The sequence below is a fragment of the Heptranchias perlo genome, chromosome 5 (assembly GCF_035084215.1).
Source record: "Heptranchias perlo isolate sHepPer1 chromosome 5, sHepPer1.hap1, whole genome shotgun sequence".
Lineage (NCBI taxonomy): Eukaryota > Metazoa > Chordata > Chondrichthyes > Hexanchiformes > Hexanchidae > Heptranchias > Heptranchias perlo.
In genome coordinates, this window is record NC_090329.1 from 85,627,858 (window position 1) to 85,749,753 (window position 121,896).

The 121,896-nt window shown below is 43.4% G+C and overlaps 2 protein-coding genes across 2 annotated transcripts; both read left to right on the plus strand.

Moving 5' to 3' along the window:
* The first annotated feature begins 18,394 nt into the window (after positions 1–18,394).
* LOC137321443 (4-galactosyl-N-acetylglucosaminide 3-alpha-L-fucosyltransferase 9-like) lies at positions 18,395–19,477 on the plus strand. Its single transcript, XM_067983831.1, has one exon. It carries the CDS (start codon positions 18,401–18,403, stop codon positions 19,475–19,477), a length of 1,077 nt encoding a protein of 358 aa, XP_067839932.1. The 5' UTR covers positions 18,395–18,400.
* A 32,958-nt stretch (positions 19,478–52,435) lies between these two features.
* On the plus strand, positions 52,436–121,573 carry ufl1 (UFM1-specific ligase 1). Its single transcript, XM_067984769.1, has 19 exons — positions 52,436–52,667; positions 54,892–55,037; positions 56,106–56,134; positions 56,905–57,002; positions 58,769–58,883; positions 64,331–64,461; positions 68,968–69,026; positions 74,160–74,306; positions 80,845–81,020; positions 81,996–82,175; positions 86,134–86,257; positions 90,680–90,796; positions 92,798–92,918; positions 98,360–98,526; positions 103,824–103,954; positions 107,238–107,318; positions 111,430–111,515; positions 113,649–113,829; positions 119,006–121,573. The coding sequence occupies exons 1-19, from the start codon at positions 52,591–52,593 to the stop codon at positions 119,228–119,230; spliced, it is 2,391 nt and encodes a 796-aa protein (XP_067840870.1). The 5' UTR covers positions 52,436–52,590; the 3' UTR covers positions 119,231–121,573.
* The last annotated feature ends 323 nt before the right edge of the window (positions 121,574–121,896 follow it).

Sequence of the window (121,896 nt, forward strand, 5' to 3'; positions counted from 1 at the left end):
ATGAAAATATATTTAAAATATTAAGTGTAATATATCAGTATGAATTGTTTTGTAATATCTATCACTGTTCTTGTGTAAACATCCATGTAAGCATTCAGATCCTCACCCTTTTGTGTGAAAATAGGGCTTGTAATAAACATTTTGTACTGTGATACTAAAGTTTGTGCAATTCAGAATAAAAGTTGAGATGCATTAACCTACTCATACCAAACTGAGCCAAACTACTTGATATAGATTCACTCTTTCTAGGCTGGAATTGCCAAACTTCAGTGCTTTTTAATTCAGAATTCTTGTATTCTAGCATGAAACTTTATTGTAATATCTACATCTGCAGTATTTTGCTTTTGTAATATGTGTTCATTTGGTCCAAAACTTGTATGAATTTAGAAGCTGTGATTGTTCTGTGTCACTAGCAGCAAAGCTCTTCGATTCCATCATTACAGATGGAACATTTTTAGTTAATGCAATTCATTTTTGCAAAAGGAAAATAGTCCAAGCTGACCTGTTCAAAGAGAAATAGAAGAAATACAGTTAAATGCACAAGAGATCAATGAATACAGAAAACAAGGCGAAAGATTTTATTAAAGGAGTTATAAATATGTTTCCATCTTTTATCGTGGCTGGTGGCTGTGAGTACCATTGTAAGAATTTTATACTGCTTCGCCTTTCTACTGGTGTGTTTAAACAAAAACAAAAATGAATTGTATAGATGTGTCTGCGTAGGTTTTTACTAAGACAAAATCCTTATTTCAAGCCTTGGAAAGAAATGAACTTGATGGCTGTTAGCACCAGCAGAGGAACTAGAAATTGCCAAAATATGTGACTTTTCATAGTTCTTGTATTGCCATAAAGTTATATTGTGATATCTGTACTCGAGGTGTTGACTTGTCCTAACCCACTTTGTGTGTTGACGAGTTTGTTGAACATTCCATCATATTCTGTTAAGTGTGCTTTGCAGTGCAGTTATTTCAAGTAGAGAAATGAGGATGTGAAAACTGCACTAAACTTTGTATACAAAAGAACAGAAATATTAAAATAAACATACTTTTCTCTCAGTTCTCTTCTTTTATATTGTTCTTCCACAATGATAAAACCTTTCAAAATAAGAGGATGCATGAATCACACAGAAATTGAGAAATGAAAAGGACAGTGACATTTCTGCATACATCCACCAGTCTCTCCAGAGTCTGGATGGCAGCCATTTGAGCTTCCACCAAAGCTGCACAGGTTGGCAACATAGACTGCTGTGGTCTGGGCCCAGCTGCAGCATCCCTGGAGGTGGCCACATGATCGAAGTTAGATTACAGAGTGCTGACACCATGTGAGATAACAGCACACAACTTAGAAACAGATGACACCATACTTTCAGCCATGGTGGTGAAACTCCTTGACAGGTCATCCAATACCCCGCACAACTGCTTATGTGAGGCAAGCAGTTTTGTTTTCATGCTGGGCCCCTGAAGTCCACGTCTCTGACCTGAACAGAGCTGGGAGAAGACTTTATCCTCCAGTGGACAATTTCCTGGGTTCTCCTGCCACCTCTACCCACTCCTGCTCACTAGCACTGGGTGCTTCACTATATGCAGACCCCTCCAACTCACTCAGTAACCCAACTCGAGTGCCAATCTCTGTGCAGGCACTCGGGAGTGATGGTGCACACGTCAGTGCCTCCTCAGAAGGATTCTCCTCCGAGGAGATCTTTTGGAGGCTCTTGCTGCTGAGAAGGACCAAGAGGGAAGAGAAAATAAACAAGAGTTACCGTGACACTATCAGGCTGGATAGTAGCAGATGTCAGGCTTCTCAATGTGGCTTCATGGTGTCAAGCTCGCTGAACGTGAGTTTTCCTAAGTTACATGAAAAGATTTCATTGGCTGCTCGCTTGTATGGGTGGTAGGTTATCGGGCTTTTTTATCTCCACTGAAAAGGCAGCCAACGGCTCTTACAGGGGAGGTGCACTCTGGTTGCAGAAGGAAGGAAGCACTTGGAAGGAGAAAAATGGCTGCTAGATCAGCAGATCATGCCTCAGGCTCACTGATGCTGCCTTGAAGGCTCTGGTTCAGCCAATGGACGGGGGAGGGACATTCTCTTTTCCCCCAGGGGATACAAAGCCCTCCAGGCATCAACCCCATCATCATCAGTGGGAAGAGGTGGCAGGGCAAGTAAATGCCAAGAGCTTAGCTCGCAGGACATGGCTGCAAAACTGGAAAAAGTTTGATGACCTCATCAGAGTTGTCAAGGTAAGCATACTGCTCTCTTACTCTCTGCTCACACCTCCACCACCTCCAGCCTCACAATACTGCCCTCCCCCACTTCCCTTCACTCTCCTACAATCACTGCACCACACTTCACTACATCTCCTTCCCTTTGCACTCTCATGTTCACTAATATTGCAATCCTCACTTCCCTACAACTCACATCTGACACACTACATACCAGTTATTCTTTCATGATATCAGATGCGCCCCGGGCATACCCATTCAGATGAATTTCTAGGCCATGTTCACTAATACTTTCCATCGACCACCATTGGACATGAGAGGTTGTTTCATGAAAGTACAGTAAAATTGCCATAACTAGTATGCAATGGAGAAGCATTTATTGAAAAAAAATTGTGAATGTTATGTTTAATTGTTCCAAGTGGAACAATTAAACATAACATTCACTTTTTTTTCAATAAAGTCACAACACATCACCTTAAACTTTGTATTCATTGTTTTCTTTCAACATTTATGTTTTCCAGATAATAGCTGTCATAATGAAAGATTGCTAAATTAAAAAGGAAAATCCAATGAATCATTAAATCTTTCCTCGTGGAAAAAAATCCACAATTATCGGCTGGAAAACCAATGCTGCTTCTTGCAGTGCCTGTCTGTTTCTGCTTGTTCCTGCTCCTCCTATGCCACAGTTTATTGATGATCCTCATCCACAAATGGACATATGCTATGTTGCGCATCATGCGGTACACTACTGCCATTCTGCCCATGCGCTACAAACCACATAATGAAACATTTCTGGTATATAGCACAGCACCCCCAGTGTGGTTCAAACATTAGGATTCTGGCATTTGCATCAGAATTGCACCCCCTGTGTGGGACCTCTGCCACTGACCCTGCCAAAGTACATGGGGTTCCTTAATTCAGAGACAATGGGTGGGTGCCCACACCACACATCTAGGATGCCTACCTTGTAAAGGAGGCTGCAACTTGCGGTGTGTGTGGACCAGCGGGAGGAGGTATCTGGGCTGCTGTCTTTCTCTGCTAAGAGAGAGAACGAGGTTTGGTACCAAGCTGCCAACAACATGCATGTGTTACATTGTTGGATTTTTTACTGTAGATATTTTTCACTTCTCTGTTACAGACTGCTCTCATACACTAGCTCCCTACATTCTCGAGAGTGTTTCCATTCGCCCTGATATCAGGATAAAATATCATAGTAAATTGGGATCACAAAAAGAGAGCCTTTTTCAGATTATTTCCGGCATGGCTTTTATCCCATACTTTCACAGGATACTCCTTGTCATAGGAACATAGAAACCGGAGTGGGCCATTCAGTCACTAGAGTTTGTTCCGCCATTCGATTAGAAAATGGCTGATTTGTACTTCAACTCCATTTACCCGCCTTTGCTCCATATCCCTTGATACCCTTACCTAACAAAAATCTATCGATCCCAGTCTTGAAAGCTCCAATTGTCCCAGCATCAACAGCCTTTTGGGGCAGAGAGTTCCAGATTTCCACTACCCTTTGTGTGAAAAAGTGCTTCCTGATTTCGCTCCTGAATGGCGTAGCTTGAATTTTAAGATTTTGACCCCTCCTTCTTGATTCCCCCACCAGAGAAATTAGCTTCTCCGTATCTAACCTATCAAATCCTCTTAACATTTTAAACACTTCCATCAGATCACTTCTCAATCTTCTATAATCGAGGGAATACAACCCAATTTATGCAACCTGTCCTTATAATTTAACCACCTAAGCCCCGATGTCAGTCTGGTAAATCAGCACTGCATCCCCTCCAAGGCCAATATATCCTTCCCAAAACTGAATGCAGTTCAGATGGGGTCTGACTAAGCCTCTATATAACTGAAGCATAACTTCCTCCCCTTTGTATTCCAGCCCCTTTGAGATAAAGACCAACATTCCAGTAACCTCTTTAATTGCTTTGTGTACTTGTCTACTAACTTTCAGTGATTTGTGTACTTGGACTCCCAAATCTCTTTGCTCCTCTACAGTTCCTAGCTTCTCATCATTTAGAATATACTCCAATTTATCTTCCTTGGGTCCAAAGTGAATGACCTCACACTTGCCCACATTGAACTCCATTTGCCACAGTTTTGCCCACTCACTTAATCTGTCTATGTCCCTTTACAACTTCCTGCTCCCATCTCCACTACTTACTGTCCCTCCTTACCTTGTGCCATCTGCAAACTTAGATATACAAATCTCTATTCCTTCATCTGGGACACTAATACGTATGGTGAAAAGTTGACGCCCCAGAACAGATCCCTGGGGAACACCATTTGTCACATCTCGGCAATCAGGAGTCCCGACTCTTTATTCCCACTTTCTGTCTCCTACCTCCCAACCAATTTCCAACCGAAGTCAAAAATCGACCTCTAATTCTGTGCACTCTCATTTTTGCTAAGAATCTCTTAGCGAAGGGTTTGAGGAAGTGACGCAAAAGATCATGGAACCTCTGGCATAACATTCGAATGGGCGTAAGTCACTTACGCCTGAACTGTCTCAATCTTTTGGACTCAAGATGATAATTTTTATGCCGCGGTTTCGGCATAAGTTTGCAGGAAATTTGGGAGCTATATACTGCTCTTGCTGTTTCACTTCTTGTGGCTTGTGGGTGGGTGATGACAGTCACTTCCGGTAGTATTGGTGGTACACATAACTCTCTCCACCCCCCACCACTGCTACCTTGAGTGCCTGAATGAACGAGGGAGTCCACACATTCATTACCAGGTCAGTCAAAGTTTGCAGCTTTCAAGTGGCCTTATTTAACAAAAATAGGAAAGGATAAAGGATTACACAAGCATATTTAATGTGGCTTACGGTCTGAGGAAATGAAACAATTGTCCACCTAAAAGTGAAAAAATACTCTGCTTTGGCCATAAATTAATCAGCATGATAAGCTGTGGAAATAATGAGAAACAGGAGCTGAATCACCCAAGATTTTTTGGTTTCACTATTAAACTGGGATTAAACATACAAAGGCATAATTTAATTCGATGTCCTGTAAGTAGTTTTTAAACCAACTAAGCGTAGCTGAATGAACACAATTCTTGCTGGATAATCAAAAATTGAAGTACTTATAAAATTTTAAGCTGCTTTTGTTGATATATATTTGATCGAAGTAAAGGGTTAATTATTGTCAGTACTGTTATCAGTAAAAGTGACCTTGAAGCTGTCAGATTGTCAGAAAAACCCACTGGTGAATGTCGCTTTGGGAAGGAAATCTGCCGTCCTTAACCAGTCTGGGCTATACGTCAGTCCAGTCCCATAACAATGTGGTTGACTCCTAATTATCCTCTAAAGTGGCGTAGCAAGGCTCTACTGCAGCGGTTCAAGAAGAGGACCCACCAGTGAACAGGATGCTAGGGTGTATTTACAGGACAATTCACTATAAAACAAAGCATACCATTTTGTCCTTGTACAAGACCTAAGGCAGAACTAGGTTAGATATTAGGAGGTTCTTCTTTTCCTGTGGACCTATGGAACAAGCTGCCGGCTCGTGTGGTGAACCCGGAATTCACTGAATTCCTTCAAGCAAGAGCTGGACCAGTTTCTGGCTAGGGCAGAGATCACCTGGTACATCGTTGATCAGGGAGAGTGTGGTCTTCTGGATTAGTTTCAATCAATCACCTAAGTGGGGCGGAGAGGAATTTTCCATATTTGTTTCCCCAATTTGCCTGGTTTTTAGCTTGTGTTTTTGGCCTCTCCCTGGAGAACACATGGTTCCAGGTGGGGTGGGGAGTGTCTGTATTGAGATGCACAAGGTATCACAACTGTATGGGACAGGCTAGATAGACCAACCAGTCTTGTCTTATCCTAATTTTTTTGTATGTTCGCATCACCTTCTCAAGGCTGGGCAATGCCAGTGATGCTGACATCGCGAGAAGGAATTAAAAAATTATCTGCAGGCGTCTGAGAGAGGGTGGAGCTTGCCACAGCACAAGTCGCTTCAAGTACAAGCAATTTCAAAGAATACTTGCTGTTTGTGAGTAACTTTGAAGAGACGATGCACTGAATTGACTAAAACCAATTGATTTAAATTTTAAATAGCATCTCTATACGATAGGACGTGATTCCGTAACTGTAATGTGGAAATAACAGAGTGCATGAAGGATTGAAACAAAAGAGGTAATTATGGAAACCCCGTGTTAACAGAGTTCAAGTATATTGCATTCCTAAAAAGGTAAAAGATAATTTCTGTTTATACGACTTACCTGCAGGAAAAGTCCAAAACCCATTAGATATGTCAAATGAAGAGGAAATCCTTACTGAGGGAGACAATCGCGAAAAAACATCAGGTAAGGAGGATACCATGGAAACATCAATCAGAGTGAATCAATTTAAATGCCAGGTATCAGGTTCCATCAAGATTTTATGTGAGCCTTATAAGATTATTACAGGCTGAATAATATGGCCCAATAACACTTTGCTGTAAAAATGACTAAACAACTTTCTGAATGTACGGCTCAGGCTCTCTTTGGAAATGATACTGAGGAGTGGAAGAGGGGTGAGGACAGTGAATAACAATCGAGGTATTGTGGGCTAGTCCATGGTCAGTACGGTGGGTGGCAAAAACCATGCAACAAATGTTCCAATTCTGTGGCGGCATCTGTAAGAATTTATTTGCTAAGTACATCGTGTACGAGATCATCCAGCAATAATGGCTGTGAGACCAAGAGTTCATATTCAGTGTAAAGGTCCCCTGTGTTGTTAGTGAATGGCAAAGGGTAGCATTCTTTGGGGATGAAAGATAGTTCTCATCCCGGACAGGACCACTGGCGTAGAATTGGGATTGGGGGGTGGGGGAGAGGGGATGGGGATTGGGATTGGTGGGTGGGGAGAGGGGATGGGGATTGGGATTGGGGGTGGGGGGAGGGGATGGGGATTGGGATTGGGAGTGGGGGAGGGGATTGGGATTGGGGGTGGGGGGAGGGGATTGGGATTGGGGGTGGGGGATGGGATGGGGATTGGGATTGAGGGTGGGGGAGGGGATGGGGATTGGGGGTCGGGATTTGGGGGAATAGGGATTGGGAGGAGGAGGTGGGGATTCAGGGGTGGGGATTGGGGGGATTCGGGGGACAGGGATTCGGGGGAGTGGGGTTTCAGTGGAAGGGGGATTCGGGGGGTGGGTATTAGGGGGTGGGGATTTGAGGGAATGGGGATGGGGGGTGGGGTGGGGAATGATATTGATGGCAGTTTCTGGTGAATTAGTGAATAGGGATGTTCCCATGTCTACTAGGGCTTTACACGGTACAAAAATCCACTATGGTTTCCATCTATGGTTGCACAAAATGGAATTCACATTCTATATCCATAACAAAATCCAGACGACCACATCCTGAGAGCAAATTAAAAATATGTTCCTGCAAGTGTCTGCGAGAGAGCGGGCGGGGCCAGCCACCGTACAAATCGCTTCAAGTACAAGCAGTTTCCAACATGCTGTTTGTGAGTAACTTTAAAGAGATAGTACATTGAAATGATCAAAAACAATTGATTTAAATCTTAAATATCATCTCTATACGATAGGCCGTGATTCCTTAACCGTAATGTGGAAATAAAAAGGTGCATGAAGAATTGAAACAAAAAAGGTAATTATGAAAACTCTTTGTTAACTGAGATCAACTATATTGCATTCCTAAAAAGGTAAAATATAGTTTATGTTAATACAACTTATCTACAGGAAAAGTCCAAAACCCATTAGATATGTCAAGGAAAGAGGAAATTCTTGCTGAGGGAGGCAATTGCGCAAAAACATCAGGTGAGGAGGCTACCATGGAAACATCAGCCTACTCAATTTAATTACCAGGTTTTTTTTATTTCAAAATATACTTTATTTCATAAAATTTAAAGATACACAGTTCAAATATAGGACACAAAATGCAGCACACCAGTTCAAAACAATACAGTACAGATCGTATACACTATGATTTCATTGTTAGAATTTTAAAAACACAGTTCATATTTTCTAATACATTCTGTACAATATAAGGTGGGGTGGCTTCATACGGTGGCCTTTCCCCATAGGACCTTTGCGTGGGCTGTACCTCGCTTCAGTGCCTTCCGCAGCATGTACTCCTGGACCTTGGATTGTGCCAGTCAGCAACACTCAGTTGTTGTCACCTCCTTCAGCTGGAAGACCAGCAGGTTTCAGGCTGACCAAAGGGCCTCCTTCACCTAGTTGATGGTTTTCCAGCCGCAGGTGATATCTGTCTCGGTGTGCATTCCGAGGAACAGCCCGTAGAGCACAGCCCCCTGTGATACCGAGCTGTTGGGGATGAATCGGGACAGATACCGAACAACCCTATCATCTGCGCTGTTCCATCAAGCTTTTGCATGGGCCAAATTGGATTATTCCACAGAATGTTTCCACAGAAAGTCAACTCTGAGGATAACCTCCTCAGTTATGGTGGACATAACGCGAATTGCACTGAGATCTGGACTTGACCGATTAGTGGAGTTGTGGATAATAGACCAGCTGAGATGTGGAAAATACCATCAAACTCTTGGAAACTAACGATGGGGGTGGGTGGGGTAATGTTGGTGGCAGATTCCCACTCCGCTAATTCTGGTGAAATAGTGGATAGGGTTGTTCCGTTATCTACAAGGGCTTTACAGGTTATAAGGGCTCCATTAAGGTCTACATCTATGGGGACATATGGTTGTATAAAAGGCGGTTCACATTCCATATCCATAGTAAAATGTAGACATTCCATTTCTAATCACCATCTCTTCCCAAATTCCTACATTTACTGCGTCTTTCACACCCCTTTCCTGATTTGCATTTTAACATGCCCTTGAGTGACAGGGCTGATCAATAATTTGAGTTTGTTGTAATAATCACTGGGCCTGTCACAAGTTGCACTGTGGTGCCAAAATATGGGACATAGTTAGGTCAAGCTATTGCAGGTTCCGATCCTAAACTAGATTGTACTCTTAATAATAATAATATTGCGCAGTTGAAACAAGAATTCGAGGACATAGTAAATAATTGAAAGTTGGGGGGCTGGTGTAATTTGATAGTGTAAAACGGGCGGTGTCATTATTGAGCTGCTCGTTATATACTATTATGGAAAGAATAATCGGGAATTTTTATATATGAGAGAGAAAGATAGAGACAGAGAAAAACAGGGGCCCCGATTTTAAAAGGGGGGGGGGTGGGAACGGTACGCACGAGCCCCAAAGCAGGTGGTGCACCTGGATCTTAATGTCAGGGTCTCATTTACATAAAAGTTCCCTGAGTCCCATCCGACTCCTGGCCAGATCCACTACCTGGCCGGAGGGCGGGAGCCAGAATTTGGCAGCAGGGAGGCGCAGCCAGGCACCCGTAGGAACGGTCTCCGCAGTCAGTGGGAGGAGGAGTCTAGAGGCGATCCTTGATCGTGCAGGTGGGGTATCCACCGCAATCAGGCGGGAGTCCGGGGCTAGGGAGGCCTAAGAACACCTTGTAGGGCTTGGGGGGGTGGCGCATCCTGCTCCTCCTGGCCCACAAGGACTTCTAACAGAATTAAATTTTTAAAACTTAGCTTGGCCTCGTCTGGCCAAACGGCTCCACCCACCGTGGTTCTGCTGCAGACAGTACGAGACTCCCCCTGACTTTAAGTTAAGATTTATTCAAGGCTGTATAATCTATCATTTTTTTTCTGGAAAGAGACTCTCATTAGTCAAAGGATCATAGAAGGTACAGCACAGGAGGAGGCCATTCGGCCCATCATGCTTGTGCTGGCTCTTCAAAAGAGCTAACCAAATAGTCCGGTGCTCTTTCCTCATAGCGCTGAAATTTTTTTCCCTTTAAGTATTTATCCAATTCCCTTTTGAAAGTTACTATTGAATCTGCTCCCATCACCCATTCAGGTAGTGCATTCCAGATCATTACAACTCGCTGTGTAAAAAAATATTTCCTCATATTTCCTCTGGCTCTTTTGCCGATCACCTTAAATCTGTGTCCTCTGGTTACCGATCCTTCTGCCACTGGAAACAGTTTCTCCTTATTTACTCTGTCAAAACCGTTCATGATTTTGAACACCTCTATCAAATCTCCCCTTAACCTTCTCTGTTCTAAGGAGAACAACCCCAGCTTCTCCAATCTTTCCACATAACTGAAGTTCCTCATCCCTAGTACCATTCTAGTAAATCTCTTCTGCACCCTCTCTAAGGCCTTGACATCTTTCCTAAAGTGCTTTTTTTTTCGTTCATGGGATGTGGGCATCGTTGGCAAGGCTGGCATTTATTGTCCACCCCTAATTGCCCTTGAGAAGGTGGTGATGAGCCGCCTTCTTGAACCGCTGCAGTCCTTGTGGTGTCCAGATTTGAACACAATACTCCAGCTGAGGCCTAACCAGTATTTTATAAAGGTTTAGCATAACTTCCTTGCTTTTGTACTCTATTCCTCTATTAATGAAGCCCAGGATCCCATATGCTTTTTTAACCGCCTTCTCAACTTGTCCTGTCACCTTCAACGATTTGTGTATGTGCACCCCCAGGTCTCCCTGTTCCTGCACCCCCTTTAAAATTGTACCATTTAGCTTATATTGCCTCTCCTTATTCTTCCTACCAAAATGCATCAATTCACACTTTTCTACATTAAATTTCATCTGCCATGTTTCTGCCCATTTCACCAGTCTGTCCACATCCTCCTGAAGTCTGTTACTATCCTCCACATTGTTTACTACATTTCTGAGTTTTGTGTCAAATGTAAACTTCAAAATTATAGCCTCTGTACCCAAGTCCAGGTCATTTATATCAAAAAGAGCAGTGGTCCTAATACTGACCCCTGGGGAACACCACTGTGTACTTCCCTCCAGTCTGAAAAATAACCGTTCACCACTACTCTCTGCTTTCTGTCCCCTAGCCAATTTTGTATCCACACTGCCACAGTCCTTTTAATCCCATGGGTTTTAATTTTGCTAATAAGTCTATTATGTGATATTTTATCAAATGCCTTTTGAAAGTCCATATGCACAACATCAACCGTACTACCTCATCAACCCTCACCGTTACTTCATCAAAGAAACCTTAACACCAAATGAATTAACACGAAAGCAACTGCCCAGTTGTTTTCAAACTTTTTTGTTCTGAAGGATTCAGTAGAGTTAAGCATCATTGTTATCATGGTGATGTTACCTGGAGAGAGAGAGACAACATTGCTTGAGCTGGTTAAACCAGATCTTGTGGTAGACAACCAGTTCATTATGTGCCAAATGTGCTGAAGCCTCCAGTTCTCAAATTTAAGGATACATAAATGGTAGTTGTACTGAGGGAATGGTAAGGGTGGGATTCTCCAGGTAATTGGTGGAGTTGAAAGTCTTAAAAACAGAAACGGAGCATGTTGCAGCAATAATCTGGTGGCTGGAAGGGCGTAGTAGAAGGTTCTTGGGATTAGAGAGAGCTGGTGAGATTTCTGATGTTAACTTTTTTCCAGGAGTAAAGGGTAATGGCTGCAGAGCTAGAGGCAGGTAGGGAGATGTGAACAGTAAGGAAGATGAGGAAATGTTCACGGACAGCTTTGTCTGTGATCGAGATAGTCCTCACCTAAGCATCTTAAATCTTTATTATCAAACTAATGGTCGTTCTTCAATTTTAACCTAACTGATCCAATGAAAAACTGATGGGATCAGATCGGCCGCCTGTTTTACACTCCACCCAATGGCGAATAAACTAGGACTGGGTATAAAATGGGCAGCGGACCCGAAGCTACCTGTTTCCTGTCCGACGAGTTAGGTTCAAATTACCACCCAGTGAGTTCAAATCCCACCACGGCTGTTTGAGAATTTGAATTCATTTTATTTTAAATCAGTAAAAGTGACCATGAAGCTGTAAGTTTGTCGTAAAATTTCCCCTGGTCACTAAGTCTGGTCACTTAAGTGTCAGCTGTGGCTGTGCTAGCTCTCACGCCTCTGAGTCAGAAGGTTGGGGGTTCATAGTTTTTTTTTTCAAAAAATATACTTTATTCATAAAATTTGCAGCAGTACATACAAAACAGTTGTCATATCACTTTCCAAATGTACACAATACAGATTATACAATTTGCAGGTTACGTCAAGTACAGTTCAATGAAAACATTGGACATAATTACAGTTCATGACACTCTAGGGTGTCTCATTGCATCATACTCAACACAGATTATTGCTTACAGATTCATTTCAGATTCATTACAGGTACATTACAGCAATTTGAATTTTACATTCTGCCCGAGGGGGTTTTTCCCTGATTGCAGCCCCTCGGTTTGCAATGGCGGGAAGGCTCTAAACGGTTGCCTTTCCCCACAGGGCCTTTGCGGCGGCCGCACCCATCCTCAGTGCATCCCTCAGCACGTAGTCCTGGACCTTGGAATGTGCCAGTCTGCAACACTCGGTCGAGGACAGCTCCTTGTGCTGGAAGACCAGCAAGTTTCGGGCAGACCAAAGGGCGTCTTTCACCGAGTTGATGGTCTTCCAGCAGCAGCCGATGTCCGTCTCAGTGTGCGTCCCCGGGAACAGCCCGTAGAGCACAGAAACCTGTGTTACGGAACTGCTCGGGACGAACCTGGACAGATACCACTGCATCTCTCTCCAGACCTTCTTTGCAAAGGCACATTCCATAAGGAGATGGGTGACGGTCTCGTCTCCACCGCAGCCTCCTCTGGGACAGCGCGCGGTGGCGCTGAGAGTCCGGGAGTGCATGAAGGATCTGACGGGAAGGGCCCTTCTCACCACCAGCCAAGCTAGGTCTTGGTGCTTGTTTGAAAGCTCTGGCGATGAGGCGTTCTGCCAAATGACATTGACAGTCTGCTCGGGGAACCAACCGACAGGATCCACCATCTCCTTTTCCCGCAGGGTCTCGAGGACGTTACGTGCGGACCACTTGCTGATCGCCTTGTGGTCAAAGGTGTTTTCCTGCACAAACCTTTCCACGAAGGACAGGTGGGGCGGAACGGTCCAACTGGACGGAGCGTTCCGTGGCAGCGTGGCCAGGCCCATCCTTCTCAACACCGGGGACAGGTAGAACCTCAGCACGTAGTGACACTTTGTGTTTGCGTACTGAGGGTCTATGCACAGCTTGATGCAGCCGCACACAAAGGTGGCCATCAGGATGAGGGCCACGTTGGGCACGCCTTTCCCCCCTTTCTCTGGAGATTTGTACATCGTGACCCTGCGGACACGGTCCATTTTTGATCTCCAGACAAAGTGGAAGATGGCTCGGGTGACTGTCGCGGCGCAGGAGCGAGGTATGGGCCAGACCTGCGCCACGTACAGCAACACCGAGAGCACCTCGCACCTGATGACCAGGTTCTTGCCCACGATCGAGAGGGATCGTTGATGCCATAGTCCCAGTTTCTGCTTAACCTTGGAGATACGCTCCTCCCAGTTTTTGGTGCACGCCCCGGCCCCCCCGAACCAGATCCCCAGCACCTTCAGGTAATCCGACCTGACGGTGAAGGGGACAAAGGATCGGTCGGTCCAGTTCCCAAAGAACATGGCCTCGCTCTTGCTACGATTTACCCTGGCCCCCGAGGCCAGTTCGAAACGGTCGCAGGTGCTCATCAATCTGCGGACCGACAGCTGATCCGAGCAAAAAACGGCGACGTCATCCATGTACAGGGAGGCCTTGACCTGAGTGCCTCCGCTGCCTGGGATCGTCACCCCTCTTATGCCCGCATCCCTCCTGATGGACTCGGCAAAGGGTTCGATGCAACACACGAACAAGACGGAGGAGAGAGGACAGCCCTGCCTGACTCCAGATTTGATCGGAAAGCTTTCTGATTCCCACCCGTTGATTGAAACTGCGCTACTGATGTTTGTGTAGAGCAGTTGGATCCAATTGCGGATTCCCTCCCCAAACCCCATTTTGGAGAGCACGTCCATCATGTACGTGTGGGATATTCTGTCAAAGGCCTTCTCCTGGTCCAGGCTGATCAGGCAGGTGTTCACCCCCCTGTCCTGTACGTAGGCAATCGTATCCCTGAGTAGCGCCAGGCTATCAGAGATCTTCCTGCCGGGTACGGTGCAGGTCTGATCGGGGTGGATCACCACCTCCAGGGCTGACTTGACCCGATTGGCGATGACCTTGGACAGAATTTTGTAGTCCACGTTAAGTAGTGAGATGGGTCGCCAATTTTTGATTTCTTCCCTCTCCCCCTTCCGTTTGTAGATGAGGGTGATGATGCCTTTCCTCATGGAGTCTGACATGCTGCCTGCCAGAAGCATACCCCCGTACACTTCCAGCAGGTCTGGGCCTATCCAGTCCCACAGAGCCGAGTACAACTCCATCGGTAAGCCGTCGCTTCCGGGAGTCTTACTCTTCTCGAAGGATCGGACGGCCTTTGTCAGTTCGTCCAGAGTTAGCGGGTGATCCAGACTCTCCCGCTTGCTGTCGTCTAGAACCTCCGTGATAGACGACAAGAAGGAATGGGAGGCCGCGCTGTCTGTGGGCTTCGCGTCGTACAGTCCGGCATAAAAGGATTTGCAGATCCTCAGTACGTCGGGCTGCGAGGATGTGATCGAGCCGTTCTCTTCCTTCAGGCTGCTGATCACAGAGCTCTCTCTGTGCACCTTTTGGAAGAAGAAGCGCGAGCAAGTCTCGTCCTGCTCCACGGAGCGGACTCTGGACCGGAAGATGATCTTGGAGGCCTCGGAGGCAAAGAGCGAGGCTTGCTGGTCCTTCACCTCTCTGAGTTCCTCCCCGACATCGATCCCCATCGACTGCAGCAGGAGAAGATTCTGCATGCTTTTCTGGAGTCGGGACGTTTCCCTCTGCCTCTCTCTCGCCTTCTGAACACCTTTGAGGATGAAGAACCTCTTGATGTTCGCCTTGATGGCTTCCCACCAGTGCACTGGGGAATCAAAGAGGGGCTTTACGGTTCTCCAACCTTTGTAATCCCTCGTCAGTTCCTCAATGTTTCCCGGGGTCAACAGTTTCACGTTCAGCTTCCATGTCCCCCTGCCCACTCTCTGATCGTCCTGTAGGTGACAGTCGGCCAGGAGGAGGCAGTGGTCAGAGAAGAACACCGGTGTGACCTTGGTGGATCTGACCTTGAGCTTCGGGGATACAAACAGGAAGTCTATCCTGGAACGGACGGACCCGTCTGGTCTGGACCAGGTGTATTGACGCGCCGCTCCGTCTGCAGGGTTGCTGAAGACGTCGCACAGCTTGGCGTCTTTCACCGCTTCCATCAGGAGTTTGGACGTGGCGTCCAGTTTGCTGTCGGCTCTGCCGGATCGTCCAGCCGCATCGATGATGCAGTTGAAGTCACCGCCGAGAATGACCGGCTTGGACGTCGCCAGCAGCAGTGGGAGCTGCTGGAAGACGGCCAGCCGCTCGTCCTTCAGAGCCGGGGCGTACACGTTGATCAGCCGGAGCGGAGCGTTTTTGTACATTACGTCTGCTACGAGGAGACGGCCCCCCACCACCTCCTTTACTTCGGTGATGGTGAAGTTGCCCCCCCGCAGCAGAATCCCCAGGCCGGAGGCACGGTTATCGTTGCCTCCCGACCAGATAGACGGCCCGTGGGCCCAGCGCTGCGACCATTGCCTGTAATTGCTGAGATGCGGCAGGCCGCACTCCTGTAAGAACAGCAGGTCGCTCTTGACCTTGGCCAGGTAGTCCAAGGTCGACACACATCGCGTAGTGCTTTTAACGCTACGCACGTTAATGGATGCGACTTTCAGACCCATTTTAACAACTGTTTAAAGTCTCACCCGTCAGTCCGTTTGCTGTTTCCAGCTCTTGGCCGTGTTTCTGCATATAGGTGATCTGTGTAAAGTGTTCCACGATCCCTGAGCTGAGGTACGAGTTCTGTTCTGCCTCAGAGAGGGGGTCGTCGTTCCGCCGGGGTGACATCGGCGGCCTGGTGTCGTGGTGAAGAGTCCGTGCGATCCTCGATCGGTTGGGGCTCCTCGTTGTCGCTTCTCCCGGTTTCCCGGAGCTGGTCTTCGCTCTCTGCGGTGCTGCTCCCGGTGTCCCGGAGCTGGTGTGCGCTGGGCACTACGATGCTGCCGGCTTCCCGGAGCTGGAGGGCACTGGAGGCGTTGTCGCTCCCAGTGTTCTCGAGATGGGGGCTGCCGATCGCGTCGGGGTCACCTTGGGTATTTTGCCGCTTTGGGTGGGACGGCTGACCACTTCGCTCCTGTCGTCCCTCCTCGTCAGACTCGGGGTAGTCGTTGCAGTCCGACTGCGACTCGAGTGCTCTTTTGGCCCCTGGTGTAGTGTCGGCAGGGGCTTGTTTCCTTTTCTCTGGCTTCTTCTTTTTGGTTTTATTGACCACCAGCTGCCATCCTCCCTCTGCTGCCTCCTCGTCCATGGACTCTGTCGTCTGTTGGGGAGGCTCGGAGCTGGGTGTCGGGGTCTGGCAGTTTTCGGCTTGACCCTTTCCTCGTTCATTGTTTTCCTGGGCTAGGGGCTTCTTGGAGGAGGTCGCGGCCGGGCGCTGACTCTTGGCCTTCTTTGGGGCATCCTTGCTTGTTTCCCCCTCCTCCTCCGCTGTGTTGTTCTTGGCCGCCTGGGCGTAGCTGAGGTTGCGTTCGGGGCAGACCCTGTAGAGATGGCCTTCCAGCCCGCACAGGTTGCAGCGCTTGCTCTCCTTGCAGTCCTTAGTCTGGTGTCCTTCCTGCTTGCAGTTCTTGCAGATGGTTGCAGTGCAGGTGTTCGCCAAATGGCCGGATTTGCCGCAGGTGCGACAGACTCTGGGCTGCCCCACGTACGTGATGTATCCTCGACTTCCTCTGATGGCGAAGCTGGAGGGAGGGTGGACGATGTTGCCGTGGGCGTCCAGTCTCAACGTTGCCGTGACTTCCCTCTTGCTGGTCCAGATCCCAAACTGGTCGGTGACGTCGACGCTGTTCTGCGCCCCGTCGACGTATCTGGCGAGGAACGTCAGCACATCGGCGACCGGGACGTGTGGGTTGTACATGTGTACAATCAGCTTGCGATTCCTCTGCGTTGGGAGGGTGAAAAGCGGCTCCGCAGCGAGCATGGCCAGCAGTCCGACGCTCCCCTTCTCCTTGAAGACTTGAAGAAGCTTCTGGCATCCAGCGACGGTCTTGAAGGTGACGTCAAAATGTCCGCTTCGAGGGAAATCCTGGAGGCAGAAGATGTCCGTCGCTTTGAATCCACAGCAGTCGAGCAGAACGCGTTTGACGAAAAGCTCCCGATCCACCGGCGAAACACATTCGACTGTCGTTACCGTCACCCTGACGGTGTTTGGCACACCATGGCCGACTGCCCGGGTGCCCTTCCCTGCCATTGCAGTGTTGATGTGGTCCTTATGCAAATTTAGGGGCGGAGCCAGCACACAAACGACCAATCACAGCAAAGTCCGCACTTTGCGAGCGCACGAGGTCGCGGCCAGCGTTCCAGTCCGCTCAGATCCAAATAAGCCCGAAAAGGAACACACTTGATCTTAGCCAAAAGGCCGAGAAGTTCATAGTCCCACTCCAGATACTTGAGCACAGAATCCAGGCTGACACTCCAGTGCAGTATTGAGGGAGTGCTGCACTGTTGGAGGTGCCATCTTTCAGGTGAGACGTTAAACTGAGGCCCCACCTGGTCTCTCAGGTAGACGTAAAAGATCCTGTGCCACTATTTCGAAGAAGAGCAGGGGAATTCTCTGCGGTGTCTTGACAAATATTTATCCCTCAACCAACATCACCAAAAACAGATTATCAGGTCATTATCATATTGCTGTTTGTGGGACCTTGCTGTGCGCTAATTGGCTGCTGCATTTCCTACATCACAACAGTGACAACACTTCAAAAGCACTTCATTGGCTGTAAAGCACTTTGGGACGTCCTGACATCATGAAAGGCGCTACAGAAATGCAAGTCATTCTTTTATTTTTCTAATGTCCTTTAGGGAAAGAAACCTGTTGTCCTTACTTGGTCTGGCCTATATATGACTCCAATCCCATGCGGCTTACTAGGCCATTTGAGAGGGCCTAGTAAGCCGCGTGGGATTGGAGTCATTGACTGTTAATTGCCCTCTCAAATGGCCTAGTAAGCCGCTCAGTTGTATCACCACCTTCTCAGGACAACTAGGTTGGGCAATAAATGCCAGCCTTGCCAGTGATGTCCACATTCTGAGACTAAATTAAATTAAAACATTTGTATTGGGTAAAGTGTGGTCCTTAATGCAGTTTAAATAGATGAGGAGCTATGGCCAAGAATAATCTTGTTTTTCTTTTACAGGACACCTTATGACATCAGCATCTAATAAAGGGACTTTACACATCCTGTTAATTTCCATCATCATTTTGGGCTGTTTTTTAACCTTGTTGCTGTATGTCAAACCATCTAACACCTGGATTTATGTTCCTATGGAATCTGCCGCTTCAGTTCCACGCATGAAAAACCTCTTCATGACAGGGCCCGAGGAGAATGAAACTATTGTGCTCATTTGGCTGTGGCCTTTTGGTCAGACATTTAATCTTAATTCTTGTGGTCCACGGTTCAACATCCATGGCTGTCATTTGACTGTAGATAGGAGTCTGTATAACAAATCCCACGCAGTCGTTATCCATGAGGGGGACATCAGAGGGGACTTGTCCAACCTGCCCTCACAGCCTCGGCCAACTTTTCAGAAATGGGTTTGGATGAATCTGGAGTCACCTACCCACACTTCAAAAAAGACTGGGCTCGACCAACTCTTCAACCTGACCTTAACATATCGGCGGGACTCAGATATCCAAGTGCCTTACGGGTCTCTGACAATGAACACAGTTCCATTAACTTTTGAATTGCCTAATAAAAGCAATCTAGTATGTTGGGTTGTAAGTAACTGGAACTCTGATCATGCCAGAGTGAAGTATTACAATGAACTCTACAAATACATTAAAATCACTATTTATGGTCAATCCCTCTGGCAACGCCTGAGCGATAAAAATTTGATCCCTACAATATCTAATTGTAAATTCTACCTTGCCTTTGAAAATTCGATACATGAAGATTACATAACTGAAAAACTCTACAATGCTTTGCTTGCAGGCACTGTGCCTGTGGTCCTGGGGCCACCTAGAAAAAACTATGAGTATTACATTCCAGCAGATTCTTTCATTCATGTGGATGATTTTCCCTCAGCTAAAGAGCTTGCAGATTACCTGCACATTCTGGATCAGAATGAAGACTTGTACATGCGCTACTTCAACTGGAGGAAATACTACACAGTGAGGATGACTCATTTCTGGGATGAACATGCATGTTACGTCTGTGAGAATATAAAACAACATCAAGAATATAAATCACTTTCCAGTTTAGAGAAATGGTTTTGGAACTGAACTCTCAAATATGTCTCCAGTAAATATTATGGATCATCAACATTGTCCATGGAATTCAATTGGCTTTTCTCTCCAAAAGAAAATATTTGATTAAAAAACATTAATTCTCTTGTTTTAACTTAAAAAAATCTACAACCGTTACATCTTATCTAGTTATGTGAGAATTCATCATGCCTTGGACAGTGCAGCAGTGGATTCCTGAGCATCAAATTCTCATCTTAAATTGACTCCCGCTGGAGAATGCAATTGCTTTTCAAGCTGAATGTTTTTATTGTAAAGAAACTTCACATTATGTTTCCCCTGTCATTGCCATTTGTAGTAAAATAATAGAAAAATTGATCTTTACTGGAAATTAAGGAGAAAGTGTCCTGAAACAAATTGAACAACCAATCTGATTTTTACTGGAGGTACATTATTCAACTTATATTACAATTTAAAGAAAAGAGCTTTAAATGATTTATAAGCACTGCAAATATACATCCATTTTGAGAAGAGTAGCAATGCTTTATTTAGTATTTGTAATCTTACTTGATCCTTCAGTTCTTTCCTCTGTTGTTGTGATTACTTTATTTACAAAGTTGATGAACTGACTTGAGGACCCACCTCGACAGCCTCTAACAGCAATGTTATTGACAGGTTCTATCCTTGGCACCCTCCTCTCCCTCATCTACATGTTGCCCCTTTGGCAACATTATCCACAGACATGGAGTAGGCTTCCACATGTACAATGATGACACCCAGCTCTACCTCTCTAGCACCTCTCTTTACCTCTCCACTACCTCTGTGCTCTTGGACTGTTTGTCCGACTTCCAGATTGTTTAGGAATCACACAATGCCGTAGCATTTCAAACACATAGCCAGTTCAAAGTTGGATTGATCCAAAAGGTTGGCTGCAACTACCAATCCAACATCGGTATTAAATTGCACTGGATCTGCTGAACAACTAGGTTTATCTCAAATGCCACCATGTTTGACTACAGTTTGAACTCCTTCTTAATCAGAAAAAACAGCATTTTTATAACATCTTTCAACTGTTTTCTGTGTTTTATTTAGCATGAATTTGATGAATAAATTAATTACATTTAATTTGTTTATTTTGTTTTTTTGAATCAGGTATCTGAATCCTTTCCACTTTTGAAATGTTCCATGATTCATATGCTTGGTGGGAAATTTGTTGCTACTGGCGACCAGCTAAAGTTTTTATCTCACCAGCGTGACATTTGTGTTGCCCGTTTTGTACTTTTTTTGGATAGATATATTTTCGCACTTAGGAAAGTTAAAATATCTTGTTTCTAAACAAATACACTGAATTAATCAGCTGTTCAAAATGAGCTCTTTGTGCAGTTATCATTTTTTTTTAAATGACAATGGAATTTACTCTCTGAATGATCTGGAGAAGCAAAAGTTCATCCTTTTTTAATAACAGTTTTAACCTCTTGACAAGAACCCCTCTGTTTCACGGCATACGTATGTGAAAACTCCTCTCCCCCTAAAATTGAGTGTATACAAATGATTTGTGTCTTCTTAAGAATTGACCTTAAACAGGAATAGATATAAAGAATTTGCTGGAAACTTGCACCACAGTAATTGTGCATTTAGGGCGCATGCTATTACTATTTCCAGGAATTTTTGGCGTGAGTGACTCATGCCAATATTTCCTGATACTTTGTGCCTGATAGTACTCTCATTGCTTGCACTTGCTGGCTAATGTAATCCATAAATTAGCACGTGGCTATAACTTACACCACCTCTTCCCGTTTTGTAGGTCACAAAAACTTTCATGGTGCTGTAACCTATACATTGGATTTTACAGTAATATTTATTCTCTTTAGGTAATAGCTTTATCAACACTATCCTATAATTTTCTATTTTTTATATTGCAGCTGTTCTTTGGTTACATTTGGCTCTTTTTCTCTATGTGTAAAGTTAAAGATAGTGTTCTTTTTTTACTAAACTCTGGTTTATAATGAATTTTTAGTAAAATGCCTTTCCAACTGTTTTCGGCGAGGAACAGCTAATTATCATTGCTCCACCCCCATTACAATCAATGACGAGATCGAGTTTGCTGAATCGAAGCTACTAAGATTGCCATTGCCAATTAGATCATTGCAGAATTGCGCTCCTGGGGTGAGTATACAAAAATCATTCCTAGAACGCGTTGAAAAGAGGCAACATCGCTTCTGAGCATATATAATACAGTTGCTATATCAATTCTAAATTTTCTTGATCAGATTGATCAAAGCAGAGCCCAAATTTTTGAAGGTTTAATGCAATGTAACTGTGAATATATTTTATACTCATTTCTTGCACTTTTAAATACGGTAATCGAAAAAAATAGGGCAATCTTTGAGACACTGTAAAATTGCCTCTTGGAATGACTGTTTTCTGCATTGTATCTGAAATCGCTTTCTGATTTTCAATCACGGGTGAAGTTCAACACTCTTCTTAAAATCCACAGCTCCCAGCCTTAGTCTCGTGATTCGGGTGAGAGTTACAGAACTGTTTGTACTTGTGGCGATATTTATTCAATATTTGTCCCTGTTTATATCTGTTATATCAGTAACTTGCTGCCAGATATAAATAAATGTTGGCTAAAGGGCAGCAATCTAATAGAACTAGGCACTTCTGTGTTTTCATGAATTCTTTAGCAGTAATGATTTGGTCCGAGTTATAGTCAACAGACACAGAATGCAACTTTTATAACGTTTTCAACCAACTCTCTTTTGAAAACAAACAATATGATGGCATTATAGATTTTAACTATAATTGAAATTACACTCAGAGTATTTAATTTTTCAATCTAAAGGTTGAAATTCCCGCAGACATCAACAATCAAAATTAATTCTTAGCCATCCGCAACAGTCGAGGTTGTTGCTCATTAGGAGGTAATTGTAAACAATTTTACAACACCAAGTTATAGTCCAGCAATTTTATTTTAAATTCACAAGCTTTCGGAGATTTCCTCCTTCCTCAGGCAAATGTTTCAAGAGCTCCTTGAAGCCTACGCATTTATACATATAGAACAATACATGGTGTCCATCACCGGCATCTCCACATCATTAGGAGGTAGCGATGGGAGCTTCCTGAATGCTGTCATAGTCCCAAAAAAACTGACAAACCAAATAACATCTGAAAAACAACCTTGATTAAAGGACTATGATCAAGGCCACTGCTTTAAGGTGACTGAATAAGTTACATTTCTTCTATTATTTTGGATTTCAGGAGTTTTATTAGTATTTTACGATCAGATTCCACAAGCCAGTTTGTTTTTCTGTGAAAACTGAAACCCAACGGCCTCAAATGTGACTCCAAAAAGAAGTACTTACAATACTTCTCAAGTGCAAGAAGCCATTTCATTGCACTTTACATTTAAATTAGTTGATAAATTATGGCATGGGAAACACAAAATATAATTTTAAACTTTTTCATCAGCCACTTTCCCACATCCAATTCCCCCAGCACTCCAATTTACAAAGACGCTCTATTCCCTCCTGACACAGTTCACAAAGACACTGTACTCGATCCAACTCCAAACCCTTTCACAAAAACCGTCCCTTCTTCAACTCTCCCAATACATACTAGAATTCTTTTTCCTGTCCAATATAGTTAATCTGATACTGTGCATGCACAGAAGAGGTGAGTGACAGTGCATTACAGGACGATTTCAGGAAGCCCGAAATCAGCTGTTTTTCGATCTCCAACATGAACATTAGCTAGAAAAGATGTATGTACATAAAAAAAAACAAACAGGCTTGGCAACTATGGTGTTATATTACATAATACTCCGACTTACTCCAACTGCAGTTTCAGGGAAAATTTGCCAGGGGGATTTTATACCTTCCCTACTTGCAAATTACTAGCTGGGTACTATATAGTCAGTGCCCTTTCCCATAAGCTAGGCTCTAAACTGCCAAGTTGACAAAAAGTATTTGTTCCTGATTTAGTTTTGTCCTGTAAGACAGATGCAGTACACAGGACATATTTAAACCCAGATTACTCAAAAAATGTAAAGAAATGAAATGTGAATGACAGCGAGTCCAGATGGGGACAGCCAATAGCGGCTAAATTCTGAACTGAGACCAGGGGGGTGATTTTAAACTCCAAGAGCGGGTGGGTTGGGGGCGGGTGGGAGTTGAAAATAGTTGTTTTTTTGGGTCGCAACCGCAAAATTTTTGGACTTTGCATTCCCAGTGGGAAGCCTGTACCTTTATGCGCCGAAGTTAAACCCAGATTGTGGTTGAGACCCAAAAAACAACTACTTTCAACTCCCACTCACCCACTACCCACCCGTTCTTGGGGTTTAAAATCACCCCCCAGGATGGGGCTATTGAACCGTGTGACTAAAATCAAGAATTACGCCAACTGATTATCTGTATGAAGCAGCCATTATATATAAAATTTGACATATTTGTCTTCATCTGTTGTTTCCAATATGGAAGTTGATGGCCTTAATGACGAACGTTCTTCTTGATTGTGACGATTAAAAAAAAAACATGGTGGCCCAGATTTTCCTGGGACTCTTGAATGGCACAAAAGAAATAGGAAATTATGGAGTAACTGACTTACGTTATCACTTACGACGCACCATATTTTCCTGCGACTTTTGTGCCGCTCCACCATTACCTCGCATCGATAACAGATCGAAGCTAATTTTCATAGCTCTGCCCCCCCACCCCACTGAAAATAATGGGTTATCGTGATTTTGCTGTATTGTCACCATTTTTCATGCAGCTGCCACTCAGACGTAAAAATAATGGTGCTGATGGCCTGGCAGGGGTGCCTTTTATAGTTAATGGACCGTTTTTTTTTAAATAGCTCAAACATGGGCCCAACTGAGGCTGGAGAACAGGTTCATCACAACAGTGGAATCTCGGCACTCAAATTCTTGATGAGCTCTAAAAGGAAGCAGGCTGAGCGAATCCACTGAGAAGAGATCGGCCTGGTGGGAGTAGCACTTTTGAATGGGTGCCATACTTCACATTCATATTAAAAGACGAATCATCAGAAAAAAATAGACACGTTGCACCTGGACCAGAATGAGACGGTATAAATGTAAGATTAAATGTAAGAAATTTAGGACAGAGTGCAGGTGAAACTTCCTTACAGATGTGGAAAGCACTACTAGAATTAGTGATTGAAACAGAGACCATGTCGACATCTAATAGATTAAATAAGTGGTTGAAGGGATGGCAGATAAAAATATATAGGAACAGGGTAAACACATGTGGAGGATAAACAAAAACATGGACTGGTTGGGCCAAATTTTAAACCATGATGCTCTTTATTTTGGTAATGAAAGAAGAAGTATGCATTTCAGCATAAGTTCACATTAGGCCACAAATGTATGCCTAATAATTTTCATTACTAAGGTTTTCAGTGGTTCTAATACTAATCTCCCCAAAAATGCTTATTCTTTTAAATATTGTGCAAAAAAAAAGCACAACTTCTGAATTGAAATTTTAAGTGCCAATGGGGGTTATTTTGATCTTTACCATTTGTGCAGTAAACCGGCAAGGCAGATTATCTACCCATTATAGAAACCGGCTGATTTACATTTCCATTGATTTCCTGCCTATCGTCCTCCACACTCGGTAAACTTCAGTTTGTCCAAGAACATGCTGCCTATCACTGCTGTCCTCACTGATCTACACTGGCTCCAGTCCAATGGCTCAAATTTTAAATTCTTATCCTCATGTTTAACTTTTCCATGGCCTTGCCTTTTCTCTAACTTCCTCCAGCACAACAATCTACCCCTCCCCAAATTCCCCTGTTCTCTGAATTAGCAGCTCTGTCCTTCAGCTGACAAGGCCCCACGCTCTGGAATATCCTATCTAAACTTTCTGCCTCTCCACTTTCCTCACCCCTTTTAAGACCCTCCTTCAAAATCACCTCTTGGACCAAGTTTTTGGCCACCCCTTCCAGTATCTCCTTCTTATACATGGCAACCATTATTTTCCTTATGCCTCTGTGAAGCACCTTGAGGCATTTTTCTACATCAGAGGTGCTATCTAGATACAACTTGTCATTCTTTTTCCTCTTGCCAAAAAATGCTTCTGTAATGAACCACAGACATTTAAACTAAACTATGTAGGTGGAAAAAAATGTTTTGCTACCATTCCACTGACAAAAAGGCGTCTTTTATGGGCCAGAACTTGCTGCAACTATGGCAAGGCTGTCCGCACATCAGGCAGATAAAAAGTACGAATGTACTCACTGCATAGGCCATGACGTCCATTTGCTGAATTTTGTGGTACGCTCAGGATCAGCGCAGGCCATGTGCTCATGCAAAGACTGGGAATGCAAGCGCTGCCCACAAACAGGCAAGTAAAACTCATTAACTTAAAGTGACATCCCCTATGTTAGTCTAAATAAAAATTTTACATAATAACTTACCTTATTATAAAAATGTAAAGAAATGATTTAATGTACTGAAACATACAGAAGTTAAAAGTTTAAAAAAATAACATTTTTATTTTTCAATAGTTTTTTTTAATGATCAAAAAATATTAAAATATTTAGACATTCCACATTTTTAAAATTTAATTTTTTGTTTTGCAGTCATTATAAGTCTCCACGCTTTTAGTAAGTAGTGTAGGGTTGGTATTTTCAAGGGTACCTTCTCATGATGTAAGTATCTTCATTCCAGCTGGGCAGATGTGTAAGTTTATGAATGTTTGGTGATTGTAGCGTAGGTGGCCCTTTAATTCAGAACTGTCAAAACGCCGTTGAACCTATCGGAACAAGTTTACGATTGCTAGGTTTTACTGCGCATGTGCGCATTTGCAAACTTGCTCAGATGGATTCACCGATGGTTGGGATGGACGCCATTATGGAGCAGCGTCCAAGGTAAGTAATTTCTGGGCCATTGTCTTTTACAGGCTGGCCTTCACCAGCTGTAGCCAAAAATTTAGGTTGTCAGGGCAGCAAACTTATGGGTATTTATGAGAATTTATGGATCACACAATGCCATAGAATTTGAAATATGTAGCCAGTTCAAAAACAAATTGATCCAAAAATTCCATTTATCTTACATGGAATTACATAGAATTTTACATTGCAGAAACAGGCCATTCAGCCCAACAGGTCTGTGCTGGTGTTCATGCTCCACAACAGCCTCCTCCCACCCAACTTCATCTAACCCCATCTGCATATCCTTCTATTCCTTTCCCTTTCGTGTGCTATTCTATCCTCCCCTTAAAGGCCTCTATACTATTCACCTCAACTACTCCACATTCTAACGACTCTCTGGGTAAAGAAGTTTTTTGAGGAAGTCACCAGCATGGTGGATAGGGGAGTGTCTATGGATGTTGTCCATGGATTTTAGTGATATATTTCGAAGCATCCTAAAGGAAAATTTACTCAAATAAATACTTCAGATTAATAGTCTTGGTTAATACACGTTTTGTTATGGGAGAGGTGCATTTGACATATATTGTACTTTAAATAATAAAAAAACACAATGCAACTCTGAGCTTACGAACGCATTTCGCCAAAAACAAACTTGCCATTGCTTCTCCCAGAGGGAAATTTGTGTGTGCAGTGTGCCCGTAGCCGCCTGTCCAATGTGTTGACGTGTGGTTTGCAGAGTCTGTCAGACGCCGTGCCAGAGCACGAGCTGCACAGTAAACAGGGATCGAATCGGGTGGGCGAGCGTCACAAAGCGCCGATTCCGGGGACAACTGAGATCGAGCGTGGCCTGGAGCGCGAGACCCGGGAAAGACAATCTGAGCATGGCCGCAGACTGGGATGAAATCAGACGGCTGGCAGCCGACTTCCAGAGAGCGCAGTTCGCCAGCACCGTGCAGAGGTAAAGGGGCATATTGCACATGAAATCCTTTGACTTATGGGGCTTCATTTTAGCACCCGCTATCGGGTGCGTTCCTGGTGGGGGGGCTCCGAAAATCGGGGAATCCCGGAGCGGGTTCGGAGCCCGGCTCCAACCCGCCCACTTCCGGGTTCCCCACAGATGCGCCAACGGCGTGCGCAGCCCCCGCATGAGGGAATCCCGCAGGCAATTAAAGCCAGCGGGGTTCCACTTAACAGTATTTACCTTGGTATTTCAGGTCATTAACAGACCTGATTAAGGGATTATGTGAGGAGGGGTGGGATTTTATTGACAACTGGGACTGTTTCCCATACTGTGGGAAACACTCCCAGTTGAAATGGACCTGTTGCAGCTGTCAGCCTGTGGCAGCTGCAAAGGTCCATTTGACAGGTGCGGGGGAGACCCTCTCTCATTGCAGGAGGCCACTCTGTCACTTGGGACAAAGTTTGGCCTCCACCACCCTCCTCCTGACAATCAAAGTCACCAACCTGCACACTTACCCCGGGGTCCAGAGACATGTACCTACCTTGCGGACCCCATCAGATGTACATCTTCCGGATGGGGGCTGCCGTAGCTGCAGTCATGACCTCCTCGGAGGGCGAACAGCATCACCAGCCACGCCGTCCACCTCTGACACGTGGAGCTCCACAACAGAGTGCTGTGACACATCCACCTGTACAGCAGGAGGGAGGGCTACCGCAGAGAGAGATGCATGGCAGAAGGCACTACCCTCTCCACAGGGTCCACAGACCGAGGCTCAGCTTCCTGGACCTCTCTCAGCAGCAGTGCACACGGAGGCTCAGAGTCACTCGACATGTAGTCGTGGACATCTGCAACCTCCTTCATGCCGAGCTGCTCCCGGTTGTCCCGAGCAACATCTTCTTACCTGTCGCTGTCAAAGTCACCACTGCCCTCAACAACTTCTCCTCCGCATCCTTCTAGGGTGCCACCGGGGATATCGCCGACGTCTCTCAGTCGTCTGCACAAAAGAGCCCTGCAAATACACCTTCACCCACTCTGCAGTGACACAATGGGTGGCATCAGTTGTGGGTCTTCATAGTGATCCTCAGGAAAGGGCATTATTGCACAAACCAGACAAGGTTCGCAAAGACGTGGCAGTAGTGGCGCCAATATATGTAATGTGAGTTGCTCAGAAATTAAATATAAGTAAAAACCATGAAAAACCCTCAAACACCCTTGTGCATCCCCTTCATGCTCACAACACGTTTGCCTTACGCTTCCTACTGCACATATGTGATGCATGCCCTGTGGCTGCAGCACAGGTAGTGGCAGGTTGAGTGAGGCTGACAGTGAAAGAGATGCACGAGAGGGTGAGTATGAGATAGAGCCATGAGATTGTATGAGGATTGGGTTGAGTGGTAGTGGCGGGATGAGTACTGGCGAGGTGAGTAGGTGCAGGTACGATGAGGATGAGGTTTGAGTGGGTATGAGGGGTGATGTGACAGAGTAGTGTTTGCAGTGCAGAAGGAGATGTGGGGTGGGGGCGGTAATGTGGCAGACGGAGTATAGGGGAAAGAGTAAGTGTACTCACTTTGGCTGACCTACTTAGGTCATTGCAGCGCCTCCTGCACTGTATGCAGGTGCGTGATATGTTGGTGGTGCAGGTGACCTCCTCTGTCACCTCGAGCCAGGCCTTCCTGGTGGCAGAGGCAGGCCGCTTCCTCCCGCCTGCCGGGGGGAAGATCTCTGTCCTCCCCCTCCTCCTCACCCCATCTAATGATACCTGGAGTGAGGCATCTTTAAACTGGGAGCAGCCTTCCCCCTGGGCTGCTCCATGCTGTATTTTTTCCTATTTGTTGCAGCATCAGTCAGTGGAGGACTGCCCCTTTAAATAGAGCTCCTCCAGCTGACAGAGCTTACTGCGCATGCGCAGCCCGCCCGACACGCAGATCAGCAGTGGGGAACCCGGAACAACAGGTAAATGGATCCAATTAGGCTGCGATTGCGCGGGGGGCAGACTGATTTCGCCGGGCGCGTTACCCACGCACCCAATAGCCCCCCAGCCGCGAACCCACAGCCCTGCTAACATCGAGCCTATGAAGCTTTGATTTTGTTGGAAGTCCGTGATTGTAGTTACGTGTTTTTACGTATACTAAATTCTGTATGTTACATAAAGGTATTCTTAAGAACTGAAATATATGGCTTATACTTTATTCTTGTATTTAGAATTTTATTTTGTTTGTGCAGGTTGTCTGAATGAACCTATTGAAATTGTTGCTAAAGTGATAGAGAAACAGTTGGATGTGGTACACACCCTGGATGATAAGGAGTATATCGCTCCAGCTCAGACTGCCAGAGAGATACGGGATGAGCTATATGTTCACGAATAAGTTTCGCAAGCTGCACACAAACTGATAACTGGATTTTAGCTGAATCTTAAAGAGCTTGTGTAAGATCAAGATGAAGTTAAATGTGAAAACCACAGCTGGGTAGTTTTGGTAGGTACAGCCCGGAGATAATAAGCATGCATTATTGTAGTGACAATTGTTATATTTCAGTTTTTTTCCAATGAACTCCTGGCTATTTTAAGACCAGTCTTAAGTTCTTTGGACATTGTTTTCAAACAAAATAGCTAGCTAGTTGAATGCATTTACCAAATTTGCTGATTATTGATGCGAGTATTTATAATATTTTAAATGTGGTACATGGGGTGTGTGTTCCATTGAAAACAGCTTTATGGGACATCCCGTTATAAAAGCATCCACATTTTTCTACAATACATGTTGCACCTGTAGGTGGTGCTGTGATAGGACTTTCAATGTTAAAGGCGTCATGCCTCGCCTATCATATAACGTCCCTATCACTTAATACTCACTGCTTTACTGAGTGTCCTCCAGTGTACTCATATCTATCCTTTTCCCCAAATCACTCAAAATGCTTTCTGCAAAATGTTTAGAGAGCAAGTTATTATCTTAATGGCGAGAAACTGGAAACTGCAGTACAAAGGGATCTGGGGGTCCGAGTGCAAGAAAATCAAAAAGTTAGTATGCAGGTGCAGCAGGTGATCAAGAAGGCCAACGGAATGTTGGCTTTTATTGCTCGGGGGATAGAATATAAAAACAGGGAGGTATTGCTGCAGTTATATAAGGTATTGGTGAGACCGCACGTGGAATACTGCATACAGTTTTGGTCTCCATACTTAAGAAAAGACATACTTGCTCTCGAGGCAGTACAAAGAAGGTTCACTCGGTTAATCCCGGGGATGAGGTGGCGGACATATGAGGAGAGGTTGAGTAGATTGGGACTCTACTCATTGGAGTTCAGAAGAATGAGAGGCGATCTTATTGAAACATATAAGATTGTGAAGGGGCTTGATCGGGTGGATGCAGTAAGGATGTTCCCAAGGATGGGTGAAACTAGAACGAGGGGGCATAATCTTAGAATAAGGGGCTGCTCTTTCAAAACTGAGATGAGGAGAAACTTCTTCACTCAGAGGGTAGTAGGTCTGTGGAATTTGCTGCCCCAGGAAGCTGTGGAAGCAACATCATTAAATAAATTTAAAACAGAAATAGACAGTTTCCTAGAAGTAAAGGGAATTAGGGGTTACGGGGAGCGGGCAGGAAATTGGACATGAATTTAGATTTGAGGTTAGGATCAGATCAGCCATGATCTTATCGAATGGCGGAGCAGGCTCGAGGGGCCGATTGGCCTACTCCTGCTCCTATTTCTTATGTTCTTATGTTATTGCTGTTTTTCTTCTCAGTAATTGTAATTTCTATGGTCCAAAATCAGGGTTTAAACACTTTCAGCAACTTGCCGCGCAAAAAAATTAAAAACCTAAACGTGCAAGGGCAAATCTAACTAACAGAGATACCATTAGATATCATGCCACTGCAAATTATGGCCCATTGTGAGTGTCTACTTTACTGTACAAACATAATCTGAAGGTGAAATCAAATCATGTAAAGGACTTAATTATGTATCACCAGGACAATACATATTCAAACATTTGGGATTGATTTAGGATAAAGTACTTCAAGAGTGCTTAAGAAAACCAAACAAGGGCTCATTATGCCCATGTAAGAGCACTAACCTTAGCCCAATTGTTCATAATACTTAGTAAATAGTCCCTACACCTCCTGAAATTCAGTTTGGTTCAGTTTCCACAACTGCATTCCCCTTTCTAAATGGATTATGTACCAAAAGTTATCAATCCAATTTTCTCTGGCAAGTGAGCAGTATCAAACATTTCAACAAATATTTTATGGGCAATACTGGATGTATATTAAATGTACTTGCAGAGAACTACTTTGAATGGCTTAGTTGAAAACAAATGGACCTTTTCTGTAGCATTAAATGGCATTTATATAAAAAAATCTACAAAACTTTTTACATACAAATGTTTTTTTCTCTCCAAATGTTGGTGTCTTATTCTTAAATAATTTGTAGTTTAATACTAACTATCATAATAAAAAAAATTCAACATTTTCATAGATTCTTAATATGGATTTAACACACATTGAAAGCAAAGCAAGTGACATTGTTAAATCAGACCGAGGTATCCAGCTTGTCTTGATTGATGAGTATTAACAATTTCTTAATCCTAGCAGACAAAATTGTTTTATTTTTCCGAAATCAACCAGAAGATTTTCATGAAGTAAAAGTAATAGGATTTCAAAATGATACTGGCCTTGGCTTCTTTCACCTGTAACCCGGCCCCGAAAACTCTTAGCCCTTCCCAATACCCATATCCTGACCAAGTTCGTATTCCACATCTTCTCCCTTATCTTCCCCTTCAGTTTTCTTTAAATTTATTTTGTCATCAAGCCCACCATCTCCACCCGAATCCCCTCTTGTCCCAGCTCCTGACCACACAACATTCTGTCCTCGGACCCATGGTTACCGACATCATCAACTTGTTCCTATTCCCCAGCACTGACTCTACCAATCTCAAAACTGCTGTTATCACCCTTTCCTCAAAGGAACCACTTTACTCAACTACTGCCCCATCTCCAACCTTCTCTTTCCAAAGTCTTGGAACACGTCAGCTCCCAACTATACTCCCACCTTTTCTACCTCTCCCTCCTAAAGACCATTCAATCGGTTTTTAACTCGCTGAACATACTAAGAATATACAAATGACATCCTGTGTACCTGTGACCATTATTTGTTGTACCTTCTTGCCCTCCCTGTCTACCACTTCCTCCTCTATCAATGTCTCTCCTCTGCTGTCTATTTTCGTGACACTGCTCTCATAGTTCCATTTGTATTTGTTGCAATGAAGGTACTGCATCTCTTCCAATGGTTATTCTTCCCATACGCACACAGAGTATGAGAGTAAACTTGCAAGGAACATAAAAGTGGACTGTAAAAGCTTCTACAAGTATGTAAAAAGAAAAAGATTAGTGAAGACAAATGTAGGTCCCTTACAGTCAGAAACGGGAGAATTTATAATGGGGAACAAGCAAATGACAGAGCAATTAAACAAATACTTTGGTTCTGTCTTCACGGAAGAGGACACAAATAACTTCCCAGAAATGCTAGGGAACCAAGGGACTAGTGAGAAGGAGGAATTAAAGGAAATTAGTATTACTAAAAAAATAGTGCTGGAGAAATTAAAGGGACCGAAAGCCGATAAATCCCCAAGGCCTGATAATCTGCATCGCAGAGTACTAAAAGAGGTAGCCATGGAAATAGTAGATGCATTAGTTGTCATCTTCCAAAATTCTATAGATTATGGAACAATTCCTGCAGATTGGAGGGTGGCAAATGTAACTCCACTATTTAAAAAAGGAGGGAGAGAGAAAACAGGGAACTACAGACCGGTTAGCCTAACATCAGTAGTAGGGAAAATGCTAGAGTCTATTATAAAAAATATGATAACAGGACACTTAGAAAATATCAACAGGATTAGACAAAGTCAACATGGATTTATGAAAGGGAAACCGTGTTTGTCACATCCTGCCAATTTGAGTACCTGCCCATTATCCTTACTTTCTGTCTCCTGCCGCTCAGCCAATTTCCTAACCAGGTCAATAATTTGCCCTCAATTCCAGGAGATTCACCTTTAGCTAACAGTCTGTTATGAGGAACTTTATCGAATGCCTCTGGAAGTCAATATAAACAACATCCATAGACTATCCCCTGTCCACTACTTTAGTTACCTCTTCAAAAAATTCAATCAAGTTTGTCAGGCGTGATCTACCCTTTACAAATCTACGCTGGCTCTCTCTGATCAGCTGAAATTTTCAATGTGTTCAGTCACTGTATCCTTAATTATAGACTCTAGTAATTTCCCGACAACAGATGTTAGGCTAACTGGTCTAGAATTCCGTTTTTTCTTTCTTACCTTTCTTAAATAGCGGAGTGACATGTGCAATTTTCCAATCTAAAGGAATGGTTCCTGAATCGAGTGTACTTTGGAAGATTATAGTTAGGGTATCTGCAATGTTCTCACCTGCTTCCTTTAAAACCCTGGGATGGAACCATCTGGCCCTGGAAATTTGTCACTCTTTAGAGCCGTTTTTTTCTTCATTAATGTTAATTCGCTTACTTTAATTATGGTGAGCCCATGTCCCTGATTCAAAATTAGTTTCCTTAGGGTGTCCGGCATACTATCCTCTTCCTCTACTATAAATATTGATGCAAAGTAATTATTTAACATGTCCGCCATTTCCTTATTTTCATTCACAATATCACCATTATCAGTTTTTAAAGGGCCCACATTGCTCTTGACCACCCTCTTTTTCCTAATATAATTGTAAAAAAGTTTTGTGTTCATTTTGATATCCCTTGCAAGTTTCTTTTTATACTTCCTTTTTGTAGCTCTTGGCAAGTATAGCTCTTGCCCCTTAGGGGTATAAAATGGTTCTGCATCACATTAAATTAGTTTTTGAACACCTCTCACTGATCTTCTGTCATTTTACCCATTAACGGATTTGCCCAGTTTACTGTGGACAATCTCCGTCTCATCCTGTTGAAATTGGCCTTACCTAAATTTAGAATCTGAGTAGCTGATGGGGGTTTCTCCCTTTCAAACACAACGTTGAACTTGATCATATTATGATCGCTATTAGATAAATGTTCGCGCACTGTTAGGCTGTTAACTAAATCTGGCTTATTACTCATTATTAAATCTAATAAGGCCTGCCCCCTTGTTGATTCTATTGTTGCAGAAAGCTGTCTTGAACACACTCAAGAAATTCATTACCTTTTTGACATGAGCTCGTCTGCTTATCCCACCACAGTCTTAAATCCTTTTCTATTTCTTAATTCTACCCACAAAGTCTCCACTACCTGCTTATCTCTCGTTATATCCTCTCTTATAATTGAAGTAATTTCATCCTTAATCACTAAAGCTATTCCTCCCCCTCTACCAGTTTCCTTATCCTTCCTTTGGACCTTATAACCTGGTATATTCAGTTCTCAGTCCTGACCGTCTTGCAGCCATGTCTCAGTAATGGCTACCATGTCGTACCCGCTAAGTTGAACTTGCGCTTGCACTTCATTCAATTTGTTCCTTATACTCTGTACATTTGTATAAAGGCGGCTTATTTGGGCCACAAACCCTAATTGTCCTTCTGCTCTAATGTTATTTTTCTCACACATTTCTTATTTCTCTCTCTTAATTTAATTTACTTGACATCTTTTAGTTGGCACCTGTGGTGCCTAAAGCATAATATATGACTATCACTCTACTCTCTTCCTTTTTGTTTGTTTTAGAATTATTATTTGTACTACCCTTTCCACCTGAACCCTCTCCCTCCCCCCCATTTACTAGTTTAAAGTTCTTGTGACCACCCTAATCATCCTTTTCGCTCGGACTAATCAAACTTAGAGAGGATAAAACTTCTGGTCTGGATGGATTGCATCCATGCATATTAAAAGAAGTTAGGGAAGAGATAGCAGCGGCACTATTACATATATATATAAAAATTAATTAGAAAAGGGAATAGTGCCAGAGGACTGGCGGGCACCTAATGTGATTCCTAAATTTAAAAAGGGAGATAGAACAAGTCCAGGGAACTATAGACCAATTAGCTTAACATCGATGGTAGGAAAGATAATGGAATCTTCACTCAAAGATGTAATAGAAAAACATCTAGAAACTGAAAATATAATAAAGAATAGTCAGCACAGATTACAGAAGGGAAGGTCATGCTTGACCAACCTTATTGAATTCCTGAAGAAGTAACAGAAAGGGTAAATCAGGGAAATGTAGTAGATGTAATATATTTGGATTTCCAAAAGGCCTTCAATAAAGTACCGCATTGTAGACTCATGACTACGGTCAGAGCATGTAGAGTCGGGGGACAGGTAGCAGAATGAATAGCGAGCTGATTACTAAACAGAAAGTAGAGAATAGGGGTTAAAGGTAATTACTCAGACTGGCAAAACGTGGGAAGTGGTGTTCCACAAGGATATGTACTGGGATCAATGTTATTCACCATTTACATAAAAGATTTGGACTCAGGAATCGGAAGTACAATTTCAAAATTTGCAGATGACACCAAATTTGGGGGTATAGTTAATACTGAGGACAACTGCAACAAAATACAGGAAGACGTTAATAAACTTACAGAATGGGCGTGCAATTGGCAAATGAATGTCAATATAGATAAGTGTGAGGTATTACATTTTGGTGGGAAGAATAAGGGGGTCACATACTGCTTGGATAATAAGAGTCTCAATGGGCTAGAGGAGCAGAGGGATATGGGGGTATAGATACACAAATCACTAAAAGTAGCTATGCAGGTTAATAAGGCTGTAAAAAAAAAGCAAACCAAGCACTAGGGTTCATTTCTGGGGGGATAGAATTGAAAAGCAGAGAAGTTATATTAAAATTCTATAGAACCTTGGTTAGACCACACTTGGAGTACTGTGCGCAGTTCTGGTCTCCATATTTATAAAAAGGATGTAGAGGCACTGGAGAAGGTGGAAAAAAGATTTACTAGGATGATACCAGAACTGAGAGGTTATGCCTATCAGGAAAGATTATGCAGGCTGGGGCTCTTTTCTCTAGAAAAGAGAAGACTGAGGGGTAACCTGATATAGGTCTTTAAGATGGTGAAAGGGTTTGTTTGAGTCCGGTAGCAAAGGCCTGGACTAATAATTCGGAGTCATGAGTTCAAATCCCGCCACGGCAAATTAAATCTGGAATAAAAAAAACTAGTATCAGTAATGGTGGCCATGAAATACCGGATTGTCGTAAAAACCCACCTGATTCACTAATGTCCTTCCTTTAGGGAAGGAAACCTGGTCCTTACCCGGTCTGGCCTATATGTGATTCCAGATACACAGCAATGTGGTTGATTCTTAATCGTCCTCTGAAATGGCCTAGCAAGCCACTCAGTTGTACAATCTCACTACAAAAAGTCATAATAAGAATAAAACCGGACGGACCACCCGGCATCAGACCATTAGGCACGGGACACGACAAAGTCAAACCAAGCCAAGTCGACCCTGAAAAGTCCTCCTCACTAACATCTGGGGACTTGTGCCAAAACTGGGAGAGCTGTCCCACAGACTAGTCAAGCAACAGCCTGATGTAGTCATACTCACAGAATCATACCTTTCAGCCAACATCCCAGACTCCTTCATTACCACCAGAGGTGGCGGTACAGTGATATACAGTCAGGAGGGATGGCCCTGGGAGTCCTCAACATTGACTCCGGACCCCATGAAATCTCATGGCATCAGGTCAAACATGGGCAAGGAAACCTCCTGCTGATTATCACCTACGTCCTCCCTCAGCTGATGAATCAGTCCTCCTCCATGTTGAGCACCACTTGGAGGAAGCACTGAGGGTAGCAAGGGCACAGAATGTACTCTGGGTGGGGGACTTCAAAGTCCATCACCAAGAGTGGCTCGGTAACACCACTGCTGACCGAGCTGGCTGAGTCCAGAAGAGCAAAGCTGCCAGACTGGGCCTGCGGCAGGTGGTGAGCGAAACAACACAAAGGAAAAACCTATTTGACCTCGACCTCACCAATCTACCTGTCGCAGATGCATCTGTCCATGACAGTATTGGTAGGAGTGACCACCTCACAGTCCTCGTGGAGACGAAGTCTCGTCTTCACACTGAGGACACCATCCAACGTGTTGCATGGCACTACCACCGTGCTAAATGGGATAGATTCAGAACAGATCTAGCATCTCAAAACTGGGCATCCATGAGGCGCTGTTGGCCGTCAGCAGTAGCAGAATTATATTGCAGCACAATTTATAACCTCAATGTCCGGCATATTCCTCACTCTACCATTAGCATCAAGCCAGAGGATCAACCCTGGTTCAATGGGGAGTGTAGAAGAGCATGCCAGGAGCAGCACCAGGCATACCTAAAAATGAGGTGAAGCCACAACACAGGACTACATGCATGCTAAACAGCGGAAGCAACATGCTATAGACAGAGCTAAAGGTAAACTATATGTGGAGACAGAATATGTGGATATGGTTCTTAATGAATACTTTGCATCTGTCTTCACAAAGGAAAGGGATGATGCAGGGATTGAAGTTAAGGAGGAGGAATGTGAAATATTGGATGGGATAAACATAGTGAGAGAGGAAGTATTAAAGGGATTAGCAGCTTTGCAAGTGGATAAATCACCAGGGAAGGATGAAATGTATTCCAGGCTGTTAAAAGAAACCAGGGAGGAAATAGCAGAGGCTTTGACAATCATTTTCCAAACTTCACTGGATACAGGTTTACTGCCGGAGGATTGGAGTACTGCTAATGTTGTACCGTTGTTTAAAAAGGGAACGAAGGATAGACTGAGTAATTACAGGCCAGTCAGTCTAACCTCCGTGGTGGGCAAATTATTGGAATCAATTCCGAGGGACAGGATAAACTGTAAATTAGAAAGGCATAGACTAATCAAGGACAGTGAGCACGGATTTGATTGAATTTTTCAAGGAGGTGACAAGGAGGATCGATGAGGATAGTGCAATTGATGTAGTCTATATGGATTTTAGTAAGGCTTTTGACAAGATCCCACATGGCAGATTGGTCAAAAAAGTAAAGGCCCATGGGATCCAAGGAAATGTGACAAATTGGATCCAAAATTGGCTCAGTGGCAGGAAGCAACGGGTAATGGTCAATGGGTGTTTTTGCGACTGGAAGGCAGTTTCCAGTGGGGTGCCACAGGGCTCGGTACTAGGTCCTTTGCTTTTTGTGGTATACATTAACGATTTGGACTTAAACATAGGGGGCATGTTTAAGAAATTTGCGGATGACACAAAGATAGGCCGTGTAGTTGATAGTGAGGAGGAAAGCTGTAGACTGCAGGAAGATATAAATGGACTGGTCAGAAGGGCAGAAAAGTGGCAAATGGAGTTCAGTCCAAAGAAGTGTGAGATAATGCATTTGGGGAGAGCAAACAAGGCAAGGGAATACATAATAAATGGGAAGGTACTGAGAGGTGTAAAGGAAGTGAGGGGCCTTGGAGTGCATGTCCACAGATCCCTGAAGGTAGCAGGACAGGTAGATAAGGTGGTTAAGAAGGCATATGGAATGCTTTCCTTTATTAGCCGAGGCATAGAATGTAAAAGCAGGGGTGTTATGCTGGAAATGTATAAAACACTAGGCCACAGCTTGAGTACTGTGCACAGTTCTGATCACCACATTACAGGAAGGATGTAATTGCACTAGAGAGGATGCAGAGGAGATTTACGAGGATGTTGCCAGGATTGGAGAATTTTAGCTACGGTGACAGATTGGATAGGCTGTGGTTGTTTTCCTTGGAACAGAGGAGACTGAGAGGTGATTTGATTGAGGTGTACAAAATTATGAGGGGCCTAGATAGAGTGGATAGGAAGGACCTATTTCCCTTAACGGAAGGGTCAATAACTAGGGGGCAGAGATTTAAAGTGATTGGTAGAACGATTAGAGCAGAAATTAGGAAAAAAAATTTCACCCAGAGGGTGGTGGGGGTCTGGAACTCACTGCGTGAGAGGGAGGTAGAGGCAGAAACCCTTAACTCATTTAAAAAATACCTGGATGTGCACCTGAAGAGCTGTGACCTGCAGGGCTACGGACCAATTGCGGGAAAGTGGGATTAGGCTGGGTGGTTTGTTTCTCATCTGGCGTGGACACGATGGGCCGAATGGCCTCCTTCTGTGCCGTAAATTTTCTATGATTCTATGAGTAGGCCATACGCCCCATTGAGCCTGCTCCGCCATTCAATAATAATGGCTGATCTCCGACCTCAACTGCACTTTACCGCCTGGGTCCTATGTCCCTTGATTCCCCTTGAGTCCAAAAATCTACCTATCTCAGCCTTGAATATACTCAACGACTCAGCTTCCACAGCCCTCTGGGTTAGAGAATTCCAAAGATTCACAACCATCTGAGTGAAGAAATTCCTCCTCATCTCAGTCCTAAATGGCTAACCCCTTATCCTGTGACTATGCCCCCTAGATCTAGACTCTTCATCCAGGGGAAACAATCTCAGCATCTACTCTGTCAAGCCCCCTCAGAACCTTATATGTTTCAATGAGATCACTTCTCATTCTTATAAATTCCAGATAGAATAGGCCCATTCTACTCAATCTCTCCTCATAGGACAAACCTCTAATCCCAGGAATCAATCTAATGAACCTTCGTTGCACCGCCTCTAAGGCAAGTATATCCTTCCTTAAGGAGATCAAAACTGTACACAGTACTCCAGGTGAGGTCTTAACAAGCCCTGTACAATTGTAGTAAGACTTCCTTACTCTTGTACTCCAACCCCCTTGCAATAAAGGCCAACATACCATTTGCCTTCCTAATTGCTTGCTGTACCTGCATGTTAGGTTTTTGTGTTTCTTGTACGAGGACATATTTTGTTATGGCAGGGGTGTACTCTTTGAAATATATTGTACTTTATATAATAAAAAAACACAATGTGACTCTGAGCTTATGGATGCATTTTGCAAAAAACTCATATTCGCACAGCATATGTACTTCAAACGTTTTGTGCATTTGTTGGCAAAATGGTATGACAAAAAACAGAGTGCGCGAGTGTTTTTGATCATTGTGCATGCTTTTCTTCCTTAGTTACTGCTCATTGGTTAGCTGCTAAAATGGTGTGTAATACGGGTGAAAACCCCTGACTTCAGCACCATGGAAACACTAGCAACATTGCACGGCGAGGGGAGCTGTCATCATGCAGAGCTTGACTAACCGGATAAGTATAGCGGATTATTCAGCATTAGTTTCAACTTTTCATACAATACAATGAGAAACAAACTCATCTATTCCCCCATCTTAAAATAAGTATTATTTAATTCAACCAACAGATCAGATCAAAGCTCTACAGTCCTGCCACATCCAGTCGTGAATGGTGCTGGACAATTAAACAACTAACGGGAGGAGGAGGTTCCGTGAATATCCCGATCCTTAATGATGGCAGAGCCCAGCACGTGAGTGCAAAAGACAAGGCTGAAGCGTTTGCAACCATCTTCAGCCAGAAGTGCCGAGTGAATAATCCATCTTGGCCTCTTCTCGAGATCCCCACTCTCACAGAAGCCAGTCTTCAGCCAATTCGATTCACTCCACATGATATCAAGAAATGGCTGAATGCACTGGAGACAGCAAAGGCTATAGGCCCAACAACATCCCGGCTGTAGTGCTGAAGACTTGTTCTCCAGAACTAGCCGTGCCTCTGGCCAAGCTGTTCCAGTACAACTACAACACTAGCATATACTTGACAAAGTGGAAAATTGCTCAGGTATGTCCTGTCCTCAAAAAGCAGGACAAATCCAATACGGCCAATTACTGCCCCATCAGTCTACTCTCAATCATCAACAAAGTGATGGAAGGTGTCATCGACAGTGCTATCAAGCAACACTTACTCACGAATAACTTGCTCACCGATGCTCAGTTTGGGTTCCGCCAGGACCACTCGGCTCCAGACCTCATTACAGCCTTGGTCCAAACATGAACAAAAGAGCTGAATTCCAGAGGTGAGGTGAGAGCAACTGCCTTTGACATCAAGGCAGCATTTGACCGAGTGTGGCACCAAGGAACCCTAGAAAAGCTGAAGTCAATGGGAATCAGGGGGAAAACTCTCCACTGGCTGGAGTCACACCTAACACAAAGGAAGATGGTGGTGGTTGTTGGAGGCCAATCATCTCAGCCCCAGGACATTGCTGCAGGAGTTCCTCAGGACAGTGTCCCATGCCCAACCATCTTCAGCTGCTTCATCAATGACCTTCCCTCCGTCATAAGGTCAGGAGTGGGGATGTTCGCTGATGATTGTATAGTGTTCAGTTCCATTTGTAACCCCTCAGATAAGGAAGTAGTCCGTGCTCGAATGCAGCAAGACCTGGACAACATTCAGGTTTGGGCTAATAAGTGGCAAGTAACATCCGCGCCACACAAGTGTCAGGCAATGACTATCTCCAACAAGAGAGCGTCTAACCACATCCCCTTGACATTCAACGGCATTACCATTGCCGAATCCTCCACCATCAACATCCTGGGGGTCACCATTGACCAGAAACTTAACTGGACCAGCCATATAAATACTGTGGCTACGAGAGCAGGTCAGAGGCTGGGTATTCTGCAGTGTGTGACTCACCTCCTGACTCCCGAAAGCCTTCCCACCATCTACAAGGCACAAGTCAGGAGTGTAATGGAATACTCTCCATTTGCTTGGATGAGTGCAGCTCCAACAACACTCAAGAAGCTTGACACCATCCAGGACAAAGCAGTCCGCTTGAGTGGCACCCCATCCACCACCTTAAACATTCACTCCCTTCACCACTGGTGCACAGTGGCTGCAGTGTGTACCATCCACAGGATGCACTGCAGCAACTCGCCAAGGCTTCTTCGACAGCACCTCCCAAATCCGCGACCTCTATCACCTTGAAGGACAAAAGCAGCAGGCACATGGGAACAACACCACCTGCACGTTCCTCTCCAAGTCACACACCATCCCGACTTGGAAATATATCGCCGTTCCTTCATCGTCGCTGGGTCAAAATCCTGGAACTCCCTTCCTAACAGCACTGTATTAGTACCTTGACCGCACGGACTGCAGTGGTTCAAGAAGGTGGCTCACCACCACCTTCTCTAGGGTAATTAGGGATGGGCAATAAATGCTGGCCGTGCCAGTGACGCCCACATCCCATGAATGAATAAAAAAAATTAAAGAAAATAACATTGCCTTAAACTGTTTTTAACCAGGGCAGCTGCTAATGTTTTCCCACCTCCATGAAGCAACCCATGTTGCACAATTTATTACAATATATATTGTCACAAAATAAATTGATAGTATTCATGAGATATGACAACTGAGCACTTGGATAATATCAGTTGATCAAAAAGTGTCAGCGTGGTTTTGAGAAGGGTAGGTCATGTCTGACTAACCTAGTTATTTTAAATGGAATTTACAGCACAGAAACAGGCCATTCGGCCCAGCTGGTGGTTATGCTCCACAGGATCCTCCTCCCACCCTACTTCATGTAACGCTATCTGCATATCCTTCTATTCCTTTCTCCCTCATGTATTTATCTATCTTACCCTTAAAGGCTTCTATGCTATTGACCTCAACTACTCCATGTAGTGGCAAGTTCCACATTCTATCCATTCTCTGGGTAAATAAGTTTATTGAGGAAGTCACTAGCATGATGGATAGGGGAGTGTGTATGGATGTTGTCCATGGATTTTGGTGGTATATTTCGAATTATCCTAAAGAAAAATTTACTTAAATAAATACTACAGACTGGCCGACTGTCACCTACAGGGCGATCAGAGAGTGGGCAGGGGGACATGGAAGCTGAACGTGAAACTGTTGACCCCGGGAAACATTGAGGAACTGAAGAGGGATTACAAAGGTTGGAGAACCGTAAAGCCCCTCTTTGATTCCTCAGTGCACTGGTGGGAAGCCATCAAGGTGAACATCAAGAGGTTCTTCATCCTCAAAGGCGTTCAGAAGGCGAGAGAAAGGCAGAGGGAAACGTCCCCACTCCAGAAAAGTATGCAGAATCTTCTCCTGCTGCAGTCGATGGGGATCGATGTCAGGGAGGAACTCAGAGAGCTGAAGGACCAGCAAGCCTCGCTCTTTGCCTCCGAGGCCTCCAAGATCCATCTTCCGGTCCAGAGTCCGCTCCGTGGAGCAGGACGAGATTTGCTCGCGTTTCTTCTTCCAAAAGGTGCACAGAAAGAGCTCTGTGATCAGCAGCCTGAAGGAAGAGGACGGCTCGATCACATCCTCGCAGCCCGACATACTGAGGATCTGCAAATCCTTTTATGCCGGACTGCACGACGCAAAGCCCACAGACAGCGTGGCCTCCCAATCCGTCTTGTCATTTATCACAGAGGTTCTAGACGACAGCAAGCGGGAGAGTCTTGATCACCCACTAACTCTGGACAAACTGACAAAGGCCGTCCGATCCTTCGAGAAGAGTAGGACTCCCGGAAGCGACTGCTTACCGGTAGAGTTGTACTCGGCTCTGTGGACTGGATAGGCCTAGACCTGCTGGAATTGTACAGGGATATGCTTCTGGCAGGCAGCATGTCAGACTCCATGAGGAAAGGCATCATCACCCTCATCTACAAGCGGAAGGGGGAGAGGGAAGAAATCAAAAATTGGCGACCTATCTCGCTACTTAACGTGGACTACAAAATCCTGTCCAAGGTCATCGCCAATTGGAGGTGGTGATCCACCCCGATCAGACCTGTGCTGTACCCGGCAGGAAGATCTCTGATAGCCTGGCGTTACTCAGGGATACGATCGCCTACGTACAGAACAGGGGGGTGAACACATGCCTGATCAGCCTCGACCAGGAGAAGGCCTTTGACAGAATATCTCACACGTACATGATGGACGTGCTCTCCAAAATGGGGTTTGGGGAGGGAATCCGCAATTTGATCCAACTGCTCTACACAGACATCAGTAACGCTGTTTCAATCAACGGGTGGGAATCAGAAAGCTTTCCAATCAAATCTGGAGTCAGGCAGGGCTGTCCTCTCTCCTCCGTCTTGTTCGTGTGCTGCATCGAACCCTTTGCCGAGTCCATCAGGAAGGATGCGGGCATAGGAGGGGTGACGATCCCAGGCAGCGGAGGCACTCGGGTCAAGGCCTCCCTGTACATGGACAATGTCACTGTCTTTTGCTCAGATCAGCTGTCGGTCCGCAGATTGATGAGCATCTGCGACCAGTTCGAACTGGCCTCGGGGGCCAAGGTAAATCGTACCAAGAGTGAGGCCATGTTCTATGGGAACTGGACCGACCGATCCTTTGTCCCCTTCACTGTCAGGTCGGATTACCTGAAGGTGCTGGGGATCTGGTTCGGGGAGGCCGGGGCGTGCACCAAAAATTGGGAGGAGCGTATTGCCAAGGTCAAGCAAAAACTGGGACTGTGGGATCGACAATCCCTTTCGATTGTGGGCATGAACCTGGTCATCAGGTGCGAGGTGCTCTCGGTGTTGCTGTACGTGGCGCAGGTCTGGCCCATACCTCGCTCCTGCGCTGCGACAGTCAGCCGAGCCGTTTTCCACTTTATCTGGAAATCAAAAATGGACCGTGTCCACAGGGACACGATGTACAAATCTCCGGAGAAAGGGGGGAAAGGCGTGCCCAACGTGGCCCTCATCCTGATGGCCACCTTTGTGTGCGGCTGCATCAAGCTGTGCGTAGACCCTCGGTACACCAACACAAAGTGTCACTACGTGCTGAGGTTCTATCTGTCCCAGTGTTGAGAAGGATCAGCCTGGCCACGCTGCCACAGAACGTTCCGTCCAGCTGGACCGTTCCGCCCCACCTGTCCTTCGTCGAAAAGTTTATACAAAAAAACACCTTTGACCACAAAACGATCAGCGAGTGGTCCACACATAACGTCCTCGAGACCCTGCGGGAAAAGGAGATGGTGGATCCTGTCGGTTGTTTCCCTGAGCAGACTGTCAATGTCATTTGGCAGAACGCCTCATCACCAGAGCTTTCAAACACGCACCTAGACCTAGCTTGGCTGGTGGTGAGAAGGGCCCTCCCCGTCAGATCCTTCATGCACTCACGGAGACTCAGCGCTGCTGTGTGCTGTCCCTGTGGAGGCTGCGGTGGAGACGAGACCATCATCCACCTCCTTCTGGAATGTGCCTTTCCAAAGAAGGTCTGGAGAGAGATGCAGTGGTATCTGTCCAGGTTTGTCCTGAGCAGTTCCGTAACACAGGACTCTGTGCTCTATGGGCTGTTCCCAGGACTCACACCGAGACGGACATCAACTGCTGCTGGAAGACCATCAACTCGTTGAAAGACGCCCTTTGGTCTGCCCGAAACTTGCTGGTCTTCCAGTGCAAGTGAGAATCCCTACGTGGTCAGTTTTCGGTAAAATATTAAGATGCCTACGTGGCAAAGAAGCAGAATGCAAAATGGTTAGAAAGGGTTAATTAGTTAGTAGCTGAGATTGGTACAGGTGGCCTGTCCTCCTGCTGGGCCATATGTTTGCGTAGTCAGCAGGTTTGCATGGTCTTATCAATGTAGAGTCTTTGATGTGATTCAAGGACTGGTCTGAATGTCTCCATGTTTATGGCAGATCAATATAGGAAAGAGCTTAGCCAAAGTTGAAAGACATTCCAGGTTGGGAGATAAAGAACAGAAGGAACAGGGAAGATCATTCCAAGTTGGAAGGTGAGGAAGTATCCCCTTGGATGTCTAACAGCAACATGGTCAGCACATGATTATCTATGATTGGCCGGAAATAATGTAACCTCGCATGGCAACCTATGCCCGGCTTATGATTGGTGTTGACTCTTGTGTTAATGATGTTCCAACCCCTATTGATCTGTATAAAGGTATGAGTTTTTGTCTTTGTCTTTGTCTCCTTATTCTGTTAGAATCGTTCGGATTCTCTCAGGAATCTGAATTGAAGCTACAGACTAAGACCTGCTATTAAAGTTGTGATGAACTTTAAAATGTACTCGACTCAGTTTTTACTGAACCAGACTGAGGGGAAAGAATACGAATCGTCATTTGGTGGCCCGTACGGGGATCTTAACGGTCGTTCACCGAGAGTTCGCGGAGTAAGAGGCGGATTGTCTCAGACACGGAGGAAGGAAATGGCGCCCCGATGTAAGTAGTCTTAATTTACTACGTCGGTTTTCCTCCAATCCGTCAGTCTGACGACGAATCGTCCAATCGCTAACACTCGTGTGGTGTCCTTACAAGATTCAGGTCAGTCCGGCGAATACACAGAAATAGCAGGAAGAGGTCAGTGGTCGAATATCACTGAGGGTCAGCTCCGGCTGAGGGTCAGCGTACGTACTGAGTGAACAACTTGTAAGCGGTAGGTCAGTGGTTAATATCACTGAGGGTAGTCAGGGTTTAAGTTCCTGGTGATTGGATATAAACAGGAACTAGTAATCAAAATATCACTGACTAAAAACTTAGATGCTGCCAAAAAGGCTCAGGAATTAATTTGGAAAAATAACAGAGGTACCACAGCCAAAGAACTAATTGCTTTATGGAGACAGTACTGTAAAAAAAAAAATATGGATAGAATTAAGTGACTAGACAAATGTTTAAAAGACAGAGACCCGAAAAAGAAAGGTTCTGTTGTTTCAGTGTACTGTCCCTTTAAAAAGCCTGTCTTGATCAGTGTTTTTTTTGTCGGTGTTGTGGGCCACGCCCCCTTCTTACTGTGTCTTACGTGTTTTCTTCCTTTGTGTAATGTATCTGTCTTGTCGTGTGTTTAATTCTGATACTGCTGAATTTAAATTGGAGTTATTGAGGTTAAGTGACCTATTAAATTCTGGTTCCTATAAAGTGTGGGCATGTTAAATTCCAGACATGGGATCTTCAAAAAATTGGCATTTTGAATGTTTATTTTGTGATTGGCTGTGGTTTAAAAAGAGGTTAAAAATTAACGGGATAGATTAAAAAAACTATCTGGTATCACTGTGATAGGAAAAGTCGGAAAGCTGGAACAGCTCGGAGCGTTGATTATAATCACATCCACTAAAAGTATGTGAAAAAATAGTGTGCAAAAATATAGTATAAAGCAATCTACAAATGTGAGAAGTAAAAAATCAGTCAAACCTGTGTGAAGGGAAATTTTGAAGGTGGAAACTTAATCTCAAAGGGAGAAGGATCAAGTTACTCCTACCACAAGAGCAAGTTAATATTAACCCCTTCCATCCCAAGAAGCCAGACTGTCATGCCAAGAGCAGTTCAAACAGATAGAAATGACCCAGTCGTTGAGAACTGTCTGAGGCTAACCATTACACAGGTGAACATGAGGTAACAATTGGTATAGGTCATATTAGTAAAATTGTCCCAATCACTCGGAAATGCCAAAGGCTACAATTGACTGAGATATAAGTTTTCACGCTACAGTGAAAAATTGATAAGAAAGGAATGTAAAACAAATCATATGAAAAGGAAGCATAGGTTAGACAATTGGAAGTCCATTACTTGAGCTATGTACTGACACAGGGTACTAAATGCCTATCAGTTTTACCCTGCCACAGTATGATAAGGAAGTTTTGACAAGTTCTGGGGCTATGCAATTTTATTTGAAATTAATAGTAGAATACAAGATCTGACCAAAGAGGGGAGACCTTCCCTGACAAATTATATAACTCGCATTGAGACTGCTAAGAAAACTCAACAATTAGATCAACACCTCCTAACTCAAGTGTTAAAACAAAGAGCGACATGGAATGGAGGTGGACATCGTAAAAAGAGGTAGGCAAATATGGAGACGTAAAGATCTGTGATAAGTGATATAGCAACTGCCTTTGCCTCAGTTGTTAACACCATTGATTTGACAACATTAGATCAAAAGGTCAGAGATTTAGGGTCTCGCATTAACGATATATTAAAAGATAAATGAAAATACAGATAAGGAATTGTCTGAGGATCAAATGCTGACCATATATTTGCAAAGGATAGCTACAGTGCTAGAAACACATGCCAAAACCATTAATAAATTAATAAAAGAGGAATATAACGTATCTTAGCAGGCGGCTGCTAATGATATCTGCTTAATGTAGTTACATCTTGAAAACACAGAGATTAGGACTTGGAGTTAGAAATTCCAGTCTGCAGCCCTGCGTACATCTGTATGTGGGAGAGACTGTGTTTATTTCAGACAGGCTGCGTGCTTCAGAGAGAGAGCGAGAGTGGAACTAGGCAATTTCTCTCTCCTGTTTTGTTTTCTGAATTTGTTTCGGGTAAAGGGATTATTCCTTTGGATAAATAAATAATAAATGAAGATTTGCCAAATTAATCACTTGGGCTCTCAAGAAGAGCCGCAATGGATTTTCTGTGTTTCTTTTAAAACAGGTGACCCTGGTTTTTTTTGGGACCACATGAGTGTTGATGGTGCAGGATTACCAAGAGTAGTTACAAAGTTACGGTGCAACCTTTGCTGGAGAAATTTGGTGCAGGAAACGATCCAGTGGTGTTAAAGATTTAAGACTTTAGCTGCAGACATCAGCGGATACCAAATGTCACAGCGTGGTGATATCAAGCTGATTCTCTTCTTTTGAAAACATTTTGATTTGTTTTGTTTTAACCTATTTGTTGTCTTCCGAGACAGAGTGCTCGAGGTGGGGAGAAATGGGAATTTCTCTAAAGTCATTGAATTGGGCATGATAAAAAAATCAATCTGGCATAAATATACAATCTAGTGGAAGTCAGGAAAGTGTAGTTGAGAATAGTAAATTGATAGCTTTCTCGTGGAGATATTTGTGTCCTTGCCTATAATGAATAATGAGAAAACTACACTCAATAGCCTGGCCACTACCCTGACATTGGGACCATGCAGGGGGAGATAAGCACTCTAGACACCCCTGATCTTTTTGATAAGATAAGCTGAAAACCTAAGAATGGCTACAGTGGACATAAAAGATACAAATGTATGAAAGATACAAATGTATGTTGCCATCATCTGAAACGGAGATCAGGATGAAGAACATGATTACAAAGGCCTATGGCCTGGTGAGCTATTGCAACCACTCTTTAAACAAACCAGTTGCTTTTACAGGACTGAATCCTACAGGACATATGATGTGTGCCATGGAAAATGTTCGGAAATACCATGAGGAAGAAGAGACTGGCCAGCAGAAAGTTAATATCCAAGAACACAAAGCTCATTCCTATGAGATGCTGCTAGTATGCGGAGATACATGAAGAAGATACATTGAAGAATGAGTCTCAGATAGGCTCAGTTACTTGACAACAGCACAACATGAAATGGTTAATGTGGTCCAGGCGAGTGAGAAATCCTTTTAAACAAGGCACTGACACATGGTCCATAGAGAAACCAACTAATTAATGAAACAGTCAGGAAACACTGGTATCAATCAAAAGGACTGAAATTAAAGTAAAGAGGGACACGGTAATTTGGATTTCCAAAATTCAGGGTTAGGTTCCCATCAGTTAACAATAAAATTGGGAGAAACAATATTTAGAAGATATCCGCACGATGGATACAAAATTACAAGATTATGAGGGCCCAGATAAAGTAGACAGGAAGTACCTGTTTCCCCTAGCAGAGGGTTCAAGAACTAGAGGACGTAGATTTAAGCTGATTGGCTGGAACAAAATTAAAGGGATGTGTTACTAGACATGCTGTCACTGTGTGTCCACATAGTGTTGGACACAGCCTAGAAGCACAGTGTGGGTTTAATAATACCGGTACCAATCCGGATATTAACTGTACCATGGAGGCCCTAGAGGCGGATCTAAAACCCACTTAAGTGGCATATGCCGGAGAGGGCGAATATTGTGTTACAACTAATTTGAAAACGTTTAAATATGTCAATCTAACTTGTGATATTTTAAGTCCAGAATTCTACTCCATTTCTGAAGTCCTGGTTCGGATTGGACCCGAGAAACTGGTAGAGATACACCGGCATAACCTCACCACCTTACAAGTTTCTGAGAATGTCAGAAAGGACTTAAAAGCATATCAGGACACATTTGGGTATCTGACACCCCTGTTGCCTAAATACTTGAAAGCATTGCGAATGGAGATACGCCTCTCCCAGAAGGTTTATTATAACCTACAATAGGACAATAACAACATTAAGCATGACATTGACCAAATTAAAGTCACCACCTGGTGAAATGACCTCTGGAATTTGGGACTGAATATACAGATCCATCGTTGGATTGGATTAATTCATATGTATTAGTCGTAGTGCAGTTTGTTGTAATGTGCTTCTTGATTTTCATTGCATGTAATAAATGTAAGCAGAGGATGAAGGGTTTGGCAAAGATAGTAAAACAGAGCCTGGGTGAGAATGTCCCCATTGTCTCTGTGGTTTCAACTAAGAACACATCTTAATGGTACCGGGAGTAGCACCCGCTGGGGTAAGGTGCATGTAAAAGGGAAGACAATTATAGTTTGATAGGATTATCAGATGCTCTGCCTCTCTTCCACCCGGACTGGTGGCCAACACGAAGGGAACCTGGTTAAGATGAGGTACAGCATCTAATGGGATATTGTAGGGAGAATTTGGATTATGGGTTATAATGGGTGGGCACCAATTCACAGGTGTAAAATGGTCTGAAAGGTACCGTTCAGTCTAGTTAGGCTGGAAACAAAATATAAAGCACCATGAGATATTTGACTATGTTAGTCTTTTCAAACTAACATGAATAGGTTCAGCTGACCAAGGACATTCGCAGCTTACTTGAGAGATGTTTAGAAGGAGTCTGTTCCTGAGAACAGATAAAAGTACAAAGGCGTATTGATGAAACAGGTCTGTGTTCTATTGGGACTTCTCTAGTTCAAGGGCTAGTCATATTCATTGTTATGATTCTTATAGTTTATTGCTTACGTAAATGTTGCTGCGCTGCAGAACCTGCAGAACCAGTGAGCACCGTAATAATTGGTTATCATGAAATGATAAAAGGGGGGAATGAGAATTCCTACGTGGTCAGTTTTCGGTAAAATATTAAGATGCCTACGTGGCAAAGAAGCAGAATGCAAAATGGTTAGAAAGGGTTAATTAGTTAGTAACTGAGATTGGTACAGGTGGCCTGTCCTCCTGCTGGGCCATATGTTTGCGTAGTCAGCAGGTTTGCATGGTCTTATCAATGTAGAGTCTTTGATGTGATTCAAGGACTGGTCTGAATGTTTCCATGTTTATGGCAGATCAATATAGGTAACGAGCTTAGCCAAAGTTGAAAGACATTCCAGGTTGGGAGATAAAGAACAGAAGGAACAGGGAAGAACATTCCAAGTTGGAAGGTGAGGAAGTATCCCCTTGGATGTCTAACAGCAATATGGTCAGCACATGATTATCTATGATTGGCCGGAAATAATGTAACCTCGCATGGCAACCTATGCCCGGCTTATGATTGGTGTTGACTCTTGTGTTAATGATGTTCCAACCCCTATCGATCTGTATAAAGGTATGAGTTTTTGTCTTTGTCTTTGTCTCCTTATTCTGTTAGAATCGTTCGGATTCTCTCAGGAATCTGAATTGAAGCTACAGACTAAGACCTGCTATTAAAGTTGTGATGAACTTTAAAATGTACTCGACTCAGTTTTTACTGAACCAGACTGAGGGGAAAGAATCCGGATCGTCACAAGGAGCTGTCCTCGACCGAATGTTGCAGACAGGCACATTCCCAGGTCCAGGACTACGTGCTCAGGGACGCACTGAGGCTGGGTACAGCCGTCGCAAAGGCTCTGTGGGGAAAGGCAACCATTCAGAGCCTTCCTGCCATTGTATACCGAGGGGCTGCAATCAGGGGAAAAAACCCTAGGGCAGAATGTAAAATTCAAATTGATGTAATGTACCTGTAATGAATCTGTAGTGTACCTGTAATCAATAATCTGTATTGAGTGTAATGCAATGAGGCACTCTAGAGTGTCATGAACTGAAATTATGTACAATGCGTTCATTGAACTGCACTTGATGTAACCTGCAAATTGTATAATCTGTATTGTGTACGTTTGGAATGTGATATGATAACTGTATTGTATGTATTGCTGCAAATTTTATGAATAAAGTATATTTCATGAAAAGAAAACTTCAGATTAATAGTCTTGGTTAATACACTTTTTGTTATGGCAGAACACATACCGTACTTCAAATAATAGAAAAACACGATGCGACTCTGAGCTGAACAAACGCATTTCGCCAAAAAAAAAACAACCTTGCCGTTGCTTCTCCCAGAGGGAAATTTGTGTGTGCAGTGTGCCCGTAGCCGCCTGTCCAATGTGTTGACGTGTGGTTTGCAGAGTCTGTCAGAAGCCGTGCTCCGGAGCGCGAGCTGCACAGTAAACAGGGGATCGAATCGGGTGGGCGAGCGTCACAAAGCGCCGATTCCGGGGACAATTGAGATCGAGCGTGGCCTGGAGCGCGAGACCCGGGAGAGACAATCTGAGCATGGCCGCAGACTGGGATGAAATCAGACGGCTGGCAGCCGACTTCCAGAGAGCGCAGTTCGCCAGCACCGTGCAGAGGTAGAGGGGCCGTGGGCTTTTTGAGCAGTTGCAGGTTTTATTTCCATTTCCCCTGCTGATGGGCATCTACTTTTCCAGATCAGGCCTTGGGGTAATTTTTTTTTCCCCCCCCCTCTAATAACCCCGGAATCACTGCTGCTAATGGACGGCATCGAGTGGCGAGACCTCCCTTCGAGTCTTGAGACGCGTTGAACTCCCGTGCATCCTGGCCTGAAGGCCTCTCTCTCGGACCAGTTATGTGTGAGCTTAAGGACGGGGACAGTTTCGCTGGACTTTTGTTTGTCAAATTCATTTTCTTATTTCTAATGTGCTGGTTGAAGGCCTTTCCTCCACTTGTATTGTGCCCTAATGTCTGTTCAAAAGGTGTTTGGTTTCATTGAGCAGCAAGAAAAGTTGAACACGACTGAGTTATTGAAAATTAACGTAGACATTTGCGTTGACTGAAAACACAAAAGTGTTGAATGTGTAATTTTAAAGAAAATCCGCTTGCAAAACGAGCAAAAATTTTAGAAATTTGAGATTGTCAGGTCAAAACGTAGCTTAAAAGAATTTGGTGATTGTAGCTGCCATCATATGTTTGGGAAAATAAATTAATTCAAAGTTCTTCTATACATATAAAACATTAAGATTGATGTAAAACCTGATTTAAGCTTGCAATTTACAATCTGTGCCTTTGGAACTGGAATAAATTCTATGTAAACCTGCCTTAACTGACCTGTAAAGTTAGTCAGTCCAGGGTTTTAGACTGTGGTCTGGAGTTTCCTTCTTGGACGCACCCCAGAAGTTAGACCCAAAGTCAATGCCGATGTCAAGTTATGCCCAAGTATCCTCCCAATCTCGTTCGAACAAAATAGGCATAAATCAGCGTAAATAAGCCCATCGTTCGGATAAAGAGCTTGATGGACAGACGTAAAAGATCGAGGAGACTTGGGCGTATTGTAATTATGTGCATAACTCGTGCAAATTCCACAATCTTGTAAGTCACGTAATTGATTTGTGCCCAGGTTACACATCTCTCTCGGCGCAAATACGGGGGAAAATCCAGGCTGCCTCTAAAAAAAACAGTAACAAAATCTTATGAAATGTTGTAAATCATCCTATTCAAACAATGTTACAAAATATATATTTTTTGAGAATACACATGCTAAATTCTGGAAGTAGAGTGGAAGGCTTAACATTCATTTAAGGGGCTTACTGATACTAACCATAGTCCCATTTATTTTACGATTGATTCAATCAAGAATGGTCATGGATGTGCCACCTTTGACCTTAGTTGCCTTCCTTTTCTTGATCATTTACCAGTGACCATGCAGGAAGTATACATACAAGGACATTGAGAACAATTGCTCACCATTGAAGAATGGTTACTTAGGCCACTTCTCACAGAACTTTATTCCAGCATATGTCACTACTTTCAGGAGAGGAGGAGTAAAGTGAGAAAATTTGAGGGTGGGAGGAACATTGGGGCAAATTTCCGTCTTCAATGCTGCTGGAACTGATCTTTGCATATCTGGGTTTGGGTTGCACGCATCTCACAATTTTGCATCCATTAATTTTAATTGACAAAAAATCATAAGGGCATACAGAAAAATTCCTAGTGAGCGCATTCGGTCCAGAAGTTCTGTACCAGGAGTGCTAAAGATGAAAATGTATCCCCTTTTAACAGTTGAGTTGAGAGACTCAGTACTAATTGCTCTTGTCACTTTTACATGACCTCATTCCACCTATGTATTAAGTGCTGTACATTGGCATCCAAAGATCTACTTTCCAAACTTCTTGTTGCTTTATTTTAGGCAGGGAGGATAATCTGGCCACAGACTTCTTCAAGATTTGGTTTTACTGTTACTTCTTAATCAGTAATACCAAGAGCCATGCTGAAATGCTGTTGAAGATCCATGTCCTGTTTTTCCCCTTGCTACCCTGCGATAATCTGACAGTAATAAAGCACAGTTCCCCAGATGAAGCAAGCCTGGGTGTAAATGTCAGTAAAGGCTGGAAGTGAGGGGAACACATTAGTATTTATATTGTACTTTATCACATGTCAAAAATGGCCTCAAAGTATGTCACACACAAGGAATTATGAAGCTTTGATTTTGTTGGAAGTCTAGTGCTCTGTCATTGTAGTTATGTGTTTTTACTTTTACTAATTTCTGTATGTTACAGAAAGGTATTTTTAAGAACTGAAATACATGGCTTATTCATGAATTTTATTTTGTTTGTGCAGGTTGTCTGAACGAAACTGTATTGAAATTGTTGCTAAACTGATAGCAGAGAAACAACTGGATGTGGTACACACCCTGGATGGTAAGGAGTACATCACTCCAGCTCAGATTGCCAGAGAGATACGGGATGAGCTATATGTTCATGGAGGTGAGTTTCGCAAGTTGCACACAAACTGATAACTGGATTTTAGCTGAATCTTAAAGAGCTTGTGTAAGATCAAGATGAAGTTAAATGTGAAAACCACAGCTGGGTAGTTTTGGTAGGTACAGCCCAGAGATAACAAGCATGCATTATTGTAGTGACAATTGTTACATTTCACTTTATGTGCCATGAACTCCTGGCTATTTTAATACCAGTCTGAAGTTCTTTGGACATTGTTTAAACAAAATAGCTAGTTGAATGCATTTACCAAATTTTGTGATTATTGATGCAAGTATTTCTAATATATTAAATGTGGTACATGGGGTGTGTGTTCCATTGAAAACACCTTTGTCAAACTGCACTTATGGGAAATCCCATTGTAAAAGCATCCACATTTTTCTACAATACCCGTTGCACTTGTAGGTGGTGCTGTGATAGGACTTTCAATGTTAAAGCTGTCATGCCTTGCCATATTACTCCCCTGTCACATAACACCCACTGTTTTAGTGAGTGCCCTCCAGTGTACTCATATCTATCCTTTCCCCCAAATCGCTCAAAATACTTGCTGCAAAATTTCATTGCCATTTTTCTTCTCAGTAATTTAAATTTCAGTGGTCCAAAGTCAGGGTTTGAACAAAATGAATGCAAAAAATTACACATTTCACAATAACATTATTAGATCTGTCCATTGAATTGTTATTTGGGTCTTTTAATTGCTTTTACTTTTACTAGACGGCCTCAGTGCCTTCCAAAAGCCTTTACTTGGACTTGATATTTTTGCCCAGAGCTCTGAGTTGAAGTTAAATTGTGCAGTGTGAGTAGGTACAGTGTATCTAATTTCCTAGGATGCACCAGTACTATTTATGGAATAATTTCCATTAGTTTCCAGCAATATTTTCTGTTATTTATCAAAATTATTTGGAAAAAAAAGCTAGAGGACAAATTTCAAAAGCTTTATTCAAGTAAAATATTAATTCTGTTTTTATTAAGAAAAGGAAGAGTGCGTTTTAATAATTGTTACTTTTTACAACATAATTGTAAATTCTCCATATAACTATTTACTTTACTTTTCAGGTAGGATAAATATTGTGGACCTGCAGCATGTGAGTATATTTATTAAGAAAATTATTATAATGTTTTGATTGCATACATTGAATATCTAGTTTTAGCTCTATCAATGGTACAGACATTAATATGATAATGTCCAAGATACAATCCTTAGCATATGACTGATTATCAATAAATGAAACATTGCTGGACTAGTAAAAGTATTGTGAGTGCCTATTTTACTGTACAATCAGGACCTGAATAAGATATAAAATCATGAAAAGGACTTAATTACCTAAGACTATATTTAGTGACCTAAAATTAGGGGAATTTTTTTCCCACCAGGACAGTACATATCCAAACATTTAAGACTGAGTTAGGACAAAGTACCTCAACAGTGCTTAAGAAAACCAAAGAATTGCTCATTATGCCCCATGTAAGGGCACTAACTTTAGCCCAATTGTTCATAAATAGTCCCCACACCTCCTGAAATTCAGTTTGGTTCAGTCTCTATACCTGCATTACCGTTTCCAAATGAATTCTGTACCAAAATTTATCAATTCAATTTTCTTTGGCAAGTGAGTAGTATCAAACATTGCAGCAAATATTTTATGGACAATACTGCATGTATATTAAATGTACTTGCAGAGAACTACTTTGAATGGCTTAGCTGAAAATAAATGGAACCTTTCTATAGTATAATATGGCATTTGTAAAAGAATCCGCAAAACATTTTACATCCAAATTATGTACTTTTGTCCCCAAATGTTGGTGTTTTATTCTTCATAAATAATTTTAACAAAAAAAAATTTCATAATTTTCTTAGATTCTTAATGTGGATCTAACACACATTGAGAGCAAAGCAAGTGACATTGTTAAATCAGACCGAGGTATCCAGCTTATCTTGGGCCAGCTGATTGATGAGTGAGTATTAACAATTTCTTAATCCTAGCAGACAAAATTGCTTTCCTTTTTCCTAAAACAACCAGAAGATTTTCATGATAGGATTTCAAAATGATACTGGCCTCTGCTTCTTTCACCTGTAACCCGGCCCCGAAAACTGTTAGCCCTTCCCAATACCCATATCCTGACCGAGTTCATACTCCACATCTTCTCCCTTATCTTCCCCTTCAGTTTTCTTTAAATTTATTTTGTCATCAAGCCCACCATCTCCCCCCCCCCCCCACCCCCCCCCCGAATCCCCTCTTGTCCCAGTTCCTGACCACACAACATTCTGTCCTCGGACCCATGGTTACCGACATCATCAACTTGTTCCTACTCTCCAGTACTGAATCTACCAATCTCAAAACTGCTGTTATCGCCCTTTCCTCAAAGGAACCACTTTCCTCAATTACTGCCCCATCTCCAATCTTCTCTTTCCAAAGTCCTGGAACATGTCAGCTCCCAACTCCATTTGTATCTGTTGCAATGATTCCAATGGTTTTTCTTCCCGTACACACACGGTCACTTTCTATGAACAACAACTTGCATTTATACAGCGCCTTTAACGTAGGAAAGCTATTTCCAAAGACCAAAGGAAAAAAGAAATGCATGCCAGGCCAAAGAAGGAGAGATTAGGAGAAATGACCAAAAGCTTGGTCAAAAATGTGGATTTTAAAGAGTCTTAAAGGAAGAGTGTGAGGTGTAGCGGCTGAGGGGTTTAGGGAGAGAATTCCAGAGCATGGAGCCTAGGCACCTGAAAGCACGACCACCAATGGTGGGGCGAAGGGAGGGGCTTGCACAAGAGGCCAAAGTCAGAGAACAGAGAGACTGGGGGGATGGGGTTTGTCGGGATGGAGGAGGATACAGAGATGGCAAGGTCATGGAGGGATTTGAACAGAAAGTTGAAAATTTTAAATTTGAGTCATTAGGGAATGGGGAGACAAAGTCACTTAGTGATAGCAGGGCGATGAACAAGTGGGACTTAACGCGGAATAAGATAAGAGCAGTAGAATTTTGGATTAGCTAAAGTTTATGGAGGATGGGAGGCTGGCCAGGAGAGCATTGGAGTAAGTGAGGCTGGAGGTGAGAAAGGCATGTTCGAGGCTTCATTGGCAGATGGACTATGGTAGGGGTGGAGATGGGTGGTGATACGGAGGTGGAAGTAAGTGGTCTTTGTGATGGAGAGGATGTGGGGTTGGAATCTCAGCTCGGAGTCAAACGGGACATAGAGTTTGCAAAGAGTCTAATTTAACCTGAGACAGTGGCTGGGTATGAGGAATCGAGTCTGTGCCAAAGTTACGGAGTTTTTGGCAGGAGCCAAAGACAGTGGCTTCAGTCTTTCCGATGTTTACTTACTTCATTGGGAGAGAAAATTGGGCAAGGTATAAAACGGGTTGCCAGTTCACTATCACCTGCTTATCGCCCGGCGCTAAAAGTTAAAATAACCCCAAAACATTTTTTTCCTCCCACATTTTACCCCAAGAAATTAAGCATTACATACAAACAGATTTGAATTTGGAACAGGAAAATTTGCAAACATTTAACAATTAATAACGTAGTTATAAACAATTATTTTGACATTTTAATTTCACAATTATGGTACTAGTGTATATTCTCAACAATAATTTAGTACAGTGGAAGTCTATACTTGCATTAAGTACATAATTTATCTGAAGTCACATGAGTATTTTAAATATATAAGCTCTAAGAAATAAAGATAGGATGTAATGTTGCTGCCTCTTAACCAGAACCTACCTGGATCAGATGGCTGAAGAGGTAAATGACCGACTGCAGGAAGCTGGACAGGTGACCATAGCAGACCTTTGTAAGTCATATGACCTTCCAGCTGACTTTCTAACAGAGGTGAGTAGATAATATTCCAGTACAAGTAAAATGTTGGGTCAGCTGAAATACAGCAGTAAAGAACTGCTTCGATGGTCACACTGCTTCGACGGTCAAGCAGTAAAAGCTTCACTGACAATTTCTTGTGAATTTTATAAAATACCACAGAGTTTCCTAACTAATAAAAGTGGCATTGTGTGTTACTAAGACTTGTGTAGTTTTGTGCAACCAATTACAAAAAGAAAATTGCATCAGGCACCAGAAGCCTGGGATTCTTATTTGTGGAATGGATAGCAAGCTGGCTACAAAACAGAAAATAGAGAGAAATGGTTAAAGGTAGTTACTCAGGCTGGCAACAGGTGGGAAGTGGTGTTCCACAAGGATTGGTGCTGGGACCACTGTTTTTCACCATTTACATAAATGATTTGGACTTGGGAATGGGAAGTACAATTTCAAAATTTGTGGATGATACTAAATTGGGGAGTATAGTTAGTACTGAGGAGGACTGCGACAAAATACAGGAAGACATTAATAAACTTGCAGAATGGGGCAATTGGCAAATTAATTTCAATATAGACAAGTGTGAGATGGTACCTTTTGGTCGGAAGAATAAGGAGGCCACATACAGCTTGGAAATAAGAGTCTAAATGGAGTAGAGGAGCAGAGGGATCTGGGGGTACAAATATATAAATCACTAAAAATAGTGGCGCAGGTTAGTAGGGCTATTTTTTAAAAAAGCAACTGAATCACTGGGGTCCATTTCTAGAGTGATAGAATTGAAAAGCAGAGAAGTTATGTTAAACTTGTATGCAACCTTGGTTAGACCACACTTGGAGTACTGTGAACAGTTCTGGTGAGGTGAGGTGAGTTCAGCTCAGTCCAGTGAAGTATGCACAGCACTTGAAGAACAGTGGTCCCACTGCTACTGCAATCTTGGCCTCAAAAAGAAAACCCACAAATGTTGTAAATCTGAAATAAAAATAGAAAATCCTCAAAATGTGCAGCAAATTTAAGAACATAAGATCATAAGAAATAGGAGCAGGAGTAGGCCATCCTGCCCCTCGAGCCTGCTCCGCCATTCAGTAAGATCATGGCTGATCTTCAACCTCAACGCTATTTTCCTGCACCATCCCCTTATCCCTTTATGCCTTTAATATCTAGAAATCTATTGATCTCTGTTTTGAATGTACTCAATGACTGAGTCTCCACAGCCCTCTGCGGTAGAGAATTCCAAAGATTCACCACCCTCTGAGTGAAAATATTTCTCCTCATCTCTGTCCAAAATGGCCTACCCCTTATTCTGAGACTGTGACCCCTGGTTCTAGACTCTCCAGCCATGGGAAACATCCTCCCTGCATCTACCCTGTTGAGCCCTGTAAGAATTTTGTATGTTTCAATGCGATCACCTCTCATTCTTCTAAACTCTAGAGAATACAGGCCTAGCCTACTCAATCTCTCCTCATACGACAATCTAGGTATTAGTCTGGTGAGCCTTCATTTCACTTCCTCTATGGCAAGTATATATCCTTTCTTAGGCTTTTGAAAGAAGGATAGGATACCACTTCAGGTATAACTTCTTTATCAGTATTGATGAAGCACTGCACCTGAAACCTACTTTTTATCTTTAAGATGGTGACTAATCTGTTGTGCTTTTCCAAGATTTTCTGTTTTTATTAACGATATCCCCTGTTAAATTCCTCATGAAATAGGCTTTTTATAGAGAAGGATAGAAGCATTAAATCATGTAATGCACAATGAATTATTCTGCTGTGGATCTATGTGCTATCTTGCCTGTGCCTTTAAGGCCAGAAGATCCATTTGGTGTAAGTCGACACGTCCTGAGGTCAGTCATAGAGTAATTATTGCTCTTTAAATTGGAAGGTGCTTGTACATCTGTGGCTGCTGTGCAAGACCAGGATATGGAGTATGATATACAGATTGATTTTAAGTTTAATTAGCGTGCCAATTTCACAGTTATCTCAAATACCTGCTCATCCCAATATATTTTCAAATCCAGATAGTGAATAATTTTTTAGCCTCTGTATAATATATTAAATTTGGTATGTGGGGTACACATTCCAGTGAAAACTTCTATGTAAACCTAATGGCCCAGAATATGCTGAAAAGGTAACAACGCACGCCATTATTAATGTGCAAATTGACCAGCAACTTGGGGCGAGGAAGAGATATCCTGTGAATTACAAATCTCTGCAAGTTGCTGGCTCTGCCGTTAGTTTTGCGAAAGCAGCATCTCGCCCTTAACCTCCCCATGATTTTCATGAAGTTGCCACATTTGCACATTGATTGCCCATTAAACTTGCCAGAGAAAGTTAAGTCTCGTAATTAACAGAGTAAGCACTCTTTTAGCGATGTGATAATTGTTAACGACTGCCAATCAACCTCTTGCCCAGAAAGTAAATAATTAAATGTGTGGAGTCTTATTCCTCAGGTTGTGAATAGTTGTTGGAAAATTTAAAAATATCAAATTTAAAATTTTTAAATTATTTTTCTTACTTTTCCTTTCTGTCTCTTCTTTCTCTTAATCCAATCTCCCTTTCCCACTCTTTATTTCTATTTCTGTACCTGTTTTGACATTGAATTCACCCACTCTAATTCACTCTCCTTCTCAGTCCTTCATCTGTTTATTTTTCAATCCTTAAATCTCATTGGTTACAGAGATACACTGTTTGCCTCGTTGTTCATCGAGGTCCCAGATGCCCCCTTGCCCTCGCCATGCCGTTTTCAACTCGTGCTTCCTGCAACTTTATGGGCAAAATGTTTTTGAGCTGAAGGGTGCAGGAACAAGTCGGTAACTAACTGGACGTGCCGTGAGATGCCCTGCTCCAGCAAATTCTGGACCACTGTTATGGAAAATCCCATTATTAAAGTGTCCACATCTCCCTGGAGTTACCTGTGATACCTGTAGGTGGTGCTGTGATAGGACATTCAATTGTTAACGGTGTCACACCTTCTCATAACGCTGACTCTATCAGATAATGTTCACGATAATGAGAGTACAGCCAGCACAGATTTGTTGAAGGCAATTCATATTTGACAAATTTAGGAGTTTTTTGAAGCAGTGACTGATTGGATACATGAAGGGAATACAATAGATGTAGTGTGTATGGATTTTCAGAAAGTATTTAATAATATGTCTCACAAGAGGCTTGTTAGAAAAATTCAGGCGAATACTATAAGAAGAAATGTAGCAGCATGAATAGAAAGTTGGTTGATGGACAGGAAACAAAAAGTTAGGATAAACGGATGTTGCTCAGCTAAGAGAAAAGTTGGAAGTTGTCTAACCCCGGGATCAGTGCTGAGTCTACGTTTGTTCTTGGTCTATAGAGATAATTTAGACTTGGGCGTTCGGTGCACAATTTACTGACACAAAATTAGGAGGTTTGGTGAACAGAAGGACTGTTTTAAAAAAAAAAACTTCAGGAAAACATAAACAGTTAGCAGAATGGGTAGATAGGCGACAGATGCAATTTAATGTGGCTGAGTGTAAGGTAATGCACTGTGAGAGGAAAAACAAGGAATAATTTGCACTCAATAAAAAGACACTGAAGGGTGTGGATGAACAGTGAGACCTAGGAGTTCAAATACATGAGAGTGTGATTGTAGGTAAATGAAGTCATAAAAAGGCCTATATATGTTGGAGTCTTATATTAGGGACATGGAGTACAAGCGTAAAGAAATAAAGGTAAATTAATGTAAAACACTGTTTCGACCACAGTTAGAGAGTACGGTGCACCATTTTAGGTGCCCCATTACCAAAAGGACATTAAAGCCAAAAAGAGCTTACAGGAAGAATGGCAGGAATGGGAAACTATAGTTATGAGGAGAGAATTGAGGTAATGAAATTATTCCCACTTTAGCAGAGAAGACTAAGAGCAGATTTTATAGAGGCGTTTAAAATTATGAAGGGTTTTAATAATGTGAATAAGGAAAGACTATTTTCCCTGGTTGGGGAGTCGGTGATGAAAGAATTTAAAATTATTACTAAGAAAGCAAGGAGATATGTTAGGAGAAATTTCTTTGTGCAGAGAGTTATTGGAGATGCTTTGCCACAGGGAAGTGGTTGAGACAGAGGCAGAGACCATTGCATCTTTTAAGAGGAAATTAGATAACTGATCAGAGCCTTTGGAGAGTGCTGTAGGGTTTGAAACGGCTTTGAGTCTTCATGCAGTTGCAGGCTTTGGCCATCGGGTGACACTGCAGGGCATTTTTTAAACACTGAAGAAAATAATCTGTCAGCCATGTTAGTTTTCCTCTCTGCCAAGTGGTGAGAATTCTTAAAATTTTAATTGCTTACTTAAATTTTTTAATCTTGCGTGTCTCACCTACCACATCAGGAGCCCCGCTCCAGCTCCCTCAAAAAAAAATTGTGCTGCCTGTTGGGAAAGTTTTCAGGCTTGCTCCCCCCAATTTCTTTTTCAACCATCAGCCTCCTTGATATAAATAAAATATTCTCCCTGCTTTTCTGAGCCTGTCTGTCTCACCCCTCTCCCTTCATGGACTGCTGCCTCTCAACTGCCAGCTCGTTCCCAGCTGCCGGTTCTGCCCCTAAGACCGTGCACTTACAACCTGTTGCCAGGTGCATGCCTCGGCAGGCCATTGTGAGCCATAATTTCTCCCCTAAACCTGTCTCATTCTGGACCACGCACTTCTGGTTCTGCTTACAGACCTTCCCGTCCTAAAGGTGGAGCTTCCAGCCGCTCCATAGCCTCAAAAGAACTTGATGTCCCCTACCTCTGACAGGTACCTGATGGACTATGGGGCAAAGCACCACCTCCATAGGCCCCAGTGCAAAGGGGCAGATAGCCAAAACTAATGGGTGGGAGAAATCAGGGGGGGGGGGGGGGCAGCAGAGAGAGAAAGTGAAAGCAAGGGAACAAGTGAGTTGCACATGAAAGAAAGAGAAATCGGGAAAAAGAAAGAGTGAAATGGGGAGAAAAATCATTTAAATAAGAGGAAGATGGCAGAGAGACAGTTGGTGGATGAAAGGGAAATCAAGACAAAGAGAGAGAACTGGGGCCATCGAGAGATAGGAGCAGAGACGGAGAGATGGATCGGGGGACAGGAGACAAAATCACAGAAATCGGGCAGAGAGATTAGTGACAGACAGACATAGATTGAGGGTCAAAAAGATTGGGGACATAGGGTCATGTTCACTTCAGAGCAATTGTATTTTATAGCCTTATCGGACATACACTTACACTTTAGGAAGGGAATACATATTATAGTTTACATTATAATGTTCCTATCCTTATAACTGGACACATTCTTTGACTTAACCAATAGCAGATCCATGGCAGATTCAACAATATGTCTAAATCTAAAATGTGTCATTTTCAAAAATATTTGAAGAATGCATTTTGGAAAGTCCTGCATCTTCGCAAAAGCTGAACTTGTTTCAGCACATCTTTAGCATTTACATATTTGTATTTTTCTATCTAAATTTAAAGGTTTTGTCACAGCGTCTCGGCAGAATTATAAATGGACAGATGGACACCTATGACCGAGGAGTCATCTTCACTGAGGCTTTTGTTGCTCAGCATAAGGCACGGATTCGTGGGCTTTTCAGTGCAGTAACCAGGTATTGATCAAGCTGTCACACTTATTTATCCATCCAGTTAAGTAGAAAAGTGAATGGGACCATTAAGCGGTACGAGCCATGAGTCTGAAACAGACAATAGAAAATCAAAATGTTATGTCACAACACAAGCAGAAGCAAATATTTAGTTTATTGGTTAGTGTTAAGTTTGTGTAAGTATTTAGTTAATTGGTCATTGTTTTTAGTAGTGGTTAATGTTTCTTTAATGGTTAGACTTTCTGGGTTTTAGTGTTAGCTAAACAGTTAAAAAGCCTTAAAGATAAAAAAAAATCAGTTTTAAATAACTGTAGATAACATGGCAGGACAGCTGGGCCTGTTGCATGCACATCCTGTGCCATGTGGGAATGCCAGGACACTTCGTCCTGAAAAACAATATGTGCAGGAAGTGCCGCCAACTGCTCGACTCGTGCTCAGAGTTTCTGAGCTTGAGGGGTAGATGGTGTCACTACAGCACATATGGGAAGCTGAGAGTTCCCTGGATAGCACATTTCAGCCTGCAACTGTGGAGAGTTCAGGAGGAGAGGGAGTGGGTGACCACCAGACAGATTAGGAGGAATAGGCAGGCAGTGCAAGAATCCCCTGGGAGTGTGGCACTCACAAACCGGTATTCATTGTTGAATACCAGTGAGGGTGATGGCACCTCTGGGGAGTGCAGTCAGATGCAAATCCACAGCACCGCAGGAGACTCGACTGCGCAGGGGGCCACAAGAAAGTGTAGAGATGCAATTGTTATAGGGGATTCGATGGTCAGGGGGATAGACAGCAGGACCTCAAAGGTAGTAATCTCTGGATTACTCCCAGTGCCACATGCTAATGAGTATAGGAATAGTAGGATAAGACAGTTTAATGCGTGGCTGGAGAAATGGTGCAGGAGGGAGGACTTCAGATTCCTGGAGCATTGGGGCCAGATCTGGGACAGGAGGGACCTGTACAAGATGGACGGGTTGCACCTCAATAGAGCTGAGACCAGTGTCCTTATGGGGATGTTAACTAGTGTTGTGGGGGAGGGTTTAAACTATTTTGGCATAGGGATGGGCACCAGAATGAAACATTAGAGAGAAGCAACAAGACTGGGAGAGACAAATAGTACTAGAGTAAAGAATACTTCAGAAATCGGAGGGATCAAACAGGGGGTAAATGCAAGGCAATCTAAGATGAGTTTAGAGTGCATGTATATAAATGTACGTAACGTTGTAAATAAGGATGGTGAGCTGCATGCACAAGTCGCCACATGGAACTCTGATATAGTGGCAATAACAGAGACCTGGCTGAAAGAAGGGGAGGATTGGCTACTTAATATTCCTGGCAACGAGGTATTCAGGAAAGATAGGGAAGGAAAGAAAGGAGGCAGTATTGATCAAAGAAACTATTATAGCACTGGAAATGGATGATGTAGTTGAGTGGTCAAAGACAGAATCTATCTGGTTAGAATTAAGGAACAATAAAGGAGCTATTACACTACTGGGTGTATATTATAGGCCACTAAATACTGGGAAGGAGATAGAGGAGCAAATTTGTAGGCAAATTACAGAATGATGCAAGAACTATAGAGTAGTGATAATGGGGGACTTCAATTATCCCAATATGGACTGGGACAGTAACAGTGTAAAGGGCAAAGAGGGGCAGGAATTCCTGAAATGTTTTCAAGAGAACTTTATTGATCATTGTGTTTCTAGGCCAACAAGGAAGGAAGCAGTGTTGGATCTAGTTCTGGGGAATGAAGTGGGGCAGGAGGAGCATGTTTCAGTGGGGGAATATTTGGGGAACAGTGATCATAATATCATTAGGTTTAGAAAAGTTATGGAAAAGGACCTGGAACAATCAAATATGAAAATACCTAACTGGAGGAGGGCTAATTTCAGTGAGGTAAAAAGGGATCTTGTCCAGGTGGATTGAAATCAAAAATTGTTAGGCAAAACAGGAATTGAACAAGGAGGAGATGGTTCGGGTACAGAGTAGACTCATTCCCATGAGGGGGAAAGGAAGGACATCCAAAGCTAGAGCTCCCTGAATGACTAAAGATATGGTGATTAAAATGAAACAGAAAAAGGAGGCTTATGACAAATGTAAGGTTCATAATACAGTAGAGAACCAGGCTGAATACTGAAAGTACAGAGGAGATCTAAAAAGAGAGAATAAGAGGGGCAAAGAGAGAGCATGAGAATAGATTAGCAGCTAACATAAAAGAGAACCCAAAAGTCTTTTATAAACATAAATAGTAAAAAGGATAGTCAAAGGAAAGGTGGGGCCAATTAGGGACAAAAAAGGAGATGATCTTGTGGAGGCAGAGGGCATGGCTGAGGTACTAAATGAATACTTCACATTCTTCTTCACTAGAGAAGAGCGTGTTGTCAATGTAGCAGTAAAGGAGGAGATAGTAACGACATTAGATAGAATAAAAATAAAAAGGAGGTACTTAAAAGGTTGGCAGTACTCAAAGTAGAAAAGTCACCTGGTCCAGATGGGATGCATCCTAGGTTACTGAGGGAAGAGATTGCAGAGGCTCTGATCACAATCTTCCAATTCCTCCTTAGATATGGGGTGGTGCCAGAGGACTGGAGGATTGCAAATGTCGCACCCCTGTTCAAAAAAGGGGAGAGGGATAAACCTGACAATTTCAGGCCAGTCAGCCTAACGTCAGTGGTGGGGAAACTTTTAGAGACTGTAATTCAGGACTAATAAATGAAAGTCAACACGGATTTGTTAAAGGAAAATCGTGTTTGACTGACTTGATTGAGTTCTTTTGGTGAAGTAACAGAGAGGGTTGATGAGTAAATGGATTTTCAAAAGACATTTGATAAAGTCCGGCATAATAGACTTGTAAGCAAAATTAAAATCCATGGGATTGAAGGGACAGTGGCAGCATGGGTTACAAAATTGGCTAAGGGACAGAAAGCAGAGAGTAGTGGTGAACGTTTTTTTTTCAGACTGGAGGGAAGTTTACAGTGGTGGAGCTGGGAGGAGTAGGAGTGCTCATCCTGGCTCCACAACAGTCCTGAAGACTGTTGCTGGCCACTGCTTGGCCCCCTCCCGATCGACTCAAGATTTACTGGAATGGTACCAGGGGTGAGGGACTTCAGTTATGTGGAGAGACTGGAGAAGCTGGTGTTGTTCTCCTTAGAGCAGAGTAGGTTAAGAGGAGATTTGATAGAGGTGTTCAATATCATGAACAGTTTTGATAAAAGTACATAAGGCGAAACTGTTTCCAGTAACAGAAGGGTCGGTAACCAGAGGACACAGATTTAAGGTGATTGGCAAAAGAACCAGAGGCGACATGAGGAAACATGTTTTTACGCAGAGTTGTTATGATCTGCTTGAAAGGGTGGTGGAAGCAGATTCTGTCGTAACTTTCAAAAGGGAATTGGATAAATACTTCAAGGGAAAAAATTTACAAGGCAATGGGAAAAGAGCAGGGGGATGGGACTAAATGGATGGCTCTTTCAAAGAGCCGGCAGAGGCACGATGGGCCGAATGGCCTCCTCTGTTGTAACATACTATGATACTAGGAATTAGTGTTCAAGTTAATACTTGCAGCAAGACTGTATAATATAATGAATTAATACAGCTGGATGAGCATATTCTAATTACTATTAGTTATGGATCAGTTTACGAAACTATTTTGCATGAATGTAATCTGACCTTGCACATCCTCACAATGTAAATACCAGTGAGTTCTGTTTTATCATCGTCCTTGAAGTTTCTGTTCTTTTCAGTAGCTATTCATTTTTTATCTAATGTCATTTTGTATTATCAATTTTATTTGTTAACTTTCATTACTTGTATACACTTTATCCTGATTTTCTTCTTACACTATTCAGAATGAGATCTAAGTTGTCAGCGTAATCAAAATGTGCATTAAAAATGTATAGTGACAAGTTTATTTTATACTGATTCTGTGTCAGAGTGAATTCCTGTTGCTATTTTTGTTGGTCTGATGAACCAGTAGTAAAAGGAATCTGCTGCGTGCAGAAAAAAGAACAGCTCAACCTTTTCAGCTTTTTCAGGTTAGCAATGACTCTTTTAAGGATCTCTTAACATTTCTGCACAAAAGAAAGTACTTTACATTTTTAGTTGTAACAATACTGCAAATAAACTTTTTTAAAGCCTCATCTCTAAAATGTTTGTCATATGTTGCATTGGACATTTGGAGGAGATCTATTTTTACTGATAAATAATTTCCCTACTTTGAAACTCAAAAGCGTACTTATTACTTGGAGCATTGTTTCAAGGTCATTTTGGTCTATTTTTCTTTTATTGTTATTCTTTTATAATCAATGTCTAATTATTTATAAAATCAGTTCATTTATTATTCTCAAATTTGCAGAAATATTATTGAAAGGGTTTTGGTTTGGAAATCAAAGGTAGCTTATTCATCGGAGAGTTTTTTGGGATGAATATGGTGAGCTTGAATCCAGAGAGGAAAATGTTTGTTGTGCTTGAAATGTAGTAAACTTTTAAATGGGATTGTTTAATGTTCTTTGTCAACAGGCCAACGCCAATAAGCTCTTTGATAACTCAATATAAATTTCAGGAACATCTTCTTTACTGTAAGTTGGCAATGGAGTTATATTCTTTTATTGAGAGAAAGAATTAGTATTGAAATGCAGTCAAGCAGACAAAACTTATTTATATGCAGAAGTGACCTTTGTAACATAAGGCTTGAGGTAATCCTGTGCCGTTAAGAACATCACACTTCAAGTATAATAGCCTATTAAAACATTTTCAATAAAATAATTTTACATTGTTGCCTGTGTACAGAGAAATAAACCAACGCATGATATGAGAAACACTATTTGTTGTACCTTGATAAAAATACAGTCCCTTCATTGTTTTGGCTCTAATAAACAATAAGTGAATTGAGTTTGAGCAGTGTTTGAACTAGTTTCCAGGATGAGTGCTTAACACAAACCTGGCCTTGAATTTGGTATCAAAACGCAGATGGTAACAAAAAGAAATTTCATAGTGGTGTAATAAAGAGATACTGTTGAAACTAAAGATGTGAAGGATATTGATTTGATACTGTAAATGTTTCCCTCTCCTCAGGTACTGTCTTCCTCCCTTTCAAAACTGTCATCATCACCCCACCCATACAAAAAACCCATCCTCGACCCTCTGTCCTTGCAAACTGTTGTCCCACCTTCAACTTCCTTTTCCTCTCCAAGGTCCTTGAACATGTTGTCGCCTCCAAAGTACATGCCCATCTCTCCTGCAACTCCATGTTTGAGTCTCTCCAATCAGGTTTCCACCCCTGCCACAGCACTGAAACAGCTCTAACCAAAGTCACAAATGACATCCTCTGTGACTGTAACCATCATGCATTATCCCTCTTCATCCTCTTTGACCTCACTGCAGCCATTGACAAGGTCAACCACACCATCCTGCACCAACATCTCTCTTCCATTGTTCAGCTCAGTGAGATTACCCTCATTTGGTTACACTCTTACCTATCCGATCATAGCCAAAGCGTCTCCACCAATGGCTTCTCTTCCACCCTGGCACCATCTCCTCGGTAGTCTCCCAATGATCCATCCTTGGCCCCCTCCTTTTCTTTATTTACATGCTGCCTCTTGAAGACATCATCCTCAGATGTGGGGTCAGCTTCCACATGCACACCGATGACACCCAAGTCTACCTTTCCGTCACCTGTCTTGACCCCACCAATGCCTCTGTGTTGTCAGACTGCTTGCACGATGTCCTGTCTTGGATGAGCCGCAATTTCCTCCAGTTAAATGTTGGGAAGACAGAGTCATCATCTTCGGCCTCTGCCACAAACTTCGTACCTTTGCCACTGATTCCTCCTCCCTGGCCACTGTCTCCGGCTGAAACAGCGTCACCATCCTACATGGGCCTAAGCTGAGCTTCCGACCCCATATCCTCGCCATCATAAAGTCCGCCTACTTCCACCTACATAACATCGCCTGCCACCAGTCCTGTCTCAGCTCATCTGTTGAAACCCTCATCCATGCCTTTGTCACCTCTAGGCTTGACTATTCCAATGCTCTCCTATCTGGCCTCACATCCTCCACCCTCTGTAAACTTCAACTTATCCAAAGCCTCATCGTGTTCCACACCATCCTTCTCTCCTATTACCTCCACCCCCTCGTCCTTGCTGGTCTGCACTGGCTGTCAATGCCCCCATTTTAAATTCTCATCATCATGTTTAAATCCCTTCATGACTTCTCCTTATCTCTGTAGCCTCCTCCAGCCCTGAACTCCTTTCTCCCCCCGCCCCCCCCCCCCCCCCCGGACTGTGTGTTCCTCTGATTTTGGTCTTTTGTTCAATTACTTCCCTCCTCGCCCCACCATAGGTGGCAGAGCTTTCAGCCATCTGGGCCCCGGTCTCAGGATTTCCCTGCCTATGCCCCTCCACCTCCATCTCTTCCTTTAAATCCCTTCCTGGCTTCGTCCCTCCCTTTCTCTGCAAACTCCTCCCACCCCCAAACCCCCCCCGCCCCAAAAAACACACTTCTTCTCTTGTCTTTGGGCATCCCCTTTTCCCTTCACCCCACCATTAGCAGTAGTGCCTTCAGCTGCCTAGGCCCCACACTTTGGAAATCCCTCCCTAATCCCCTCCACCTCCCTCTCCTCCTTTCAGGCCCACCTTAAAACCCACCTCTGGCCAAAACTTTTGATCACCCCCTCCTAATATCGCCTCCTTTGATTCAGCGTCCATTTATTTCTGATTATGCCTCAATGAAGCACTTTGGGACATTTTTCTGCATTAACAGCACTATATAAGTGAAAGTTCTTATTGTTGACTTTTGATGGATTGAAGAGGACTAGAAAATTATCGCTGCAGTCAGATCCATTATGTCACTAGAGGGAGCGCGAATCTGCTAGAAACTCAAATATACGCTATTTGCCTCTCTAATATTACAATATCACAGACCCTTGTGAACTCCCTTTGGATGTAAACACATTGACCTAGTCAGGTAGAGTAATATCACCATAATGCATTCTATTTGGGTAATGTAAGGAATTTTGTTCTTTGCATGTCAGTGCTAAAACATTGCCATTTAGTGCTAATGGAATAATTTGTCATTTCTTAGCATTTCAATTCTCATTCTTGCTAAGCACATACAATCAACAATTGTTCTTGTAGTTGACCTCTCATGTCCACATTGGTGGTAGCATTAATTGTTAAAGCACAAGTTACTCCAAGGAATTTGGTGCTTCCTTAGCCTCCATTTTTTAAAAAAGATTTCAGTTCTGGCACTGATTCTGGCAAATAATGTCTTATTACTAAAATACGTTTGAACAATTTCTTTACTAACGCTCTGTTTATCTTGTTCCCTATTTTATCTCCTTCCACGTCCACTCTTTTTTCAATACTTACTTTTAAAATTTTTATTTTATGTTATGTATTTATTAAATACTATGGGACCAGTAACGTAATGCTGAGTGCCCATAGTGCTGATGCGTAACAGGCACTGGCTCTGCATTATGGGACCCGGAGATCTGCTCAATGCCAGGCTCTCTCAGTGCTTTACCCCAAATTGTCTGTGTCTGTGCAGAGGACCCACCACCTGCTGTTATGGTTCATTATGACTCTGACTTTTACGTAAATTAGGGATCCTCCCTATCTTGCAACTGGAGTGGCCGAAGCAATATTTTTGATGCTCACTGCCCAAAAAAATGTATTTCAAGCAAGGCTCACAATAAAAAATGGTATTGTACTTGCTGAGTGACCCAGTCCTTCCAGTAAGGCCACCCATTCTTCCTGGACCTTGCTTCTTTGCCCTCCAAAGGCCACTCTTTCAAAGAAGTCGTGCACCACGTCGTTTTTTGTTTTAAAATAAAATGGTATCAGTGATGGGGCAGCCCTTCAATAGCAGCTGGTCGCTGACATTGTAGCCCTGACGGTGCTCGCAGTGCATCATTCACCAAGTCCCCGGGTAGTCACAAAATATGTAAATGAGCTGGCCTCACCTTATTGGGTGAGGGCAGCTCAGCGGAGCGCAGGCTCCTGCCACACCTGAGGAGCAGTGGTCCTAGTGGCACCTTATCTACTCCGCTACACTTCTGGTGTTTCTTCACTCATTTTTTTCCACTTGATATTTTTGGCTCCCGTCTTTCAGACTACTCTTGTAGGTGAGCCCTGGCTCTTACCGTCCCAGAGAGAATGTTTTTACTTGTCCAGGTATCCAGGTAAATTCATAGAGTGGGTGGGGAATGAACAGACAACCCTCTTCAGTTTATCTCAGTAATTAGTTATATCACATGCCCTCACACGATCCTCCTTGTTTTTGGAAGCTGACAGAATAACTCGAGGCTTTACTTGCCAAACAACAGTAAAAGAACAAGCCAATAGTATCAGTAACATGGTTACAGTGATTGTTGAGCTTTGCTAGCTCATCATGTAGTAGAAAATAATAAATAGTTTCCAACTGTGGTGCTAAACGAAGAAGTAAAGGAGTCTTCTATTCCTTTTCTCACTGTCTGCGGAAGCTAACTGACTGACTATCTCTCTCTCTGAAGGCTTGAGACACATTCCCTGATTTGAACAAGATGGGTTGATAAATAAATACCTTTTTTAAAAAGTGACCAGGAGCAAACAGATTTAACTATCTGCACTTCAAAAAAAAAGCTGCCAAACAAAACACTTATTTGAACAAATCCCACACAGTTTTTTTTATGTGAATTAAATGGTCAAAAATCTCTCATAACTTCAGCAGGAGTGTGGTGGCGGTGCCACAAATAAGGACAGAAGCCAGATATGCCAGGTTCCGGCCTTTTGCAGGAGTTCCCAGATGGCCTTGTTGGACGAAGTCTCTGCTGGCCCCAACAGGCCCAGCTGGGAGTGGGTGGGGGCAGGGAAATTCCTGCATCCTCAGATTATCAAATGCACAGCCAATACACCAAGTGAGACTGGGCGTACCGGCTGTCTGGGAGAAGTGGGCCCACCTGAGGGTTCAGCTTGGACCTCCGAGACAGTGGGTGAATTTTTTTTCGTGGCATCGTCGGGCCAAGGAGACGCTGATAGCTGCTTTCTGATGGGAGTTGGGGGGTGGGGGGGTGGGGGGGAGGTGGAGCGGGCCTGGTCTGGTCTGGTCTGGTTCACTTCTGTCGCAGTGTGCTGCCCCTTGGGACAGGCGCCCCTGGTGGTGCCAGCATCCAGCCATTGAATTTAAATACCGGCTTTTTAATCTTACGTTGTTAGATTGATCAAGTCAAACTTTGATTAGATTTTTGAGAAACAATTTGTAGGTCAGTGTCCCAATAACCTGTTGTGATAGCTTGTTTGAAGCGCAAAGACCTGAGCACCACTGAAATTAGTTACCTCATAGCAGTTTATATCATTAATCACAGATTGGTGTGGACGGAGTAAAAATGTGAAATGTTCTAACTTAATAGAAATGCCAGAGCTGGAATTCTGCAGTAGCTGAAATTTTTGCCAGGCTTCAGCTAGTTGATAAAGATTAAAACTGGTCTTTTTACCTTTTTATTTGGCTAATGATTAATATGTTCTTATTAGTGCATTTTTTTTTAGTTTCAATTTTCATTTAACTATTTGATCTGTCTATTGCAGTGCCCAAATTGGCTAGATGCTGCAGGATGTCCGCATTCTGTTCATCTAATATATCCATTTTGTTAAAGCTTTTCATTCTTGTGGCTGAAATCATGAAATATTTATTAGTTTCTCTTAAAATCGCTGTCTGAATGGATTATTATTTTTGCAGCTTTTCTTGAAGAGTTTATAAGCAGTGGTCGTTTGAATGGAGCAGTGATTGGTGGCAGACAGGATAAGGCTGTTTATATTCCTGACATCTACTCAAGAACGCAAAATAACTGGGTGGATTCTTTTTTCAAACAAAACGGATATTTGGGTAACTATTTTAACATTCGCTATCACAAATATTAAAAGACTGAAATATGATGTATAATAGAAGTGCACGTTCAGATCAGTTTGGACTTCAGATTCAGACTGGTACAGATCTGAAGTAGTAGTAGTTGGAAAGCATCCACTGGGTGCTTGTATGGAGTCAAATATAAAGCTGTTGAGAGTAGCCTGCAGTTAGATTGAGCCAAACAGTTTTCAGTCTAATATTATCTCATAGCTTTAAAAAGCGTCACATGTAAAGATGTGGCCTCAGACATCACCCCCCCCACCCCCAAAGTATCTAACGTGGATGGAGCAAAAAAAAGTTATGATTGTTTGTTCTGCCATTCAAAGATTTGATTCACTAAACATAAATGAGCAACCAGCGGAAAACTGAGGCATCAAGTCCTTCATTTTTTTTACACAAACCAGCAAGTGTCACGAAGCAAACCAATCAAATAGCTTGAATTTCTTTACGCTATTTTCATTCAGTTCTGTGCATAAAGGTAAAAATGACATAATATAATAGACACAGTAAAAAAAAAAAAATTACATGCCTGAATAAAAATCATAATGTTGCCTCCTCCATTGACCCAAGGGCCGTTTTCAAACTGACTGTCTGAGATCGAGACCTGGCTCAAGCAACTCTCCGACCAGCTCAACATTGACAAAACTCCTATCAGTGCTGACATCCCTATAATCTTGAGTCAGTCAACCTCCTCAATTGTCATCTCACGTTGAATTAAGAACTTTAGTGGCCTGCTCGATCCCAAGCTCAACTTCCATCCACTCCAATACCAAAACTACTTTCTTCCACCCGTGCAACATTGCTTGCCTGGGCAATTTCTTCCTTTCTGCCTACGAAACCCTAGTCCATGCTTTCATCACCTGAAGGATTGACTTCTCCAACACTCACCCAGCTGGTATCTTTGCATCAATCTTCCACAAGCTTCAACTCATACAATGTGCCACAGCCTGTGACCCATCTGCACTAAATTCCACACTTCCATCACCCAAGTGCTCTCCAAGCTCCATTCGCTCCCTTACAGCAGCACGTTGACTTCAGAATTGGTGTTCTTGTTTCACTAATGTCCTTTAGGGAAGGACACCTGCCGTCCTTACCCGGTCTGGCCGATATGTGAATCCAGATCCACAGCAACGTGGTTGATTCTTAATCGCCCTCTGAAATGGCCCAGCAAGCCACTCAGTTGTACAATCTCGCTACAGAAAGTCACGATAAGAATAAAATCGGACGGACCACCCGGCATCTGACCACTAGGCACCGGATACGACAACGGCAAACCAAGCCCAGTCGACCCTGCAAAGTCCTCCTCACTAACATCTGGGGCACACAGACTAGTCAAGCAACAGCGTGACATAGCCAAACTCTCAGAATCATACCTTTCAGCCAATGTCCCAGACTCTTCCATCACCATCCCTGGGTATGTCCTGTCCCACCAGCAGGACAGACCCACCAGAGGTGGTGGTACAGTGATATCTCATGGCGTCAGGTCAAAGTTGGGCAAGGAAACCTCCTGCTGATTACCACCTACCGCCCTCCCTCAGCTGATGAATCAGTCCTCCTCCATGTTGAGCACCACTTGGAGGAAACACTGAGGGTAGAAAGTGCACAGAATGTACTCTGGGTGGGGGACTTCAATGTCCATCACCAAGAGTGGCTCGGTAGCACCACTACTAGTAAAATTGAAGTCAATGGGAATCCGAGGGAAAACTCTCCAATGGCTGGAGTCATACCTAGCACAAAGGAAGATGGTAGTGGTTGTTGGAGGCCACTCATCTCAGCCCCAGGACATTGCTGCAGGAGTTCCTCAGGGCAGTGTCCTAGGCCCAACCATCTTCAGCTGCTTCATCAATGACCTTCCCTCCATCATAAGGTCAGAAATGGGGATGTTTGCTGATGATTGCACAGTGTTCAGTTCCATTCGCAACCCCTCAGATGATGAAGCAGTCCGAGCCCGCATGCAGCAAGACCTGGACAACATCCAGGCTTGGGCTCATAAGTGGCAAGTAACGTTCGTGCGAGACAAGTGCCAGGCAATGACCATCTCCAACAAGATAGAGTCTAACCACTTCCCCTTGACATTCACCGGCATTACCATCGCCGAATCCCCCACCATCAACATCCTGGGGGTCACCATTGACCAGAAACTTAACTGGACCAGCCACATAAATACTGTGGCTACAACAGCAGGTCAGAGGCTTGGTATTCTGCACCGAGTGACTCACTTCCTGACTCTCCAAAGCCTTTCAACCATCTACAAGGCACAAGTCAGGAGTGTGATGGAATACTCTCCACTTGCCTGGATGAGTGCATCTCCAACAACACTCAAGAAGCTCAACACCATCCAAGACAAAGCAGCCCGCTTGATTGGCACCCCATCCACCACCCTAAACATTCACTCCGTTCACCACCGCCGCACTGTGGCTTCAGTGTGTACCATCCACAGGACGCACTGCAGCAACTCACCAAGGCTTCTTCGACAGCACCTCCCAAACCCACGACCTCTACCACCTAGAAGGACAAGAGCAGCAGGCACATGGGAACAACACCACCTGCACGTCTCCCTCCAAGTCACAAGACATCCCAACTTGGAAATATATCGCCGTTCCTTCATCGTCGCTGGGTCAAAATCCTAGAACTCCCTACCTAACAGCACTGTGGGAGAACCGTCACCACATGGACTGCAGCAGTTCAAGAAGGTGGCTCACCACCACCTTCTCAATGGCAATTAGGGATGGGCAATAAATGCTGGCCTTGCCAGCGAAGCCCACATCCCATGAACGAATACAAAAAATGGTCTCTGCATGGTCTCACCCCACTCCCCATTCATGCTTTCCTCTTGGTCTTGCATCACTATACGCTCCCCCTTCTCCTTGAACACTGGACTTTTCACGCTTTCCTCCCTCCACTCCAACATTGGTGGTCACTCGCACAGCCGTTCCTACATTCTGGAGTTCTGTACCCAGTTCTCCCCACCTTCCTTCCTACTTTGAAAAGCCTTGTCAAAACTTTCTTCCTTGATAATGTGTTTGGTTCCCCATCCAACTCTCCTCAATCCCCATGATCAGTATCCACCGAATCCCTTTTATCCTTATTGGTAAAGGAGATTGGTAAATGTAGATGTCTGCATTTCAGGAGTACTATATTAATGTAAGTTTCTAATTTAGAAATGCCTACAAAAAATGTCACCCCCTCCCTCAGTCTGCTCTTCTGTCCAGTGCCTGAGGCTTGAGTTGGAAATTTCATCTGCACCTTTGGTGTTTGGTAATTCCAGCTGCCGTGGTCAAATTCTGTGAGCATGTAAGAGAGATGCAACTTGGAAGTCTCACCCTCCTGTGGAGCAGCAATACCCAGAATATACTGTGGCAACTGGACAGAAATTTATAAATAATTGAAGCGCAAGTAGCAGAAGAATAACATCAAAAATAAGATTTCATATTTTTGGACTGTTTGATTTTTTTTTCGTGTTGCTGATGGTTGTGCCAGGGCCAGAGGGCAATACTTTGATGCTGGCCTCAAACACTGCGGCCAGAGTTAATCAGTTAGCCATAGAATTGTAGAATGTTGCGGGACAGAAAGAGGCCATTTGGCCTATCAAGTTTGTGACTGTATTTTTCTTCACATGAGCTGCCTGGATTAATACAAATCTGCTCAGTCCCCATATCATTTTCTATTCCTCTCATTCAAGCAGCTTTCTAGGTCCTCTTTTAAAAGAATCTAAATCTACTTACGTATAGAATCATAGCCAGGAATTTCCTCCGAGCTGCTCCTGCTCTGCCACTGTAACTTCGTCGGAAGTGTAGCATAAATAGAGTTTACGCCATACTTCAGGTGATGATGTGGGAGCACCTCTGAAAAAATTCCGGGCTGTAGAATGTTACAGCACTGAAACAGGTCATTGAGTCCATCAAGTCTATTCCCATGTTTTTCTCAACATGAGCCACCTAGTCTAATTGTACTCAGTCATCCTGTTCATAATATTTATCTTCTTTAAACAACTGTCCAATTTCCTTTTTAAAATAATTTAAGGACTCTGCTTCAACAGTTTGTGGCAGATAATTCCACGTTCCATCCACCCTCTTGTATAAAGAATATTTTTCTAACCTTCCCTTTTATTCTTTTTGTGATCATTTAAAATTTGTGCCTTCTCATTACTATCTTGTCCACCAGTGGAAACAATCTTTTGCTATTTATTTTATTGCCCTTCAAAATCTTGAAGCGCTCTCTCTCTCTCTCACCCCTTGACCTTCCTGACTAGTGATGAAAAGGCCTAACTTTTCAAGTCTCTCTTCATAACTCTAACCTCTCATCCCTGGTAACATGCAAGTAAATCTACTCGGCACCTTTTCTATTGCTTTTATATCCTTGCTATAATGAGATGCCCAAACTATTTACAATAATCTTAAATGTGGTTTAATTAAAGTCTTATACAAGATCAACATTACCTCCTTGCTTTTGTATTCTATGCCTATAGATGCAAAACCAAAGATACGTTCGCCTTTTTCATAGCATTATTAATTTGCACTGCCACCTTTCCATGACTTGTACATCGGCCTGTAAATGTGTCTCAGCTCCACTACTCCATTTGAAAGATGGATTTCCTTTCATTATTCCTACCTCCAAAATGTGATACTTCATTTTTCGACATTGAACTGCACCTGCCACCTATCTTCCCACCCTGATAGCCTGTCTGTGTCTTCTTCATTCTTTCACTCCTTATCACAGTTTCCTTCAGGCTGCCAACCTCGATATAGGCCCCTGCAAGAAATTCTTTTCCAGGGATTTACAGCACTTTTAAAGGCAGCTGTGAATAAGAATTGACCTATTAATTCTGAATTGTTTAGTTTTCACGAGTTTGTTGTGTTCCAAATGTTACTTTTATCGCTAAATTTTCAGGTAGGTGAAAAATCCAAGGTAGCAGCTCAAACCAACTGCACAACATTAGTTTAGTGATGTGATTGGCTGCTTCCTATTACTTGCCAGTTTGGGATTGGTCGCTTTCAAAAAAATTTGAGTGATTTCTTTTTATTTTTCAATCTTCTGCTTTTTCATTCTTCTTTGGTAGTTTCCAACTGAATTGAACAGCTTTTGATTCACACACATTTAATCAGTCAGATATTTGATCGGTAATTTAACAGTTAAGTCTTCCTTTCAACCAATTATTACTTTTTGCCATTCAGAGACAAGACACGACGGATGGGCGCTAGACACAAGACTTAATTATATAGATAAACATAGCCAGTGTTGTCTGGTAACTTGGACTGACTTTCAGTTCATTTTGATATTACTAGCTGCTATATGCAAATGCTAAATGTAAATAGCTTATCAACCGACATTGATGAGAATGAAATTACTAGACTTTTAGAATTTCATTTTGGGACCATGTAGTTCCACTTTGCTTTTTTCAGTTTAGACCTGAGAGAAGTTTTTGGTGAAAGAAGTGAAAGAGAACCATTCCAGGTTATGGAATGAAGAAAGACTTAACCAGTTGTTAAGTTTCTCTTTATTCTTGCAATGAAGGTATGTTGGCCTTCATTGCAAGAGGATTTGAGTATAGGAGCAAGGATGTCTTACTGCAGTTATACAGGGCCTTGGTGAGACCGCACCTGGAGTATTGTGTGCAGTTTCGGTCTCCTTACCTAAGAAAGGATATACTTGCCATAGAAGGAGTGCACCGAAGGTTCACCAGACTGATCCCTGGGATGGCAGGACTGTCATTTGAGGAGAGATTGGGTCGACTCGGCCTGTATTCACTTGGGTTTAGAAGAATGAGAGGGGATCTCATTGAAACATATAAAATTCTGTCAGGGCTAGACAGACTGGATGCAGGAAGGATGTTTCCCCTGGCTGGGGGGGTCCAGAAGGATGGGCCACAGTCTCATGATACGGGTTAGGACATTTAGGACTGAGATGAGGAGAAATTTCTTCACTCAGAAGGTGGTGAACCTGTGGAATTCTCTACCACAGAAGGCTGTGGAGGCCAAGTCACTGAATATATTTAAGAAGGAGTTAGATAGATTTCTAGACACAAAAGACATCAAGAGGCCTGGGGAGAGAGCAGGAATATGGTATTGAGATAGAGGATCAGCCATGATCATATTGAATGGGGGAGCAGGCTCTAAGGGCCGAATGGCCTGCTCCTGCTCCTATTTTCTATGTTTCTGTTCCATAACCTGGGATGTGGGAATGCAGAAACGTGGCTAATAATATATTTGTCACTGAACAGGCCAGAGTTTTTAAACCAAAACTATAATTAATGTTGGCACATGCTTAACTGCACCCTAGTATGAGTTTTATTGCCCTATATATTTCAGGAATTATATTGCTGAGCTTGATATATGTTTTAGGTGAAATTATTTACCCACATTTACGAGGGAAATTGTTGTTACAGTGTGAGAATGATAAAGTAGCTTATCCTCATTCATATAATAAAATCAGGAGTTATTGGTAGCACTTGGAGGGCAGATTGTGTTTGGTTAGATCACTGTTCTTTTAAGGAAATCATTTTTCTTTCCTCTTCTAGAATTTGACACCCTGAGCCGACTGGGAATCCCAGACCCTGCGAATTACATAAAGAAACGATACAAATCAGCATCAATGACCACCTTGAAAGCCGTTTGTGTTGGGCATACTATTGTGGATCAGGTCGAAGCTTCAGTAGAGGAGGCTATCCGATCAGGCATGTGGGTGGATATACAGGTACTGCTTTTCTGACACACTGCCATTTAGCATGCTTTTTAATTTGCTGTTGTACAATGTGGCAACAAAGTTCATTTTACAAGAAATGGAAGATAAACACATTAAAAACCAAATATTGACAAGCTAGTCATCAACTTGTGCAAAATCAACAGATTCTTGCTGTGGAAAAAGCTGGGAAAATAACAATCTCAGTGTATGCCAAATACTGTGTTAAGCTTTGATCAGGCTTGTTGGTTCCTTGTCCAAAAATTCTGGTCAGTGATGACCCCCAGGATGTTGATGGTGGGGGATTCAGCGATGGTAATGCCGTTGAATGTCAAGGGGAGGTGCTTAGACTCTCTCTTGTTGGCGATGGTCATTGCCTGGCACTTGTCTAGTGCGAATGTTACTTGCCACTTATCAGCCCAAGCCTGGATGTTGTCCAGGTCTTGCTGCATGCGATCACAGACTGCTTCATTATCTGAGGGGTTGCGAATGGAACTGAACACTGGAATCATCAGCGATCATCCCCATTTCTGACCTTATGATGGAGGGAAGGTCATTGATGAAGCAGCTGAAGATGGTTTGTCATTGTTTACAATAATGAGCAGTTTCTAATTTTGAATGTTTCTTTAAGGAGGATGTAGTTGGTCACATATTGTTACTACTTTCCACAAGGTAACTCCAGTCTCCCTTGCTTACCCTTTGCCAGCAAAACATTGTTTTGTGATATACTCAGAGGATTTTTTTTCCATGAGTGTATCAAGGACAGTGACATTTTCAGTTTTAGTGTAACTGCCATAAGAGAAAGTGTCCAATCTCCAGTGTTAGGAATTTGTAGCTCAAATCAGTGCAGATGCAGGAAGAGGAGGAAACTTATTAGATTAAGTTTGAAGTTCGCTAACTTACTCCGCAGTAGAAATTGTATAAACTTTGATATCTGTTGAGGCCCGTCAACATTATTTGAATACTTGTTCTTATTTGTTTTGCGTACAGCCCCTGTTGCCCAGCTCGTTCTCAGTGGAAGACGCCTCCCTTTTGCTCCAGCAGATGATGAGGACAATGCACAAACAGTCTGCTTCCAGGATTTTTGGTGACACCATCGTAGTCAGTGAGCAGTTCATCAGCAGCTGTGCATCTCTCTTTGAGCAGATGATGCAACACAAGGCTGAAAAGGTAGAGGAACTTTTATACAGATCATATTCAACTTTAAGGGAGCAGAAACAAAGCCTAGGATGAAAAATAAGTAGAAAGTAGCACCGTGAATTTAAAGATCACTAACATGGTGGTTCCATTTTCTTATGACGACTCGTTAATGAGAACATCAAAGCATGTTCATTGTTCACATCCCTCCCTCCATTTTGCATTTGGTGGCAGAGCCTTTAGCTGTTTTTGCGCTATTCTGGAATTTCCTCCTTAAACCCATCTGCCTCGCTTCCTCTCTCCCTGCCATTAAAAACCTCCTCAAAAGCATATGTTTTCACCATACTTTTGTTCATGTCTCCCACTCCTTTCACTTCTGTTTGACATTCATTGTTCCTCTGTGAAGCACCTCGGGATTTTTGCTACATTAAAGGCCCTGCATAATGCAAGTTAATGTTGATTACCGCCAGAGGGTGACGCTCTGTGAACATGCAGAACTATCCTGTCACTGTAGCTAGTTGCATATAATTTATTGTTCTGGAGTGGCGATTGTGGGAACTGCCTGCATACGTCCACTGGTGAGTGCAATCCTTGAGAACATGGCATAGAAATTTATTGATGCCACATCTGTTTTAGAGGCGTAAAATGAGCCCCTAAGCGTCCAATATGGCGGGCGGCGCGTGCGCACATTTCGGAAGTGCATCATCTGCAATATTGGTGAACACCTGTTTCTGGGCCCCTTCCTGAGATTGGGCAGCCCTGAACATAGCCAGTGCTGGCCTGCTGCATTCAGGATAACCAACTTTATTTGCGGCGTAACCCTTAAAGGAAACTCTGGAGACCACCACCAAAAAGGTAAGTTTTTTAAAAAAAAATACTTACTTGAATGTGGAGCTGGGAGGAGTAGGAGTGCTCATCCTGGCTCCACAACAGTCCTGAAGATGGATGCTGGCCCCTGCTTGGTCCCCTCCCAATTGGCTGTTCCCCCCACCTCCCCCAACCCTCCAAGGACCTACCTACCAAATCAGTAGACTAGGTATTTGTGATATTTTTGTTATAAGGGAAATGACTTGCAATTAACTTAATTTGCACAGGTAAATCAATCTAGATAGCATAATTCAAGAAATACTCCTGGATCAGCCCCATATGGGAATCGGGTGGGAAAGTGGAGTTGAGGCCAAAGATCAGCCATGATCTTACTGAATGGCGGAGCAGGCTCGAGGGGCCATATGGCCTACTCCTGCTCCTATTTCTTATGTTCTTATATTCCTGAGTGTTTAAAAAATCACTTCACCGTGAGATAATGATCTCCCAATCTGAGCTGTCATTTTTCAACATATGAGGGATGGAAACGTAATGTTCTGTCACTGAGCCTCAGGTCCCTTAGCTGCATTTTGAATATTAGGGGCATTGAGGGCAGTGAGAGAACATCTTATTTCCTCAGAATTACTGTGATGGTGGTAGTTGTGGCCAGGACTCCAACTGACATGAATCGAGTTGAATTTAAAAAAAGGAATTGAGGATAAAACCATTTTAGCTCTTAATCTGGATTATTTTATTAATAAATTGATATATAATATGCAAGGACTATAGCCTCAAGTTTTGTAAAGCTTTTGAATATGTATTTAATTTGTAGAAAGATTTATGTTAGCACATTTGATCCACTCCTCTTCCTACTCTGATATATTCTGTAATAAAATAAATACCAACAGTGCAGTTCTAAATTGTTCAGATATAATTACCCCCCCGCACCCACCCTTATGGACTCCTGTCCACCAGAAATTGGATTGAAAATATTAAATGTTTTATGCTAAGAACTTTGAAAAATTTGAGCGGTGAGGTCAAAATCCAGGCTACAGAAGTGTAAAGGATACTGTCTTCCCCCCCCCCCCCCCCCCCCCACAAGTAAACTAATCCATTTGGATCAAATATATTTCCCTGCGTTATATTGAGGACTGAATCTAAGTCAAACCTCCCTTTAAATAGTTTGTGGAGGGGAACACAATCTCTTTTCTCTTTTTGTTTTACATTTAATGAACTTCTAGACACCATCACACCAAAGAGAGGCTAGAAATTCGGCTATCCGGCGCCCATTGTTTTGGAAGTTCCGGCGGCCTCCTGAAGTTCCAAAATGGCATCTGGGATGCGTGTGCACACTTCTAGCGTGATGTGCGCTGGATGCCATCTTGGTAAAGGGGTTTGCGCAGGCGCAGATAAGGAACGTTGGCAGCATGTAAAGTACGGAGAATATGCGTTAGATCAGTGTGCAACCCAGATTTAAAGGCATGGACACCATTTTGGCAGTTAACGCTGCAGCCAATGCACTGTCTTAACCACAACTAGCTAAACTTGTCCTAGATGGCCTGGAGGACCCCCCCCCCCCCCCAGCAGCGCTATTTAAAGGGACCATGCAGGATTTACAGGTTAGTTTGCTGGATTATTGCTTCTGGCTGCTGATGCGTTTGTACCTGTTTTTGGAGGTCTCCTATACTTGAATACTTGGACTAGGGGACATAGCCTAACATTTAGAGCCAAGACTTGCAGGAGTAAAGTTAGGAAACGCTTCTACACACAAAGGGTGAGAGAAGTTTGGAACACTCTTCGGCAAACGGTAGGTGATACTAGCTCAATTGTTAATTTTAAGTCTGAGATTGATAGGTATTTGTTGACCGAAGGTATTACGGGATATAGGGCTACGGCAGGTATATGAAGTTAGGTCTCAGATCAGCCATGATCTTATTGGATGGTAGAACAGGTTCGAAGGGTTAAATGCCACTGCCATTCACTGTCTCCTGTTATGCGCCACCTTCTCCTGCAAGAAAGCGGGACATGTGTTCGTGAGTGTCCTGCAGGATGTTTGGGTGATGTACCTGTCATGGTTGAATAGCTGCCAGTGTGTGTGACCTGTGAGTTGTGGGTATGCGGCTTGCAACAGTGGTAATGTGTGAATGTGAGTGGAGGCATCTGATTGGAAGAGTTGAGTACTGATTGAAAGAGTTTGTTGGTATGTGGGTGATGGGGGGTATAGCGCGTGGAGCAGTGGATGTAGCTAGTGGTGCAGTTGGTAGGAGATGCCACTTGACAGTTGACCTCATTCACCTTGACCACTCATGTCAAAGCAGTGAACTTTCTGCATTGCATCCATGTTCGTGATGCTATGCGCCTGGCATTGACTTTGTTCCCTACTGCCACCCACTACCTTGGGAGCGTATGTCCGGAGGGCCTCTTGCCCCCCTGCGGATATAGGATGCCCCTCCTGTTGTCCACCTCTTGCACCAAGGCCACTAGTGTATCATCAGAGAACCCTGGAACACACTTTCTCGCAGGCCTGGTGCAAACTCAGATTGGTGAGGTCTGGCATGCAGAATGGAGGATGTGGGATTTAATAGTGCGCAACCTTTATTCAATATTTTAACGTAACTCAACAGATTGTAAACATTGGGACGGGAGCTGCATCTGTGTTTTCCGTGTGCGATGTCTGATCTCTGTTCAGGCTCCGTGCGGACCCGTATCTTATTTTTTCCAAATATGAGGCATAGCCCACCTTTAAGAGCAACTCACCGGAGATTTGGGCCCCTCCGACTGGTGAGAAGTGGAGAGAATGGAGAGATGAACACAGCTAGGCCTCCACGCTGCGCATCAATCAGGTAAATGAAGTTGCAGCACCAATCTAATGTGCTGGCTGCGTCAGTACCACCAGTCGCGGGCTAATCACGCACCGCGATTCCCATCTCCGGATTCGGGAGTTCACCAATTTAATCCCCAAGGTTTTCCAAACAATTTGCTTTAACTCCATTGTCTGCCATTCGACATTGTTCTGTTTTGTTTTATTTCTGCTGCATGGAATTCGCTTGTCAACCATGTTCTGACTGTTGGGTTTGTACATTCTTTGTATAGGATCTTTACACAACCTACTTTTTTGTTACTTTTTTGAATTTGAGCTGTAGTTCGCATGTTGTATTTATCAATTACCACATTGCCTTTTTCTTAGGAGGTGCAGAACAATCATGCCCATGTGTTAACAGAAGAGGACCTGAAGCAGGCTGCTATTATTGCTGAAAGTATGATTTCAGTTAAAAAGGACAAACGAGAGGACAGGAAGAAGAAGGCATCAGGTGGGTTTATAAATAACAATGCTCACAAACCTGTTCTGTATGTACTTTTACTGACTTTCACAATCCGGATCGATTCCAAAACAATTAAAGCAACAAATTTAAACATTTTTTCGATTAAAGCCTACAATTTAGTATTTTCACTGCAGTTATTTAAGTACTGGCATTATCTTGTAGCTTTTCCTTGTTTTCTAACGAGTAACTAATTTTTGCTTAGTTTGCAATTTTTTTTTGATTACTTTTGTGCTTTTCAAAGTGAGGGATGTTCCAGCACTAGTGAATGGAACATTTTCTCATTTCAGACATCCATTGTCAGCGTCTAGCACTCCTAGCTGAGTGTCAGTATAGCCAGCTATGACGTACAACCACCTCTACACTGCTGCAACCATGTGCCTTAAACCCAACCTCCGAGCAGGACCCAACCCCAACTGAACCAGTGTGACACCTCTGTTTCACATCACTGTGCCTGCCCCCCCCCCCGCCCCGACCTCACCCTGAATGAGATTTCCAGGTTGTGTTAAATTTAGGGCAGTATTATAATATGAAGCTGCATACAGGAGAAATGGGTTGAGACTGCCCAAACTCATTCAATAAATATCCTTAATTCAAGCAGAGAGAGGAAACCTTTAATCTACCTGCTACGGTAACATTCTGACCCTGGTGAAAAGGTGGATTGCAAACTTACTGTGCTATACCTCACCCTTTCCATGATTTGTTTTGTATTTTGTAAATCTTCACTGCTACATAAATAGTTATGGGAAATTTGAAAGCTACTGATAATTCCTTCCATTTAGCATTCCATGGTTAAATACAAAAAGTCTCAGTTTTATCTCATTAAAAACATCGTACAAGCAGTTGACTCATGGGTACTGACACCCTGCTCCTTATGAAAACCTCACTGCTTGGCTATATGTTCCATCACCTGCCCCACCCAAACTGCTGAAATGATACTTTTTTTTTTATTCGTTCACGGGATGTGGGCGTCGCTGGCGAGGCCAGCATTTATTGCCCATCCCCAATTGCCCTTGAGAAGGTGGTGGTGAGCCGCCTTCTTGAACCGCTGCAGTCCGTGTGGTGACGGTTCTCCCACAGTGCTGTTAGGAAGGGAGTTCCAGGATTTTGACCCAGCGACAATGAAGGAACGGCGATATATTTCCAAGTCAGGATGGTGTGTGACTTGGAGGGGAACGTGCAGGTGGTGTTGTTCCCATGTACCTGCTGCTCTTGTCCTTCTAGGTGGTAGAGGTCGCGGGTTTGGGAGGTGCTGTCGAAGAAGCCTTGGCGAGTTGCTGCAGTGCATCCTGTGGATGGTGCACACTGCAGCCACAGTGCGCCGGTGGTGAAGGGAGTGAATGTTTAGGGTGGTGGATGGGGTGCCATTCAAGCGGGCTGCTTTATCTTGGATGGTGTCGAGCTTCTTGAGTGTTGTTGGAGCTGCACTCATCCAGGCAAGTGGAGAGTATTCCATCACACTCCTGACTTGTGCCTTGTAGATGGTGGAAAGGCTTTGGGGAGTCAGGAGGTGAGTCACTCGCTGCAGAATACCCAGCCTCTGACCTGCTCTCGTAGCCACAGTATTTATATGGCTGGTCCAGTTAAGTTTCTGGTCAATGGTGACCCCCAGGATGTTGATTGTGGGGGATTCGGCGATGGTAATGCCATTGAATGTCAAGGGGAAGTGGTTAGACTCTCTCTTGTTGGAGATGGTCATTGCCTGGCACTTGTCTGGCGCGAATGTTACTTGCCACTTATGAGCCCAAGCCTGGATGTTGTCCAGGTCTTGCTGCATGCGGGCTCGGACTGCTTCATTATTTGAGGGGTTGCGAATGGAACTGAACACTGTGTAGTCATCAGCGAACGTCCCCATTTCTGACCTTATGATGGAGGGAAGGTCATTGATGAAGCAGCTGAAGGTGGTTGGGCCGAGGACACTGCCCTGAGGAACTGCTGCAGCAATGTCCTGGGGCTGAGATGATTGGCCTCCAACAACCACTACCATCTTCCTTTGTGCTAGGTATGACTCCAGCCACTGGAAAGTTTTCCTCACTCTCCCATTACCAACAAGCCAGGGGATCAACCCTGGTTCAATGAGGAGTGTAGAAGAGCATGCAGGAGCAGCACCAGGCGTACCTAAAAATGAGATGCCAACCTGGTGAAGCTACAACATAGGACTACATGCATGCTAAACAGTGGAAGCAACATGCTATAGACAGAGCTAAGCGATTCCACAACCGACGGATCAGATCAAAGCTCTGCAGTCCTGCCACATCCAGTCGTGAATGGTGGTGGACAATTAAACAACTAACGGGAGAAGGAGGCTCCGTAAACATCCCCATACTCAACGATGGCGGAGTCCAGCACGTGAGCGCAAAAGACTAGGCTGAAGCGTTTGCAACCATCTTCAGCCAGAAGTGCCGAGTGGATAATCCATCTCGGTCTCCTCCCGATATCCCCACCATCACAGAAGCCAGTCTTCAGCCAATTCGATTCACTCCACGTGATATCAAGAAACAGCTGATTGCACTGGACACAACAAAGGCTATGGGCCCTGACAACATCCCAGCGGTAGTGCTGAAGACTTGTGCTCCAGAACTAGCCGTGCCTCTTGCCAAACTGTTCCAGTACAGCTACAACACTGGCATCTACCCGACAATGTGGAAAATTGCCCAGGTATGTCCTGTCCACAAAAAGCAGGACAAATCCAATCCGACCAATTACCACCCCATCAGTCTACTCTCAATCATCAGCAAAGTGATGGAAGGTGTCGTCGACAGTGCTATCAAGCGGCACTTACTCACCAATAACCTGCTCACCGATGGTCAGTTTGGGTTCTGCCAGGACCAATCGGCTCCAGACCGCATTACAGCCTTGGTCTGAACATGGACAAAAGAGCTGAATTCCAGAGGTGAGGTGAGAGTGACTGCCCTTGACATCAAGGCAGCATTTGACTGAGTGTGGCACCAAGGAGCCCTCGTAAAATTGAAGTCAATTGGAATCGGGGGGAAAACTCTCCAGTGGCTGGAGTCATACCTAACACAAAGGAAGATGGTAGTGGTTGTTGGAGGCCAATCATCTCAGCCCCAGGACATTGCTGCAATAGTTCCTCAGGGCAGTGTCCTGGGCCCAACCATCTTCAGCTGTTTCATCAATGACCTTCCCTCCATCATAAGGTCAGAAATGGGGATGTTCGCTGATGATTGCACAGTGTTCAGTTCCATTCGCAACCCCTCAAATAATGAAGCAGTCCGTGCCCGTATGCAGCAAGACCTGGACAACATCCAGGCTTGGGCTGATAAGTGGCAAGTAACATTCGCGCCAGACAAGTGCCATGCAATGACCATCTCTAACAAGAGTGAATCTAACCACCTCCCTTTGATATTCAACGGCACTACCATCACCGAATCCCCCACCGTCAACATCCTGGGGGTCACCATTAACCAGAAACTTAACTGGACCAGCCACATAAATACTGTGGCTGCAAGAGCAGGCCAGAGGCTGGGTATTCTGCGGCGAGTGACTCATCTCCTGACTTCCCAAATCCTTTCCACCATCTACAAGGCACAAGTCAGGAGTGTGATGGAATATTCTCCACTTGCCTAGATGAGTGCAGCTCCAACAACACTCAAGTAGCTCGACACCATCCAGGATAAAGCAGCCTGCTTGATTGGCACTCCATCCACCACCCTAAGCATTTACTCCCTCCACCACCAGCGCACTGTGGCTGCAGTGTGTGCCATCCACAGGATGCACTGCAGCAACTCGCCAAGGCTTCTTCGACAGCACCTCCCAAACCCGCGATCTCTACCACCTAGAAGGACAAGGTCAGCAGGCACATGGGAACAACACCACCTGCACGTTCCCCTCCAAGTCACACACCATCCCGACTTGAAATATATCGCCGTTCCTTCATCGTCGCTGGGTCAAAATCCTGGCACTCCCTCCCTAACAGCACTGTGGGAGAACCTTCACCACACGGACTGCAGCGGTTCAAGAAGGTGGCTCACCACCACCTTCTCAAGGGCAATTAGGGATGAGCAATAAATGCTGGCCTTGCCAGCAAGGCCCACATCCCATGAACGAATTTTTTAAAAATCGCCCTCAAGTTACTTACAAATGCACTTTCAAACTTCTAACTATCTGACCTTTGGCCCTTCATTTGACATCCCCCTGTAGATGTCTCGGTGCCACGCTCTGGAATTCCCTCCCTAAACCTCTCCACCTCTCTCTTTAACACTCTGCTTAAAACCCATCTCTTTGACAAAGCTTTTGTTCTCCTCCTAATTTCTCCTCCTTTGGCTCAGAGTCAATTTTTTAAATGTGAGTGCCTTGAGATGTTTCTCAATGTTAAAAGTTGTTATTGACAGCTAGAATTGAGTTTATATCAGATGCTGATTTAGTGTCTGTGTTTAAACCTTTCTCCACTAGATGGTACTGGAAGTACCCGAGCAGGCGGTGGTGGTAACGCTAGAGAAATCAGGACCAGAAAAAACAAGAAGAGGGGAAAAAGAGAAGAGGATAGTGACGAAGAGACATTAGCCACAAGTATGTTGTGAGAATACAAAAAGATTAATTATTGACAATTTTTCTTTGATTTTTAATCAAGCAAACTAATGTATTCATTGTGATTTGGTTGCTTGTTTTTATAAACTGAACATTGCTAATTAAGATTGTACAGCTAAGAATTTAACTTTCAAATATTTATCGTTTAACTGTATTCTTTTGAGAGTTTAGTTTACAGGATATACAAGGTGTCTCAAACAATTATTATATCTGTTGAAACTTTTTTAATATTTCAGTATTACAGATTGCTATTAAATTATCATTTCTGTCAGTTTTCTGTTCAGTAACAATAGAAATATTAATTAAAATTGTTCAGTTAGATTCCTCGGTCGTAGATTTCCATCTAAGTGGGTGATAGTGAATTTACTGCTGAATTTTACCATTTGAACAGCTATCTTTACCCCAAAACCTATTTTCCTCTCAGGCTTTCTGCTACATGGCTACCATTATATCTATCCACCACCACGGAGACCACTAGAGAGCAGATTGTGGTGTTTCCTCATGACTTCAGCCATAACAAAATTATGTTATGTTATATTTTTATAATTAAAGACTGCCATCTATAGTTTGTATTGACCCCCGTTGTAAGCAAGTTCATAGAAGAATAGAAATATCAACATAGAAGGAGGCCATTCGGCCCATTGAATCTGTGCTGGTGCTAACTCTTCAACTGGAGCTATATACTTTAATTCTGTCTCCCTGCTCTTTCCCCATTCCATTTTATTCTTTTCAAATATTGATCCATTTCCTTTTGATACAGTGTTATCGTCTCTGTCTTAATACCCACCTGTAGCAAGGTATTCCATGTTTTAATAACCCTGTGTATGAAAGTTCTTCTAACTTCCCCTTCCCCCTTCATCCTTCTCGTGATAATTCTCAGTTTATCTCCCTTGTTATCGATTCGCCAACCAGTGGAAACAATCTAACACCATTTAATTTACCCATTCGAAACCTTTCATAATTTTAGAAACCTCCTATTAGATCGCTCCTTTACCTTCTCTGTTCAAGCTTTTTTTCATAATTATAACATCCTGTGTTATTTTAGTGAATCTTCACTGTACCTAATCCATATTTCAATATCCTTCCTAAAATTGGGTGACCAGAACTGCACGTGATACTCCAGACTTTGGCCTAACCAGCACCTTACCCAAATTCAACATGACTTTCATGCTCGTATATTCAATGCTGTTATGTATAAAACCCAGAACCTCATTTGCCTTTTTATGACTTATTCTGTCTGCATTCCCATTTTTAAACATCTGTGTATCTGCATAACTAGATCACTCTGTACCTCCACTCTTAAGAATCTTACCAATTAGGGTATACTTACTTTCAGTTATTTTTCCTAGAATGCATCACTTCACATTTCTCTGCGTTGAATTGCATTTGTCACCTAGATACCCATTCTGCTAATGTGTCTTTGCCTTCCTGAAATCTCCTGCACTCTTCCTCACAGTTTGCCATGCTCCCTAATTTGCTATCATCAGCAAACTTCAGTAAGTCAATTATATAAATGAAAAATAAAAGCTCGAAGCACTCCGTATCCAGGGTATACATCTCTCTGTATCCTGCTAATCCAAAAATATCCATTTATTCCTCAGAATCTTATGAAAGTCAAATTGACAGTATTTTAGTTGCCTGTGAAAATGAGGTCTGCTTCTAACTGACCTGTCTACTGGTAGAAATGGTGAAAATCTGGTAGTGGGTCAGTGATCTTTATACCCAGAAATAACTTCTGTTACTCTGATATTGGAAAAATGTGTATTGTTTGTTACTGCCTGAAAAATAAGTTATGATTTCAATGCTGTTGGTGTGCTACAGCCCAGAAAAGAACAATGTACATAGATCTGAAAATTGAATTTCTGAGAAAAGAGAGCTGAAAGTATAACTATGGCTGAAATAGCATCGTCAAGATGATCAAAACCAAAGATGTTGCTGAGGTTTGGGGTGATGCTATCAATTTTTGTTCTTTGCCTTTGTTAGGTAAACACAAACAAAAGGAAATACTTTTCATGTCACAAGAAGAAATTGAAGGCATTTTGAAGAATCACCTTCAGGAGTGTCCAGAGGATCTGATAAGTGAACTCGCAGAACAGTTAATCAGGTAAAATCATAACTGTTTGACTCATTGTTAACGTATTTATATATACTGTTCACCCCCACTCCAAAAGAAAATTAAATTGATGGTCAAACCAGTAAGCACAGTGGTGGATTGCTGACTGGGAAACTGAAGCTGAAATCTCAGTGTCATTGGTACTTAACTTTCTATGAAAGTTGAGTTTTGCTAACTCTCAGTGAGTTGTTTCTGAGTGAGAGGACAATCAGCCTACAATATGCTTCCGCTAAATTCAGGCAGGTCGTCCAACATTGTCAGTGAGCTGTCAGCAAGTTTAACTTGTAATGTAGGGAAACGTGACAGATAATTTGCGCATAGCAAAGTCCAACAAACTGCAGTGAGATAAATGACCAGATAATCTTTTTTTTTAAAGTGATTTTGGTTGAGCGGTAAATATTGGTCAGGACACCAGGGAAAACACCACTGCCCTTCTTCAGATAATGCATTTAACATTTGTAATTTAGCATTACTTACAACCATAATGAATCATTTGAATTATAGGCATTTAAAGTTGAGGTGCAAATTAAAACCGAAATTAAAACTGGACAAAATGAGAACAAGTTTATGCGCTAGAATTGCTAATTGGAAGAGTCTAATTTTTAATAACTTAATGAAATGCAGAACTCGTTTTCAACTTATAGCAGTGTATTTGATGGACAGTGCATGATTCCTTACATAACCGGTTGATTCACACAAACATAATTGTTTACTGAAAGCATTCAATTGTAAAGTGGAACTGTATATGCAGTGGTATTTGAAGGTACCTGCCACTAATGGCTCAAAGACAGACGACCTAACTAACACAAAGGCACACATTGACATTTTGAACTGATACATCCGTTGATTTGTTCTCCTTCTGTCATCAAATTTAGTATACAAAATGCGTAACCACTTTGTTATGCTGGCTGGATACTTAGTGAATTGTTTCCCCCACAAAATTTATTATCGGGGCAAACTTAGGAATAGCTAGTGCGTGACGTGCTGTTCTTGCTGCCCAATTCTGCTGTGAATTGGTTGTTAAAGACAGCGGATCCAATTGTAAGAAGCTGGACTTGACTGCATGTGTTACAGTCCCAAGCCGGGATGTCTGAAAGTCTCCCCCACAAAAAAGACATAATGCAGCCTCGGTTGGAAACTGAAATTCAGCATAGAAATGGCTCCAAAAATATCACGGGCATTTTCCTGCAGTTAACCAGTGATGCTCCATATCGAATATTTGAGTTCAAATAATTTCCACAAAATTTCAGTGCCCATCCTCTCCTGTCCCTTTCCCTGTTATTTTTCTCTGTGTACCGGTAGATCTCTGTTGATGTTGTGGGTCCTGGATTGCACTTTCTGATGTTTGCTGCTGTCCTGCTGCAGCCCGAGTTTGACAGCAGTTCACTCAATGGCTTAAACCAATAATATGAAGTAAAAATATTGCACAGTGTACCGATGTTTCCACTTGTTGGGGAGTCCAAAACTAAAGGCCATATATATAAGATAGTCACCAATAAGGAATTCAGGAGAAACTTCTTCGCTCAGGGAGTGGTTAGAATGGGGAACTTGCTACCATATGGAGTTGTTGGGGCGTAGAAGACAACAGCAACAACTTGCATTTATATAGCACCTTTAACGTAGCAAAACATCCCAAGAAACTTCACAGGAGCGTTATAAAACAAAATTTGACACTGAACCACATAAGGAGATATTAGGATAGGTGACCAAAAGGTTGGTCAGAGAGGTAGGTTTTAAGGAGCGTCTTAAAGGAGGAGAGAGAGGTAGAGAGGTTTAGGAGGGAATTCCAGAGCTTAGGGCCTTAGCAGCTGAAGACACGACCGCCAATGGTGGAGCGATTAAAATCGAGGATTCCCAAGAGGCAAGAATTGGAGGAGCGCTGAGATCTTGTAGGGCTGGAGGACGTTGCAGAGCTAGGAGGGGCGAGGCCATGGAGGGATTTGAAAACAAGGATGAGAATTTTAAAATAGAGACGTTCCCAGACTGGGAGCCAATGTAAGTCAGCAAGCACAGGGGTAATGTGCGAACGGGAATTGGTGCGAGTTAGGATACGGGCAGCAGAGTTTTGGATGAACTCAAGTTTATGGAGGGTGGAAGGTAGAGGGCTGTCCAGGAGAGCATTGGAATAATCAAGTCTAGAGCTAACAAAGGCATGGATGAGGGTTTCAGCAAAAGGTAAGCTGAGGCAGGGGTGGAGACGGGCGATGTTACAAAGATGGAAATAGGCGGTCTTGGTGATGGAACGGATATGTGGTCGGAAGCTCATCTCCGGGTCAATTAGGATGCCAAGGTTGCGAACGGTCTGGTTCAGCCTCAGACTGTGGCCAGGGAGATGGATGGAGTCGGTGGCTTGGAAATGGAGTTTGTTGTGGGGACCGAAGACGATGACCTCAGTCTTCCCAATATTTAGTTGGAGGGAATGTTTACTCATCCAGTACTGGATGTCGGACAAGCAGTGTGGCAAATCAGAGACAGTGGAGGGGACGAGGGAGGTGGTGGTGAGGTAGAGCTGGGTGTCGCCAGCTTATATGTGGAACCTGCCATGTTTTCGGATGATTTTGCTGAGGGGCAGCATGTTGATGAGAAATAGGAGGTGGCCAAGGATAGATCCTTGAGGAACTCCAGAGGTAATGGTGCGGGAGCAGGAAGAAAAGCCACTGCAGGTGATTCTCTGGCTACAACTGAATGGATAAGAATAGAACCAGGAGAACGCAGTTCCACCCAGCTGGACAACGGAGGATGGTGTGCTCAACTGTGTCAAAGGCTGCAGACAGGCCGAGAAGGATGAGGAGGGATAGTTTACCACAGTCACAGTCGCATAGGATGTCATTTGTGACTTTGATAAGGGCCATTTCAGTACTGTGGCAGAGGCGGAAACCTGATTGGAGGGATTCAAACATTGCGTTCCAGAAAAGATGGGCACAGATTTGGGAGACGACAACACGTTCAAGGACTTTGGAGAGGAAAGAGGTTGGAGATGGGGCGATAGTTTTCAAACAGAGGGGTCAAAGGTGGTTTTTTTGAGGAGGGGGGTGATGACAGCAGATTTGAAGGGGAGGGGGACAGTACCTGTGGAGAGGGAACCGTTAACAGTATCAGCTAACATGGAGGCCAGGAAGGGAAGTTGGGTGGTCAGCAGTTTGGTGGGAATAGGGTCGAGTGAGCAGGAAGTTGGTCTCATGGTCAAGATGAGCTTGGAAAGAGCATAGATGCATTTAAGGGGAAGCTAGATATGTATGTGAGGGAGAAAGGAATAGAAGGATATGTTGATAGAGTTTGACAACACTTCACTCAATGGCTTAAACCAACCAAAAATGAATTTAAAATATTGCACACTGATGCTGAGCAATACAGTTTCTTGAGCTGTAATATTTGGAAATGCTGTTTACCCACCACTTTAGAGGACTTCCTTAAAATGAAAGTAACTTAATCTCCCCTGCCCAAAAACTTTTATTCTCAGCTGTTCTGAAAGAAACAAAGAATGTATAACTAGCTTAGATGGTGGGAGGCAACCGAAGGAAAAGGTGAGAAGTTGGGAGAAATTGAAAACTCCCAAGGCCTGCAGATCAGGTCTGAAATTAAAACAGAAAATGCCGGCAAAACAGGGTGGGTCCACCAGCCTCAAAAAGAGAAAAAAAGGGCCAACGCTAAAGACGCAGATTCCATTCCCAGCACTGTGTTCTGATGAGGGGCATCAACCCACCTCCCTTCTCGAGACCAACCCCACTTCAGCAGTACCCCCTATTGGAGCATCTACATACGAATTAAGAGCCAGGAGTAGGCCATTCAGCCCCTCGAGCCTGATCTGGCTGATCTGATTGCCACCTCAACCCTACTTTCCCGTCTACCTGCTATAACCTTTGACTCCCTTGTTAATCAGAATCTCTCTAAATCAGCCTTAAAAATATTCACTGACCCTGCCTCCACCGCTCTCCGGGGAAGGCAGTTCCACAGACTCATGGCCCTCTGAGAGAAAAAGTTTCTCCTCATCTCCATCTTAAATGGGAGACCCCTTATTTTTAAATTGTGGCCCCTAGTTCTAGTCTCTTCCACAAGGAGAAACATCCTCTCAGCATCTACCCCTAGCTGAAGTCTGAGATGATAAAAGTTAGTGTTCAGGCCAGAGGGCTATAGAAGCATGTCACAAACTCCAGTAAGAATGACTGAACCAGGTAGAAGACTACAACTTCCAATTTGCAGCTTAATCCTGCTTTTCTTCTGTGTTATTGAATATCACGACACTTGGCGTGGAGTTGGGCACATAACACGCCAGAGTTTTTTATTATTGACTGCAAGAGTGTCCGTTGGCAGAGCATGCCAGGACTTGTTACTTATAACTCTTTCCCCCTTTCCTTCTCTGATTTGGCTTCATCCCTGCTTCAGTGCAGGCTTCACATCTAACTCCATCACCTCTCCAGCTCCCACTTCACCAGATTACTATGCTATGCTCCCCGGCCCTGCGTTGCATTCCCCATATGGTAGACCACCTGTGAACAACACCATGGGAGATATACTAGTTTATATATATGAAAAAATCCAAGATACAGGTGGAATTTTAATTCCCGGGTGGGAAAGCGACCTAGCTAGCAAGTGGCCAGCCCTTCCAGGATCGGCAGCAGGAGGCCCAACCAATTTTAACGGCCGGGCCTCGTTAACAAGCCACTGGCCGACTTCCCTCCTAGAATGGGAGAGAAGTCGGACGTCCCAGAGGCTGCCAGCTGGGCCCACGGTAAGTGCAGGAGAGGGGGTTCTGGGGCGGTCAGTTTGTAAAGAGGGGTGGGAGTCCAGGGTCGTGGAGGTTTACACTTTCCTTGTAGGGCCCGGAAGAGAACAAAAGGCCCCTTCGGTCTTCGGACCTGGCTGTAACTGCGGGCACCCCACACTCTTCTGGGTAATGTAACAGGACTCCGATTTGCATACATGTATGAGGCTTCCACCTGACTTAGACGGCGTTTCACACGCCTGAAAAATCAGGGATTTTAAAATCAGAATGGAGCGGGAACTTAGTGGATGATTCACCCACTCCATTTTAACTGCCTGCCCGGTTTCCACCGAATGGGGGAATTAAAATTCCCATCAGAGTGTGATTTGAAAATTGAATGAGCACTAGTAAGAGAACATTACGTGGTATGTACAAAAAGGAATGAGAAACCAAATTTATTGTCTAAATAAATAGAATCACCTGTGATCTTTGAAACTGAGGCTGCTTCCTGGAGGTGTGGATTGTTTGCCAAAATCGTCATTTTGCTCCCCAGTTACATTCTAGTTTTTGTTTAATGCCATTTGAGAACTTCGATAATTTACCATAAATTCTCTTGGTTAAAGTGAGAAAAGTAGTTGTGTAAGTTAATGACTATATATATATACCATCATTTAAAAATAGGTATATCATTCTTTGCAAAATGAGATTTACACTGTTTTTCTTTTGACAGACCTTTAAGTAAAAGCTATCAGGAGGTGTTGCATTCAGTCTTCATGTCCACTGCCACCTCTGCCTCAGGAGCCAGTAGGAAAAAAACTGTAAAAGAACTGCAGGAGGAGGTCTCGAACTTTCATAACAATATAAGGTTGTTTGAGAAAGGAGCCAAACTCTTTGCAGGTAAAAACCCCATTAAGTTAATGCTGTAAAATGTGTTTCCCATCAATTCAACGACGTGTTCCTTAGCGTCGCTGGGGAATTGTCGAAATGTACTTCCACTGATGGCTCATGTAATACAGTCATTCGGTGAAGCATTTCAAGTGGCTTGTCATGGTATTGTGCTACACCAACACAGCATGAGCCTGTTAAAATTGGATTGTGGCCTTTCCATTGGTCATGATGATGGTAAATAAGAATTGTGATGAATTCTGATACATCAATGGAAAGTGGCTCGTCAATAAGAATGGCTTCTAAATTTAACAAAATTGATCCACGGCTGGACAACTGTTACCGAGTAATTTATTTAACAGCACTTGGCTCTTTGGGCTCCCAGCAAGGTAACTCGGCTGCTTCATGTTTACAAAGGGTAGGCAGCAAAATGATTTCAACATTTGACTTGGTTGCACCAGTGATTCGACCAGGTTAAACGTTAAAGTTCAGTTTCCTGATTGGCTGGCAAACCAGACTTTGGAATGACTGAATTTATAAAAAAAGTATGGGTTACATCTCTAGAATGTAGGTCAATAGAGGCACATGAAAACTATTATTCATGTTTTAAATAGATAAAAAATAAAAATCATAAAAGAAGGAAAGATGGAGGGGGAACATAGAAAGATTTGAACAGGAGAAGGTCACTCAGCCCTTCGAGCCTGTTCCGCCATTCAGACAGATCATGTCTGATCTGTACCTCAACTCCATTTACCTTCCTTTGCTCCATATCCCTGGTGGAGAGAATTCCTGATTTCCATGCCCCTTTGTGAAACAGTACTTCCTGATTTCACTCCTAAATGGCCCAGTTCTAATTTTAATATCATGACCTCATGTTCTGGATTCGCCCACCAGAGGAAATTGTTTCTCTGTATCTACCCTATCAAAATCTTTTCTCAATTTAAAGACCTTGAATTCTCACTCCTCAACCTTCTAAGCTCAAGGGAATACAAGAAAAATTTATGCAACTTGTCCTCGTAATTTAACTCTTTAAGCCCGGTATCATTCTGGTAAATCCCCTCCAAGGCCAGGACATCCTCACAGCATCACTTCTCACTTTTGTATTCCAATCCCCTTGAGACAAACGTGAACATTCTATTAACCTTTTTGATTGCATTTTGCACCGATGATTTATGTACATGGACACCTGAATCTCAAATTTGAATTTCTCATCCTTACATTCAAATTCCTCCTTGGCCTTGCCCCTCCCTATCTCTGTAACCTCCCCCAGCCATACAACCCTCCAAGAACTCAGTGTTCCTACAATTCTGGCCCCTTGTGCATCCTCGATTTTTTTTTCACCGCTCCATTGGCAGCCACGCCTTCAGCTGTCTAGGACCGAAGCTCTGGAATTCCATCCCTAAACCTCTCCAGCTCTCTGTCCTCCTTTAAGATGGTCTTAAAACCTCTTTGCACCTGTGGTATCTCCTTATATGGCTCCGTGCCAACTTTTGTCTTATAACGCTCCTGTGAAGCTCCTTGGGATGCTTTACTACGTTAAAGGTGCTATATAAATGCAAGTTGTTGTTCACTCCTCCACAGCTCCTAGTCTCTCTCCATTAAGAAGATGGGGAAGATTAGTAAAATTATTGGACCATAATTTGCTGTAGTAGGGCATCTAATGGCGTCTGCCATTAGTTGGACTTGCCCTTGCACGTTCAGGCTTTTAAATTTTATGCCTGGAAAGTTGCTGAAAGTGCGAGCTGATAACGTCGCAGTGAGGGGATCAGGGCGTCCGGGACCTGAGTGAACGCGGCAAGCAACTGTGTATCTCATTATCCAATCAAATTGAAGGATTGTGAAATTAACAGCGCAAGGACTGAGAAGGAAGTGTAAATTAGAGTGGGTGACTTCAATGTCAAATCAGGTACAGAAAGAAATAAATAGAGGGAAAGAAAGATTAGATTAAGAGAGAGAAGAAAAGAGAAGTAAAAAAAAAGTTTTAATTTTTCATTTTTAAAATCTCCAACAATTAAAACCTGAAAGAATGAGACTCCACACTTTTAATAGTTAATTTTCAGCGTTAGAGAAGTTGTTTGGCAATAATAAAGACTTATTACGTCGTTAAAAAGTTACTGTGCAAATACAGCAACTTCACACCATTCAATGCATTTCGGTGGTGAGACAGACAGCGAGATGCCGTTTTTGCGAAGCTAACAGCGAAGCAGCGCAACTCTGACAGCAACTTTTGGATATTTGAGTTTAAGCCTTGCCTGAAGGTGCTGTACCATTTGCGCATAAATAACACGAGCGCCATTATCCTCATCGTTATTTTGACAGCAAATTCTGGCCCAATATTTAAATAAGGGGGTGAGAAGCAGTGCAGAATTCAAGTTTTTATAACTTTTTATTGCAGTTCATGGTATTTATAATATAACATTAATATTACAATAATACCCCTAATAGAGTAGCATTTCTGTAATATATGGGGAATTTTCATTGTCACAGTGCATGTTGGTATCGGAAAAAAGTCCAGTCCAACATGTACAAGATTTCCTGTATCTGTTAAGACTTTCAGGGTTAAATCTGAGGAAAAGTGAAAATCCTATTGATAATTTGAATATCATTTATTTATATATTTTATCAAAATATTATTCCCTGTTTTCTAGTTGCTATGCTTCATATTCTGTCTAAAGTAGTTCTGTCACACCTGCTCCCTTTTTCACAGCAAGAGAGATTCAGCAAACTCTTATCGGGAAGCGTTGCTAACCCAACCTCTTTAGAGGTAGCACTTATCTGTGGTACCATTCCCTGAATAGAATCATAGATTGTTTACAGCACAGAAGAAGGCCATTTGGCCCATCAAGCCCATGCCAGCTCTTTGTAAGAGCAATCCAGTTAGTCCCATTCTCCCGCTCTTTTCCTGTAGCCCTGCAAATTTTTTCCCTTCAAGTATTCATGCAATTCCTTTTTGAAAACCATGATTGAATCTGCTTCCACCACCCTTTCAGGTAGCACATTCCAGGGTGAAATGCACAAGCGCATTTCAGTGTGTAACTTGCTGCTAAAGCTGGTAGGATACAAAGCTACATTACGAAAGCATGTTGGTCAGATAGGAGGGAGCCTACTGCAGGACATCAGAGAGTGGGAATAAACACTTGAGCATGAGGGAGTATCAGGTATGGAGTGAGGGAGGAAGGAATCAGAAGGCACCCAAAGAAAAATGACATCAGTAGAGAAGACCTCACCAACATAGGATTTTTGACTCGCCTATTTTCCTGCTCCTCACACTACTACCATGATTGCCTGCGAGGCTCTGGGTAGCAGCAAGTTCCATCTTTATTTATGGGCCAATGCCCTATCTTAAGCTCCCTTGGACATGTAAGTGAAATAATGAGTGTAAAATATTATTATGCCAAGTGATTAAATCCCAGGGCCTGAATGCTACCTTCTGTTACAATCCACCTACTATCCAAACCACTGCACTTAGAACAGTAACAGTTGAGCCTTGGCATTTAATGAATTGCGAAAAATTGAATATAGACAATACAATAGGACAGTTGGTAAAGGTTGTATTTTTTTTATTCGTTCATGGGATGTGGGCATCGCTGGCAAGGCCAGCATTTATTGCCCATCCCTAATTGCCCTTGAGAAGGTGGTGGTGAGCCGGCTTCTTGAACCGCTGCAGTCCATATGGTGAAGGTTTTCCCACAGTGCTGTTAGGGAGTTCCAGGATTTTGACCCAGCCACGATGAAGGAACGGCAATATATTTCCAAGTCGGGATGGTGTGTGACGTGGAGGGGTACGTGCTGGTGGTAGTGTTCCCATGTATCTGCTGCCCTTGTCCTTCTAGGTGGTAGAGGTCGTGGGTTTGGGAGGTGCTGTCGAAGAAGCCGTGGCGAGTTGCTGCAGTGCATCCTGTAAATGGTACACACTGCAGCCACGGTGTGCCGGTGGTGAAGGGAGTGAATGTTTAGGGTGGTGGATGAGGTGCCAATCAAGTGGGCTGTTTTGTCCTGGATGGTGTCGAGCTTCTTGAGTGTTGTTGGAGCTGCACTCATCCAGGCAAGTGGAGAGTATTCCATCACACTCCTGACTTGTGCCTTGTAAATGGTGGAAAGGCTTTGGGAAGTCAGGAGGTGAGTCACTTGCCGCAGAGTACACAGCCTCTGACCTGCTCTTGTAGCCACAGTATTTATGTGGCTGGTCCAGTTAAGTTTCTGGTCAATGGTGACCCCCAGGATGTTGATGGTGGGGGATTTGGCAATGGCAAAGCCGTTGAATATCAAGGGGAGGTGATTAGACTCTCTCTTGTTGGAGATGGTCATTGCCTGGCATTTGTCTGGCGCAAATGTTACTTGCCACTTATCTAGCCCAAGCCTGAATGTTGTCCAGGTCTTGCTGCATGTGGGCACGGACTGCTTCATTATCTGAGGGGTTGCGAATGGGGATCATCAGTGAGTTGTTGCGATCTTGAATTCACTGCGGAAAGGTTGGTGGAAGCAGATTCAGTAGTGACTTTCAAAATGAAATTGGATATATTCTTGAAAAGGAAAAGTTTGCAGGGCTATAGGGAAAGAGCGGGTGAGTGGAAGTAATCTAATAGCTCTTTGAAAGAGCTGGCATGATGGACTGAATGGCCTCCTTCTGTGCTGTATGCTTCTATGACTAAGGAGAGGGTCTGACCTACCCCCCAACATCAAATAACTTTTTGAAATAAAATCTATGCACACACTTGAAGAATGGCCATTTGGATGATGTTCTTTAAGGGGCCTGATGCCTGTGGAACTGTAGCCTCCCAAGAAATCCTTGCCTTCAGGAGAGGAGCAGGGCACGGGAGAAAATTGATGGAGAAAGGAAAATTTCATCTTGGTTTTCTACTCATTCAAGCAGGTAAATCTTGATTTGTAATCTTCCCTTTACACAACTTGAGGCTTCTGACATTCTCAGCATCCCACTTTGTTAATAGCCTTGTAATATACTTCCAGCTTCCTTTTGGCTTTATTTGATATAGAGAGCACCTTGCAACATACAAGTAGAAGTGATAGGTGATATTTATGGGAGTGATTGCATTTATGGGAGCAGCTTACGTATGCACTTGATATCTCAATAATTGTAAATCTCATCAACAGCCTTTTTACAGCAAACTTTTACGATGTTTTTGTGCAGTGACCATTGCACTGTGCATCCAGGAATTGCGATTGTTTGCCAACTGTGATGTGCTGAGAATTTGAAAGTGAACATACACTTGACAATCACTTTTGCATAGTAGTGTTGTTCCCTTTGTTAGTTATGCCATGCAAACAAATCATCCTTTTGGATATTTTAGATGACACACACGTTCAGCTCGGAAAACATTTATTGAAGACAATATGCACCGATATTTCGAACCTCATTTTCAACTTCATGGCTGGAGACCTAATGATGGCAGTGGAAACCTACACTACAATAACCTCTGAGGTATGGAGAGCTGAGTGACTGTGTGTGAAATAAGTTCATGCCATTTATTCTTACTCCTTTCACTTGGTCAGGTTAAATTTTAAATTTCCCTTTATGGCAGATGTTATTTGTCCCCATCAGTTGTGGCCGTTAGTATCTGCAAGTTCAAAATAAATAATAGTATTTATGGCACTTGGAAAAGTATGGGATAATAAATAAAAGTCAGAATGGATTTGTTAAAGGAAAATCATGTTTGTCTAACTTGATTGAGTTCTTTGATGAAGTAACAGAGAGGTTTGATGAGGGTAGTACAGTAGATGTGTATATGAACTTTCAAAAGGAATTTGATAAAGTAACACATAATAGACTTGTTAGCAAAATTAAAGCCCTTGAGATTAAAGGGGCTGTGGCAGTGTGGATACAAAATTAGCTCAGGGACAGAAAACAGAGAGTGGTGGTGAATAGTTGTTTTCAGACTGGAGGGAAGTATAGAGTGGTGTTCCTCAGGGGTCAGTATTATGCCCACTGCTCTTTTTGGTATATATTAATGACCTGGACTTGGGTATACAGGGTTCAAAGTTTGCAGATAACACGAAACTCGGAAATGTAGTAAACAATGTGGAGGATAGTAACAGACTTCAGGAGGACATAGACAGACTGGTGAAATTGGCAGACACATGGCAGATGAAATTTAACGCAGAGAATTGTGAAGTGATACATTTTGGTAGGAAGAATGAAGAGAGGCAATATAAACTAAATGATACAATTTTAAAGGGAGTGCAGGAACAGAGAGACCGGGGGGTGCACATACACAAGTCTTTGAAGGTGGCAGGACAAGTTGAGAAGGCTGTTTTAAAAAAAGCGTATGGAATCCTTGGCTTTATTAACAGAGGCATAGAGTTATGCTAAACTTTTATAAAACACTGGTTAGGTCTCAGCTGGATGTTAGTGTTTTAGAGAGGGTGCAGAAGAGATTTACTGGAATGATTCCAGGGATGAGGGACTTCAGTTACATGGATAGACTGGAGAAGCTGGGGATGTTCTCCTTCGAGCAGAGAAGGTTAAGAGATTTGATAGAGGTGTTCAAAATCATGAACAGTTTTGACAGAGTAACAAAGGAGAAACTGTTTCCAGTGGATTGGAAGATAGCAAATGTAACCCCATTATTCAAGAAAAGAGGGAGAGAGAAAACAGGGAACTACAGGCCAGTTAGCCTGACATCAGTAGTGAGGAAAATGCTGGAATCTATTATTAAGGACATGGTAATGGGACACTTCGAAAATCATAATATGATTAGGTAGAGTCAACATGATTTTATGAATCAGAAATCGTGTTTGACAAATTTATTAGAGTTTTTTGAGGGTGTAGCTAGCAGGGTAGATAAAGGGGAACCAGTGGATGTAGTATATTTGGATTTTCAAAAGGCATTCGATAACGTGCCGCACAAAAGGTTGTTTCACAAGATAAGGGCTCATGAGGTTGGAGGTAATATATAAGCATGGTTAGAGGATTGGTTAATGGACAGAAAACAGAGAGTAGGAATAAACGGGTCATTCTCAGGTTGGCAGGCTATAAATAGTGGGGTGCCGCAAGGATCAGTGCTTGGGCCTCAGTTATTTACAATCTATGTTAATGACTTAGATGAAGGGACCGAGTGTAATGTATCCAAGTTTGCTGATGATACAAAGCTAAGTGGGAAAGTAAGCTGTGAGGAAGACACAAAAAGTCTGCAATGGGATATAAAAAGTTTAAGTGAGTGGGCAAGAAGGTGGCAGATGGAGTATAATGTGGGGAAATGTGAAGTCATTCACTTTGGTAGGAAGAATAGATAAACAGAATATTTTTTTAAATGGTGAGAAATTATTAAATGTTGGTGTTCAGAAGGATTTGTGTATCCTTGTACACGAAACACAGAAAGTTAACATGCAGGTACAGCAAGCAGTTAGGAAGGCAAATGGCATATTGGCCTTTATTACAAGGGAGTTGGAGTACAAGAGTAAGGAAGTCTTGCCACAATTGTACAGGGCTTTGGTGAGATCACACCTCGAGTACTGTGTACAGTTTTGGTCTCCTTACCTAAGGAAGGATATACTTGCCTTAGAGGCGGTGCAACAAAGGTTCACTAGATTGATTCCTGGGATGGGAGAGTTGTCCTATGAGGAGAGATTGAGTAGAATGGGCCTGTATTCTCTGGAGTTTAGAAGAATGGAGAGGTCATCTCATTGAAATATGTAAGATTTTGAGAGGGCTTGACAAGGTAGATGCTGAGAGGCTGTTTCTTTGACTGGTGAGTCTAGAACTAGGAGGCATATTCTCAGGATAAGGGGTCAGCCACTTAAGACTGCGATAAGGAGAAATTTCTTCACTCAGGGTTGTGAATCTTTGGAATTCTCTACCCCAGAAGGTTGTGGATGCTGAGTCATTGAGTATATTCAAGGCTGAGATCGATAGATTTTTGGACTGTAGGGGAATCAAGGGATATGGGGATCTGGCGGGAAAGTGGAGTTGAGGTCGAAGATCAGCCATGATCTGATTGAATGCGGAGCAGGCTCAAGGGGCCGTATGGCCTATTACTGCTCCTATTTCTTATGTTCTTAAGGGTCGGTAAACAGGACACAGATTTAAGGTGATTGGCAAAAGAACCAGAGGGAACATGAGGAAACATTTTTTTACGCAGCGAGTTGTTTTGATTTGGAATGCCCTGCCTGAAAGGGTGTTGGAAACAGATTCAATAGTAACTTTCAAAAGGGAATCAGATAAATACTTGAAAAAAAATTACAGGGCTGTGGGGTAAGAGCAAGGGAGTGGGACTAATTGGATAGCTGTTTCAAAGAGCCAGCACAGGCACGATGGGCCAAATGGCCTCCTTCTGTGCTGTACCATGCTATGATATTTGAAGATCTAGCTTTCAAGCAGTTTTCGGTCTAAAATATAAAAAAGGCTCTGCCCTGGGTCAGAGGTGTGAAGAATGTATGATGAAAATTATTTATTTTAGGTTAAAGCACAAGGATTTAAATAAATGAGCAGCATGTTCTTTACACATCAAGTGCTGTTACTAATGCTGTGAGTGAAGGCAGCTTATATTCTCCAGCATTATTGATCTTTAGTCAAATATTTTCATTGCTGCATGTTTTGGACTCGATATGACAGTACCTCATACTTCCATGGCGGTTGTTTGGAAGTAGAGAGTTAGCACATGAAGCGTCTCCTAATTTGTCAGTCTATTGTGGTCTTTCATGTAAACTCGGGTTTCATTAAAATTGTGGAAATTCTGACAAAATGTTTTGTTATTTTTGATGTTCAGCTCAGATTGAAAATTTTGGCAAAACTGCCTGAAGAAACCAGAAGTCCTCTCTCAAAGCTCCATAACTCGCTGAACGGCAAAGTAAGTTTGGACTCTTTAGTTATTGTTCAGCAAAGTACTTTTTTTTTAATCCTTGGCTAACAGAGGCTGAATTTTACAACTATTTGTCCATGCTATGTGCCATTGTGCGCAAGCTGATTGACAAGCTAACCAGTACAGTTAGAAGGTCCTGGTGTATAGGGATTGGTCTTTTTATGTAGTTGTGTCATCGTGATCTCCCTTTGGCAGCAGGGCTAGGATACAGGCTCTCCCTCCAGCAAGCTGCTTCTGGGGCCATCTTATCCCCTGCCCATGCTCCTGCATACCAATGCTCAGTGAGTCTCCCAGTGCAGACCCATCTAGCCTATCCTGTAAAGAACATGTAGCACCAGTCTCTGAGCTGCTGCTTGCTAGGTTAAGGTCGAGAGCCAGTGTGTTTTCATTAGTACTGCCCTCTGGGCGCTCTACATTTTTTTTACCTGAAAGGGAAGAGAAAGGAAAGGATTAGCATTTGGTGTCAAGGGTAAACAGAGACGGATGAGTGGCTGCTGAAAGCAGCTGCACTTTGTCACACATATTGTGTGAGGGTGAGATTTCAGTGAGAAGAGAAAGAGTGTAAGAGAGCCAAGAACACTGCAGGAAGCATCCCCCAGCCTCGCCACTTGGAACATCCTGACGTGACCCATCTACATGACATCCTCCTTAACTGAGGAGAGGACATTATGACACGCTCTCCCTTCTCCTGTCCTCGCCTGCTCCCTGTTATTGCTTGCAAGCGTGTCCTGGAAGAAAGTAGGGAGACTGTTAGTGGTAGCCTAGTGAGCTGGGCGTTCAACGGATATGGGGATTGGTCGGGAAAGTGGAGTTGAGGTCGAAGATCAGCCATGATTTGATTGATTTACGGTGCAGGCTCGAGGGACCAAATGGCCTACTCCTGCTCCTATTTCTTATGTTCTTATGCTTTGAGGATGTGCACATCAAGGTTGAATAGTGGTGCTAGTATGTGAAGGTTGGCAGACGTTTGAGGAGGTGATGGCAATAATAGTGAGGAGAATAGGATGTGCAGAGTGTGGCATTAGGAGCAGAATGAGGTGGAGTGAGGTGTGCTGCAGTGTTTGGAGGAGAGTGCTTTTAATAGTGGGGCGGAAGGGTTGTGAGTGCTGAGGCCACAGAAATTAATACGAGATCTGAGTTAGGAGTCTTATCTTAGCAACCCTGGTCAGGTCATGAAACTTCTTCCGGCATTTCAGTCAGGTCTGTAGTGCAATGTTACCTGGTGCTGACCCCCTCTGCCCACTGCTGCTGGGCAGCTTGTCTGGAGACTTCCCTGCCACCTGGTGAAAAGAGGACATCACTTCTCCTGCTGAGCTCCTCCACCAATACCTTCAAAGCAGTGTTCTAGAATCGGGTAGCCCTTGCAGCTTCTCTTTTGCCTGCCATTGTGAGAAAGCTTTAGTAACAGTTGCCTACCGCCAAAGTGCACCTCCCCTTTAAGAAGGGCAGGCTGCCTTTAAATAGTGTGAGGATATACCTTGTGAGAAGGTTTGAAGCCCTCCTGTGTTGTGCAATAAATAGCTATTGATGCATGCTTGGAGATTTAAAACAAAAGGAGATCTATGTGCAATAAAAGCAAAGGGATCCATCTTCTATTGACATTTGCAATGTTATTACTTTACTAAATTTAGTAATGCTTATTTAATGATACTGAGAGCTCCGGACCAATTCCAATTTCTAGTTGTACACATGTGATTGGGCCCGAAACACAGATGAATTTCTACCCCAACAAGTCACTTACTACATTTTATTAACTTACTGAGGATGTTGGGAATTAAATTAACTGTCACCAAAGTTTTTACTATTGGGGAAAAAAAAATTTGGCCGTTCACTTCATGGCCACTATATTAAGAGAAAGATATTTCAGAGCTGTGGTTGGGGGGGCTGGACTGAGCCAAACTCCACCATGCAATCTGCAAGTATCTTTACTGGGGGAACAACATAAATATTCTAGGGTGTTTATGGAGGATCCATCACTACTGAAGTTTTCAGGCCGAACACAGAGGAAGATGGTAGTGGTTGTTGGAGGCCAATCATCTCAGCCCCAGGGCATTGCTGCAGGAGTTCCTCAGGGCAGTGTCCTAGGCCCAACCATCTTCAGCTGCTTCATCAATGACCTTCCCTCCATCATAAGGTCAGAAATGGGGATGTTCGCTGATGACTGCACAGTGTTCAGTTCCATTCGCAACCCCTCAGATAATGAAGCAGTCCGAGCCTGCATGCAGCAAGACCTGGACAACATCCAGGCTTGGGCTGATAAGTGGCAAGTAACATTCGCGCCAGATAAGTGCCAGGCAATGACCATCTCCAACAAGAGAGAGTCTAACCACCTCCCCTTGACATTCAACGGCATTACCATCGCCGAATCCCCCACCATCAACATCCTGGGGGTCACCATTGACCAGAAACTTAACTGGACCAGCCATATAAATACTGTGGCTACGAGAGCAGGTCAGAGGCTGGGTATTCTGCGGCGAGTGACTCACCTCCTGACTCCCCAAAGCCTTTCCACCATCTACAAGGCACAAGTCAGGAGTGTGATGGAATACTCTCCACTTGCCTGGATGAGTGCAGCTCCAACAACACTCAAGAAGCTCGACACCATCCAAGATAAAGCAGCCCGCTTGATTGGCACCCCATCCACCACCCTAAACATTCACTCCCTTCACCACCGGCGCACTGTGGCTGCAGTGTGTACCATCCACAGGATGCACTGCAGCAACTCGCCAAGGCTTCTTCGACAGCACCTCCCAAACCCGCGACCTCTACCACCTAGAAGGACAAGGGCAGCAGGCGCATGGGAACAACACCACCTGCACGTTCCCCTCCAAGTCACACACCATCCCGACTTGGAAATATATCGCCGTTCCTTCATTGTTGCTGGGTCAAAATCCTGGAACTCCCTTCCTAACAGCACTGTGGGAGAACCGTCACCACACGGACTGCAGCGGTTCAAGAAGGCGGCTCACCACCACCTTCTCGAGGGCAATTAGGGATGGGCAATAAATGCCGGCCTCGCCAGCGACGCCCACATCCCGTGAACGAATAAAAAAAAAGAGTAGCCTATAATGATGAAATCAGGTGTGACAAAGCCGTGCCGTGCCCTTTGGTAACAGATCAGGAAAAGACCAAATACTGTTGCACTTGAGATTGTACTGATGTATACTGGAGATTGAAACCTGAGAAAGCAGTGAGATTCAGGTGAAGCATCAAAACCCAGTAACAATGGATACCTATCATCATCATCATCATCACGCCCGTAACGTAGTAAAATGTCCCGAGGCGCTGCACAGGAGCATTATCAAACAAAATTTCACACCGAGCCACATAAGGAGGTTGTAGGACAGATGACCAAAGGGTTGGTCAAAGAGGTGGGTTTTAAGGAGCGTCTTAAAGGAGGAGAGAGGTGGAAAGGTTTAGGGAGGGATTTCCAGAGCTTAGGGCCTAGACAGCTGAAGGTACGGCCACCAATGGTGGAGTGATTAAAATCGGGGATGCGCAAGAGGCAAGAATTGGAGGAGCGCAGAGATCTTGGAGGAGGTAGGAGATAGGGAGGGGCAAGGCCATGGACACATTTGAAAACAACTTTTAAAATCGAGGCGCTCCCGGACCAGGAGCCAATGTAGGTCAGCGAGCACAGGGGTGATGGGTGAACGGGACTTGGTGCGAGTTAGGATACGGGCAGCAGAGTTTCAGATGAGCTCAATTTTATGGAGGGTGGAAGATGGGAGGCCAGCCAGGAGACCATTGGAATAGTCCAGACTTGAGGTAACAAAGGCATGGATGAGGATTTTAGCAGCAGATGAGCTGAGGCGGGGCGGAGACGGGCGATGTTACGGAGGTGGAAGTAGGTGGTCTTGGTGATGGAGCAGATATGTGGTCGGAAGCTCATCTCGGGGTCAAATAGGACGCCAAGTTTGCGAATGGTCTGATTCGGCCTCAGACAGTGGCCAGGGAGAGGGATGAAGCCGGTGGCTAGAGAACTTTAGTAATTGGCAGTCCACTTAAAACAGTATTCACCCTTTTAGAGGAAATTTCCTGAATGAGTTAATAAGGGCTTTTTGGTTGACTGATCACTTTTGCTTTGTTTTCCCTCAAGAGTATAGAAGAGTTTCTTTCCATATTGGATGGTGTGGCAGAAGTCTGTGGCATTATGCTCAAAAAGGGAGACAAAAAGAAAGAAAGGTAAAACTCAGTAAGAACTAGAAAATGTACATAAGGATGTGTAATCTCCAGATATAGGTAATGTTATTGTGTTCTGAGCGTTCTGGGCAATTTCACTTGGGTAACTCAGATTATTCTTTTGTTTTAAAGACTCTACAATCTAATGAGTAACACTGTTTGAAAACAAATCCCTTTAACAGACATTCAAGTTGCACTGAGACAGCTCACTTCAGAGGACAATTTAATTGTTTCATAATTTCTCAACTTTTCCAAATATTCGACCAGAATTTGCTGTAGCAGGGCATCTAGTTAGTTGGACTTACCCCTGCACCCTTCACCGCAAAACATTTTTGCCCACTAGGTTGCTGAAAGTGCAAGCTGACAACGTGCGGCGAGGGAAACAGGGCATCTGGGATGTGAGTAAACAGGACAAGCAATGGGGATCTCCTTAACCAATCCAGTTGTAGAATAGTGAAATTAATAGTGCAAGGCCTGAGAAGGAAGTTGAAATTAAAGGGGGTGAATTCAATGTCAAAGCAGGTATAGAAAGAGAAATAAAGAGAGGCAAAGAAAGATTGGTTTAAGAGGGAGAGAGAGAAAAAGAGACAGAAATGAAAAGTTTAAAAGAAATTTAATTTCCTAAAATTTAATAGACTTCAGGAGGATGTAGACAGGCTGGTGGAATGGGCGGACACATGGCAGATGAAATTTAATGTGGAGAAGTGCGAAGTGATACATTTTGGCAGGAAGAACGAAGAGAGGCAATATAAACTAAATGGTACACTTCTAAAGAAGGTGCAGGAACAGAGAGACCTGGGGGTATATGTGCACAAATCTTTGAAGTTGGCAGGATAGGTTGAGAAAGCGATTAAGAAAGCATTTGGGATCCTGGGCTTTATTAATAGAGGCATAGAGTACATAAGTACGGCAGTTATGTTGAACCTTTATAAAACACTGGTTCAGCCGCAATTGGAGTATTGTGTCCAATAGGGGGCACCACACTTTAGGAAGGATGTGAAGGCCTGAGAAAGGGTGCAGAAAAGATTTGCTGGAATGGTTCAAGGGATGAGGGACTTCAGTTGTGTGGATAGACTGGAAAAGCTGGGGTTGTTCTTCTTAGAGCAGAGAAGGTTGAGAGGAGATTTGATAGAAGTATATAAAATCATGAAGGGTTTAGATAAAGTAAATAAAGAGAAACTGTTCCCATTGGCAGAAGGGTCGAGAACCAGAGGACACAGATTTAAGGTGATTGGCAAAAGAACCAGAGGCGACATGAGGAAAAACTTTTTTACACTGCGAGTTGTAATGATCTGGAATGAGCTGCCTGAAAGGGTTGTGGAAGCAGATTCAATCGTGGCTTTCAGAAAGGAATTGGATAAAAATTTGCAGGGCTACGGGGAAAGAGCAGGGGAGTGGAACGAACTGGATTGCTCTTACAAAGAGCCAGCACAGGCTCGATGGGCCGAATGGCCTCCTTCTGTGCTGTAACAATTCTATGATTCTAATTTTAAATTAGACTTTTTTAAAATCTCCAACAACAATTCATACCTGAAGGAAAGAGACTCCACACTTGTAATAGTTAACTTTCAGTGCCAGAGAGGTTGTTAGGCAGTAATTAATAATTATCCTGTCATTAAAAGGGTACTTACGCTTGTAAAGACAAGACTTAACTTTCTGTGGCAAGTTTAGTTCGTATCTACCGTGCAAATACAGCAACTTCACGATATCAATGCATTTCATTGGTGAGGAAGGTGGCAAAATGCCATTTTCACGAAGCTAACGGCGGAGCGACGTAACTCAGACAGTAACTTTTGGATATTGGCGTTTAACCGCACATCTGCTCCTCCTCGCCTCAAGTTGCTGTACCCTTTACGCATAAATAACGGCGTCACCATTAGCCCCACCGTTACTTTGACAGCAAAATGTGCGCCATTATTTCCTAATGTTCATTTGGTAATTTCTCATGTCTACATCACAGACAATGTATTCACCGTTTTACCAAAGATTGTTTTTCTGCAGTATTACTTTTGGACTATCTTACATGTAAATCGGGTTTTGCACAGCTGTGCAGAATTAGTACAGATCTGAATTATGTCCTAAAATTACTTTGTGGAACATTGACTGACTTTTATCCAAAATGCTCTCTTGTCCTAGACAAGTAATTTTCCAGCACAGACAGGCATTACTTGAACAAGTTAAGGCCACTGAGGACTCAGCATTAGTTCTGCATCTGACATCGGTTCTGCTGTTCCAGCTGTCTACACACAACATGCTTCATGCGCCTGGCAGATGTGTACCACAGATTATCAATTTCCTCGCCATCAAGATTCCTGAGGTAACTTGTCATCTTAAACACAACTGTTCAGTGTTAAAAGAAGCTGTTCACTTCTTGGTATCAAAAAAATCAAATGTTGCCTGCCAGTTTTTAAGTAACGATATAAATCCGGTGTCATTTATCTAACCACTGCTAATTTTCCTAATGGTTCTTAAAAGCAACAATCAACTGGAGTAATGTTTTCTGCCCATTTTGTAATATGTTTTTGAGAATGATTAAAGGCTATCGAGCTATGTGTCGTCTGTGACCGCAGGACACAATTATCCCCTGCTGCTGGGGTGGGAATCTCTGGAGCTGATCAGTTCACAAATGGATAGTGGCAATGTGAGGATGGATGAATAATTTGAAGTTTTGCTTGATAATCTTTAGGGATCTCTGAGTATTTGTGCAGAATTTCCCTTGGAAGATTAGTAGTAAATTGTACATGACCTATCCAATGAGCATGCCTGATGAGCCGAAAGGCTTTCCTCATTCCGTGCTTTCTTAAGTTATGAGGAATCAATGTTGAAGCAGCATAAATGGCCAAGAGTCATGAGGATGTTTAAGTCACGTCATCCTGCCTTTATTAACGTATTGAAATGATCCTCTTACCTCTCTTTGATGGGAGCTTCCTGCGCCAATTTAAATGACCACCGTAAATTCATGTCAGGCGTAAAATGGGTGGAGACTTAGCCAATTTTTCAGATCCATTGGATAAATTTTAACACCCAAGAACAGGTGGGTTGGGGGCAGGTGGGCAGTGAAAATTCCAAGAAATCGGAGTGGGATTGGATCCCGGCTCCAACCCGCCCACTTCCGGGCTTGACCCAGACACGTTAGGATGCGTGCGCAATTCTGACACCCGGGAAGCAGCAAGTTGACATTTAAAGGGCCAATTTAGGCATTTAAACCACTTAAGGGGATTAACTTTTTGTGTATTGAGTTACACAAACCATTTTAACTTTCCCTGAACGTGTCTCCCATGGCCTCTGAAACATGCCATGAAAACAGAGGCAAATTGCAGCCGACCCTCATTTGGACCTTTCAACAAGCGATTGACACATCTGAATAAAAGATGAGTTTTTGCAGCAAGGCACTCACTTCTCTCAGACAAACTTTTGGCTGGGAGTTCTTTATGTTTAGACTGAGATTTCTTCGTTCATACTGAGAATTCTTGTGTTCAGACATATTTACCTACATTTTGGACCCCCTCAAGTTGACAACATTAGGATGGGGGGGTTGCAATAGATCTATTCAGCAGTGCAACTGAGGAGGAGGCACATCACCATCTGTGGCAGGCACAGCGTGCAGTTCTGGGAGTTGCAGGTGTACAAGACAGAGGTGCACCACTAGGACCTGGAGAAGAGAAGAGCAGAGAGGGAACCAACGGAGGGGCCGAGGTCGCAGGAGGCATTACCCATGTGAGAGTGTCAACAGGCAGAGGCAGAGCTTCCTGAACCTCTCTGAGGAGCAGTGCCTATGCAGGCTCAGATTGAGTCGCCGGGTGGTCACAGACATCTGCAGGCTTTTTCATGCAGAGCTGGGCCTGGTGGCCACGCATTGCCCGTTGCAGTTAAAGTCACCACTGCCCTCAATTTCTTCGCCACCAGATTCTTCCAGGGCTCCAGCGGTGACATCTCCAGGGTCTCTCAGTCGTCTGCACATAGGAGTATGCAACAGGTGACGGATGACTTGTTTGCCATGGCATCCGACTACGTCAACTTCCCCTGCGATGACATCAGCCAAACTGAGAGGACAGTGTGTTTTCACTCTCTGGCTGGCTTTCCAGGGTGCAGGGCGCAATTGATTGCACACACGTTGCAATCCGAGGACCTCCACATGAGCCAGAACTGTTCATCAACTAAAAGCGTTATCACTTCATCGATGCACAGCTGATTTCTGCAGGTGTGCACCAAATTCCCTGGCAGCTGCCGTGATTCCTTCATTTTGCGCGAGTCTAACATCCCGGACCTCTTCCACGCACAAGACAGACTTAAGGGCTGGTTTCTTGGAGACAAGGGATATCTCTTGCAGACGTAGCTCATGACACCTGTGAGAAACCCCACCAATGAGGCACAGCAGCAGTACAACGACAGTCACACCACCACCAGGTCTGTCATTGAACAAGCCATTGGAATGCTGAAAATGTGCTTCAGGTGCCTGGATAGATCTGGAGGTTCCCTTCAGTACTCACCAGCAAGGGTGTGCAGAATAATAGTGGTGTATTGCGTCCTGCACAATATCACTCAGCAGAGTGGGTTACAGATGGAGAAGCTCAAATGCGCTCATGAAGCATTCTCATCTGCCGACAACTTTGAAGAAGACTATGAGGAGGAGGAGGACGAAGATGGAGAACCCATCGCCAGTGCAGTGGCCCACATGGCTGCTCGTGATGCCAGGGAGTCGCTCATATCTAATAGATTCTCATAATGAGATCTGCAAACTGAAGATAGTGAACTACTCAGACCGCCTGGAACAACCACCACCAACACTAGCCCCCCTCCCCTCCGTTTGCATAAAACAGTCCTTCAACCACGCATACACCCAATGGGTAGCATCATGTCTTTCTGTTCATGATGAAGCACATGAAAGGGCGCTTTCACAAAAGGGACTCAAGAATGGGCAAGACGTGGCAGTGGTAGTGAGAATTATAACATTTAATGTGCATTTAACATAAAAGAAATATAAATGAAAAACGTGACATTCTGTCAGACACCCTTGTGCATACCCTTGGTGATTGCAAAACCTTTGCCTTCCTCTTCCTAGCACTTCTACGTGATGCATCCCCTGTGGTTTCAGCAGAGGTAGTGGCAGGTTGCTCAGATTCATGCCCTGACTGTTTAGATGCTTTCAGCCGATGACCTCTGGGTTTTGGAGCCTATGAGGGCCCTGCCAAAGACTGCTCCACCTGCACCTTTGCAGAGGTAGACTCTGCCATCAGGAGAGATTGTGGGTACTAGTTTGGGGGGGGAACAACGGGTGAGACATGGGAGCGCGTTGAGGGGTGTACCCACATCCATGTCCTCTTTCACCATCATCCCTCTCCCAGGCCGGCGCAACATCACTCCTACCACCCTGCTGGACAGCAGGCTGGTGAGGAGATGTGCCACGTTCTAAGGCCACGGATGAAGTTTCTGACTGCCTGTTTAAGGCGGCAGACATATTGGCATCCAGAGTCTGGCCTGCGTGGGCTCATTTGAGAGCCGTGCTTGAAGCTCAATGGAGGCTGCCATTCTCTCCATTGAAGACATTCCCGCACTCACCTGCGCCACCAATCCACTAGCGATGGAGTTGGACTCCTCCATCCTCTCCACTATAGTAGAGAGTGTGCGTGACACCATTTTCATTACCTCGCAAAGGTGCAGCTTTACCTCGATCATTCTCACTCAACGATGTCCCCGGGGGTTCATCATCTGGGTCCAGCTGAGCAGAGCTTGGAGACCTCCACCCTCCGACGTGGACTCTCCACAGCTGACCCTGCCACCGATTCTTCTCGTGCACACTTGAGTGTTGACTCACCAGGTGACAACCCAACTATCTGTCTGACAGGACCCACCGAGTATCTGCACTGGTGCATGGCTGGATATGATGTGATGGTGCGACCTCAGATGAATTGAGCTCGTCTGAGGAATCGCCTTCTTCCATAGCATATGCCTCTTCATCAATCCTTAAAGGCCCTGGAAGAGAACATAAAACAATATTAAAAATCATCGCAGAAGTTAGTTTGCAATGAGCATACTGAGGTGTGCAACAGATCAATCGTTGATAACATCAATTCATGTTGTGTGTGAGGGATGTTAAAGTTCTGTCACCAGCCGTTTGCGGGGTGCCAGTTTCACCATCTCCGGTGGCCAGGCCTTCCACCGCGTGGCTGAGCTCCAAGGCCGCCTCCTCTGCCTCTGTCAGGGGTACTATTTGTGGTGGGCCCCCTTCCAGTCCTACTCTTCTCCCTTTGCAAGGGGAGAAAGAACGGACGTGTGAGTGAGTGAAGGTGACAGGGTCACCTGATGGATGCATCGCTCTGGGTCAGGCTACCAATGAAACAGATGCATCAGAGAGTGACAGATTCATCACATTTCATCAGGATTGGGGTGAGTGGGAGTGGTGGGTTCAGAAATGGGGAGATGAGGAAGTGCACAGGAAGTGAAGGTAAGTTGATGATGATACTTAAGTGGGTGTGAGGAGTGATGGAGTAGGCTTGGCAAGACAGTGAGGTGGGGTAATGTACACCACAGGATGTGGGTGAATCAGTAACTGTACTCACTTTTCCTGATCTGGTTAGATCATTAAAGCACTTCCTGCATTGTACCCATGACCTTGCCACGGTGCACCTGCTGCTCAGCTGCTCTGCCACCTCCAGCCACGTCGTCTTGGTGGCAGAAGCAGGCCACTTCCTCCGGTCAGCCGGGTATAGTATCTCCCTCCGGCTCCTGACACTAAAGGAATCGCTAAAATGGGGTGCTGCCTCTCTGAAGAGGCCTCCTTTCTCCTTCAAAATCCATGGTTGCAATAGCCATTTAAATAATCCAGTTCACAGCACGCCATTTGGACAATATGCCCGCTGCGCAGCTTGGAGATGCGAAACCCGGGAGTAACATTTAGTTGCGATCGCTCGAGCCGATGCGCAGAAAATTTTTCCGTGTTTCCAACGCGGCTATTCACCCACCCGCTGACTTCTTGCTGCCTTGTTAAAATAATGCCCATTATGTCTCTTGTGTACCCACTGATGGGGCATAATAGAGATGAAAATCAGGGCCTTGATGTCACCATACCACATTCCATCCTGACTGCATGCATTGTTAATTCAAAGTCTACAGCAGTCTGAACATTGCAGACCTTGGACCCTATCTCATTGGTACCCAGGGAGGAAGAAATAAGTGTATTTATTAATTCACCCCCAAAGATCTGTAAATACAGATTTTTGCTGATCACATTGTTTTCCCCAAATTATGACTCTTTAACTCAAATACAGTTTAAAGCCTTGTGCTTCCTTCTTGTTTGAAAAGTTACATATTTCCCACAATGTTGTGTGATACAATTTTTACATGAGAAAGGGCTCTTCTAAGCTGATAGTAAAATCCACGGCAGCATTAACCACAACCCCAGACACCTCAGTGGTTCAGTTGGGAAAATAAATGTAGCTGTAACAAAAAAAAAATTGTTAAGTAATAAGTTAGGTTTTGTTTTTTTCCCTCAGGATCAGCACAAACTCCTAGTGAAGTACCAAGGTCTAGTAGTGAAACAACTCGTAGGTCAGCACAAAAAAGCAGGCCAAGGGGATGATGACTCTGGCGAGTGCAACAACGTTGAGAAAGAGGGTGAATATGATGTAGAGGCAGTTCGAAAGGAGCTGCAGGAATTAACACCGTTCATCAAAGACCTTGTACTGAAACCCAGAAAAAGCTCCCTGACAGAAGAGTGAAATGCCAGTTGAAGTGGGATTTCAAGGAATGGCCCAAGCTTACACAGCAGCTTTTGCATTAAAGAGTTATAATTACACAAATTTAAAAAGTTCCATCTTTATCTCAAACACAGGATAAACTGTTGTGTTGGAATAGATTTTATTAAATACTTAACACAAAGGTAATAACGATTAGTTTTAATAGAATTATTGAATCTACACGTCTCTTTCATTTCAAACTGTAACAAAGCACATTTCATTATTTAATGATTTTTGTCTTTATTGTCTAGTACATTTGAGATATGGGAACATGTGTAAGATTTCAACCAGATGTGCTTGAATGCCTACGTACTAACCTGTTCAGACTGCCACTTATACTTTAGTTTTCCCAAGGGTGCGGTTTTTATTTTCACCTGGAAAGAGAAAGAATTGACAACGGTAGAATCACTTTACATGGTGATCAAACATTCCTAATGATGGATCAAAGAGTGGATAGCCCTGATGGGGACCGATAATGCAGCCGAAGCATCGCAGTGCCGGCGGTACACAGGTGATGCGTGTGCCTGCACAGAAATGGTCTCGCCAGATAATGCTCGGTCTGCTCATTTCCACAGTTCACCTGCATTCAAGGTGCATCTCTTGTGCATTGCAGTTTTTCTGCACACCATTGTACTGTCAGCTCCATCAGATGTCAATGAGCTTTTACTATCCTAGCAGTCCCTGTTAGTCCAAATGGTGCAGATACAAAGAAAGTTGGAATGAAGGTTGGGGGCTAACTTAGGTATGAAAAAGTAGTGAAGTTTTAAAAAGCTTTATGCCAACTTATACAATAGATAGTCTTAAATAGTTTACTCTAAAAACATAAAATTGTTTAATAATTGCAGTACATTTGAGCTGTGCACTGCAGTATCATTGTAGTACTGTGTAGACAGTTCCTCCCAATTTTGAATGCAATTCTGTTACATGAAAGCAAAGTGATGTCCAGTACTTCAATAATAATTTTTTTTCAAAAAAAAATTGGGTGTAATTCATAAAACCAAAGTTTACAATATACAGTTATTTTAAAATGCATAGTTGCTTAATTTGTTGAAATCTAGAGTTAAGAAAAAAAGATCATTACACTTTTCCCCCCGTCTTTGCCTACTGTTCTGCCAGTCTGTAATTAGACTCTAGGAAGGCTGTGGTACTCCCCTGAGTTGCCATGCACACCAAGCTACCCCTTCCTCTTTCTCTTTTGGGACAAGGGTTAAGTTTTTGTTCGGTGCCACCCCGTTGACTTGTCGGAAGCTTTGTTTCTGGTACAAACCTGTTTTCACCACTACTTATTGTGTTAACACACGCCAAACGTTGAAAACCTATTCTGTAAATTTTGGAAGTAAGTGGCATCCTGCAGTTTTGTGTTAAGACCTTGCCTCTTTTATAAGACAACTTGCGATTAAAAGGAATAGTACCATGAGTTACTAAATTTAAAACAAGTTGGGACTTCAGAATTATTTCCTTATAATGAGTTTTATTTATAGTTGGAATAAACCACTGATTATAGGATGTGTAGTATATTGTACTCCATGCCTGTACAGTATTAACTTTCCAAAGTGCTTTGGTGATACTAGATTACATTTTGTGAATGATGCAAAGTGCTAGAAAGTTTCACTGCAGATTTTATGACATCAAAAGGATAATTCTTTCAAATTCAAGACGTCCGTGCTTAAAGAAACTTTAAAAGCTGAGCTCAAACATTGCATCACTTTCTGTATACAGTAGTAAATCCATTTATTGTGAAGTGATTTTCCTTTATTTACAATGGATTCGTTACTGAGGCTGGGATTTTTTTTGTTTTCAGTAGTGTTTTCTGTTACATTCAGAGAGTATGTCCTTATAACTGTTTCGAATTAGGTTCATGTACCATACACAAATGCTACTCTGCAGTTAGCACTGTGAACATGCATTTTGTCCAAATATGGAAGATTTGTTTGCCCAGTTTCTACAGGGATAGACTTGACTAGGAGACTCCAGTTTGCATCACTGTCTTGATTGACTACCTTTTCTCCAGGATTTCCTTGAGAGCGAGATTGAGGGTCTGTGCTTGAGGCAGAAGGGAATAATTGTCCCTCGAGAGGAAGGGGAGCGTTTCCTTTTCTATAATTGTACCTGGTGGATTGAAGGAATGCCAGGATTGATGTCACCAGTTAAATGTATACAGGTTGGACCATCCTACTTCCCTAACAAAAGTAGTTAAAATGTATGGAGGAGAAACAATTGTTGAAAATTAATTGCTATCAATGTTGTATCTTTGGTTAAACCTTGGATTTCTTTTAACTTAAATAAAAATCAGTTAAGCAGCAGTGCTTTGCTTATCGGACTCGATGGGCTGAATGGACTCCTTCCGTGCTGTAACCTTTCTATTATTCTGTGTTTAAGATATATAGATACATTTTCTGAAGCTCCACAGCGCCTTGAAAAATTCATCTTAAAGTTTAATAGATAAGCATAGTTATACCTGCTTATAAATTACACATTATGATAAGAATGTAATAGGTTGTTGAACAGAACCAATACAATTACTTCTAGCCAAAATGTTCCAGTACAGTTACAACACTGGCATCTACCCGACAATGTGGAAAATTGCCCAGGTATGTCCTGTTCACAAAAAACAGGACAAATCCAATTCAGCCAATTACCGCCCCATC

Excerpts from the sequence above, each read along its gene's own strand:
- LOC137321443 (XM_067983831.1), top strand. The coding sequence starts at position 18,401 with ATGACATCAGCATCTAATAAAGGGACTTTACACATCCTGTTAATTTCC.
- ufl1 (XM_067984769.1), top strand. The coding sequence starts at position 52,591 with ATGGCCGCAGACTGGGATGAAATCAGACGGCTGGCAGCCGACTTCCAG. Across the intron at positions 52,668-54,891 it reads TTCGCCAGCACCGTGCAGAG|GTTGTCTGAACGAAACTGTA; the intron begins GTAGAGGGGCCG and ends TTGTTTGTGCAG. Across the intron at positions 64,462-68,967 it reads CTTTTCAGTGCAGTAACCAG|GCCAACGCCAATAAGCTCTT; the intron begins GTATTGATCAAG and ends CTTTGTCAACAG.